At 39.2% G+C, this 114,251-nt stretch overlaps 6 protein-coding genes across 10 annotated transcripts; 5 read left to right on the top strand and 1 right to left on the bottom strand.

Moving 5' to 3' along the window:
* Window positions 1–13,962: 13,962 nt before the first annotated feature.
* On the top strand, window positions 13,963–20,869 carry ponzr5 (plac8 onzin related protein 5). The gene is made up of 4 exons (XM_056234778.1): window positions 13,963–14,142; window positions 15,689–15,802; window positions 20,490–20,650; window positions 20,731–20,869. The coding sequence occupies exons 2-4, from the start codon at window positions 15,709–15,711 to the stop codon at window positions 20,851–20,853; spliced, it is 378 nt and encodes a 125-aa protein (XP_056090753.1). The 5' UTR covers window positions 13,963–14,142; window positions 15,689–15,708; the 3' UTR covers window positions 20,854–20,869.
* Window positions 20,870–35,523: 14,654 nt separating this feature from the next.
* On the bottom strand, window positions 35,524–36,847 carry LOC130070399 (cornifelin homolog A-like). Its single transcript, XM_056234777.1, has 3 exons — window positions 36,683–36,847; window positions 36,433–36,587; window positions 35,524–35,754 (listed from the first exon to the last, which is right to left on the bottom strand). Exons 1-3 carry the CDS (start codon window positions 36,783–36,785, stop codon window positions 35,635–35,637), a joined length of 378 nt encoding a protein of 125 aa, XP_056090752.1. The 5' UTR covers window positions 36,786–36,847; the 3' UTR covers window positions 35,524–35,634.
* Window positions 36,848–39,654: 2,807 nt separating this feature from the next.
* ponzr4 (plac8 onzin related protein 4) lies at window positions 39,655–42,199 on the top strand. The gene is made up of 4 exons (XM_056234776.1): window positions 39,655–39,740; window positions 39,927–40,054; window positions 40,186–40,340; window positions 41,583–42,199. Exons 2-4 carry the CDS (start codon window positions 39,952–39,954, stop codon window positions 41,703–41,705), a joined length of 381 nt encoding a protein of 126 aa, XP_056090751.1. The 5' UTR covers window positions 39,655–39,740; window positions 39,927–39,951; the 3' UTR covers window positions 41,706–42,199.
* A 4,625-nt stretch (window positions 42,200–46,824) lies between these two features.
* ugt5g1 (UDP glucuronosyltransferase 5 family, polypeptide G1) lies at window positions 46,825–59,891 on the top strand. 3 transcript variants are annotated; one of them, XM_056234769.1, is made up of 2 exons: window positions 46,825–46,847; window positions 58,026–59,891. In XM_056234769.1, exon 2 carries the CDS (start codon window positions 58,037–58,039, stop codon window positions 59,621–59,623), a length of 1,587 nt encoding a protein of 528 aa, XP_056090744.1. In that variant the 5' UTR covers window positions 46,825–46,847; window positions 58,026–58,036; the 3' UTR covers window positions 59,624–59,891. The 3 variants fall into 3 exon arrangements, with proteins under 3 accessions (XP_056090744.1, XP_056090743.1, XP_056090742.1); XM_056234768.1 differs by lacking the exon at window positions 46,825–46,847 and adding an exon at window positions 56,123–56,411; XM_056234767.1 differs by lacking the exon at window positions 46,825–46,847 and adding an exon at window positions 56,449–56,891.
* A 3,077-nt stretch (window positions 59,892–62,968) lies between these two features.
* Window positions 62,969–71,814, top strand: si:dkey-165a24.9 (probable G-protein coupled receptor 132). 2 transcript variants are annotated; one of them, XM_056234773.1, is made up of 5 exons: window positions 62,969–63,425; window positions 63,555–63,686; window positions 64,658–65,240; window positions 71,246–71,695; window positions 71,731–71,814. In XM_056234773.1, the coding sequence occupies exons 2-4, from the start codon at window positions 63,677–63,679 to the stop codon at window positions 71,640–71,642; spliced, it is 990 nt and encodes a 329-aa protein (XP_056090748.1). In that variant the 5' UTR covers window positions 62,969–63,425; window positions 63,555–63,676; the 3' UTR covers window positions 71,643–71,695; window positions 71,731–71,814. The 2 variants fall into 2 exon arrangements, with proteins under 2 accessions (XP_056090748.1, XP_056090749.1); XM_056234774.1 differs by having other exon boundaries at window positions 63,574–63,686.
* Window positions 71,815–76,299: 4,485 nt separating this feature from the next.
* fxr2 (FMR1 autosomal homolog 2) lies at window positions 76,300–111,137 on the top strand. 2 transcript variants are annotated; one of them, XM_056234765.1, is made up of 17 exons: window positions 76,300–76,875; window positions 82,024–82,076; window positions 83,689–83,782; window positions 85,100–85,171; window positions 87,442–87,590; window positions 89,088–89,181; window positions 89,269–89,385; window positions 92,745–92,915; window positions 93,237–93,315; window positions 93,418–93,575; window positions 93,756–93,842; window positions 95,169–95,388; window positions 97,458–97,637; window positions 99,638–99,841; window positions 102,148–102,255; window positions 108,259–108,353; window positions 109,391–111,137. In XM_056234765.1, the coding sequence occupies exons 1-17, from the start codon at window positions 76,825–76,827 to the stop codon at window positions 109,499–109,501; spliced, it is 2,043 nt and encodes a 680-aa protein (XP_056090740.1). In that variant the 5' UTR covers window positions 76,300–76,824; the 3' UTR covers window positions 109,502–111,137. The 2 variants fall into 2 exon arrangements, with proteins under 2 accessions (XP_056090740.1, XP_056090741.1); XM_056234766.1 differs by having other exon boundaries at window positions 93,418–93,527.
* The last annotated feature ends 3,114 nt before the right edge of the window (window positions 111,138–114,251 follow it).

Consider the following 114,251-nt stretch of genomic DNA (forward strand, 5'->3'; position numbering starts at 1 on the left):
GGGTTAAAAATGTAATTAAAAAATTTACAGTTGAAAGTAAAAGTTGAAGTTGGGTTAAAATTGTAAATTACATTTTTAACCCAACATTTGGGTTTGTCCATATTTGACCCAAATTTGGCTTAAAACAACCCAGCATTGTTTAGAGTGTAGTGTTAAAAAACTAAAAACATGGAGAATACGAAAGACTGACGGTTTAAAGAGAGGTTTAGATAAATGGGTTTGGGTGATTAATTATCAATATATGATTATACAAATATGTATCATATTTAATCTGCAACAACATAGTAAATGTTATGTAAATGTAAAAATATATTTGATCATTACTTTTTAAATGCATCATTATGCAAAGGACTTATATTTCAAAAGGTTAAATTCATGTAGGCCTACTTTAAGCACCTTGTACGAACCCTGCAAAGATGATCATCTTGCGGATGTTTAAATAGAAAAACAATTAAAAAGCTTACTGTAAACAGCGTGGCGTAATCAAGTCACCTCCATAAGAGCTTTATGATTGGCCCAAAGCAGACTTATACGTCAGCAGTGCACGTTCTGGTGTTGTACGTGATCATACCGGTAATCTTCATTCCGCGTTCACACAGAGCGGTAATTTACTGGTTATGTTACAACTTTCCTTACTGGTAAATTGCCGGAACCAGTTTAACCGTATTTTTGAAAAGGTCTTGTTCACACATGATGATCTGTTACCGGTAGTTTACCAGTAAAAACTGTATGCGTGAAAGGGGCTACTTTCAATCTTACAATCAATAGGTGCTTATGCAATCAATTCGTTAAAAGAAAAAACGATTAATTCTGGATCCGTTATAAGTCACTGAATCGTTTACTCAACTGAAAAAAACGTGGGGAAAAAACACTGGATCATTCTGAAACCAAAAACTAGTGTGTTGTTCATAGACGCGTTGTGCAACTCGTTGTACTGTAGCTTTGGTCGCAATTTTTAGTTTTTTTGCAACATTGTATAGTAGCCTAGTATAGTAGTTGTCTATGATCTTACCCGAGGGTATAGTTCATGCTGTGGATACAAAAAGTGAGATTGATCACCCAAAATCTTCTGTACTTTATTAAGAATGCATTTCTCGTAGAAACCTTAAAGGTTAAGATGTTGCACTACAATTTTCAATGCTGTCAACACCAGGTGCACCAATTTAGATTTAACCTGTAGTTATGTTCACAAACCATAGTGTAATACTATACCTAACAATACTTTCCAAAACAGCTTTGTAAAATAGCATGAGCTTCTTGTTAACCCTATAAAGACTGCGTAAGAAGTACAAACCCAGTGGAAGATTCTGTGAAACCCCATTCAGTGTGTGTCTTCAGGTTTATATTTACTCATCTCTGTTTTACGAAATAACTAATATAAAATGTGGTTTGCTTAGTAAGAAACACAGTTGAGGGCTAGTTTGGCAACTTTACAAAAATAAAATAGGTGCTATATGTAAGAAGAGCCAAGTTTACATTTGAGCAACAAAATCTCAATGATTTTGAGTGGGTTTGTGGTGTACATCAACACACTGTCTCTGTTTGCTGCATACAAGGGAGAAACTGTGAACATCATATTGGTTAGTGCAATGTTTCATGGCTGATAAGAAGTATGTATGCATCGAAAATGTTTGCAATTCGTCCCTTATGTGTGGCCAAAACATTTTTTTTCACAGTCTGCCATATAGACCAAATATACTGTACGTCTAGTGTACTGCATTATCCTGATTCACATGCTCTGACCTCTGAACGCAAGTGTTGATATATTAGATATTCAATCCCACCCGACAGGATCAACTTTATCAGATTTAACATGTTGTCTCTTGAGTATTGTCAGATTACACGTAAACAAACAGTATCTCCTTTCTCATTCAGGTAAAATTGTGGTATGCACGATGGACATGTCGAGACTTATTCATGCCGTTAAACGTACACCCCATGAATAGTTGAGAGTATAAAGGGGTGAAGTGGGAAGGGGAGATAATCATTACACGAGGGGATAAAAGGAGATAGTCCTTCAACAAGTCGGAGCAGCGCAAGCGTGAAGATGTCCAAACCAATCTGTCTGGTGTTTGCCTTGCTGATTCTGACCACCATTTTGTGCAACAACTCAGGTAATCTCTGGAACAGTGTACATTGCTTACACCACTTGTTTTCACATGAATATTAATCCCAAGGGAATTTTTTAACATTACCTTTGAGTGAGTTGAGTTACATCTTTAACACTGTAAAAAAAAAAGTGTCAAATTTACGGTAAAAAACTGGCTGCTGGGGTTGCCAGTAAATTTCCCGTAAAAAATACGGTAGCCACTTAAATTTACAGTATTTTTTTATTTATTATCTGATATAATGTTATTTTACCAAACTATTAAAGTCATGTTTTGTACCATTGTAATACACTGACAACCACCAATCACAGTGGTGTAAATTATACGATGACTTGTTCTTTTTTCACTTCCAAAAACTGTAAATGTAACATTATTCTACAGTAAAATACATAAAATGTACGGTTAGATCTATCACAGTTATTCACCTATACATAGAACAGAAACTTTCTGTTAGCCTATTAACAGTTTTTCACCGTAGCATTTTTACAGTCTTTTACCGTTAAATTCACAATAATTTTTTACCGTGAAGCATATGATGTTGTGGTTTTTGAAATCATGGTTGTTTATCCTTTCGATGTGAGACTAATGTCACCTCATGTCTCCACGCAGTCTGTTCACAGAGGGGATCCTGGAAACCATCTGTTGTTTGTGGCTGCAGAAGTAAGAAATAAGTATTTTTGCCAAAGTATTGTGTGCTAAAAGTATTCATATGGACCACGAAAGTATTTCATTTTTTTACTGTAATATTCAAATCTCTCTTCTTAGTTCATCATCAGAATAATGGTCTGCAGTGTACAAAGAGACACAAACCTAAAACCACTGAGGAGTACAACAAAATGATCGGGTGTATTTGCAGGAACCGCCTGAAATGTAAGTAAAACATAGCAATTGCAGTTATGGAAAATATTACCATTAATCATCATACAAAAATCTGTTTTCTCTTTTACACAGATGTAAATGAAGCCTCAAAGATTCAGTTTCTGAACATGTGCCGCTCAAACTCTCAAACTGCTTTGTGATCTCAGCTTTATAAAGTTTCTCGGGATGATTTGTCTCATACCCAACATGTACATTTAAAGTCTCTATGATGAAATGACTTCAGTATAATCACGAACAATGCTATAAGTGTGATCATTTTGAGTTAATCTTAAAACAACAAAATAAAAGTATGTAAACTGCTGAAACATGTCTTTCTGTTATCTGTGTGTTTGTTATGATAACAATGATATTGTGTTCTGTATCTCCATCTTTGTTTACAGCAGCCTATATACCAATACAGGTTTCTTTGGCCAGATTTAGACTTTATTTGAAGAATTATGCATGTTTTAACAAGGCACTCGCCCCTCTCAGGTTCAACTTGGACCAAAAAGTACATTTTTACTTCTGTATCTGTAAAGCAAATCTCTATCTTTCTAAACATCACACTTGTGAGGCTTAAATTTGCTGCATTTTCACCCCTCAGCATCACAGAATCTGATAATATGATATCTGTTTTCATGACTATGAAGATTTCTTGGAATTACTTGATTCCATGGACCCAAAAATGGAATGTTACACAATTCTCTTCAATGAGTGTGCATTTTTATTGTTTATTTAATACTTCGGACCAACAGTATTCTTTTTATTTATCATTTATTTTAATTGGCCTATTCCATTACTGTTTTCAAAAGTGTATTTTGCAAGGAAATACTGTTATTATTTATACATTATCATTTTCATTTTTTAACCTGCTGCTGGTTTAGACCAATAATCCTTGAATTAGACACATTCTATCACATTTGATTATGGAATTGTCTGTGCTTTTGTATTTTGAGCACCTAAAATATATTGATATATTAAAACTGATGAATGAAAACATTATAGCGTACAGTAAATTATGTTTATGAGCATTATGAGCTTTTAGTCAAATTCATGATGACCAGGGCATATTTAGGCATACGTCTCACAGTCAACAGCTGAAGTTAATACTGCACAAAGTAGAAGAAAAAGAAAAAAAAAACATAAGATTTAAATAATTAGTCAATACATCATCAATCCTTCTTCCCAAACGTGTTTTTGTTTTACCCTGATTCACTATGTAAGCCTATTTAAGCGTTTATAGGCGGAGATTACGGTGTTTTTATTACTCATTAGTCAGCTTGAGATCCTTTCCATCTAAACTGGTTATATCTCTTAAACCTATAGTGAATGTTTTATGAGCAGTTTAATCATATTCATCCGCACACTCACACAGAGCCGAACCACAACCTAAACAATGTTCTTCCGCAAAATACACGCAGTTTTGGTGTTTATAGGCTATCTTTAATAATTGATTTATCTGACGAATTCGATGGACTGTGGTTTGTGTACATAAAATATCAACAGGTGATCATTTTTCATTCAGGCTGCTTGTATGAATTCATGTTGTTGTTTATAGCATACTCTTTTCAGTGTCACAGCTGCTGGCATTTAATATCATTCGTTGTCTTTAAAGACCTATTTTTCTCTGGAATTTAAAAGATTTAAGTTTGTTAAAACAATCAAATACAATAAATGTTTGTAATAGTATTGCATATCAACATTAAAATGGCACAGGTATTGATTTCACTTGAGAGATCAGAATCCCCCCTGCTATTGCCTGAGAGTGGTACAGTCCAAACCTGGCCCAGTGAACGGGAAGGCAAGTGGAGCTCTGGACTTTATGAATGCTGGGGGGGGATATGGATGATAGTGAGTGTCTATTCACGGTACTTGTGGCCATGCAAATTAAAATACAGCATCTCACGCTAACTGCAACCTGCTTAAAATTGTTCATGTTTGAGTTGTCGTTGTTTATTTGCAGGTGCTTGCCTTTATTTGTTTTAAAGATGAACAGGGCAACAGGAGGATCGCCATGTCTACCCTTGTGGGACTGTGTGTGTCGAACAGCAGAACGAGAACGTTACGGGATTGAGGTGAAATGAAATCACTCGTGCAATGACGTTAAACTACATCTGAAGGTGTTCAAATACTGTGACAAGAAACAAAAACAGCATTCAGATAATATGTTCTCGTAGGGGTGAGCGGGGCACAAACTATAACACACACAGTTTAAAACTTTACACTCATGCTAGCTTGACGAAACTTAGTGAATTTACTAGTTGCCATATCATAAAGAGAAAAATTGCGCCAAAATTCAGAAATCTTTGGAAGATATCACTTAGTATTTATTTAACCATTGGCAATGGTACTCAATGGTGTTCTGTTTATTTAAAATGAGACACTGATATTATTTTAATCTTAAATCTGTTATTTAACATTTGAGATAGTTCTTTGACTGAGAGTCAATGTTCAGAAATGATTTATTATTATGTTTTGAACTATCCTGTATGTCTGTTTTCGGGTGTGTTCATTGTCAAACTAAAAAAAATAGTTTATTTTTAAGTATTAAAAATGCCATTATTTTATATGAAAAAGTTCATAGTTGTATTTTATTGACAAAATATTATTGTTTTGTATATTTTTTTATTAGATCAGATAACATTTTAAGCTGTCATATGGTCTTGTTATGTGCCCCACCTATGGGGCATGTTGTCACATTCACTTCCAGGGGAAAATCAAGAAAAAATTATACACTGTATCAATGAAACGAAACCACATAATTGTACTAGGCATGTGTGAAATTAATGTGGTAAAAACTGTATTCTCTGAACCCCAAGTGAATTTACACTAACTGAGAAAATCAAAAAGTGTTAGGTTGTGCCCCACTCTCCCCTATATTAGTATGGTGGGACTATTATTAATATTATATATTGCACCAAATTTCTGTTTGGAAGCCTCTAATTACTCTCTCAGCATTATTCAAATTCAACGTGGGATTTACAATGGTTATGCAAGCATGAAAACACTTACACAAACAGGCACCCACACATGCACACACACACAAACATCCACGCACATGACCTGATGCCCACACACACACACTTGCATTCCACCCTTATGACCCTCTTCCAAAACCAAGTGCGATAAGCATCTTTTCTCAACACCAAACTAACTGAAAGTTCTTCTGGAAACTAACTCCCACAACACAAACCAGTGCGCCGTGACCATACGGGAGAAATCATGCTTTTTGCAGAAAGAAAGAAAGAGCTCAATCAATACCAGACTGGAGTCATAAAATCATGATCTTTTATTATTATTATTTTTATGACAAACTGCAAGTAGGGGCCTATTGAAGGATTTTTTTAAAACTTAAATTGGATTTATTGTTGAAATAATGTGGATGGAATGAGGAGCTCGTCTCAGATGATGATCAGTCAAAAGTGAGAGTCTACAATAACAAAGCCTTTCATTTTTTCATCTTGATATTGAAGATTCCACAAAAGACTGACATATTTTTTGCATTAGAAGTAAAATTCAGAAGTGCAGTGTGTAACATTGACAGCTAGTGGCTGAAATGGGCACTGCAGTCCAAATTCAAACCAGAGTTGTTTCTCCCGCCTCCTCCTCAGACTCACGAAGGTTTGCCAGTTTGAGGACATGCAACAGGAACAAGCGCAATTGAAGACAACAGGCCTAATATGCCTCTGGAAACAGAGCTTTTTATATGGACGTTGAGGCTTTTTAGGTCGGACATAATCCGCGATCTCTGACCTAGTTTGTTTGCTGGTTTCCATGGCTGCAATACGTTGTGTTTTCTTCCAATGGCAACCCGGGGCCGGTTTCACAAAGCTATTTTAGACCGGTCTATAGTGTTAGACAAGTCTAAAATTTGCCCATAGACTAGTCTAATGCAAGTTAGACTGTTTCACAAAAATAAAGACTGACTTAATTTAGACCAAAAAAATTAGACGCCTTTCCCCCAGGCTAACTTAGGGCTAAGACTCTGTTACCTTGGCAATCAGCAGTAACAATCAGTTACATTACAAACAGCCGAAAGAAAATATCGGCGACTGTCCACCATACAGGTCCTTCTCAAAAAATTAGCATATTGTGATAAAGTTCATTATTTTCCATAATATAATGATAAAAATTAAACTTTCATATATTTTAGATTCATTGCACACCAACTGAAATATTTCAGGTCTTTTATTGTTTTAATACTGATGATTTTGGCATATAGCTTATGAAAACCCAAAATTCCTGTCTCAAAAAATTTGCATATCATGAAAAGGGTCTCTAAACGAGCTATTAACCTAATCATCTGAATCAACTAATTAACTCTAAACACCTGCAAAAGATTCCTGAGGCTTTTAAAAACTCCCAGCCTGTTTCATTACTCAAAACCGCAAACATGGGTAAGACTGCCGACCTGACTGCTGTCCAGAAGGCCATCATTGACACCCTCAAGCAAGAGGGTAAGACAGAAAGAAATTTCTGAACAAATAGGCTGTTCCCAGAGTGCTGTATCAAGGCACCTCAGTGGGAAGTCTGTGGGAAGGAAAAAGTGTGGCAAAAAACGCTGCACAACGAGAAGAGGTGACCGGACCCTGAGGAAGGTTGTGGAGAAGGACCGATTCCAGACCTTGGGGGACCTGCGGAAGCAGTGGACTGAGTCTGGAGTAGAAACATCCAGAGCCACCGTGCACAGGCGTGTGCAGGAAATGGGCTACAGGTGCCGCATTCCCCAGGTCAAGCCACTTTTGAACCAGAAACAGCGGCAGAAGCGCCTGACCTGGGCTACAGAGAAGCAGCACTGGACTGTTGCTCAGTTTTGCATGTCATTCGGAAATCAAGGTGCCAGAGTCTGGAGGAAGACTGGGGAGAAGGAAATGCAAAATGCCTGAAGTCCAGTGTCAAGTACCCACAGTCAGTGATGGTCTGGGGTGCCATGTCAGCTGCTGGTGTTGGTGCACTGTGTTTTATCAAGGGCAGGGTCAATGCAGCTAGCTATCAGGAGATTTTGGAGCACTTCATGCTTCCATCTGCTGAAAAGCTTTATGGAGATGAAGATTTCATTTTTCAGCACGACCTGGCACCTGCTCACAGTGCCAAAACCACTGGTAAATGGTTTACTGACCATGGTATTACTGTGCTCAATTGGCCTGCCAGCTCTCCTGACCTGAACCCCATAGAGAATCTGTGGGATATTGTGAAGAGAAAGTTGAGAGACGCAAGACCCAACACTCTTGATGAGCTTAAGGCCGCTATCGAAGCATCCTGGGCCTCCATAACACCTCAGCAGTGCCACAGGCTGATTGCCTCTATGCCACGCCGCATTGAAGCAGTCATTTCTGCAAAAGGATTCCCGACCATGTATTGACTAATGAGTGCATAACTGAACATAATTATTTGAAGGTTGACTTTTTATTTTATTTTATTAAAAACACTTCTTTTATTGGTCGGATGAAATATGCTAATTTTTTGAGACAGGAATTTTGGGTTTTCATAAGCTGTATGCCAAAATCATCAGTATTAAAACAATAAAAGACCTGAAATATTTCAGTTGGTGTGCAATGAATCTAAAATATATGAAAGTTTAATTTTTATCATTACATTATGGAAAATAATGAACTTTATCACAATATGCAATTTTTTTGAGAAGGACCTGTATATATTCACCATTTCAGTGTCTTTAAGTTTCTTTTGAGGTCCTCCTCCTGTTTTTGGATATTTCCTCTTAAATATTTCTTTTTTGGCATCTTGTAACAGGTTTTTGTATCTTTTCTGTACGTCTTTAACGCTCCGCTCAACGGTCGGATTAACGCTGTTAACTGTCGTAGCAATCTTTGTCCAAATTAAACATTTCTTCTTGTTACTACATTCTCCGCTAAATTTCCCAAGTAAAATGTCCTTGTAACTGTTATACTCCTCAACAAACACATATTTTCCACTGGGGTAAACCGCACTGAGCGGTTGAATGCGCTTACTCGATCCGCCATCCGCCACAAAAAGTGTCTTATTTTACCCAGAATGCATTGCAGTGTAGTCCTACTTAAGATAGTCAGAGTCTTAAGTGCTTTGTGCAACGGTCTAATTTAAATGTCTATCTGAAGTCTGACTTTCTACTATATCTAAGCCATAGTCAAAGTCTATCTTTGTGAAACCGGTGGTGTTGAAATTGGAAGTGGGCGGAGTCACAGATCAAAACATAAACAGACATTCCAACACGTGGTGATCATGTGGGACTGGAGTGGGTGGAAAACTGAAGGAGCACTCGTTGTTGAAAGATGAGATTAGCTTGTAAACACTATAACAAGTCTGACCTGCTCTGTTCAATTAAAGAAATTACGCTAAGCACATTCTCATAATTGCCCTTTTTTCCCTTTTTTTTTCAAACCAGGAAAGATTAGTTGAATAATCAAACTAAATCTAAAAATTGTATGAACCTTAAGCTACTTTCCACTCAATTATTTTATAGTCTAATGATTGCTTGGTTAATTTTTATTTATTTTTTTAGATCGAAACAATTATTATGAATTTTACATACAACTATAATAATCTATAATAGTAATAAACCATTTTAATATGTTAAGGCTATCAAAATGGTCTTCCGTGATATACTGTTGTTTCTATTTCTTCTGTGAACTCCATTAGAGTTCACCGTCATGTTGGTGGTATTTTTTAAGCGTGTTATTTTAAATTTTTAATTCATTGTATTTTACTTTATTTATTTTGTTGATGTGTCTGTGAATAGTGTGTTCTTATAAGATTTGAGGGGCCGTTTGCACGACACTCCTTTCGACTTAAAACTGCGTTTCGGGGCCTAAAAAGACACGTTTTAAAACGGGTTTCAAAGTGCAAGTTTTTGAAAACAATGCTGTTACCATCTCGGTGTAAACTAAGATGAACAAACAAAGACAATACAATACCAGAGTGACAGACATGACATTTAAAGTCCAAAAATACTCGTCTTGCATTACGTAATCACGTTAAAAGGTCACGGATGCGGCGTCACATAGGTGGAATTACCAAAATTCAAAATAAAAAAATAAAAGGTAAAACTATGATGTCGGACAATTTTGAAGTTGAAGGAGAAAATGAGATGGAGATTTGCACCCTACCGCCGTACTTCTGCCTTTCAACGTGATTACATGATGTGTGTCGCATCACAGAGCTAGTGCAGACGAGCATTTTTGGTTAAAAAGTATCATATATATATATATATATATATAATAATTTTGTTTTTAGAAAGTGACCTATCATTTCTCTAGATAATCCCCTTATTCCTCGGCTGGGATCATGTAGAGACTTTTGAAGCGGCACTCAAACTAACATTTGGACCCCATTGGAGAAACATTTTCCACTAAAACCTTAATCTCTTTTCGACTGAAGAAAGAAAGACATTTTTATTTGATAGTCAAGAGGTTTCTGGCAACTCCTGTTCTCTTTATATGATTTATTATCAACCATAATTTGCATACTTTAAGTTTGGGACCGGACCTCTAAGATGGCACTGCCCCCTATAATGTAGATAAGACCCCTACAGAGGCCTTGCTAGACTTGCACGGGCTGTTTTACAGAAACTTATGCCTATAGTCTCAGGCTAAAACGCATGTTTCTGCTATTTCAACTGAAGGCAATTTGCACTGATTAGTCATCAATGCCATTGTTTTGTCTCAAGATGTACATTAGTAATGTTTTATTCTAAGGCACTTTATAAAAGCTAAGACTTAATCTAAGCCCTGTCTGTGAAACCAGGCCTAAAAGTTCAATTTCTTGAGTGAAATTACAATTACAAAGCATTCATGCCTGACATGTTTTGATGAACAATAGTCATGCGGTGTTCGTTCATACCCAAAAAAACAGTCAAGCTATTATCTCAGAAAAAAAAAAAAAAAAAACTAACTAACTGCTTTAAACACACTGGGAATGCATTAACGTCACTTTCCGGCCGGAACACGCCCCCCTCAGCCGGACTGAGTGGCAAAAGAGCTGCTGCGTGACTGGAGTTAAAGCTGCAGTAGGGAGTTTTGAGAAAACGTTGACTTAGCCTGAAAATTTGAACAAGCACAACTTACAGGTCCCACCCCCTTGCTCTCTGCTGCGCTACAGCCCTCCCTCCACAGCTCGTCCTCCACAGCGGAGCCTGTCGTGAACGCGCAGGCTAGTAAACAGGGCCACCCATAACAGCGGATAAAAAGTGATATGGCACATTCACTAATAGGAACTAAACATCAACAATATGCTTTACATTGACTATGGCCTGCCCATACTTTGACTACAAACTTGGTCCTCAAATCATTATGTATTTTGCAATAGCCTACATGTAACTTTATAACGTTGCACTCTTTCTATAAGTTATAAATAGCTAGTAAGATAACGTTAATATAACGGTAACTAACGTTACAGTATGTAAGTAATTATTCTAGCGATATATAATGCTAGATAAGGTGTGCTAGTAGATTATTTCAGCAACATGACAAGCCAGTGAATTAGCAGGTTTCAATTGTTGCTTAGCAGAGAGCGTGACATTTCATCTACATGTTATGCGGCTAGAGTTTTGACACCGAGTCAATGGGCTCTGTGTAATTCTTTCTTTTTCGCTTGTTTATCGTCATCAGTCTTTTTCCTTTTACCTCTTTGTTTTATGAGCAGGTGTCACTCGAGAATTGGCAGTTTAGGTTGTTTCTCCGTCATAAGCACAGCTGCAGCACGCCGGCAATCTTGAGTTTGAACGACGGCTCGCGCTGTGCAAGAGAGGGGTGTGATCAGCGCGTACACGAGCGTGATTGACACTGCTAAGACATTCCTCCTGGCTCTGATTGGTTGTTTCTGACCGGGAGCGTGTATTTCTGCAAATGGCAATAGGACCACTAGGAGGAGCCAGAGGAGCTTGATTTTTTTCACAGATTATCGGTCTCATATTCTACTGTCAGGACATAATGACAGTTTTAACAAATATGTAAAAAATATTTTTTACAAAAGTTACCTACAGCAGCTTTAATAGATGGGTTTCCGTTTCTCTAATTACCCATTATCCTCTGCGGCGCGCAGCCATGTTGTGTGTCAAAGCTGTCATGCTCATGTTTACCGCCTATTCATTTACCCAAGTATTTTTGACTCTTTTGTGTTGAGATAACGATGACAAATTCCTCCAAACCTGGCGACAAGGTGAAGGTTATTTACAGGGACACATTAGACGATGTTTGCAAGGCAAGATATGATGAGAAATTGAGTTATATCGATAGAAAGGATCCTTACACAATGTCGGAAGAGGACTTCATGTAATTTTTTTGTATGTGTTTTAAATCTGTGTGTTATTCGTTCAATCAAATTTTTGTCCCGCCAAAGTCTTATTTGGTCGGTGAGTAATGTAGATGAACTGCTGCGCTTGTGACAGGACGGATGTTTAACTGAAAGAACGAGCAGAAAGAGAGAGAGAGCCGGTCGCGCGCGCGCACTCCCTCTCTCTTCGGAGCCAGGCGAAAGTGTAAACAAGACTTCACCGTCTCCAAACTAAGCGCTGTCTTGCTCTCACTCCCTCGTGGAAAAGTTAGTTAATATTTAAACTTGAATCAAATGTATTGTATGAAATGTTTTTTTAGAGCATGCACTGTATCAATTTGATATATTTTTAATCCTAATGTACCAAACTTCACAATACGTCTGTGCCACATCTATAACTAACATACAATACACATTTTTTTTCATATTTTATTATAATGTACAGAAGAGAGTGAATATTTACAGTTTAACTTTGTATGTTCTTTTTAGTGTGGAGGGAGAAGAGGTGCTGGGATTATCTTTGTTCACCCAGAAACGCAGTCATTATTAAGCCAATTTATCACTGTAATAAAATATAGAACTATATAGTCGTTTTAAATCGACAACATGTGCGTACGGCTCGCATGCATTTAATGTATTTGTGTGTATTCTTCTCTGGGCGTACTGTAGTCGCTTGTGTGTTTTTGCACTGACAAGGAGCCATGATCAATGATCAATAATCATGAAAATAAAACAACGTAGAATTAAAGGAACTCAGCTGTTTATCAATTTACCTGAGATAAAATGATCGGAGCAGACTTTATAGTGTCTAAGGTTAACAAAGATGAACAAATACAGTAACAAATGTATTGCTCATGGTTAGTTCATGTAAGTTAATACATTAACTAATGAACCTTATTGTAAAGTGTTACCTTATCATGCTCCATAACACAAACGCTTGAGCCACTTGACACACAAGATGGCGCCGTAAGGAGTTACGGGAGAAATGTGACGTCATCGGGGAAACTGCGAAAACGCGAGTAAAACAAACTATTATCAGTTTAAACTAAAAGTTGGACTCGATATAGTGTTCCTTACAACTTATCAAAGATCCAGTGATCCATAGATATTGACATGCAGCCAGGAATCGTGTTTCCTGACATTTATATGTGGCTGATTTCGACGCCGGGGAAATAAATGAAGACAATTTGCCTGTAAACGTTTTATATAAATACAATATAGATAGGTCTAAATCCGAGTGATCACTTACATTAATGTTATACTGTATATCATCATATCGTCCAGCCCTAAAACTTGTATAGTTTTTTGTCAGTGTTTATTTAAAAACATCCAATTATGCAGAATATAGTCTGTTCTGTAGCTTTTTGCAGTCTGTAAAAATATACAGTACCTCAGATTTCTGGTCAAATCTAGTTGTACAGTCAATCGCAAAGCTCTTTCCCGTTTTAGATGTGTTTTGTGTGATTTTCACGGCATTCACGCTGAAAACAAATGCTGCCGCTCTGTCTTTTTGCCACTTGTGGGCGTGACCGCATTCTCTCCGGCCGACGGTGACGTCATGCACATACCCTTATAATGAATAGGAAAGAATTCACACCTTTTCTTGTAGCAACAGCTGGTTTTGGCTGTTTTTAAACAGCTTTATGCCTTGTCTTCACATTGATGCAACCAGCAAACCAAATGTTTATTCAGTCATGCATGTTGCCACCAGATAAACAATAAGAGTCTTTTTTCTCAGGTGAAACTATGCCAACATGATGATGGATCTTTAGGTGGAGGGTCACGGGTGTGACGCATCATAACCTGACCAGTGACTTTGAGGAAGCGCTTTAATAGAGATGCACACCCACTCGTAACAGTTGATCTCCATCATTTGGTGAACGAACACGAGTCTGTCTTTCGTCTTCAGGTGAGTGCAGTTTTTGAGATTGTTCAATTTTAGCTAGATTACTTCACTCTAAAAAATGGGTTGTTTCAACCCAAATTTGGGTCAAATATGGACAAACCCAAATGCTGGGTTAAAAATGCAATTAAAAAATTTACAGTTGAAAGTAAAAGTTGAAGTTGGGTTAAAATTTGAAATTACATTTTTAACCCAACATTTGGGTGTGTCCATATTTTACCCAAATTTGGGTTAAAACAACCCAGCATTGTTTAGAGTGTTGGTACAAATTACATGTTTAAAATTGCAGTATATAATCCATTACATGACACATTTGAGGTAATATATTCTGACTGCTTTTAGATTACTTTTAACGTAACTTTTAGCCTTAACTCGTTTATCACATAGATTTAAATAGGATAATCTTGAACTATAGTGATTGTAAAAATACAAAAAGAAAAAGAAAAAACAGCACAAAAATCAACAAAGTAAAGTGCATTAAACGTTCTGGGTTTCCCAAACGGGGGTTTGAACTGCAGGGAGTTCGTTGATGAAAAGATCATAATCATTTAAACCATAAAAATGTAAGATTTTCAAATAATAACAATCAAAATAAAACACAAAAAAGATTAAATATTTTATTGTTTATGCAGAGTAATTCCACAAAACTGGAAGACAAACAATATTCTGTTTTGCAAAGGACAGTTTAAAAGAATTACTGAGAGTCAGTCAATTATGAATAATTTACTGCCATTTTGTGAACATTACATAATTGTGTAATCACTGAAAATGAGTATTTTAAACCGTAATATAATATAATTACAAGTATATCATTTTTGGAACCTGATTACGTAATCCATTACACACTGTGTCTCTCTATGCGCAATATCTAGCTTAGTTTTTCAAGAATAACCTGTCTTTAAAACAACACTGGAACACTATTGTTTAAAAATGATAAATCACCATATGACATGTTTTTCAATGAGCACTTTTGTGCTGATGCTAATGAAAAATAGATGGTTCTTGATAAAAAAAATAAAGGTTCTGGTTCCGTGAAGAACATCCATGGAATCGTTCCATTCCACAAAGTGGAAAGCTCTTCAGATTAAAAAAAAAAATTCTTCATACTGAGAGAAAAAAAGGTTATTTTAACAACTGTTCGCTGAAAGGTTCTTTTGGGGAACCAAAAAAATGGTTCTTCTTATGGCATCGTTTACAAATAAAGGATTCAAGTTTGTTTACACCAACAACAAAAAAAATGGATCAGCTATGACTAATTAATTAGATGTAAATTCAGCACATTCTTAAATCAAGACGCAGTTAAGCAAATTACATATGATAACAAGTGTATTACAATTATGTGACTCTACTCTACTTTAAAAGGTAAAGTGAAAAAATGAGTAGATTAAAGTATAAAGTAAGGCCGATATTTTTCTTGTTTTAAGCATAAAGTCTCTTAATGTTGTTGTTGCAGTTTTTAAGAAAACAAGACTTATATCTGCATGTATCTTGATAACAATGTTTCGATATGGATTTTTTTTTTTTTGTCTTTGTGTTCTTGTGTCTGTTGAAGGATTTGGCCAAATAAACAGGATGACTTCTCAACAGCCAAAGGCCTTCGTCATGTCACACACTTCCAACCAGTGGAGCTCTGGAATCTGTGACTGCTGTCAGGATGTACCAGAGTGTGAGTGTCTCTCTCTCTCTCTCTCTCTCTCTCTCTCTCTCTCTCTCTCTCTCTCTCTCTCTCTCTCGGTTTTGTTGATTTTGGCGTGTCACTAGAATGTCACTCTGTAACTATACAATAGTATTGCTAAATCTAGCTGACACATCATCATTGTACATCACTGAAATATGTGTATTAAAGGTTCTCCGGAGGTGTGCCAGAATAAGGGATAATGTGTAATCACTTTTTACTGTAATTACTGGTGACTGTACATTAAGTCTGTCATTATTTATAAACTGAGCAGGAAACGGAAAAGTCTTCTTCCTTATATGATGCATATCCGAGTGAAACTGCTTCTCAAACCAGAAAAACTGTAGGGCAGGACTTGATTGGATCGTTGGGTCATTATTGTCTTGCTGTGACAGGTTGTCCCGCATTCACGCTAGGGATGCACGATATAGGATTTTGGCCGATATTCGATATGCCGATATTTTCAGACTAATTTTGCCGATACCGATACCGATATATTTGTGTGTTTTTTTAAGTGCAAAAAAAGCTTATTAAAGCTTCTATTAAAGTTCTCAGTCAAGAGCAGTGAGTGATTTCCTCTTTGTGTTTTGTTGTTTTATTAACATTAACAAGATAGTTCTCCCCAAAATTTAAATTGTCATCATTTACTCTCTCAAGTTTCTTTCTTCTGTTGAAATTATAAAAGTTATTTGGAAGAATGTGGCTGACCAAACAGTTGCTATACTCCAGTGACTTCCATAGTATATTTAAGCACAAGAAAGAAATGAATACAGGTTTGGAACAACATTAGAGTGAGTAAATAATGACAGAATTTGTATTTCTGGGTGCAGTATCTCTTTAAGGACAAGCGGCAGCATATTATTACTGTCTCTTTAAGGGCCGTTACATAGTCAACGCGAGCAACGCGAGCAAGCAACGCGAGCGACGCGAGCTACGCGCTCCTTTTCATAGTACACAAGCGTCACCGGCGATGCGTGAAATGCAATACACCGATCGCGCAGCAGGGGGTAGTAGAGTCTAGAGTCGGGTCACGTAATATTCAGATCAAAATGGCAACTGAAGAGGAGTGCATATTGCTGATTTTACATCGGCGGCAACAATGGATGTATACGAACAAGCTCGCATAACTTTTCCTCTTCGCCCGGCATTGTATTCAAATCTTCTTCTTCTGTAAACATAATAATATACCTTTTTATGTACATTACTTGCAATGTCGCCCCCACCGACAACGCATAGTATTGCGTGCATCGGCGCGTCGCGTATCAAAAACTAGGATGACACATTTGGCTACGCATCGACGCATAATGGCGGCCGAAGCGTAGCGATGTGTAGCCTTGCGCACGCGTATGCGTACCGATGCGTTGACTATGTAAGGGCCCTAAGAGCTGCACGCGACGCGTCTAATATACACTTATTTGACAAGCAGATTTTCTCTGTTTGCTTTCACTTTAGACATAACCAACTTTGTGTAAACCATATGTGTATTTGACAGTATCAGCGCAATAAGACTCGAAAGATTAGTCCAGTATGCAGGCGCTGTGACAGGCTTTTAGTTCCTGTGAGCGTCGGGTGTACGCGCTCAGAAAAGCGCATGTTAGAACAGCGCATCAGCACGTGAATGACATGTTTAACTAGCAAGACTTTGACGCACATGCAAATAATGAACTTTTGTGAATTGCGGTGTCCCGTGACCGTGAGTGTAAAGGCCTGTTCACACCGGGACGAATTTCACACGCGTTATTCGCCGACGTTTAACGCCTCGTGACTAAACAAAGGGCGCCTATGTGAGTGTGCACACCGAGGCGAAAAACGCCACGCGTAAAAGCGTAATTTTTTTTTAAAACGCCTCGGGTTCGTTTTTTTGGTTTGACGCGCCGCGTCAAAAACTATCCGACCAATGAGATTGGCGCTTTTGCTCACGTGTCTGGAGCTTCTGAAGTTACAGTAAAACACAACTTGGGGGCGCTCAAACACAAAACGGTCTTGCCGAGCACACATACGTGGCGAAGAAGATGCGCCAAGTAGCGTTTACACCATAGATATCCATAATAAAGGTTAGATGTCTCGTCCGCGCTGCTGGCCAATGGCCTTTATTATGGATATATATGGTCTACACTGCCGGGAAGAAATAAGACGAGGAAGATGCAAGGCAAGATGAATGTAGAGCTGCTGGTCTCGTTGGTGTCGGAACATAAAGAACTATATGACAAACGCGACAGCGACTACAAAATAGGACTATTTCTGTTTTACATTAAGCGCCATCTAATGTCAGGGAATGAATTTGCATGTTCACTCGGCTCAACGTCAGCGAAAATCGCTTGGGTGTGAACACAAAAAACGCGTTGAAAAACGCTGACGAATAACGCGCGCCGATATTCGTCCCGGTGTGTACGAGCCTTAACTCTACCTCTGCGTTTACATGTGATGTGAATGTACCTCGCGTTGTACAGTATGTTGAGATGAAGGCGCCAGAATTGAACTGATAGAATGCACGATACTATGATTTTTCTTCAAAAGCAGATCATGGAGACATTTTAATCGTCCACGATCAAAAACCGTGATTATCGCACACCCCTAGTTGGACTAAGTTGCTCCACACTTTAAGTTGCTGGCGCTCTTGCTTCGTTCGCGTCACGTGCCCATAGGAAACACGCCACCCTTTCGGCAAGGCTCATCGGCAGAAATATTCATACCGATGTTGTCCCGATATCATCGTGCATCCCTAATTCACGCACGGATGAATCATTTATAATAAATATTGCAATTATTCCATAAAAAAATAAAGAATTGTCAATTTTGATTTCATGGTGAGGGCTGCATTATACAGTATATATAGTTTTAGCATCGATATGTATGTGCGCATCCAAAGATGGTTGTTGATCCGTACAGACCAGGCAACAAGACTCGAAAAGCACACGATTCTCTGATTGTTTGAAAAGTTTAACCATCATAGAGCGAAAGTGTATCATTTGGACGTGTTTTAGGTCCTGTCAGTTTAAACATTTAAGGGATTTTAAACCATTTGAGTGCAAGAAGACGTGAAAGAGAATTCAATTCGGAACCGAATTCAGTTCTTTTTCACGTCTTTTTATGCTTGAATGGACACACACACATGCCCGTCTGGGGAGAACGTAAACTATTGAGAAAGAAAACGGATGCGTATCGTTCTTTTGGATCCGTGCATTCGGTCTTAACCCTCTAGGCGCCGCGGTCGAGTTTACTCGACAAGATGCGGCACTGAATAAAACGGCCGATTTTGTCAAATTCGAGTTAGAGCGCATTGAATCAGTGCGATCATAAGCAGAGCTAGTGTGCGAGTGAGCCATGTTATCAGAGCCTCTCCGCAATCGCGGCGACAGTATTGTGGTGGAGACTTTGTCTAATACCACTGGGTATGTTAGACGAGGTCAAAGTATTCATAGGACAGTTAGGGGTCAACGTGGAGGCAGGGTGAGGAGTCGCAATGACAATGACAGCAGTCCGAGCTGTGCACACTCGAGGCAGATCTGGCCGCGCTGCTCGTATCATCTCACTCATGATCCGTGCCTTGCTGTGGCGAGTGAGCGTTTGAACTAAACAGGTCGTGTCTACTTGTGTTTGTATGTCATATGAATAATATATATGTGCCCCATACATGGAATCAGAGTGCCTACTGTATTTAGTAAATGGAAAATCTCTACAGCAAAAGGCCAACCACTACATGCATTCGGTTTGTTTCTACCATTTATTAGTAATGATTTACACAGTTTGTTTACTACGTACTATATACCTGAGCATTCAGTATTGTGCAATATAGCATACAGAAGGTGATGGACATTTTGGGGGGAAAGAAGTGCTGCATTTTATCATTTAAACATGTGACTTTTCATGAAAATTCTATAATCCAAGATTGCGGCCACCATATGACGTCATAATATGCAAATTAGATGGGAAACTATGACAGCGGCCAAATAAACCTGAGTCATGTTAATCAAACACAAAATCAAAGAGAAAATGACTTTTGTAGCTTTAACAACGATTAATTTTATTTCATTTAAACAGAGATTGTTATTTTACATTTGGTAACTTGGTAAGGGTTTCAAAATGAGCGCATTGGAAATGAATGGGAGACAAAGTGTATCTAGTGGAAACTTTTGGTACTGCGGCCAAACAAAATCTTACTTAAAGCTATTTTTTTGAGATATAACTTGTTTAGATTCACAATTTGTTGAAATTTGTTGAGTAAAACGTGATTTTGAAAGTGAAAATAGTATTTTTGTGCATTTTTCATAATAATAATACACGTAAAATTCTGTTACTTTATAAAACTTTTTTCTCTTCAGAAATATTATGCCATGTGTCGTCTTTGAAAAGAGATCAAACAAGTCTGTCCTCTAAAGCATTCAAGATTTACGACAGTTTAAGTTGGAAAATAAATGTTCAGGCTCAAAAAGTGAATAAATAAATAGCGTAAATATAATTTAGTATGAAAAAAAAATCCCTTAAAAATACACAATATTAAATAAAAAACATTAGCAAACTAAAATATAGTACATATCATTGACAAAAAAAAAAAAAATGCGAAGAGCACCAGAGGGTTAAAAAAACAAATGGTTAAACAAATGTGAGATGTCAATGCTGCTTCCAACTCTTTCACATCTTGATTCCTCTCATCACTAACGGTCGTGTTATTTTGTAGGTTGTTTTTCATTTTGGTGCTTCCCCTGTTTTGCGTGTTCGACGGCTCGCAAGCATGGCGAGTGTCTGTGTCTGCCTTTGCTGGACGGATTTGGAGGAGGATGCATTCCTCCAATAACGCTGGCGATGCGGGTGTCCGTGCGCACTCGCTATGGGATCCAGGTTTGTTTTAAAGCCAGTTCTAGCCATCTAAAACTGTTTAACATCTGGAGAACTCATCGTGTTTCTCTCTCTCTCTCTAGGACTCTATCTGTAATGACTGTGCGTACTCCACCTTCTGTGGTGTCTGCTCCTGGTGTCAGATATCCCGGGAAATGAATGTCCGTGAGCAAAATGTCACATTCATCAACGGGCGAGCAAAATGAAGGTCCTAACTTGCAACCTACAACTGCCTCTTTTTTTCTCAGTTACAAATGAAATGACTCTCATTCTTCTCTGTGACATTAGATCTACACCGTTGTATTTGATCCATTTACAGGCAAATCCAGTTTTTTCCGGCACAATTGTGAGATTTTGGCCTTTCTTCTTTCAGACTAGTGGAAATAAAACACGCAAAATACACATTTAAGTGTTTATTTGATTTCCTTTTATCGATTTGCATCTGTGAATTTCAATTGCAATACGTGTCTTTAAAGGCTGTTTTATCAACAACAAAAAAATTTGTTTTACTTACTTAGACCAAACTTTACAGTTTTGCTCCTTTTTATATTCTAAATGTTTTTATAACATTTTATTCCTAAAAGTTTTAGGGAATTTTTTTTTCCAGCTTGTTGACATTTTCTGATTTACGAAAATTGAAAAGAGAAATCCAAAATCTCTGTTCTGGAATTGTATGCAAAATCATATTTATTTATATAATGCCTCATTTGCATATTTAAAGAAACAAATCTGAAAATTTGTAGTACAAAAGTATTGTTTTATTGTACTGTGATTAATCATCTGGTGGAAGTATGGTGATATCTATTAGTTTATTGTCTTAATCTATTGCCTTAATAAAAACAGTCTGATGGTCATCTGGTGTGTCTATATTTTAGTATCCGTTAAAAAATGTTTACTTAAAGTGATAGTTCACCCAAAAATTAAAATTAAAGATTATTTCTCACCCTCATGCCATTCCAAACTCATAATAAGACTTTCAATCATCTTCAAAACACACATGAATATATTTTGTCCCTCCATTTAAAGTGTATTCATCTAAAACTCGGTTCATAAAGAGATTGTAAAATGAATTGAGCAGTTTAATCAAAGTCTTCTGAAGAGACCCAATCGCTTTATATAGTGAACCGATATAATTTAGCCATTATTTTATTTAGGCATATAGATTTTGATCAATGCACGGACATAGTGTATAAATCTGGTAAATGTAAAGGTGCGTTCACATCTTCATAAAGTTCGTAATTACCGGTACATGTTAATTAGCACGTTTGAGCTTCTGCAAGAACCAATGAGGTTTGTTCCTTCGTGTCAAGTCAAGTCACCTTCATTTATAGCGCTTTTAACAATATGGATTGTTTTAAAGCAGCTTTACAGTGATAATAGGAAATTACAGTAGCAGATTGTTTTGGCTTTACAGCAGCTCTAGGATAAAGTTATTGTCCAGCTAAAGTTAGTTTTGATTGATAGATTCACCTCCGTTGTGAAGTTCATTCGTTATTAACTTAGGGGCCGCTAACACAACACCGTACTAGCAGTAAACTCTTAACGCGCTCCGGCCGCCCATCCGCACAAAACAGTGCCTGGTGTCTCGAGAACGCACTCCCTGAAATAGGTTCCAAGGTGCAAACGATTATCAGTTATCTCTGCGCAAAGTTAAAAGTTATCTCACTAGTTGACACTTCAGGATTGCGTTGTCGTCGTGTCCAGGCGCAGGTCGTTCATCAGATCTGGATACGGCCTGGATCCGGCGAACTGCGATAAACCTCAGGATAAACAGAGAGACTAATATTACCGTAGACGCCATCCTTATTATGATGTAACGAGTACATCAAGATTTATGGGAAGTGTTCCTGGTTCCGGCTGACCTAATCTATGCAGCCTAACATTGAATTATATAGGTCTATAATATGTTATGTGTATGCTAGGCCAAAGAGATGTGTTTTTAGTCTAGATTTGAACTGACAGAGTGTGTCTGCTTCCCGGACAATGTTAGGAAGACTGTTTCAGAGTTTTGGTGCTAAATAGGAAAAGGATCTCCCGCCCGCAGTCGATTTAGATATTCTAGGTATTATCAACTGGCCTGAATTTTGAGATCGCTATAGACGTGAAGGACTATAATGCGTTAAGAGCTCACTTAAGTACTGGAGAGCTAAACCATTTAGCGCTTTGTAATTAATCAGCAATATTTTAAAATGTATACGATGTTTAATAGGGAGCCAATGCAGTGTTGATAGAACCGGGCTAATATGGTCATACTTCCTGGTTCTGGTAAGAACTCGAGCTGCAGCGTTTTGAACTAGCTGTAGTTTGTTTATTAAGCGTGCAGGGCAACCACCCATAAGAGCATTACAATAATCTAGCCTTGAGGTCATGAACGCATGGACTAATTGTTCCGCATTTGTCATTGAGAACATATGACATAATTTAGATATATTTTTAAGATGGAAAAATGCGGTTTTACAGATACTAGAAACCTGAATTTCAAATGAAAGATTGGTATCAATGAGCACAAGCAGGTTCCTAACCGACGACGAAGACTTGACAGAGCAGCCATCAAGTGTTAGACAGTATTCTAGGTTATTACGTGTGGAAGTTTTTTGTCCAATAATTAGAATCTCTGTTTTTTCAGAATTAGGTAGTAGGAAATTACTAGTCATCCAATTTTTTATATCAGCTATGCATTCCGTTAATTTTGTGAATTGGTGCATTTCGTCAGGGCGTGAAGAAATATAGAGCTGAGTATCATCAGCGTAACAGTGAAAACTAATGCCATGCTTCCTAATGATATCTCCCAAGGGTAGCATGTACAGAGTGAGCAGCAGCGGTCCTAGTACTGAGCCTTGTGGTACGCCATACTGAACTTGTTCTCTTCATTTACTGCTATAAACTGATAACGATCAGATAAGTGATTTAAACCATGCTAAAGCAATTCCACTAATGCCAACATAATTTTCGAGTCTATTTAAAAGAATGTTGTGGTCAATAGTATCAAATGCAGCACTAAGATCTAGTAACACCAATAGCTAGATACAACCACGATCGGATGATAAGATGAGATGAGAGCTGTCTCAGTACTATGGTACTGTCTAAATCCTGACTGGAAATCCTCGCAGATATCATTTCTTTCTAAAAAGGAACATAGTTGTGAGGATACTGCCTTTTCTAGTATCTTTTACAGGAAAGGTAGATTCGAGATCGGCCTGTAATTCACTAATTCTGTAGGATCAAGTTCCGTTTTTTTAACAAGTGGTTTAATCATAGCCAGCTTAAATGTTTTTGGTACGTATCCTAAAGACAAAGATGAATTAATGATATTATGAAGATGATCTATGACCTCTGGAAACATCTCTTTCAGTAGCTTAGTCGGTATAGGGTCTAACATACATGTTGTCGATTTAGATGATTTAACGAGTTTAGAAAATTCTTCCTCTCCTATAGCAATGAATGAATCGAAATTTTTCCTTATGGAGACTACAATGCACTGCCTGATGCGATACTGTAGTAGACGGTTGCATAGTTATAATTTTCTCCCTGATATTATAAATTTTTTAAGTAAAGAAATTCATAAAGTCATTACTGGTGTGCTGCTTGGAAAAGTCTTGGCTTGAAGCTTTATTTTTTATTAGTTTAGCCACTGTTTCAAATAAATACCTCGGGTTTTGTTTATTTTCTTCTAACAGGGTTGAAAAATAGCTTTTAAGGCCTGTCTGTATGCGATCGGCTCTCCTTCCATGAAATGCGAAATACCTCTAATTTAGTTTTCTTCCGGTTTCGCTCCATTTTTCTGGCTGCTCTCTTAAGGGCCTGAGTGTGCTCGTTGTACCACAGCATTGGGCTATTTTCTTTTATCTTCTTTAACCGCAACGGAGCAACTGTGTCTGAAGTGCTGGAAAAGAGAGTTAAAAGTTTCTGTCGCAATATTGAGTTCTTCTAAGCGATGAAACTGATCAGGAAGATTATTAATAAAGCAATCTTTAGTGGCAGGTCTAACATGTTTGTAACACGGAGTTGCCTTTGCAGCCTTGGCTAAATGAAGTTTACACGAGACTAGATAATGATCTGAGATGTCATCGCTCTGCTGCAGAATTTCAACGGCATCAACATTGATTCTGTGTGATAATATTAGATCTAGAGTATGATTACGACAATGAGTAGGTCCTGACACGTGTTGTCTAACTCCAATAGAGTTCAGAATGTCTTTAGTGTTTTTTTTCTGTTTTGATTATTCTTATTTCTTTTGATTATTTTAATTTATTCTATGTAAAGCACTTTGAATTACCATTGTGAAATGTGCTATATAAATAAACTTGCCTTGCCTTGTCTTAAGCATGTACAGTTGAGCTCACATTTACCTTATTTGAATGATCTGTATATGTTCGCTGCTTATCAGTTTCATCAATATCACTTATCAATATGTGAATACGATTAAATCTGTCTCTTCAGAAGACTTTGATTAAACCGCTCGATTCATTTATTTAACAATCTCTTTATGAACATTTTGAACGATCAGACTTTCAATGGAGGGACAGAAATCTATCAGATTTCATTCGAAATATCTTTATTTGTGTTTCAAAGATGAAATAACGTCTTGTGGGTTTGAAAAGACATAAGAGTGAGTCATTGATGACAGAATTTAATTTTTTGGGGTGAACTAACCATTTAAACTTTGTACTGCTGCTTTGTGAAAATAAATATAAAATGCGTCAAACGATCCAAGTCTCCTGCCCTATAATGTGAGTTTCACTTTACCGGATTGGTTTAAGAATCACATCCCTGCAAAGAGCACAGAAGAACAAATATCCACACTGCACCATTTGTGATCACATCCTGAGATATGGTGATCGGCTGTGGGATGGGAGCAGGTGTGGGACACTGAGAACCATCTCAGACAATGGGATATTAACTGTTACAACAGGAGCAACTTCATTTACATTAAGAGCGGAGTTTATTATGTTACGGGTTCAGTCTCACTCCAAGGTGCTAACTGCACTTCACCGCTATTCTGCAATAAACTTCACCATTTTCATCTTAAAGATAGCCTATTTGTTTGATATCATTAAAATCATTCTTTTGATATAATACTCCATGCTGCTGGTTTCCCATAAAGAGGAAATGACAGTTAACTTGATTCTTTAAACACTCTTAAAAATAAAAAGTTCCAAAATGAACCTTTTTCACTGCGATTTTGTAAAATTTGAAAATATGATTAAAAGCCAAAAGCAGCAGCAAAGGTTAGAAAAAAAAGAAAGAAAGAAAAAATCAGTTGTATAATTATTTAGTTCCACCAATAGATGGCAGCAAATAACAGGTTTACAAGTAATCCATAAATAGAAGATGACCAAAGGCACTGGGGACAATTTGTGCAGGAGTAACCTGTGTAATAATTGTATTTGGATACTTTGAATAAAAGTAGATATGACAAATGACCTCCTGCTTACGCCGATATGTGTGTCCAGGACACAATGTGTGTCCTTCCAGTTGGCAGTGCGCTGAATGTATGTGATCAGAAAAAGTTTCATACCTTTATGTAGGTCTACATTTATTTTTGAGGTAGCCGTAGGCCCGTAGCCCACATGGAGAAGATTTGCCTAATCAAGATCTATGTGATTGAGATATGAAGATTGTGAAGTGTGATGGAATCTGATCAACTGCTGAGTTTTTAACTTTGTCCTAGAGCTTAAGGAAATAAACAGGACAGTGCAGACACGTAGATGAGCTGCATACATGCACTGATAGAGATGAAGAAAGCCAGTCTTAAAACGAGAGATGGGTCAAACATGATAGTAAGATGGCCAATGAAGAACTACAGTTTCGTTTATTTCCGGTAGGTCCAATTATAACATTAAGCCTATACTGTCATGGGTTTAGTTTGACTAAAGGGGAATTAAGTCATTACATGTTATGTGGCAATTAAATATATGCGAACACACACACACACGCACGCGGGCATGCACGCACACACACATGCATCTTTTATTTCAAAGATCCTTGAGAAAATAGTTCTTCAACAATTGCAGAGGTTTTTAAATGAAAATAAGATATTTGAGGTCTTTCAATCAGGTTTTAGAAAATACCATTCTACAGAGACTGCACTCTTGAAGGTCTTAAAGGGATAGTTCACTTTGAAATAAATTGTTGATATGTTTTAGCTTACCTCAAGGGCATCCAAGATGTAGGTGTCTTTGTTTCCGCAGAAGTTTTTTTTTTTTTTTTTTTTTTTAGGTCAAACCGTTCTTGTCTGTCGGTCATATAATGCAGGTCTATGGTCACCACCTCAAAGAGCATGCACAGAGAAGTCCAAATTAAACATGATTTAATGACTCGTAAATGTAAGTACACATTGATGGCCTAAGACACGAAACGAGCGGTTTGTGTGAGAAAACGAACAGTATTTATATCGTTTTTACCTCTTGTAAACACAGCCACGTCCAAGTGATCTGAGGGCGCCGGCGCTTCGGTCTGCGCAAGCTCCGGAAAGCGCCGGAAGTGATCCTCTCAGGGTTCCATCTTAGCTCCGATTCTTTTTTCTTTGTATATGCTACCATTGGGTTCTATTTTTAGGAAACATGGTCTGTCATTTCATTGCTATGCAGATGATACTCAAATCTATCTCCCCTTAAAAAAGAGTTCTAATGGGCTGGAAGCACTTTTGACATGTTTGGCTGATGTGAAGGCCTGGCTGTCTTTAAATTTTCTTAATTTTAATGAGAGTAAAACTGAGATAATAGTGTTTGGTCCTTCAGACTCTGTTAGTACACCAAAAATGTATTTTGGTGAGTTATCCTCGTCTGTGAAGCCTTGGGTTAAAAATCTAGGGGTTGTCTTTGATGATGGGCTGAAATTTGACAAACATATCAATACAGTGGTCAAATCATGTTTCTTTCAGCTTCGACTTCTAGCTAAAGTAAAACCTAATCTGTCAAGAACATTTTTTGAACAATTAATTCATGCTTTTATTACTTCGAGATTGGATTACTGTAACTCACTATATTTTGGGATTAACCAGTCAGCTTTTTCGCGGTTACAGAGAGTTCAAAATGCAGCTGCAAGACTTTTAACCAGGACTAAAAAACTCTTGATCTGCCCCGGCCATCATTTCTAAGTGTTATCTGCCCGAGTTTGATTGCTGTGTTTGACCTGTGGATTGTTTATCGTTGCTGACCCTTCTCTGCCTGCCCTGACCCTGGACTGTTTACTGGACTCTGATTCTCTCTGCCTGCCTTGACCCTTTGCTTGTAATCTGGTTTGTCTCTGCCTTGTCTCCGTTGCCCTGTTTGCTGTTGTTGATCCCTGCCTGTTTGACTACTCTATAAATGCTGCAAATGGATTCCCTTGTGTCTGCTGCATCGTTACAGAAGACTTTGCCACACCAAGATCCAGCAGCGATGCCAACCAGGGATACACCAAACAAATCATGCATCTCAAGCAGGGGAATCGGCTGATTGTGAAGTATGTCGAGGAGTTTATTGAACTGGCACATCTCACCTCAATGGACACAGTATGTCTTATGGTCTTTTTTTCGGGAGGGCTATCTGAATCGCTCGGTTCATTCATGCCCTTGCATGATCCACACTGGTCGCTTGAACAGTATATCGACCTGGCCCTTTCCTTGAGCGGTTCGGCACTCACTGTGGGCTTGGCGGACGAAGAACCCTGCAAACCCGCAGTACCCCCTCAGCCTGTTCTTCTTGTCACTTCAGCCATCAAGCTAGCCATGGCATCGGTCTACGGGCGTCCAGGACTGATGTCCACCGTAGCACAACCCCCGCTGATGTCAGTGCAGAGGTTCAAAAGGACCGTCGTTCCAGGGCCCCGTCTCCCAGAGCCTGTCCAGTCCAGAGCCTTCACCGCTGGTCCCGTCCAGTCCAGAGCCTGCACCACAGACTGTTCACGTCACCTCTGCCGACCCTGCACCACAGACTGTTCACGTCACCTCTGCCGACCCAGTGTCTGTTCACGTCACCTCTGCCGACCCGGTGTCTCCGGACAAGATGGCCGAGCCGGTGTCTCCGGACAAGATGGCCGAGCCGGTGTCTCCGGACAAGATGGCCGATCCGGTGTCTCCGGACAAGATGGCCGATCCGGTGTCTCCGGACAAGATGGCCGATCCGGTGTCTCCGGACAAGATGGCCGATCCGGTGTCTCCGGACAAGATGGCCGATCCGGTGTCTCCGGACAAGATGGCCGATCCGGTGTCTCCGGACAAGATGGCCGATCCGGTGTCTCTTCCTGAGCCTGTGTCCGTTCCTGTTCCCAAGTGTCTTTGTCTGTTCCTGTTCCCGAGCTGGTGCCTGTTCCTGAGCCGCCATGGTCTTCACGGCCCTGGCCGTGGCCGCCCGAGGGGTCTTCACGGCCCTGGCCGTGGCCGCCCGAGGGGTCTTCACGGCCCTGGCCGTGGCCGCCCGAGGGGTCTTCACGGCCCTGGCCGTGGCCGCCCGAGGGGTCTTCAAGGCCCTGGCCGTGGCCGCCCGAGGGGTCTTCACGGCCCTGGCCGTGGCCGCCCGAGGGGTCTTCACGGCCCTGGCCGTGGCCGCCCGAGGGGTCTTCACCGCCCTGGCCGTGGCCGCCCGAGGGGTCTTCACCGCCCTGGCCGTGGCCGCCCGAGGGGTCTTCACCGCCCGCACGGCCTGCCCCGCCCTGGCCGCCCGCACATCCTGCCCCGCCCTGGCCGCCCGCACATCCTGCCCCGCCCTGGCCGCCCGCACGATTAGCCACGCACTTCCTGGGTTAACTTGGACCACATTTCTCATCATACACCTCCCTGGACTGATTACACCAAACACCATACACCTGCACTGCACTGATTACACACACACCTGCACTTTATTTACACACATAAAAGCCACTTCCACACACCACTTCTCTGCGAAGTCTTGATCTGCCCCGACCATCATTTCTAAGCGTTATCTTTCCGAGTTTGATTGCTGTGTTTGACCTGTGGATTGTTTATCGTTGCTGACCCTTCTCTGCCTGCCCTGACCCTGGACTGTTTACTGGACTCTGATTCTCTCTGCCTGCCTTGACCCTTTGCTTGTAATCTGGTTTGACTCTGCCTTGTCTCCGTTGCCCTGTTTGCTGTTGTTGATCCCTGCCTGTTTGACTACTCTAATAAATGCTGCGAATGGATCCCCTTGTGTCTGCTGCATCATTACACTTACCTCGCTCTGCATCATCTTTGTCTGTTTTCAAATCTAAGCTAAAAACCCATCTTTTTGAATTGGCTTATATTCAATGAGGAAGTTGTATTGTAAGTTTTTATTAGAAGGTTTTATCTATTTTTGTTTTTATTGTATTGTCGTATTATGTCTACTACAGTATGTGCAGCACATTGGACAACCTCGGTTGGGATTAATGGTGCGGTGTAAATAAATTTGACATTGACATCTTGCAGTTAGCCACTAGAGGGAGCCCAATAATCAAACATACACTAAAAAATATAAAAAATTTAATTTAACTGTAAAATGCTACAGTAAAAACCTGTTAATAGTATTAACCATACAGTAATACTGTTAAACCGTTTTTGGAAGAAAAAAAAAAAGAGCAAATCGACAGTGAAAATTCATAAAAGGACATTCCCAGAATAGTCTCAGCCTCAGACGTCACGCCCACGGAACGTTGGCTAAACGTCTGATGCATATGGTACACTTAGGCCCAATCCCAATTCTACCCCTTTCCCCTTCGTCTACCCCTAACCCTTCCCCTTCCCCTTGACCCTTGAAACAGAGTGGCAAGGCGAAGGGGTGAAAATATTCCCCTAAGAAATGGGACACCACTACTACACGGTTACACGTCATTATACGTCGTCGCTAGCGCCTACGTCACAGGAGATGCGCCGATGTTTATCACAAACTTCCAAGATGCTGTCGACAGCTGCAGTCATCTCAGTTGCATGGGTTACAGCTATTTTTTTGCATTTGTCTTGTGAAGCACAGTAACGTTTAACAGATTCACTCCCAAAGTTGTTTTGCCTTGTTTGGACTTAAGGAAATGTTGCTCGTTGCCAACGCGAAAACGAATTATCCTCCGGGTTTCCTCAGGTGTCCCTGTTTGATAAAGACCATACAAGACTGGTTGATCTGATCATATTGCAAAAAGCACGAAACTGTAAGCACTGTTCGTTTATATCGTGTTCACATATAACCACAAAAAAACAATGCGTTCATGGCAGATGTACCTACTGTAAAATATAAGCCAATTCCCTTCCGCAATTACATTCACCAGTTGTATTTTTTTTACAAACATTTCTTTGAAGAAACTGACCGTAAATATGAACACGAGATTGAATGTTACATAAAGGAAATCATTATTTGTCGTTAAAAATGTAAATATTTTTGCGTGGGCAGCCATTTTGCGTCTGTAGCCGGTGTATGCAGTGACACTTCTCATACCCCTTCGTTTGAAGTGTGGTCCCGAAAAATCTTCGTTTGAAGGGCTATCTGGCCCTTCCCCTTACCCCTACCCCTCCAACCAAAAGAGAATTGAGACAGCCCTACCCCTTCACGTGCACGCGCAAAACAGAGGGGAAGGGGTAAGTGAAGGGGTAAGGGGTAGAATTGGGATTGGCCCTTAACTGGAACATCTCATTGGTTGAATTTTATCGGATTTCCGGGGGGCGCGAGTGTCTCGTTTATTTTCGGTCCGCCGGGAAACAAAGCGCAGACGTGTGATTGCGGAAGAAAAACTGTTGTGTTTACATGAGTGACAATGAGCATTTATCAAGATCAGCTAAATGTAGGATTCTCAAATTATGCGAGGTTCACGGCATAGACTCTTGAAGTTGTTTTCTCCTTCTTTGATTTTCTATGCTGACTGACTTGTTGCACGCCGGTCTGTTGTTATGGGGACATTTCCACGCCCCGAAACGTGACGCTGAACAAAACAAACTGTAATTGGTTGTTTGTCGAACGAACTGTAATTCTGGGAATTGTCTCTACGCGAGACTATTCCCAGAATTACCTGTCTGATACTTCCTGTTTGATGACTTTTAATTTAAATAATTATATAATAGTTTACAGTTTTGTATATTAGGGTTTAATATTACAACTTATGTTGTTAAATCAGTGTTTTATAGCACTATTTTTGTGTCGTGTGTGTTAGCATGATAGTGTTTTTTATGTGTGTGCATGACACTGTGCACCTTATATATATATATATATATATATATATATATATATATATATATATATATATATAAACCTCAGCATATCACAACTGCCATTTTTCTGTAAAAATGAGAGGATTTGTTTTTTTACACTGTATAATTATATGCAGCATTGGTGCACAGGGCTAAATCAGAGCTGTGTAATATTTGTTTCACACCATTGATTGGCGACTTAGCTTTATCCGATTGTAGTAGTGTGTATGTTTAAATGCATATTTTATGATCCTTTTATTTACTGTATTTTATGTTTATGTTTTAAATGTATTGCGTTAGCCTACTCCTAATTGTGTTGTGAAACCATGTGTCACACATTTTTACTAAACGCTGCCTGCTGGGTGCATATCAAAAATCAACATAACCTAATGTATAATTTCTCTCATATTTCACATATTTCACATATTCAAAGTGAACTAACAAGTCTTTGTTGTGTCGTCTCCCCACACGCCCTCCTTGGGTTTTCATGGGTAATGACTATGAATGAGTTGCTTTCTAAGAATTGTATTTAAGCGACTATATCTTGCAGATTTAATGTGTTGGAAGCCAGTTTGTAAAGTAGGAAGCCATATAATAATTATTTATGCAATTACAGCTTTTTGCTCTGAAGTGTGAATTCCACTTGTGCAATGAACATAGATGGCATTATTATCATGGAGAACAGTCGCCGCATGTCTCTACTTGCATTGTGGGTTGAAACTGTTTTACAATAAGCATAAGATTTGTGTTTTAAATGTGTAATAATTTTCACATAACTGGGTGCAACGTTAAAAGGGTAAGGGTGGATCTGGGAAAGAAGAATGTTCTTGTCTCAGAGATACAGAAATTATTTTTTCCTGGAATCAATCCTGACCTGACTTGTCAAATTTTAGGCCTAACTTTGTGTTAGCAAGTCTGTATCCTCCACCAGTGGTTCTCTACTCCTGTCCCGGGGATCCACCGCTCTGCACATTTTGTATGTCTCCCGTATCTGAGCTCTATCCACGAGCGGATGATCTGAAATAAGGAAGACATATACATGTGCAGAGTTGAGAACCACTGGCCTACACTACTGGTCAAAAGTTTTTGGTAACTTAACAAGTTCCCATTATTTAACATAATGCTTTAACTAACATCTATCAATAAGCAGGATTAATATAACTGTTAACATTAGCTAATATAAAATACAGTTGTTAATTGATAGTTCATATTTGCTCAGGTCCATTAATAATATAATAATATACAACTTTTGATTGGTGTTAACATTAAGATTTGTATTTGCTTTAGAAGTATTTTTCATTGATAATTGTTAACTAATGCATTAAACTAAATTGTTAGTAAATGGGTATTATTATTTAATATTTTTTAACATCTCTTCTGCTCAAGGCTGCATTTAAAATAGCCTACTGTAAAAACAGTAATATTATTACAATTTAAAATGTGGGTTGCACATCCAGGGCACGAAGCTCCCGTTCCACCACATCCCAAAGATGCTCTATTGGGTTGAGATCTGGTGACTGTGGGGGCCATTTTAGTACAGTGAACTCATTGTCATGTTCAAGAAACCAATTTGAAATGATTCGAGCTTTGTGACAAGGTGCATTATCCTGCTGGAAGTAGCCATCAGAGGATGGGTACATGGTGGCCATAAAGGGATGGACATGGTCAGAAACAATGCTCAGGTAGGCCGTGGCATTTAAACGATGCCCAATTGGCACTAAGGGGCCTAAAGTGTGCCAAGAAAACATCCCCCACACCATTACACCACCACCACCAGCCTGCACAGTGGTAACAAGGCATGATGGATCCATGTTCTCATTCTGTTTACGCCAAATTCTGACTCTAACATCTGAATGTCTCAACAGAAATCGAGACTCATCAGACCAGGCAACATTTTTCCAGTCTTCAAAGGTCCAATTTTGGTGAGCTCTTGCAAATTGTAGCCTCTTTTTCCTATTTGTAGTGGAGATGAGTGGTGCCCGGTGGGGTCTTCTGCTGTTGTAGCCCATCCGCCTCAAGGTTGTGCGTGTTGTGGCTTCACAAATGCTTTGCTGCATACCTCGGTTGTAACGAGTGGTTATTTCAGTCAACGTTGCTCTTCTATCAGCTTGAATCAGTCAGCCCATTCTCCTCTGACCTCTAGCATCAACAAGGCATTTTCGCCCACAGGACTGCCGCACACTGGATGTTTTTCCCTTTTCACACCATTCTTTGTAAACCCTAGAAATGGTTGTGCGTGAAAATCCCAGTAACTGAGCAGATTGTGAAATACTCAGACCGGCCCGTCTCGCACCAACAACCATGCCACGCTCAAAATTGCTTAAAGGAGAACTCCGGCGCAAAATGAACCTTTGGTCTAATTGCACATTGTTACCTAGTCAACCGTTATCTGAGATTTGTTTTCATGATTATCGAATGTAAATAGTTTTATCTCTAAAAACAGTTTAGCCTATAAAGCTAGTATAACGCTAGTATATTGGGCATAGTGTAATGACAAATAAAAATCGCTTGTTAATACCACTAACAAGGCTCAAAATAGCCCCACACTAACACGGTAGCATAATGAGGGTCCCTACCTTCAAACCGAAGCATTGAGAACTTTGTCAGTGTCCAGACAGTTTAATAAGAAGATATTTTAAACATACAGTCAACTTCGCGTATACAGGCAGAAGCCATCTTTGAAATACAGTCTTTACCAGTCGATCTACGAACGCCGATCCAAGTGCGCTGGTGAGAATGTGAACGAGCTATAAGTTGTGATAAGGTAAGCGCGAACAGCAGGCTTGGATCGGCGTTCGTAGATCGATTGGTAAAGACTGTATTTCAAAGATGGCTTCTGCCTGTATACGCGAAGTTGACTGTATGTTTAAAATATCTTCTTATTAAACTGTCTGGACACTGACAAAGTTCTCAATGCTTCGGTTTGAAGGTAGGGACCCTCATTATGCTACCGTGTTAGTGTGGGGCTATTTTGAGCCTTGTTAGTGGTATTAACAAGCGATTTTTATTTGTCATTACACTATGCCCAATATACTAGCGTTATACTAGCTTTATAGGCTAAACTGTTTTTAGAGATAAAACTATTTACATTCGATAATCATGAAAACAAATCTCAGATAACGGTTGACTAGGTAACAATGTTAGACCAAAGGTTCATTTTGCGCCGGAGTTCTCCTTTAAATCACCTTTCTTTCCCATTCTGACATTCAGTTTGGAGTTCAGGAGATTGTCTTGACCAGGACCACACCCCTAAATGCATTGAAGCAACTGCCATGTGATTGGTTGATTAGATAATTGCATTAATGAGAAATTGAAAAGGTGTTCCTAATAATCCTTTAGGTGAGTGTACATTACATGAATGAAAACCCAACGTGTGTGTATATTAAAACAAAACAACATACAAAAAGAGTGCAGTTTTTAATCACAATTATTTTTATTTCAACATGAACAATGACATAATACATTAAAAATATTTATAAAATTCTAATGAAGCATCAGTACCCTAGAGTCAAGTCACCTTTATTTATATAGCGCTTCATACAATACATATTGTTTCAAAGCAGCTTTACAGTGATAACAGGAAAATGATGCATCTCATCTGAAGTCAGTTCAGTGTTGATTCAGTTCTGTTGTAAAGATCATCAACGTCATCATCCAGACCAGTTCAGTTCTCATCCAATAGTGCCACTACAGTCAGATCAATAATATTGTTGAATATTAAGTGAAAGAATCATGTAGAGAAGACTTTTCAGGCATCATTCCTCAGCCGACTAGCTGAAGTCCACACCTCAGGGTCAGAACTGACTTCATTTTAAAGTTGAAGTTACGAATCAGTGACTGATGATGATGAAGTGTTTTATTTTCGGAAGCTTAAGAGGGTGACAGGGCGGTTGCGGGACTTCAGCTCACGTCTTATCTGACAATAAGAACATGGCCCGCAGCAGAAGGACAACACACAGTCGTTGCAAATAGAGTCCTGAGAGAAAGAGAGAGAGAGAGAGAGAGAGAGAGAGAGAGAGAGAGAGAGAGAGAGAGAGAGAGAGAGAGAGAGAGAGAGAGAGAGAGAGGGGGGGAAATACACATGAGTTCAGTCTAACATCAGAGAATAATCTACAATGTTAAAAGGGATCAGTTGACTTAACTTAAAAAAAGCAAGGAAACACATTGCCTTAAGATTATTAAGTAAATAAACTGTCATAATCATTTAACAAACATGTATTCATTACTTAAATGAGCTCATTTTTTTCAGCGTTCAATTATACATTGTTTAAATGAACCTTTTTCGCATAACTATTATTTTGTATATGTTGGCTACATTTCTGAAATACATATCTTAGACAGTTCCCTCTGATAACAGATCACTCTAAATTGTAATGTGGACTCGTGCATTTTCTGTAAAGCTGCTTTGAAATGTGTATTGTGAAAAGCGCTATATAAATGTGAATTGCATGTGTAATTGAAAAAATTAAGTTATGTGAACTTGACAATTCCACATAACATAATTTTTTCACTTGCACATCTAACATTTAGCCTACTTAATAATTTTAAAGCAAGGGGTTTCCTCACTTTTTTAAGTTAATTCAACTGTCTTAAATGAATGCAACTAGTTCAGAACTGATGCGTTTTTTGCAGTGAATCCCAGTAAAGTCTTTACCTCGATGCCATACGTGCGTCGGACAGACACTCTCATTGCCATAGTGATGGGTGGGATGAGTCCGAAACTGTCCAGCAGGGGCAAGCAGAGACACTCTCCGTGATCCTGGGCTGTGATGCAGGCGAAACATGGGCAGCACCAGAACGCAAAGCAACCTGCCCAACAAGATGGGGAAAATCAGGCACCACACAAAGACAAAGACAATCAAATGTCCAGCTATCCGTTGGGATTTCAATGAAAATGCACTCACAGTCTGGGAGTGTGTCGCATTCGCAGAGGCTGGTGGACCACTGGTCAGAACCCGGAGCCAAAACCAAGGGCTTCGGCTGCTGAATCACCATCTTAGTTGCCATGATGACTCGAGCTCTGAAAGACAGCACTGGTTATGACTGATGACGGAGATGAAGAATGAGTGTCGATGAGAATCCGAGTTTTCAGACTTTATAGAACCAGCAGCGAGCAAACACATGCGTAGACACACGAGATTAGCATCACATCACATCACGTCTCCACAGGGCAGGTTAGTCCGGTTCATGCTTTTCTTTTTATCGATAGATTTCAGGTGATTACCAGTTCTGCTGACGTGAGAAATAAAGACTCGTCTTAATACACTGACACAGAGCCTGATTTCACACAGTGCAACATCTTTGTTGATCAACAACATTCCAGTCAACCAATCTGATTTGAGGGACAAGTTTACAGTTTGTGTCAAGTTCAGGCTTATAACCAGGAGCTTCTACATCCGCGTTATTCATATTTATCATTTCCCTCTGATTTTATGCATAACTCATGGGATATTGAGATTACATTTTCAGGGAGGAATTTTGTTCCAGGCTTAACAAAATATGTTGACCCAGGGTTAGTGATGACAAAATAACTCTGCAAAACCAGGACGTGCGTGCACTGATACTGCGAACTATCTGTGAGAAAGAAAAGGAAGAATGCAAAAAAAAGCAAAAAATTTCATAATTAAAATGTTTAAAGCTAGCCTGGTTAAAACCAGACCATTCTCAGTTGTAACTGAGTTATGGTCTGGCAAAGCGTCATAGACAAATCATTTCCAGAGGGGCGTCACCAACGGACGTCGCGGATAGACCTAAAACCAATCAGAGCGATGAAGGAGATGACGTATGCAGAGCGGCGGAGAAACATCTCCGAGTGTTGTTCTTTGCTCGGTTTTTTACAAAAAGGAAACGTTCAAATCGCTTAAAACAGATGCGATAGCTGATTCGAACGAGTGATGTTCGACGGCGGCATCCATCTTTGTAATGTAGGCTACAAAATCTGCTTCAAAATCCCAGCGCTGTCGTCATCGTGTAAAGCCCGCCCCAACGTTTCTGATTGGTGCCACGATTTAGACGGATTGGAAATGGGCTTGAATGAGCTCTTTGCCAGACTAACTTTCAGAGCAAATCTAAATTTGCCCGGAAGTTGTCTGGGTTTTCCCAGGCTAGTTTAAAGCAGTAACAGAGGCAAACATAGGGCCTTTATCAGTCTTCACACACCAAAGCTTGGTGCGTGAAGGATGCATTATGGGATGTTGACCTGATTTTTTTACATTAATATTATTATCTATCATTGTTCCCAGGTTTCTTCCTTTACATCTGTATAACATCCTTGGGAGTTTTTCCTTGCTAACCACCTTTGCAAGACACTTCCTTACATTTCAGCTTCTTCTTTTTCCAATACTTTTTTTTTTTTGTCAACAAACGATTTGGTGAAAATCCAGCTTTTAATGTTGTCTATGTGTGTTTTTAATATGCTTTAAGACAAACCATGTGTAAATTCATAAGTCGACAGCATTGCTGAGTATTTTCTCTTTAAAACTGCAGAGAAGCAAAGACAGTCTCAAAATCGCTGGTGTTTCTGATGTCACAAACCTTTTAACCAATCAGATCAACGTGTGATCGTCAACGAGTGGATCTCTGAGCTGAGCGAGTGAGTGGAGGCGGGGCTCATTTGCATATTCATAGAACCGCGTATACTAAATGAGGAAAGGGTGTGGAGTTACATTCAAGCTATTTAATGGCATGAATACATTTTTTTTCAAGGAAAAACATTGAATGTGTCATTTTGGTGATCAAAGATGAGTTTTAAGGGATACAATTATTGACTATAGAGGGACTGTAATAAATGATTTCCTCATTATGGTTTCAAACATGTCAAAGAAAGATAATTCCCAGCTGCAGCCAATGTCAAACACACCTTTTGTTTGTGTTGGTCATGTGCTCCAGTTTCCGTTTCCACGCCCCCTTATTTAATCCTTGTTTGGTTGATTGAGTTCACCTGCTCCTCATGTGCTCTGATCCTGTTATATTGCTCCTTTCCCTGGTCTTTGCTGGTTTCTTGCATTTCTTGCTTGTGTCTACGGGTATTGTTAGCGCTCACTACGTTGAGGATATACGTTTACATGACAATGAAGTGCTAAAAATGGAAATGTTTTTCCTTTCCATTTTTTGCGTATGGAAGACAACGTTGTCAAAATGATCCCCGTTCACACAGATCTGCGAAAACGACTAAAAGCGCCCATGCCAAGCCAGTAGTTGTCGGTGTCACTTTGTAAAGAAACACTATGCTCCATAGACACATGTGTATGACATAACCGTTTTTGGAAACCTGCTTTTAAAAGTTTGTGTATTTAGGCCCCCAAAATGCAGTAGTAGATTGGGAAATTTCATCAAGGAGCTCTGGATTTGATTTTATCTGAACAGAAAGCAGTCCACCTGAATAGCCTGTTATTAGTGATTTGCAATTTAGCAGATGCTTTTTATCCAAATGTACACTTCTATTTACTGTAACCTTAAAGTACTAACCGAAAGACTGGGAAATCACAGAGAAGATGTACTCTGCCAGTCGATGTCTGGCCTATCTTTATGTAATCAGTATCTAGGCTACTGTAAAAACGAAGATGATTTCATAAAACGTTCCTGATGATTAATCAGTACTCTGAGTTTCACTACAATTAAAGCCCTGGATCCAAATAAAGATTGTGACATTTATCTCACCTCATTGCACCTGTTTAGGTATTTTCAAAGGACAAAATGTAATACAATAGGGATAACCACGTTGTATTTCTTGTCCATTTTTCCAAAATCTATTGATCTTGCATACTTGTCATTTTTCTCATTATTACCATGCTCTGTTCTGATGAAAGCACAACTAGAAAGTTGTTCTTTGATAAGCATCCTTTATGTGTGTATAGAGTGAGAATCTACGTAGACATTCCCGACATCCTCCCTCCCCCTAAATAAATGACAGCATCGCCCTCTCAAAGTGTCAGTCTTCTGCTGAACTTTCCTCTGTCCCAGGTAAGACCAAATCTGCTGCTGGAGCAACTGGTGAGCCAAGTGTTGTTGTTTTTAGAATTTGGAATTTAGAATTTCCTTTATGGACGCAACAATGTAATACATTTTAGTGTCTGACTTTTGAAGTCACCTGTTTATTAATTGCAAAAATTCTGCTTTAGATTGTTTTTTTCCCCTGGGATTGCAGAGTTGTTGGATCTGAGACTCATTCATCATGGCAAGCAAGATGGTGATTCAACAACCCAAGCCACTAGTGGTGTCTGCAGCATCAGACCAGTGGACCACCAGCATATGTGAATGCGACAACGTCAATGAATGTGAGTGTGTGTGTATAAAACATAGTGAATTAAGGTTTTTAAGAAATAAGTGAACTCTCTGATGTTTTTAACAGGTGCACAGTCGAATTGTTTAGGCAGAATAATGACTTGAATCGGTCGGTCTTCTGCAGGTTGCTTCTCTGTGTGGTGTTTCCCTTGCTTCGCCTGCATCACAGCCAGAGATCATGGAGAGTGTCTGTGTCTCCCTCTACTGGACAGCTGCGGGTGTATTCCTCCTGTTACTCTCTCCATGAGGGTGTCCACACGACGACGATACGGCATCACGGTAAAGACACAAGAAAACTTTGATTACCAAAGCATAGATTAGAAAGAAACTGCATCCTTTTGTGTTATGACGAGTTGAATCAATAGACCGTAATCAGGGTTGCGCCATGTTTGATTTTTGACAGGAATGAAAATGAGGCTGTGAGGGAACGAACTACGTTCAATGGTTACAAAAACACAGTTTTGAAAGGTGTGAGTTTTAGAGTGCGTGCCATGACTGTTTCACAGACTATTTTTCATCTGCATCAAATTCAATATGGCATACGCTTCAGCAGCGCCATCTTGGATTTTTACGGGAATGAATTTGTGAGGGACATGCATCTCTTCAGTGGGTTGTATTGTTTTTTAATGTGTTTTTGGATTGTTCTGCTGTGCTGACGAAACACTGCAAAAATTAACCATGGTTTTATTATAGTAAAAGTGTAGTAACCATGTTTTTTTGATTGATTACCAGTTGTATAACCACAGTTGTACTAGGCCTACTAATACTAAGGTTAAACTATGTACGTGTAGCAAATTTTAAGTGTGAGTTGTAAGTGTGGTTAATTTTTGGTTACCATGCTACAATAACCATGTTTTGTTTTTTTGTTGCAAAACCATGGTTCATTTTCAAATATCTTTACGTGGAATTTCAGTAGACACCCCAGACAATATGCGCTGTGGAAAATTATAGCTAAGTGATCTAGGAGCTTTATACAGCTTTCCACAGTGGATGGATGCCATTGAAAACATGGTAAGTCCCTCACAGCCTCGCTTTCGTACCTGTTGTGGCGATGCTCTGAATAAGGTCTATTGAGCCTGTAGAGTTTATTCAATGCAGCGCCATCTTTGATTTTTTTAATGGGAATGAAAGCGAGGCTGTAAGGGATAGACATGCATTCCTTCATGTCTTCAGCGTTATTTAACGTGCTTTTGGGTTGTTCTCCTTATGAAACAAACACTGCAAAAATATCTTTCCAAGAAATTTCAGTAGACAAACTCTAAACAACATGAGCTCTGGTTGAAAATATAAGTGTTCTAGGAGCTTTAAACGTCTTTTTACATCGGATGCCATTGAAAACACTTTTAAGTCTTTCCCTCACAGCCTCGCTTTCATACCTGTCGTGGCGCCGCTCTGCATAAGGTCTATAAACTATTGAACACCATCACTTTAGATATATTGTAATGCAACAGAAGAAAACAGAACACTGAATGGATCTTATATTGTGGTTCATTATGTTTAACCCCTGTTTTCTTCACGCAGGACTCTATCTGTAATGACTGTGTGTACTCTTTCTTCTGCGGACCGTGCTCATGGTGCCAGATCAGACGCGAGATGAAGGCAAGACTATCACCTATCACTCTGTTCAACAACAGGCCAACCTGAAGAACACCATCATCTTCCTCACCTCTATTATCACTTTCACACATTCTCTAAAGCGCTCTGTCCTAATCGGATCATAGTCATGTCAGTCCAAAACACAAAGACTTGCTGTTCTGCGGTTGTAATCAGAGTTTTTGATCTTCCTCCCACACACACACTGACCTGAGATCAGCCCTTTGGCATTGCATTGTAGCGGAGTGTGTTTAAGATGTTGTTGGTGTACAGCTTTAATCCAGGAAGTGGAGAATTCTGAACAATGGATTCCCTTAAGGAAAATGCCGATTTGGGATTCTTACAGCATGTTTAGTGTCACAATTTTTATTACAGATTGTTGTAATTATTAAAGAAATGGCATTTTCTTTTCTTTTTATCTCACACTCTATATCTTTCTGAAAATATCTGTTTAATATTAGATTTTCACTGTAGTTGGAAAGTTGTTATATTGAGCCATTGATATGTGACACTGGAGGTTTGATATTAGGAAAATATGTTTTAGTGTTTGTGCAGATCTGTAAATGATGAAATGAATAGAATATAAAAAATGTCAATAAAGCTGATTAAAAATATAAGGGTTTGTGTTTAATGCTCTTATCAACAAAACAATAATTTTTAGAAATTATCCTTAGAAACATCTACACACCCTTTGGCTGCCGTTTTCCCACTTTTACATAAAATTGATTAAGAACTGGGGCTGACCAGCTCAAAAAAGCGCCATTCAAACTAACTGGTGCTAGACTGAAATGTCCATTAATATCCAGAGGGGCCAGAAAAAAATTATCATGATTTAGTTTTTTCATATGAATGTTTTAAAGGTATTTCATTAACACAATTAAAGGAAGGGTATAAAGCTTTGAAAGCATAAGATCCTTCAGAGCGTCTCCTAAGCCATGCCTCCTTCATAACACATGAACACATAGCCAGAGTAGAGTCTGCAAAGCGTCACGAGAGACGCCGTTAAATTACTTCATGTCTCAAAGCACATAACATCACAATAATAATGAACGTAAACAACTTAGAGCGCTCTGACTTGTGCCACATGACTGTTGCAGATTCAATTTCATATAGTGTTAGCATTGAAACGCATAAATCCCAGACCAAGGACGTGAACAGCTCCGGGGAAGAAAGTCATGGGCATAAGCTCATTGTTTTGGCTCAGGAGGAACTGTAAAAGGTTTCTGCTGTTTGTTTGTGGCACTCAGTGACTGCCGTCTGTCTACAATAGCATAAAACACACTGACGACGTGTGATGTCTGCGCGAACAAGTAGCCTATGCAAATTTATCGGGCAGGCAGTAGAACATCCTATCATTGCATTCGGACCGAATGCAATGATTGGACAAACATTTTTTACACCTGAGAAGATATATGTACATTTTTTAAATATTTAGACCACTTCTATTATTGATTGCTATCAGGATGCAACCGGTATAACAAATATTGTTTATAAAAATCATTCCCTAAACTAAAATATTGGATTCCAAGAATCTGATGATGGATGTCAGATATCAACTGCATATGGAATAGACTTGAAATGAATTGACACTGCGATGAAGGGGCTTACAATGACACAGGTAACTCATAATAACTTTGTCTTTGCGCCTGTGAATATTAATATTAATCTACATTTCGGCCCAGCATCAGTACCATTAGTTTTATGGTGCTTTTTTTTTTTTTTTAGCTTGTCAGCCCTAGTTACTATTCACTTTTTTGTAAAAGTGGAAAACAGCTGCTTAAGGGTGTGTAGAAGTTTCTAAGTTTAACTTTTTTTTTGCAAGCACACAAAATTCAATCATTTACAAGTCTGCACCAACACTAAATGCTAAATCGTCCATTTTTTGTGCCATAAAAATGTGGGAAGTTGAAAAAATGAAATGTTTGCATAATATGTAAACATGAAATAACAGCATTAGTCATCTTTACATTGCAATGTCCATTTGTAAATGAAATCGAATGAGGCCAGTGGCCGTCAAGCTCCAGATCTACAAATCAGCTTCTTTAAATTACAATATGACCTTTTTTCAAGTCCTGAGGGGAACTCATGTGCAAAAATATATGGGTAACAAGGAAACTTTCTTCATTCTTGTATTCAAATAAGCCACGATTTCTTTCTGTTGAATGGTTAAGCCATAACACAGAAGACATTTCTGTCTGTGAGAAGAGCTAGGTGAGTTAATCAATGAATTTAGCTTATTTTATGCTGTTCTTATCTTCTCCGTTCACTCTGGCTGCCGCATATAGCAACAAACATGATATTTGAGCAGCCTCAGCTCAGCCATGTGATAACGGTGAGATCATCATTTCGAGTGATTCATTCAGTAGTGGCTCTATATACCGAGCCCGTTCTCATCCCAAGGCGTAATATACTGACTCTTTTGCCAAAGCGTCTATATCCCACGCACATGGCACCCTTTAGCGTCATATGAGACGCAGATATATGGCGCCTCCTAGTGGTCTAACCCTAACACTACCCCAGACCTAAACCTACCCAAAACCGAAGCGTGTTATATTGACGCTAAAGGGTGCCATATGCGTTGGATATAGACGCTTTGGCAAAAGAGTCAATATATTACGCTTTGGGATGAGAATGCGTTGGAGCTACCATGGGTTTGTGGACATATGCCCTACAAATACCATTGCAAATTAGACATATCGTTAAGGATTCTTTGAATATAATATGGTGTGTGAATATGGTAACCCAGTATAAGTTGCAATCTATGATAACATGCAGTCGTATGAACAATCAGTTACGCTAATTTGAGTTTCCGAAGTGCACAAAACTTGCTACATTTCTAAAGATAATACTTGCAGTTCAATTTGGTTTTAGAAACATTTGGGATTCTGCGAAGGTAAAGATTCGTCAAGGTACCTGTAACTCGTAAGTTCGTGAATATTTGCGAGTGATTCTGATCTCATGAGAATCTTATGTTTGAATCTTTGTTTTTGGATGTCGTTCTCGAGGACAACTCAATACAAATACGCGTTTTCTAATCATTAATATTAAGTTGAATGTGGTCTATTTCATCATATTCAGTTCAGGCGTAATCTCGCGTTTGCAACTCGTGGTAAAATACTCTTTTAGTATAGAAATTCCTTTAGTCGAGACGCTGGAGATTCACGCTGAGTGAGAAAAAAAAAGCAAACTCAGAATATTATACAAACCTGCAATAATTAAATGTTAAATTACACAAATATACTTTATGTGTTTAATCTCACTTTATTAACCAATGTCTTTGCTGCTGATCTTCAATGATCCAATTCACCCATACTAATAAGCAAAAATTACTTTAGATTAACATTATTTTTGTGTTTGTTTTATTTGCGCCCTCTACTGTACACGCATGAATTTGCATTTTCTTTAGCCTAAGGGCTCGTACACACCGGGACGAATATCGGCGCGCGTTATTCGTCAGCGTTTTTCAATGCGTTTTTTGTGTTCACACCCAAGCGATTTTCGTGACGATGAGCCGAGTGAACATGCAAATTCATTCCCTGACATTAGATGGCGCCCATTTACTCTGCAATACCACTCCATAACATTCTCTTTTATCAAGATTTTTGTAGTCGCTGTGGCGTTTGTCATAAAGTTCTTTATGTTCCGACACCAACGAGACCAGCGGCTCTACATTCATCTTGCCTTGCATCTTCCTCTTCTTATTTCTCCTCGGCAGTGTAGACGCTACTTGGCGTATATCTCTTCTTCGCCGTTACGTATGTGTGCTCGGCAAGACCGTTTTGTGTTTGAGCGCCCCCAAGTTGTGTTTTACTGTAACTTCAGAAGCTCCAGACACGCGAGCAAAAGCGCCAATCTCATTGGTCGGATAGTTTTTGATGCGGCACGTCAAACTAAAAAAACGAACCCAAGGCGTTTTTAAAAAAATGCCGCTTTTACCCGTGGCGTTTTTCGCGTCGGTGTGCACACTCACATTGGCGCCCTTTGTTTAGTCACGAGGCGTTAAACGTCGGCGAATATCGCGCGCGAAATTCGTCCCGGTGTGAACAGGCCTTAATGCTTATTCATTTCACCTTTTGTGTTACATTTGCCAAAAAATATTACTTTTTTTGTTGTTATTAAAAGACAAACATGAAAAAGTAACGCGAATATAACATGACACATTACTTTCCATAAAAAGTAATGCAATTAGTTACTTTTAATGCAATATTGTAACGCACTACTTGTAAAAGTAACTTCCCCCAACACTGGTCAAGACAATGGATTACTTTAATTTTAAACCTTATAAACTTGAATTCAAAATCCAATACTGTTCACTGAGCTGAAGTAAAGAAATAAGTTCAAATAGCATAACAGGGCAATCATGTTTTTACCTTTTTGAACAACTAAATATGGTTACCCAGACAGCAACATACATAGTGTCGGCCCAGATCCGGCCCACATACGGGCTGTGTGGATCCACGTGTACAAGATGTGGGCCGGATCTGGGCCGACACTATGTTGCTGTCTGGGTAATTAGTAATTAGTAATTGGCATGTGACCTTTTTCATACCGTTTCCCATATACCATCAATTGCTTAAATACATAGTCATATCTATGCACAATCACACACACATACTCACTACTATATTCATTTTTAAGCAAATTTTCTATTTGGTCAGGGCAAGGCAGCACTCTTTGAAGCTTGCGAAATATGAGAAATCGTTAAGGTACCATATTCTCAGTCAGCTCCAAATATAACATTAGTATTCCCAGAGGCAGAATGTTTTGTTTCCAGGTAATTTGAACTATAGAAAGTAACAGAGGAAAGAGGAAGCTGTGGCTTTGTGATAAAGTCTATGAAGTGAGTCATAGCCTGGAGTCATAGTCAGCAATTACACCTGCCTTTGTTGCTTTTGGCAGCTCGCCTCCTCTTTAAAACTGAATGTTTGAGATCTTTTTCAATATAAGTCATCTAGGCTACAAGTTGTTTGCGTTGATGATTTTGTAGCTTGTTTAAGACTTGATAGTTGTTGATGTCTCACTCAGTTCTAAAAATAAGTAAGATTAAATGTTATGGTTAGCCATTATTACCTGTTGCACCCAGTTAAATAAAATCTCATTCACCACTTTGTGTGTCACATTAACACTGAACATTTGAACTTTGCACAGATAGACCAGTTTAACACTGCAAGCCTCGCCTGTTGGCAGACACAAGTAAGAGTTTCACAAATTTATTTCAAACCATTCTGTGTTTTAAAGCTTATGCACATTCGCAAGCTTTTGAGTTTCATATTTTGCACAGATTTTGTTAGTTCATTGCGCTTTTTGCTTGATGTATTATGTGTATTTGTTTCTATTTATTGACAATCATAGTCAAATGACACTGTATGTAACAAAAAAAAAAAGCTGTTACAATATAAAATGGATAGTAACTGCAGGAAATAATTCTTAATCGATACTTTTGTTTTCCCTTCAAAATGTAAAAAAATCTATAGAAGAAGCTGTGCAAGACAAGAGTATATTTATTCGGGTATGTTTAATCTCTTCCATTTTTTTCAAAGTTTCTGCAAAGTTTCTGGATTGGCAAACATATTTAAATGCTTGCATTTTCTTTTAAAGTACTTAATTCAAAAGTTTTTTTGGTACTGAGAACTGCAAAATGTGACTGGTATTGGTTCTGATTCTGATTCTGAATCAACTTTATTTGTCATTATGCAGAGTACAAGTACAGAGCTAATGAAATGCAGTTAGCATCTGACCAGAAGTGCAAGAATATAGTGTTTTATAAAGTGCAGAATAAAATAAAGCTATGATTCACAGAATGTACTGTGGATTTGCTATATACAGTACTAAGCAGAGTATGTACAGAATATAAATAAAATGCAAATGTTCTCAGTCTGTGCAAAATATGAGTAGAGTAATGTACTGTAATGTCCAGTGCAGTAATAGGCAGGTGCAAGTTAGATTGATGGTGTGGCATTCAGAAGTGTCAGAGCCTCGGGTAAAAAGCTCTTCCTGAGCCTACTGGTGCGAGAGCGTATACAGGCTCCTGTAACGCCTGCCGGATGGAAGGAGGGTGAAAAGTCCATGGTTAGGGTGAGAGACATCCTTGATGATGTTTCTTGCCCTTCCTAGGCAGCGCTTATGATAAATCTTCTCAATGGAAGGTAACTGGGTACCGGTGATCCGTTGAGCGGTTTTCACCACTCGCTGGAGTGCTTTGCGGTCAGATGCGGAGCAATTGCTGTACCATACTGAGATGCAGTTCGTGAGTATGCTCTCAATGGGACAGCGGTAGAATTCCACAAGGATCCTCGGACTCAGGTGAACTTTCTTAAGGCTCCGTAAGAAGTAAAGGCGCTGCTGTGCCTTTTTGACTAGGGTGGAGGTGTTATGGGACCATGTGAGGTCATCTGAGATGTGGATACCAAGGAACTTGAAGCTCGACACACGCTCCACCACAGCTCCATTAATGTAGATGGGTGTGTGTGCATGACTCCTAGTCCACCTGAAGTCCACAATTATCTCCTTTGTCTTCTGGGTGTTTAGTTCCAGATTGTTAGTGGCACACTACACAGCCAAGTGCTGCACCTCATCCCTATAGGCTGATTCATCGTCATCCTTGATCAGACCTACCACCGTGATGTCATCTGCGAATTTGATTATAGTGTTAGACCCATACGCAGGAACGCAGTCATGGGTGAAGAGGGAATACAGGAGAGGGCTCAGCACGCAACCCTGTGGCACGCCGGTGTTCAGGGTGATGATGGAGGAGGAGAGGTTATCTAACTTAACAGTCTAAAATCCAGTTACAGATGGGTGTGCTGATTCCAAGCTGGCTGAGCTTGGAGATCAGCTTGGAGGGGATTACCGTATTAAATGCTGAACTAAAATCAATGAACAGCATTCTGACATGTGTGTTTTGTCTGTCCAGGTGGGTGAGGGCAGAGTGAAGTGCCGTTGAAATGGCGTCCTCTGTTGACCTATTGTAACGATAGGCTAAAACTTTGGTGGCAACTGGACTGGCCATCGGGCATACCGGGCATTTGCCCGGTGGGCCGACGTGCTTAGTGGGCCGATACATCTCATACTTATTTATTTATTTATTTATTTTTTGTCTGAACGGCCCATAAAACGCGTAGATCAGCGGCCCATTGGTTATTTTCTTGATTGACACTGGGCTGGTCCAATCACATCTTTAAACTCCTCCCCCTTTGAGCTCTGAGTGAGCGAGCAGTGTCAGTGTGCATCTGTCAAAATAGTCAGAGGACTTCCGGGTTACCCAGCATGGAGTAGGTGCGTTCGTTTTCTAGCTCCCACTTACTTTTTCTATCTTTCCTGTTTAAACCCTACTTTCATCAATTAGCTGTACATATATTGCCGATAACACCAATACTACGTTCGGAACAATGCCCAGACCCATGAAAAATGCAAAAAGTGACTTGGCAGAGTCAGAGACGTCCTCGGACAGCGTTAGCAGTGACGCTAACGTTAGCCTATCGGCTACATCCATTTCGACTTTGCTTGAGCAGCACAGAGTAGCCATAGCCGCCGAGTTCAAGTCATCGTTCGCAAGCATGGACACTAAGCTAGACAAAATCCAGGCTGTGGTCTCAGGACAGGGACAACGTATAACCGATCTTGAGTCGAACGCGGAAGTTGTCTGCGGACGCCTGGAGAAACTTGAGGCTACGTGTTCCTTACTGCAGGAAGATAACAAGTCGCTGAAGTCTAAACTATCGGATTTGGAGGGGAGAAGTCGGAGACAGAACGTTCGTATTGTGGGCCTACCAGAGTCAGTTGAGGGCGCGCGCGCCACCGCTTTTTTCTCTCAGCTTCTCGTCGAGGTTTTTGGTGATCAAGTTCTCCCTTCTCCCCCGGAGCTGGACAGAGCTCATCGCACTTTGGCACCCAAACCTGGCCCGCGCGAGAGACCGCGTCCCGTCATCATTCGCTTTCACCGTTACCAGATTAAAGACTTGATAATGAGAGAGGCACGTAAACAAGGCGAGCTGGAAAACCATGGCCACAAGCTCCGGTTTTATGAGGATTACAGCGCGGAAGTTTTGAAGCAGTGGGCTGAATACAAGGGGGTTATGGCTGAGCTCTATCAGCGCGGTCTCCGACCCTCTCTCCTCTTCCCTGCGAAGCTGCGCATCACTCTCCAGAGCGGAGAGAGGATGTGGTTGCGGTCCGTTTCTGAAGCATCCAACTTCATCTCCACTTTGGATGGGAGTACATAGTTAATGCGTTTGGTTGTGAGTATACAACTGTGGACAAATGTTCTATTCTTAGCCCCAGCCAATGTCACAGACTGATGTTACCTCACGCTTTTTTCTCTATCTCTCCTTGCCCTTTAAAATGAGAAAATTAGCTGGGTGAGCGTGACACATTTTATTTTTATTTTTGTAGCTTGTATTGCATTGCCTAATCCACGCCCTTTTATTTATTTCTATCTTTATTTCAAATCAGCTGGATGAGTGTGACAATTTAATTATTATCATTATTGGCATTTTGATTGTCTGCCTAACTCACGCTTTTATTGGCTATTAGTATTTGAAATCGGCTGGATGAGCGTGACAATTTTTGTTTGTTTTGTTTATCATTTTGATAGCTTGACTAATTCACGGCTTCTTTTGTTGGTATCTGAATATGCTGGATAACTATTTTTGTTTGATTTGTTGTCATTTTGATTGTTTGCTGGGTATATATATGATTGTTCATTATGTTACTAGGCTACTATAGGGTGAATTGTACAAGATTTATGTGGGAGCTAGCACAGATCGCGAAGTAAAGCCTGGAATGTTTGTTGTGAGACTAGTAAGGGTCCTTTGGGGTTTGCTGTTTAGAGCAATACATGGGGTGGGGTCAGGGTGGGTTGGGTTGGAGTTAATTGGGTTCGTGGCGGATAAGCTACCATCTGCTGTATTTTCAGTTATTTTAGTTTTTTTTTTCTTTTTTTTCGGTTTTTCCTTTCCTCGTTATTTTGCTACTCTGTTCATGTGCTTTTTTTTCTCTCATCGTAGCAACTCTTTTGTTTCTCAGCTTACTATAACTAAGTTAGATGAAGGGCAATCTGAATATAGTAAGTTGGAATGTCAAGGGGCTAAACCACCAAGTGAAAAGAGGTAAAGTCTTCACCCACCTAAAGAGGCTCAGGGCTGGGATAGTGTTTCTTCAAGAAACCCACTTGCATGACTCTGACCAATGGCGTTTAGGTAAATGCTGGCGTGGACAACTTTTCCATTCTAATTTCAGGGGTAAGGCTAGGGGCACAGCTATCCTTATTGATAGTAACATTCCTTTTGAGCCCTCAAACATTATATCGGACAATAATGGTCGTTTTATTATTGTTTCAGGCAAACTTTACAATAAGTCAGTCATCTTGGCCAACGTCTATGCGCCTAATATTGATGATGTACAATTCTTTAAGAGATTTTTTTCTCAACTACCTGATCTCAATTCTCACTCTCTTATTCTTGGTGGGGATTTTAATTGTTATTTAGATCCAGTATTAGACCGTTCTTCCCCTAACCCTGCCAATCTTAGCAGATCTGCTGACCATATCAAATCATTTCTTGCTGATTATAGCCTCTCTGATCCGTACAGGTTTTTATACCCCACCGGAAGAGAATACTCATTCTTTTCTCATGTTCACCACACCTACACCCGAATAGATTATTTTTTTGTTGATAATTCATTAATGTCAGACCTGAAGTCATGCAGTTACGAAAGTATTGTGATCTCAGATCACGCTCCTCTGCTCCTTCAATTGGCTTTCTCTGATGCTGAGTGTACAAGAAGACAGTGGAGATTGGATCCATTATTGCTCTCCGATGAGAGTTTTCTTACACATATCTCCACACATATACATTTTTTTTTAAGTATAAATAAAACACCGGATGTGTCCAATGCAACGATTTGGGAAGCCCTGAAAGCCTATTTGAGGGGTGAAATTATATCATTTGCAGCACACAAAAATAAGTGTTTAAAACAGAAACAAACTGAAATTGCTGATCATATTCTGAACATAGACAGACAATATGCTAATTCGCCCTCACCTGAACTTTACAAAGAACGTTTAAAACTCCAGACAGAATTCAACCTTCTTTCCTCTCGTCAAGTTGCCGACCAGTTGCTGAGAAGCAGAAGTACTTTTTACGAGCATGGTGACAAGATTGGTAAACTCCTGGCCAACCAACTGCGCGGATTTAGAGCGAAGCAACTTATCCCTGGAATACGGACAGACAGTGGGTGTACAACATCGGATCAGAAACTTATTAACGAAAAGTTCCAAATATTTTATTCTAATTTGTATAGTTCGGATTGTACAGCAGACGTAACTGCCATGGAAACCTTTTTTAGTAACCTGAACATGCCTTCCCTTTCTCAAGACCTGAGGCATAGCCTTGAGGCACCTATTACGCAGAAGGAAATTATTGCTGCAATAACATCTATGCAATCAGGTAAATCTCCTGGCCCAGATGGACTTTCTTCTGACTTTTTAAAGAAATTTTCAGCTGAATTATCGCCCTTTTTATGTTCAGTATTCTCAGACTCATTTGTCTCAGGTAAACTTCCCCCTTCGTTCTACCAGGCCTGTATCTCCCTGTTGTTAAAAAAGGATAAAGACCCTCTAGATTGTGCATCATACAGACCAATTTCGCTATTGAATACGGACGTAAAGATACTTGCCAAAATCCTCGCCCACAGATTGGAGGATATTCTTCCATTTATCATTTCCCCCGACCAAACTGGCTTTATAAAGGGACGCCACTCATTTTATAATATACGTCGGTTAATGAACATTTTGTATTCCCCCAAGAATACTGTATCAGAATGCCTCGCTTCTATGGATGCTGAAAAAGCATTTGATAGAGTAGAATGGAATTACTTATTTTTTACCCTTGAAAAATTTGGTCTGGGTCCTGTTTTCATTTCTTGGGTTAAACTTTTATATGCATGCCCTTCAGCCTCAGTATTAACAAACAGCCGTTACTCGAGTAGTTTTGATTTGCATCGTGGGACCCGGCAGGGTTGTCCTTTGAGCCCACTCCTTTTTGCTATTGCAATCGAACCTCTTGCGATTGCCATTCGCGGAAACGAACGGATACAGGGGATATGGAGAGGAGGAATCGAGCATAAGGTGTCTTTATACGCTGATGACTTACTTTTGTTTGTCTCAAAGCCAGCCACCTCCCTACCGGAGGCACTTACTGTGTTAGAGGTCTTTAGTCAATTTTCAGGCTATAAACTTAACTTAAGTAAGAGCGAACTCTTTCCAATTAATACAGAAGCACTTAAACTCAAGTATACTGCTCTCCCACTCAAGGTGGTGACAGATAATCTGAGTTACCTTGGGGTATGTTTTACCAGGAATTTTAAAAACCTATTCAAATCGAACTTCCTCAAATTATTGGATCAGACGAAGCAAATATTATCGAAGTGGTCTCTGTCTTTTTCTCTTATAGGTAGAATAAATTCAATTAAAATGACACTTCTCCCAAAGTTCCTATATCTTTTCCAATGTCTCCCCATTTTTCTCCCTAAATCCTTTTTTCAGGCCCTTGACTCTTTAATGATAAATTATATTTGGAATGGTAAACACCCTCGGTTACGGAAAGCTTTTCTTCAAAGACCCAAACAAACAGGTGGAATGGCCCTCCCTAATTTCCAATATTACTACTGGGCTGCTAATATTCGTTCTTTAGTGTATTGGGTGCATTTTCACCTCGACGACTCAGCCCCAGTCTGGGTAACAATGGAGTCCAGCGCCATTAGCACATTGTCTCTATCTGCCCTCTTAAGCGCCGCACTCCCACTCTCCTCGGCTATTCCTAATGGTTTCCCTGTGATTAAGCACGCTCTTCGAATCTGGACCCAATTTAGGAAGAATTTTGGGCTTCAAATTTTTTCACTTCTCAGCCCAATTGCAGCGAACCATTTGTTTGCTCCCTCGATGGTGGATGGTGCATTTAAGATCTGGCATAAAAAAGGCTTGAAATGCATTGGCGATTTATTTATTAATGACCTATTTGCTAGTTTTTCTCAATTGACAAAAAACTTCGGTTTGGTAAAGACTAATTTTTTCAGATTTTTACAAATCAGGCATTATATACAGAAGTTGATTCCCCAATTCCCCAATAAACCCCCAGACAACCCTGTCGATAAGTTTCTTTCTGTTAACCCCACATTAAAAGGCACAATTTCTGTTTTTTACAACCTTATTTCAAAGTTGCATAGCCCCTCATTAGCAGCTATAAGAACCATGTGGGAGCAGGACCTAGGTTCTGCCTTCACAGATCACATGTGGGATTCAGTCCTGGATCGGATTCATTCTACCTCCATGTGTGCCCGACATGCTCTTGTGCAATTTAAAGTAGTACACCGTATTCACATATCTAAAACCAAACTAGCTCGTATGTTCCCTGATGTGGACCCGACCTGTGATAGCTGTAAGAGCGCACCTGCGTCACTCTTTCACATGTACTGGACGTGTCCCACCTTGAATGAGTTCTGGACATCAGTGTTTCAAACGTTGTCTGAAGTACTTCAGCATCAGATTGAGCCAAACCCGTTTACTGGCATCTTTGGCATTGCTCCAAATTTGGCCTTGCCTAAAGCGAAGCTGAAAGTATTGGCCTTTACCTCCTTATTAGAGAAATGGAAGCTTTAGCGTTAAGTTCTGCCAGGAAGACTCAATTGCTACGTCACTTATTACCTTCTCATCTATCCAATCGTGTCTAATACTTGCGGTATAAAAGACCAGTACTTACACATGTTTGAGTTCGCAGATGCTGACGCTTTCATTCACCTCCATCCTCCCCACCACCACCAGGATGGTCCCTTCCCCTCCATCCTCCCCACCACCACCAGGATGGTCCCTTCCTATACCTCACAGGGGGTCGGCTGCGCCCCTGCCTTCGTCTTCAGGCAGGAAATGCAGAGTCCGGACCCTCGGATTGCGAACTATGGACGGGGCCTACGCCAAAGAACTTTATTGCTTGCTGGGCTATCAATAAATGTATTTATTGTTACAGTATTTATTCTCCCGAGTCTTTCTGGTAGAACTGTGGTAAGCAGAACTAGGCTACTGTCACAACACTTAGGCTATGTAGGAACCCACTACCCAGTTACGCATTATTTACACATCTGCATATTTGACGATTACGCATTATATTAGAATTGTAATGAGACAATAATGAGTAATGAGTTTGTAAACCATGTTTTTCTTCAAAATAAAAGCTCGATGCCGTTTCCGTCAAAATAAAAGCTTTTATTTTTCAGTGCATTTGTTTTACAACATATGGCTATTACTGCAATGGGATTAATATTATAACTATTATTATGTAGTAGTGTAATGTTTTAGGATGTTTAGGTATTTTTGTTGGAAAACGACCAACACACTATTTTAGAAAGTTTTTTTTTTTTTTTTTTTTTTTTTTTTTTTTTTTGGTTGATGTTTTTGCAGTATGCAGCAATCTGTATGAATTTTAGCAATTCAGGATGGCCTTATATAGTTCAGTGCACTTCCTGGAATTTCCCAAAAAAAACAGCAGGAATTTGGAGGCTTGTAGTCTGGATGAGGCAAGACTTCTGTTGACTGTCTCAACAAGTTCAGTTTAGGCTGTATTTTCTCTTTGCAAGTTTCTTTACACTGTATAAAATGATTTGTACAATTAGTTATCACAACTTAAATTTAGCAGTTTTGTTGTTGTGATGACTCAAAAATCCAAGTTCATTAAGCTTAAAATGTTAAGGTATCATGAACACTTACTTTTTTTAAGTTGAAACTACATATTATTAGTTATTCTAATATTCTAATGTACAAGCGGATCTTGATTAGTAAAACCTGACCGGGTTTTTATAGCAGTAGCTGATCCAGATCTCCAAACCAGTCCTGCAAGACTGATTTTGACTGTATTGCTCTCAAATATTCAAGAAAAATTGCATTTCGCTATTTTGCATTACAATTTATTATTTTATATATTTATATATTTTGTATATATAAATACACACACATGCATGTATATATTTAAGAAATATTTGCATGTATATACTGTATTGATATATAATTTATATTATATATAAAATATAAATATTTTATATATAAATAACACATTTTTCTTAAATATATACATGCACGTGTGTGTATTTAATATATACAAAATAATTATACACAGCACACACACACATATATTATGTAAACACGATTAATCGTTGCCCAGCTCTAATTACAATGCAATGAAAAAAAAAAAACTTTGTAAATGTATTACATGATTATAAAGTACAAACTCAGTGTGCTGGTTCCAGATTAGTGACCTTTAGAACTTAAACGTTTAAATGCATTTCACTCCAGGAATAACTGATCCAAGCTGTTTTTTGGCAACCAAAACAATGTGTGAGCTGATTGCTAATAGCCCTTATTTTGCAGCGCCCCAGTTTTGCCTTGTTATTCAGTCCAGAACCTAAAGCTTAACATTGATTCACAGAAAGGCAAACAGGGAATCAGTGAGGACATTTTCCTCTCTCTGACTGGAAGCTAATCCAAAACTGTGACCAGGGGCCACTTTAGATCTCATGTTACACAGCACGAGAAGGAGGTTTAACAAAGAAACACACTGCCGTTTGCCTGGTTTGGCCTGTCTTACACAGTGTGGTTGGAAGTGATCATATCTTGAATGTGTGTGTATACATTTTGGAAATCCAAAGCTTGTTTTGGCAGTGTTTGCACAAGACAACCAAAGCGTCGACAGGATTGGCTGAGTCATACAAAAGGTAAAGTAAACCTCCCTGAATGTTTTTGTTCAGCACGTATACTGGTAATGCCTCAAACAAAGATCAAGACTAATGTGCTAAAAAGCCGATATTTTCATAATGTGTTAGGTGATATCTGTGGGCACATGGTTCGATATATCTTGTTAAACGGCCTCTTGATGGTATGTTTCTTATTTTGGTATGGATTAATAGAGTGTTTGAGGTTTGATGTTGGGCTGAATGCGCATATTTGAGCTACACCGTGCAGATAGGTTGGAAAAGAAAGCCAGTGGGAGGAGCTGGAGGGGATTTGATGTGGGATTTAGGAAAGGAAGAGAAAGAGAGAAGTTCCTAACAGTAAGGACTCGGCCATCAAGGATGAGACAAGTATCTTGTACTGAACAGCTGCAGAGTTTTCGTTTTTGCTTGTTACCTCAAGAGATTTCTACGATATAATTTGTTCCAGCTAACAAATGGATTATTATCTGAAAACACGAACAGGTAATTCCAGGATAGTGATGTAGATGCAGGACAGATCAAACATAAACACAGAAATGCTTTCATTCTGACTGTTTTCTTTTAATGCGCTCTCATAAATCAGTCCTGATGCTTTTTGGTAAATATTATGAAATTCTGAAAGGTTGTATGGTCAGGGCCAAACTTGTTGCACTTTAAAGTGGTTTCAGACATGAGACATTTCTTATGTGAAGTAAATGTTGGTCTGGATTGTATAAAAGTGCTCAAATTGTGCCCCAAAATGTATATAGCCTTATGTATAGCTTATATGATAATGTATTATTCACTGACCAGCAGTTTGGCAACAGTTCTTCTAACTATAGACACAAAGGAAGGAAGGAACCATGTAGGAAGATCATGGCCATATTCCAGGACGACAAACTCATTGGACGTCTTTGGGATGTGCTGGAGGAGACTTGACAGAGTGCTGGACTCTTGCGTTGTCAATACAAGACTTTGACCAAAAATTGATGCACCTCTTGATGGAAATAAACACAACATTTATTTCCATTGAGTCCAGCTTCAATGACAAATGACAATGAGACTTTCAATGAATTTAAGTTCTGGACTTTCCATGCCAATACACATGTGAAACTGATTCTTCATGATCCTCCCAACCATTCTTTCACAGTTTGAGCCGGATGAATCTTGACATGTTCATCCTGGAATATGGCCATGATGTGTCTTCCTACATGGTTGTTTAAGAAATGAAAAGCTACACACTCCATCAATTAGGGTTAGAAGAACTGTTACCAAATATATAACATGCTAGAAACATAATAATCACAGCAATAATGATCCAATCATAGACTCTCAAGCATTTGCCTATTTAAATCCAAACTGAGACTTTTTTTGTGGCCAGGCAGAGTATAAAACAATATGATATAAGCTATGCATAAAATAAATGAAGGCTGTATACATTTTGGGGCACAATTTGAGCATTTTTATACAATCCAGACCAACCTCTGCCTTCCACAAGTGTTTTCTGTGTATATTTCCATTTTTCAACCACAACCATGTCTATTGTTTATGCTAAATGTACTAAAAAATACTCTGGCTGTAAAATTGTAAACATCTTGCACTCTCTCTCACTCTCTCTCTCTGTGTGTGTATTTACAGCTTTCTAAAAGATGGATTTGAGGTCGACGCAACTCTCTGCACTGACTTGTCTACTCTTTGTGTCGTGCTGTTGTCATGGTGGAAATATCCTGGTGTTGCCCGAGGATGGCAGTCACTGGGTGAACATGCAAGTGATTATGAGGAATCTCCACACCCACGGCCATAGCCTCACAGTGGTGCGTCCGTCTAAAAGTTGGTACATCCAAGAGAATTCCTCCCTCTACAACACCATCACCATCAACCCAATGGAGACCGAAGACGTCGGCCCTGACTACTTTAAGATGTTGATAGAGAGGTCGCTAGCACTGCAAAGGATGTCGCCCTTCGTTCGTTTCTTTGAACAACAGAAGGATATCACCAATATGCTGAAAGTGTTTCACAACGGAGCTCTTCAAATGATTTCGGCCATTTTGGATGATGCATCGCTTGTCGAACGCTTGCGAGAGGCCAAGTTTGACCTGCTTCTAACAGACCCGGCGTTCCCAATCGGAGTCCTTTTAGCCAATTTCCTCCACCTTCCCTTGGTTTACAATGTACGTTGGCTAAATGCTGGGGATGCTCACATGCAAATCGCTCCATCACCTCCATCCTACATCCCAATGTATAATTCATTGCTCCACGACCACATGAGCTTCATGCAACGGACGGAAAATGTCGTACGGCATCTGTTCAGCCTACTTCAGGAGCGATACATAATCGTGCCAATTTACAGCGAACTGCTTGAGCGCCACTTCCCGCCTGGCACTGATCTTCTCTCAGTGCAGCAATCTGCTGACATTTGGTTGATGAGAGTGGACTTTGTCTTTGAGTTTCCACGACCCACCATGCCTAACGTGGTCTACATCGGTGGCTTTCAATGTCAGCCGGCTCAAGCCCTTCCCGAGGATCTGGAAGAGTTTATGCAGAGCTCTGGAGAGCATGGAGTAGTCATCATGTCTTTAGGAGCTGTGGTCGGTGCTCTCCCTAAAACGATCACAGAAGCCATTGCTACAGCCTTTGCTGAGATCCCTCAGAAAGTCGTGTGGAGGTACCATGGGGAACGACCCTCGACCTTGGGAAACAACACTTTACTCCTAGAGTGGTTTCCTCAGAATGATCTCCTGGGCCATCCGAAGACTCGCGTGTTTGTATCTCATGGCGGCACCAATGGTATCTTTGAAGCGATTTACCATGGAGTCCCGGTCTTAGCGTTACCGATCCTCTTTGACCAGTTTGACAACGTTCTGCGGCTGCAGGTCCGAGGTGCGGCTCGAGTGCTTCACGTCGCAACGCTCACGTCGCAAGAATTCCTCGAAGGCCTCAAAGACGTCCTGGAGAACCCGCTGTACCAAAGCAACATCCGCAAACTGTCAGAGTTGCATCGCGATCGGCCCTTGTCTCCTCTTGATAGTGCCACTTTTTGGATTGAGTATGTCATGAGACACAAAGGAGCAGCTCATCTTCGCTCTGAGGCGAATAATTTGCCTTGGTACTCGTACCACAACCTAGATGTGTTGGCATTTCTACTGGCGTTCACTGCGATTGCTCTTTTGACCTCAGTATATGTCTGCAAGCTTTTGTGTGGCAGGAAGTCAATCAAAAAGAGGAAGGTGGACTGAACTGAACTTTTGATATGCTCTTGTTCTATATGTACTTATTGCAAAACTGGGTGTAACTCAATTAAATGTCATGCAGTTTACAAAAATCTTTTTCTATCCAACTACGGTCCATTCAGGGTTTTCACATGAAATCTGATTTCCCAAGTTATGAAATGGCGAAACATTTGCTGATAAATGCATTCTGGCCGAGGTCATGGGTTTGATTCCCAGGGAATGCATGCACTGATAGTCTCATACATGGTGAATACATACGCTTGTTTCATTACTGTGGCTACCAATGTGGATGTGTTCACAAAAACAACTGTCGGCCACATGTAAGTTGTACATGCAATGCCTGAATATTGTTTAGCAATATTTTAGTGTGTTTTTACAGTGTTAGATGAGGTATTAACAAGTATAGTTCTGACTTTATGGTTGTGACTGCTAAAAAAAAAACCTAATGTAAACGGAATAATAAAGCATATATACATTGTACTTTAAACTACACTCAAAGATGGTACCTTTACAACAGCTTGTCACCGGGGCAGTACCCTTAAAAGGACATCTTTGTACAGTTTTTCCTCCCTTAAAAGGTGCATATTAGTAGCAAAATGCACCTTAAGGTTAGCCTGGTTAAAACCAGACCATTCTCAGTTGTAACTGAGTTATGGTCTGGCAAAGCGTCATAGACAAATCATTTCCAGAGGGGCGTCACCAACGGACGTCGCGGATAGACCTAAACCCAATCAGAGCGATGAAGGAGATGACGTATGCAGAGCGGCGGAGAAACATCTCCGAGTGTTGTTCTTTGCTCGGTTTTTAACAAAAAGGAAACGTTCAAATCGCTTAAAACAGACGCGATAGCTGATTGGAACGAGTGATGTTCGACGGCGGCATCCATCATTGTAATGTAGGCTACAAAATCTGCTTCAAAATCCCAGCGCTGTCGTCATCCAACATGACATCATGACTTTGCGTAAACATACACGCCACTTTCAATTCAAGTGGCGTGTTATCTATACGCATTTTGAGGTATCCGCGTGTATGTCCACGCCGAAATCTTTTGCGTGTATGTCTACGCCATTAAATGTCCGAGTGATTCCGCGTGTATGTGTACGCCGTTAAATGTCCGAGCGAAACGAAGCAAAATCTATATCTACATCTGTGGAGCGATATTTCTTTTCCTAGGATGGTAGGAGAAGACTCATAAATGGTATTAACCCCAGTGACGGGTAGGTTTAGGGACGGGGTTGGGGTAGGTCATATATTTATATATACATAATACAGTAATATAACGTTAAGTCAAAGGCGTTGATAAACACGCTGAAAAGCGATTATGCGTGTTGATAGCACGCCAAAAATGAAAATACGAATTGGCGTGTCATACATACGCCATTTCATGAGATCAGTCTGCGTCATCGTGTAAAGCCCGCCCCAACGTTTCTGATTGGTGCCGCGATTTCGGCGGATTGGAAATGAGCTTGAATGAGCTCTTTGCCAGACTAACTTTCAGAGCAAATCTAAATTTGCTGGAAGTTGTCTGGGTTTTCCCAGGCTACCTTAAGGTACTACTATTAACCTTTTAGGGGTAAAAAAAAAAAAAAAAAAAAAGGTACAAAGATGTCCGAAGTACTGCCCCAGTGGCAAATTGTTGTACTTTAGGTAAAAATGTTGCAATTTCTTTCTAAGAGTGTATGTTATTCTGACTGTGGTGTCTTCACCAAATCCTCAACACATAATCTAGTGCCTATTAAGAAGCCAACAAGATGTATTCCCAGTTCAGCCTTGATATTGTTCCTTCCCCCACTGTGAATGTGTTTTTAATCATCATTAAAGGTTCAATAGGCAACATCTTTGCTTGTTCCAGTTCTAATCCACTTCCTGGTATTTCTTATCTCAGGTCATGAATTCTTTCCTGCTCTCATTCATTTACCACATGTTCACATCTGCAGAATAAAAGCGAATAAGCAGCATTCATAGCACACCACACAAACAGCCATGTTTAGAAATTGGTCATATTTAAATTAATACAATTTAAGCATCATTTTATATACACTCGCCAGCCACTTTCTTGTACACATTAGTTTCTAGTTTCATGTTGTTTACACCAAATTCTGACCCAACAATCTGAATGTCGCAGCAGAAATAGAGACTCATCAGACCAGGCAACATTTTTCCAATCTTGTATTGTCCAGTTTTGGTGTCCCGTGTGAATCGTAGCCTCAGTTTCTCAGCGGACAGGAGTGTCACCGGTGTGTAGCTCGTCTGCTTCAAGGTTTGATGTGCTGTGTGTTCAGAGATGCTCTTCTGTGTTCAGAGATGCTCTTCTGTGTTCAGAGATGCTCTTCTGTGTTCAGAGATGCTCTTCTGCGTTCAGAGATGCTCTTCTGTGCTCTTCTGTGTTCAGAGATGCTCTTCTGTGTTCAGAGATGCTCTTCTGTGTTCAGAGATGCTCTTCTGTGTTCAGAGATGCTCTTCTGTGTTCAGAGATGCTCTTCTGTGTTCAGAGATGCTCTTCTGTGTTCAGAGATGCTCTTCTGTGTTCAGAGATGCTCTTCTGTGTTCAGAGATGCTCTTCTGCGTTCAGAGATGCTCTTCTGTGCTCTTCTGTGTTCAGAGATGCTCTTCTGTGTTCAGAGATGCTCTTCTGTGTTCAGAGATGCTCTTCTGTGTTCAGAGATGCTCTTCTGCGTTCAGAGATGCTCGTTCAGAGATGCTCTTCTGCGTTCAGAGATGCTCTTCTGTGTTCAGAGATGCTCTTCTGCGTTCAGAGATGCTCTTCTGAGTTCAGAGATGCTCTTCTGTGTTCAGAGATGCTCTTCTGTGTTCAGAGATGCTCTTCTGCGTTCAGAGATGCTCTTCTGTGTTCAGAGATGCTCTTCTGCGTTCAGAGATGCTCTTCTGCGTTCAGAGATGCTCTTCTGTGTTCAGAGATGCTCTTCTGTGTTCAGAGATGCTCTTCTGCGTTCAGAGATGCTCTTCTGCGTTCAGAGATGCTCTTTTGCGTTCAGAGATGCTCTTCTGCGTTCAGAGATGCTCTTCTGTGTTCAGAGATGCTCTTCTGTGTTCAGAGATGCTCTTCTGAGTTCAGAGATGCTCTTCTGTGTTCAGAGATGCTCTTCTGTGTTCAGAGATGCTCTTCTGTGTTCAGAGATGCTCTTCTTCAGGTCTCGGTTGAAACGAGTGCTTATTTGAGTTACTGTTGCCTTTCTATCAGCTTGAACCAATTATTCTCCTCTGACATTTGTCATCAACAAGGCTTTTTTTCCCACAGAACTGTCGCTCGCTGGATATCTCTTCTTTTTTTGCCCATTCTCTGTAAACCCTAGAGATGGTTGTGTGTGAAAGTCCAAGTTAATCCTCAGTTTTCCAAAATTGCCAGCCCAGGATTACTTTGTTCTCAAATGTACATTGGCTGGTAAAACATCTATTGTTTGCTTTTTACATTGTGTCGATATACACCAATCAAAACAGTGTCCAGTAAACGTGGGGTAGAGGGGTGTCACAGGGGACATGGAAACGAATGTAAGGGTGTTACAGCTTGTCTCTTAGTGGCCCTTCCGTCTGAAAGAACAGCCTGGACTCTCTCATATCTCTGCCTCACATAATGGCCTGTAGGCAGGAGGGTGTTTTTGTTCTGAAGGAGAAAGGCTTCAGGATGTTGCTGCTCAAAAGCAGTAGAAGTGGTTTCCTGCTGGGGGAAATGATCAAAAAGCCAGACAAGCCCCTGGTTGGACACTTTCCACTCGAATTCATACACACACATACAGGTTCATGCACATGGAGCTGGACATGCAGAAGACGCTCTCCAGACCTAATCGAGGTGAGGATATTTCTCCTTTTTTAATAAATACATGCATATTCTGGAACTGTTGATTGTTGTATATTTGAAATGTTTTATCTGACGACAAACATTATTTCTATAGATGTGACGTTTCTGTGCTCTGCTAAGGTTGCTTAATCGTTGTCAGAGGCGACTGGAAAAACTCAGAGGAGAGGAGAGGTTTGGTTCAACACGTTTAATGAAGAGTTTGAAGATTCAAATGTCATGGACAAGTCACAACCATAGAAACCATGATTCTGAGTAAGTTGTCATTCTTCTGCACACAAACACAACAAAAACAACTAGAGATGCACATTATTGGCCGATACCGACTGATACATTCTTCATGAATGATTGACATTAAAATTTGGTACTGTTTTGTCTGAATAAATTAAAAATAAAGTTATATTAAATCTCATTTATAGCATTTATTTGCTGTATTTATTTGATAAAAAATACAGTAAAATAATTAAAAAAAATTAAATCTTATTACAATTTAAAATAACTTTTCTATTTTATTATATTTTAACATGTGATTTATTCCTGTGATCAAAGCTGTATTTTTAGCATAATTTCTCCAGTCTTCAGTGTCACATGATCCTTCAGAAATCACTCTAATATGATGATTTGCTGCTCAAGAAACATTATTATTATTATCAATGCTGAAAACAGTTGCGCTGCTCTGCTTCATAGTTTTGTGGAAATGTTGATGCATTTTTTTTCAGGACTCTTTGACGAACAGAAAGTTAATTTATTTGGAATAGAAACCTTTTGTAACAAAGTAAAAGTCTTTACTCTCAATTCTCATCAATTAAACGTGTCCTTGCTGAATACAAGTATTAATTCATTTAAACAACAAAAACAAACTTTTGAATAGTATTTCATTTACTAAAGAGTTGTTAAATTTTTTTAATAGGTTGAACGTTAGATGATGACAAAGTTCAATTTAATGCAAAAATGCATGCACGATTAAAAATCCAATATCGACCAATACTGATTCTTATGAAAGGCAAAAATGTCCAATATTTTCGGATTACCAATATTTTGTGCATTTGACCTACAGTAGTCGACATTTGAAGTGGATCAAAACCTTTCATCAAAGTTATACAGGAATTTTGAACAATACCCGTTCTTGTCTTGGACAACTTTTTGATCCACTTCAAATGTTGACTACTGTATTTGAGCGATTTACACTTCAGATTTGAGCAATTCTTTCCCCTTATTTTCCACAGACCTGACCAATGGGAGCTGCCAAATCCCTCTGGAAAATGACAGAGTGGGTCTGACCTACATCTACAGCCTTGCCTTCTCTATCGGACTCCCAGTCAACCTGCTGTCCCTGTGGGGCCTGTACCAGCTGGGCCGGTCTGGTGGAGGCGGCTGCCAGCTGGTCTACATCCTCAACTTACTGCTTTCCGATCTTCTCCAGCTCCTCACCTTGCCTCTGTGGATCCTTTACCTGCAGGGAGACCACCGCTGGCCTTACGGGTCCGTGACGTGCCAGCTAGTGGGCTACGTTTTCTACGTTAACCTCTATGCCAGCGTCATTTTCCTTTGCCTCATCGCCCTGGACCGCTGTCTAGCGATCGTGTATCCTCTTAGCAGCCGTGGCGTGCGGAAAGTGCGTGTGGCAGCCCTTTCTGGTGTAGTTGTGTGGACGGTGATATTTCTGTTCTGCCTGACTGGCCTGTACCCATCTGTGTTCGAGCCCCAGAGAGAGCTGTGTCTGGAGCAGTACCCTGTTAGCACCAGATACGCTTACTTCAAAATTGCCACAGTTGCGTTAGGGTTCCTGATGCCCTGCTCTATACTAGGGTAAGTGAAAGGCACATGTTTTGCAGTTTCAGTGCAGCTGGGTCAATGAAATAATGCTCTTATTGGATCCAGATCTAATAATCTATTTAAAAACACATTAAGGGCCGGATTTACTAACAGCTTGCGCCAGCGCAAACCCTGTTTTGATGTTAAAAACTACTGTCAGGTTTTACTAAAGAAACTCAGTGAAGAAACAGTGCTGACAAGGCGTGGACAATGTTATTTTTGCGGCTGACCATTTCAAACGCACAATTAATGGGAGGAGAGTATTTAAATGAATCTTGCAAGGTGATTTACATAAACAATAATCATTTTTTTTAAACGGTTACCAGTTACCACACAATACAAATATTAAAGCCCAAAAAATATGTATCCTGGCAACTTTCATGACAGTAAAAATCACTAAAAGCCTTCCTTCCGCTGGAAAAAATAGTCCCTGACTGTGAACTGCAACAGAAGTTACATTATTTCGCCTTTAGATGGCGGCAAAAGACTTTATGAGTGAGTCAGTCAGTAAAGAAGACTTTTACATTGAAAGGCCTGAACCTTGTGAACACGGAGAAGCAAGACAACGATGCGTGTCAGGGCACGGGAAAGCCCCTAATTAGCTGTTAAAAGGACAAGATATCGCAGCGAACTTTCAAACAGATTTTTTATTACGAATATAGGACTGAGCTGATGGAAAATGCTATATCTACTGTAAATGCAGGGACAATCGCTTACTCGATTTCTCACAATACTCTAACGTTACTCTAAAACCTTCAAAGAACAATATCAATGAGAACATGTTTACGTTGCTAAGAGTGGTTGCTAGGGGTGTTGTGTAGTGATACATAGCACCGGGTGAAGCGGTCATATAGCCGTGTTTTATCGTGAATAAAACACTATAATCATAGACGGTAAAAGAAATGGACACAGCGACCGCATAGACTTTAACGGAGAAAAGTGAAGTCAATTAGAAGCACTCTCTTCCTGATTGCCAAGCATACTGCGCAGGCTCAAACTGAGCTTGACGACGTAGATGTGACGTGAGCAACTTGTACGTCTTCTAGTAGTTGTGCCAAGAGGAATCTGAATCATTCCCTTCCGAATTCTTGCAGAGCCGGAGTTCGTGAGTATTAGATGTCCATGAGCAGCAGGAGCAACTTTATGACTCTCTATGGGCTTCTCCCTTGACTTTATGCCTCCACGTCCCCCCGATTGCGCGCGAGCTTCTACTTCTGTCTATACGGTAATTTCTCTACTGCGCGACAGAGAGTCGCATGTTATGACGCAATCGTTAGCCTATTTTTACAAAAACTGCTTCTACGGGGCCATAACGTAAGATTCAAGGTAATGGAGACTTTTATACATTGTCGTGTTTCTTTAGAAATAAACAATGGACAAATGGAGTCTTTAAACGCCTCAGATGTAAAGTTATTCGCTGTCAAAGTGACACAAAAATGAATGGGAGTCAATGGGATGCTAACAGCAGGTGAAGGCTTGTTAGCCAATGGCGGCCCCCGGGGAGACTTCAGTGTCCGGCTGGTGGATTACCCCCTTGACTATAATCAAGGGGGTAATCCATCAGCCGGAAGTTGAAGCTGCCTCCGGGGGCCGCCATTGTAGCTGGCTATCACCTGCTGTTAGCATCCCATTGACTCCCATTCATTTTGGCGTCACTTTGACAGCGATTAACTTTACATCTGAGGCGTCCAAAGACTCCATTTGTCCATTATTTATTTCTAAAGAAACACGACAATGTATAAAAGGCTCCATTACTTTGTATCTTACGTTATGGCCCCGTAGAAGCAGTTTTTGTAAAAATAGGCTAACGATTGCGTCATAACCACGAGACGCTCTGTCGCACAGTAGAAAAATTACCGTATAGACAGAAGGAGAAGCTCGTAGGCAATCGTTTACTGTCTATGAGGCAATCGGGTGGACATGGAGGCATAAAGTCAAGGGATAAGCCCATAGATAGAGAGTTAATAAAAGCAACGGGACAAAATATTTCAACAACAGATTTGTTTCAGATTTCAATTCAGATTTGTCCCGGCACAGCTACTAGAAGGTCAGAACGGTTGCTCACGTGACAACTACGTCGGCAAGCTCAGTTTGAGCCTGCGCAGAACGCTTGGCTATCAGGAAGTGAGTGCCCATGTTGGGCTTCAACTCTCTCCGTTGAAATCAACGGGGTCGCTGTGTCCATTTCTTTTACTGTCTATGACTATAATTCGCCTTTGGCTAAGCCACACCCTAGAATGTAGATTGACCAATCACAGCGCAGCCAAGAACGAGCTCCCACAGAGGTCCGACACTTTTTCACAGCGCTCCATTGGCTTTAACACAGGCGTCTCATATGTTGGTCTTGGCAGGCTATTATCGTCGTAGTTTTATCAAAAATATGGTTAAACGTTGTGCCTGGGGCATTTGTAACACAGATAAGCGTTTCCCAGAGAGGTTGGAGGGGGGTGTCCGTTTTTTTCCCTTCCCAAAACCGAAGTCAAATCCTGACAAGTGTCGTCTAGCACACGCTGCTAATAAATACAACATTATACTCGCGTAGTCCGTTTGCTTCGTAATAACGATTATAGAAGTGAATAGAGACCTACCCAGCTTTGCATGAACAGTGTTGCTCCTTGATATTATTAGTCCCAGCCTCCGTCTCGATTAGTAGGATATGCGGTGGTTCATTTTTTGACTGTGACCGGTATGCTTTTGCCTCTATTTGGATGCCTTGTTGTTCCTTGCGTTTCACCTGTATGTCGTGAATTTAGTCTTCGAACGTATATTGCAGCCCCTTTTTGCCTACTTCTATCGGACACTTTATTTGCTGCTTTATAAAAGTTTGATAAAATTTTAGCAGGAAGAGCTGTCACAGCATAAGCCATGTTGATACCAGAGCCCAGATTAAGTTTGTTTGTCGGACATAGCCACAGTAACTAAGGGGGGTGGGGCTTAGCCAAAGGCGATTTGACCAGTCAGAATCAAGATCTCCAACTACCCGTTTTATAAGGTGTGCTATAATTTACTGGTATTTGTGCCATTATTTGCCAGATGCTAATTTGCGCTGTTCTTGGTAAATTGCGTTGGTCAGGCAAATTGCTTTGTTCTTTACTTTGATCGTCCACAGAACTTTCCATTCCCATCTGCGCTTTTATGGGATTGTGCTCTTATGCCTCTAATTTCCCTGTTTACCGAATCTGGCCCTAAAAATGCAACTTGCACACATGCAGTAGCAACAGTCATGCCCAAAAGTTTTGGCAGTGACATGCATTTTGTCTTTCGCAAAGTTTGCTACTTCAGTCGCTGTGGTGTTGATTTCTAGTCATTGTGCTTATTGAGTGATCAGATGCATTTTAAATAATTTCAAAAACCTTCATTGGCCAACAAATATTAACTTTATCACAAAACCCAAATTGAATTGTCTTTGGGCCTGGCCCAAAATGACCAACATCATTTCACTAATCAAATCATCAACATGGGAAAGTGTGAACGAGTACTAGGCAGGTGAATCACTATCATTCTGACTGAAAGAACCATTTACCGGATCATCAAGAACTTCGAGGAGAGCGGTTCAACAACTTCAACTGCATTGAAGAAGGCTTCAGGACGTCCCAGACTGTCCGGCAAGCACCAGGAGCTGCTCAATATTGGGAGGAGGTGGTGTGAGTGAGTGCATCTGCACAGTGAGGGAAAGACTTTTGGACAAGGGCCTGGTGTCAAGAAGGCCAGCAAAGAAGACACTTCTCTCCAAGAAAAACACCAAGGACAGACTGAAATTCTCCAGGAAGTACAAGATTTTGACAGCAGAAGACTGTTGTGGAGTTATTTCCCCTTCTGACTGTTTGGGACATCTGGAAAATCGATTAACTCTGTAGAAGAAAAGGTGAACCCTACTACGAGTCCTGAGACCACCAGTGTGTGGGATTGCTTTTCATCCAAGGTATAGTGGGTTCTCTCACAATTCTGCCCAAAATCACTGCCAGGAATAAAGATTATAGTATCAAAAATTCCACAAAAGCAACTTCTCCCAACGATCCAGGAGCAATTTGGTGAAGATTCGTGCATTTTCTAGCATGATGTCACAAAGCAAGAATGATAATGAAGTGGCTCGGAGATCATTACTTTGAAATTTTGGATCTGTGGTCAGGCAACTTGGATTTAACCCCAAAGAGAACTTGTGGACAAGTAGAAGTCCTCAAATTGTGATCATCTACTCACAATAAGGCAAGAATGGATCGGCATCAGACAGGATTTGGCCTAGAAGCTGCCAGAGTGAATTAGGAGGTTGTGAAGAAGGGTCAGCACTGTAAATATTGACTCTTTGCATATATTGAAAGGTTTTGCCAATAAAAGCCTTTCAATTAAATGCGTATCACTGTTTTCCAGTATATCATAGAAACTTGTAAAACTTTTTTTTTTTTTAATCTACAAGTACTGAAGCAGCGATCTTTGCAAAACACCAAATTTATGACACTGCCAAAACTTTTGGCCATGACTGTACACCTCTTTTCAGATTTTTAATTGTTAACTAAAACTATTAAAAACATTTCTGTTGTAAATAAAGTAAAACATAAATATTACTTGAAACCCATAAACTAAACGAACATAAGAAATGTTGCCATGGCAATAAACTGAAATACGTTTTAGTTGAAATGGAAAAAAATATTATTATTATTATTATAGTTGAAGTGCTAAAACTAATATTATTATTATATATATATATATATATATATATATATATATATATATATATATACACAAACTTTTATGTTAGATGCGATTAATCAATTTGACAGCCCTAATATATTTTAAATCTATATTTTAGATTTTTACTATGAGGTTTCACTACATAACTTTTTAAGCATAATTAATTTAAAATGTTAGACAAAAATGGAATAAACATTTTTCATACAAAATGAAACCAACATGAGTACATTTCTAAGAACTTGGCACGTGTTTGAAACTAGATTTCGAGGGGTGAGAACCAGAGGCGTAAGTGACATTTTAGGTGAAATGGAGATATATATCAACTGAAGGCTCTTTATGAGCTCTTTCAAAGGACACAATTCATTGCTTAACCAATTTGGAGTTATTCATTATAAGCCAAAAGACTTAACTCCGAACAAACTAAGTCAGTTGGTGCCTTTTTGGTGCTAAAAGGGCGTAACTCTACTTATGCTAGTCTTTTGGCATTGAGAAATGTATTGTGGGTAAAGGCTCTGGATACCACATGAGTCAAAATGGCTGACACCATATGTAAGCCAGGTAGGTTAACCATGAGAAGAAAACAGTTTTTAATTGCCTGAAGATATTAAGCTTATTTCTTGGAAAAGAGCTGGATGATGATGGAGAAAATGAAAACATCCAAAACCACGACCCACCAAAACAGAAAGACACACGCCCGAGAACATACAAAAATTATATTAAAGTTGAATTTTGTAAACCTTATAAAAAAAAGTTGAAAATTGCTTAACTAATTTTGATGAGTTAAAGCAATGTAAAAACATTATGTTGACATAACTTATTGATCATAAATCTATTTTAGTTATCATATTTTCTTTAATAAATAAAAAAAATCAGAATAAATGTTAAAACAGTGTTCAATAAGTATACTGTCATCCATGCGTGTTCACATTTTTCATAATAAAAGATTGAAATCAGTAAACAAAGTCGGATCAAACAATGGTAATATTTTGTTTTGGCCCTCCGGTAAAGTTGGTGAAATGTCACTTACTGGTTCTCACAGAGACGCTCTTATCTGTCACTGCCCCCGGGACTGTGTGTGCTGAGACAACATGTTTCTAATGTGCAAATAAATAGCAACCCGTATTTATTTGCACATTAGAAACATGTTGTCTCAGCACACACAGCCCCAGGAATGAATCAGCATACCGGCAAAATGCCACCGCAAAGATGACGAACACAGATACAACGTCTGTCTCTTTAAAGGAATGTTACTTCAACACAATCATAATAACCATATCATTCTTAACCATTTGGCCTTTATTCACGTTCAGGTACACCTCGGCCCGAATCGGGTTGACTCTACGAAACTCGCCGTCTGTCCCGGATCACGAACGCCGCAGGATCGTCGCCACCCTGGTTGTCATCACTGTCATCTTCATTGTCATTTTTGCTCCTTATCATCTAGTGGTCGGCTACAGATTTGTCACCCTGCTTCTTACGGAGAGTGAAAAAGACCAATGTTCAGTGGAAGTTTCCCTCTACCTTTACTATCGAATCTGCTACGGGCTCACAAGCCTCAACACCCTCCTAGACCCTCTTTTCTACTTCTTTCTTTGCAACGACGCTCGCCAAGAGCTTCGCAGATCTCTCTTCTGCCCCTGCCGGGGTCAAAGGGCACACCGGGGATCGCGAGTACAGACTCTTCCCAAAGGCTGTGCAGATGTTTAGCTGTCGTCTTGTGCAGATGCTAATCGGGGGTTGGTGTCTTTGTAAGGCATGGGCTGAAACCAAGGTTGTTGTTCTTTTCACACATGACGTGAAAACGTCTTATCAGGCTGAGATTTGACTAATTACCTGTCGTGATGTCATTAAGACATGACTGGTATGAGACATTTGCACGTCCTCTGGATCGCTGTCACTGGGAAATACACACCTTCAGCATCTTCAGTCAAGTGTTAAGACTCCTAGACAGCCTGAGGAGACTCGAATACACAACAACTGTCTCTATATTGCTCAAAATACTTTATAAGTTCAGGTGTAACCGTTCAAAAGTTTGGGGTTTTGAAGGAAGGGCTCTTATCCTCACCAAGGCTGCACTTATTTGAGGAAAAATGCTGTAAAAAATGACTTAAAATGTGATTAAAAATGTAATTTATTTTCCTGTGATCAAAGCATTATTACTCCAGTCTTCAGTGTCACACTATCCTTCAGAAATCATTCTAATATGCTGATTTCTGCTATTAAGAAACATTTTTTAATTATAATGTATAATCAATGTTGAAAATAGTTGTGCTGCTTCATATTTTGGATGAAACCATGATACGTTTCTTAATGTAAAAGTCTTTACTGTCCCTTTTGATCAGTTTTTGTGTGCCCTTGCTAAAGAAAAGTATTAAATGATTTCTTTCAGGAAAAACAAAGACCCCAAACTTTCGAATGGTAGTGTATATATTTTGTCAAACATCTGTAAAATATGTGGTATGCTCTGTTCTTTGTTTTAACAGAAACACTAATCGTGTGCAGTGATTAAAGTGAAAAACAAGTTTAGGCTATCTATAGAAGTGGCTCAGGATTATAGAGAAAGCTGCATAAAAACCAAAGATCCTGGATCAGAGCGACTTTTAAAATGGTTTTAAGGATTTCCAAATCATGTCTGACACCTCCTGGAAGATATATGTAAAGGCAGGCAATGTGTCATGTTGTCAGATCAGCGTTTGTTGAGCAATGCACTGAGAATATAACAGAGAGTGAGACTGCATGTGCTTGCTTTGGATTCATTTACACGATGGGCTGAAATGTAGCTATATGTTCAAGCATACTGCAGCTATCAATATGTTCACTTCCGCAAGAAACTGGCTAATATATACACCTTTTTCCTACTGCGTTTTAGATTACGGGAGGCACTTCCGGTTTGGGAAAGTTCCACTCAAAAAGACTGAAACAAATCATTTCAAATAATAAGGTTGCACTACAAATATTCATTAACCGTCAGTTTGATTGAATGAGCTGTCAATTTTCCTTCATGTTCTATTTTTAGACGTCAGGATAATAAAGTGATGGTAGGCTATTAACTATTGCAATTGGTATTAACAATAACAATCTATGGCGATGGGTCTTTTCAGTCGCTGCATTCATTTATTCCTGATAAATTTCTAGTTCCGCCCCCTTTGTATTCCGCCGTAATAGTAGATATGAAAAGGAACATACTGCACATTTATGATCTGCTCTCCCGATTTATTTTAAGATAATAGTTCACTGAAATAGTCGACAATTGAGTCTTTTTTTCTACTCAAGTCTGTTTGTTTTCACACGGATGCTTTAAAATATCTCCCATTTTCACTTCTAATCCCTATTAGCAGTGTTTTTAAAGCATGTAGCCTAGATACAATATTAATAATACATCACTTTGAAATGGCATCACTGTTCCAGCTAATGAACATCTGTGATTAAAGCAACAAATGAAAATACTTAGGCTTTTGGGATTATTCATGGTTTGTTGTAATTTGTTAATGCTTTTACACTTTTAAATGTCTTTGTAATGGTTGAAGGGAGAGTAGAATAATGTCATCTCAATTTATCCAGTAAAAAAAAAAAAAAAATCCATTCATATAGCGAACCTTTCCCTGATTGTTTACAGTTTAACGGAAGTTACTCCCCACAATCCGCGCAAAGCATCACGGGGCGTAAAAAAGGTGGATTTTCCTTTCTTTTTTTTCTTTCTTTTTTTTTACAGTCTATGGGATTTTCAGAAATAATAATGTACAGCTTTACTGTGCAGTTTATGCCGCCTATTGTTTTTTAAATAGAATGTGAAACAGTATGAGTATATCAATAAACACTTATAAACAGTAATCTTAAACAAACAGTAATCTGGTGCGTTGTTTTCATATGGCCTTAGGCTATACAGTTCGTTTTTTTTTTTTTTTTTTTTGAAGTCTTAAATAAATAATTAGTAAAGCAAATAGTGGTTGATACTACTTCAATTGGCACACTGTAAATAAACGTTCATTTCATAACTACTCATCAGCAGTTCCTAATTGTTTTAGAGGGCTGCCAAAAATGTGAAATGGATTTATTAAAAGGCTTGAGATAATCAGTGTTGCCATGATGTTCTTTTCCTGTGCCTCCAGAGGGATTAGTCCCATGCAGTGTTACAAGTAACGCAAGTTGTAATCAGATTACTTTTTCAAGTAATTAGTAATGCATTACATTTCAATTTCATTTCATTCTTTGTGGCAAGTTACTTTGTTTTCATTCTTTGTGGCAAGTTACTTTGTTACTGTCCGCAAGTTACTTTGTTTTCCCATGTATTGACTGCCAGCTCTCCTGTCCCCATGCATGTTGAGAGGAAACGAGAGTAAGTGGATCATGTTACTGTTTTGGTGTGAAAGGGACTTCAGATTTGTTAAAAATAAACCTTTTTTATTGTTTTGTTTTTGTTATTTAAAAGAAAACAAGCCCAGCCTTTGTAAAAAGTAACGCAATTTAATAACGTAATGGATTCCTTACCACAAAAGTAACTAAGTAAAGCAATTAGTTACTTTTTTAGGGAGCAACTCAGTATAGTGCATTATTTTTTAAATAACTTCCCCAACACTGGTCCTAAACCAGTTAAAGCCCAAATAAGTGTCTCAGAACAAAAACCTATGGAACATAAAGAGACAATGCCAATTTTCAAACCAATGTCTGCATTTAATAAGCACTAAAACATTTTTTTAAATAAAAGCTATAGATAAATAAATACTAATAATCAAATTGAGTACCTTAAAAACATATTTTATAATTGAAAAATATATATTTCATTTAATAATTTTTTTATTGCAAATTTAATTTTGTCGCAACTTAAAAAATGTTTGGAACCACAAGTTTTGAATACATAAACATCAATTCTCATTTCAGTAGTTCCTGATTGTGTTACGCTGCATGACTGATGTATGATTCTGCATAATAACATGTTAAAATGTTACGACAGTGAAGTCAGAAATCACACTGATGTTTGTGAAAATATATTTCTTTAGATTAAGATATTTTCTCTAGGCTCAACAATCTACATTTAAAACCTTGTGAGAACAGACATACATACAGTCACACATACCCTCCGTCTAATGTCACTACATTTGCATGTGTTTAGAGTCCTTTCATAAAAAGGGGAGCTTTGTGTTGTTTTCTTTGGCTAGACATCACAGTTTTCCTCGCACCTGTTCAACAGGCTGAGCGCAGCGTCATGCAAAATGACAAATCTGCCTCAGTGAGAAAAATCTGCAAATCAGCATATTAGAATGATCATGTGACACTGAAGAAATGTCAGTAACTTCCAAATCCACTTCACAGTGTCTTGGATCTGTTCAGATATCCTCTGATGCGTGACACATGTCCTCCAACATCTGCTGTCTTCAGCTGTTACACCGTCAACCCCCTCCTGAGTTCCTCACCCTCTCATTTGGTCAAACTGTTTGACATGTCATTCCTCACACATCACTTAGTCGACCAACATCCTGGAAAAGTTCACACCTTATGTGTGTGGCCTATCCCAGACAATTTGATGTACTTTTTAGTTAACCTTAATGGCACTTTTGTTTCATATCAGTCCTCATGCGCAACAGTCATGAAGCTGTAAGATTTCACTATCCAACATCAGTTAAAAAAAGTATTGTAAGAATATATAGTTCAGTGGTTATGCAGGGATTTGATTACATATTCCATGGTATTTTAATGTTGCCATAAAGTATTTCAATTATTTATTCAGCAGCGTATCAATTTCGCATTATTTATCATGCGGTTGGTTAAGGTGTTATAACCATAGACTGTAAAAAAATAGGGTTATAACAGGCACCTCATCATGTTCAACAAAAATTGTCATATTTTCAATGACATTTTAAATGAGTCCTGATTCAAAAAGAAATACACTGGATATTTTAAATGTTTGACATATAAAATCAATCGGTTGTGGCTAGTGCACCAAAGCCTTCAAAGTGTGTTTTAAAATTAGTACATTTAATTTATCATGTGGTTGCAGGGTGTTAGAAAAGGCCCCAAAGCATCTGGCATTGCCTCATCATGTTTAACAAACATTTTCCCTGAGGTAGGCTTAAAACTGGGGTCTTTACAGGCCTTGTATCTACATATAAGTTTTTGTGAATCAGTCAAAAACCAGATCCACCCAAATATAACAACTAACTACACAACTGGCTCTAATGAGAGTAAGACAAACCCGGCGAACGAGGATCCGCGAACACTGGGTCCGCGTCGACCGGCCCCTGACATTTCCACCAATCACGGCGCACGAGTTTAGGTGAGTGGCAGCTCAGTAGACCAATCACGACCACAAACTCTACAATGGGCGTGGCTAGAGTGGAGAGGGGTGGGGATTTCGGGGTCATTCACAGACAGTCTTGCTGCTCCACTCTGACGGCGTGTGTTGGAGGGGAAGGGTGAAGCAGCACAGCAGCACTACAGTCTTATTAAAGAACAAACGTCCCAATCAACGGCGTTTTCAGACGTAGTAGAAAGGATTCTCACGAAAATCATATGCAAGGAACCGTGAGTTCAAGTGCCAGAAGGCGTCGGTGACCGTTGATCAACGGCTGCGCTAGCTGTTGTGCTAACAACACTCGTCATCAGACAACATCAATCCAATCCGTTTCTAACTGAAATACCGCGAGCTTCTCTCGCGCTTTAGCCAGCAGTCATTGAGTTGATTTGCCCCGCTGGAAAGGGTGTTGGAGCTGAACCCCTTCCTGTGGCTCCTGTGCTCCCCCGTCACCTTTGCCCCCCTCTTTCACCCGAAACACTGGACACACACAAGCGGCCGGAGAACGGCGAGAGGCCCGTGAAGCTGGGGGTGGTACCGGACTCGCTCGCTTTAGGAGCGCCTAAAGAAAGGCTCAGTCGTGGGGACTCGCCGACCAACATGGACGGGTTGGCTGTGGAGGTGCGCGGCTCCAACGGGGCCTTCTACAAGGTAACCTCATTTTAAACAACAATATGAAATCATAACGGTCAAGTGTAACGTTACGCATTCACGAAGGAGTCGGGACAGCTCAGGTGGGATGCAGTGATGTGTAGCACTTTCAAAGAGGCCCGAGATGTGCTGATGTTTTGGACCTGCTCGCTCGCTAGACATCGGCCTGTTTTGGATTGATTGTTTGTTGTATTTCTAAGCTGGTAAACAGGGGAACCACGGAGTCCTGTTAGCAGGGTAGCTAATGAGTCTATTGATGAGAAAAGCCAATGGTAGTGTCTCAAAATCTAGTGAGCTGCCCTACCTAGACAGCACTTCTGGGCATCACAGGCGCTTTCATTAGAGGATGGGTGGCTCACTTTGTTTTGAGACACATGGGCCTGGTTTCACAGACAGGGCTTAGATTAAGCCAGGATTAAGTTCAATTAGGACATTTAAGTAGCTTTGATAAATATTACTGGTGTGAATGTTGAGAAACAACAATGGCATATTTTAAGATATGTCAGTGCATGTTGCTTTCAGTTGAAACAGCTCAAACATGCATTTTAGTCTGAGCCTTGTCTGTGAAACCAGGGGATGATGGGACTCTCCATCAGTGCTCGAAGGGATAGTTGGCCCAAAAATGAAATTTGTCATCTCATGTTGTCCCAAACCCTTTCTTTCTTCTTTCTTTCTTTTCTTCACAAAAGGAGATGTTATTCACTGTCACTCCATCTTTTTTTTCCAGGCAATTAAAGGGAATAATTCTTACGTCATCATTATGAAGAGTGAATGAAGAGTGAGTGTTCATTTTCGGATGAACTGTGAACTTAAGACTAAGGCCATGTGCTTGTTTTATTTATACATATAGGCCTGGTTTCACAGACAGGGCTTAGATTAAGCCAAAGTTCAATTCGGACATCTGAGTAGCTTTTTTAAACGTGCCTTATATAAAGCATTACTGGTTTGTATCTTGAGACAAAACAATGGCACTGACATTTTTCAAGATATGTCAGTGCGAGTCTGGGACTCGTCTTAAGCCTCATCTGTGAAACCGGGGGATCAAGTGTCGGCCTTATAATTATGTGTTTTATATGCATATTGGTGCCATTGGTTGTGTTTTTCACAAGCCTGTCCTCTTTGTTTGATCCACTTGAGTTCATGTTAGGCTGTGGGAAAACCACTCAGTCCAGCTTTTGTGACGAAATAAAGTGTTGCGTCCGTCAACCAAATGGGCAGTTTGGACCAAAGACTCATTCCAGAACTGCTGTTCCCTTTGAATTCATTCAGGTTGAGTTGAGATCAGTCCCAGATGATGAACCAATCACGAGGTGTTTAGGTATTGTGACCCTCCAGTTGCATCAAACTGCATCTACGAAGTCACACACGTTTCAGTGATTTCATCCATCTCTGTGGAAGTGTGAATGGAGAATTCAACAGAACTCGACCCTGATGGAACAGACCATATGAAGCTTTTTTGTTGTTGTATTGATGTGTATATCATTCCATAGGTATATAAGGATATGCTGTGTAGTGGTAAGGTGACAGAGACGGCTGTTTCAAGCTGTAAAACTGTGAGGGGCCGAAGCAGGTGCGAGAGGAACAGGTGATCTCTCTGCTGACACCCAACACTCTGCAAACCCCCACCACGATTACTAACACACTCCTATCCTTTGCTCTCTTTATGCCCGGTACACATTGTATGATTTTGGGTCTTTCCAGACGAAACATGACCAATCATGGCGATTGATCTCTGTGGTCGTGGATCCTAATCGGTGGATCTACGTCGTACAGTGAGAGAGACTCACAGTCTTGAGACCAAAGATAGCCGTGATCATTTAACACTTCAGCACGATCATCTCAGTGTGTGTTTGCTGCTACGACCCTCGTGTACTGACTAGCCAATAAACATGCAACAAATGGCGTATTGATCCTCTTTTTTTTCAGCGCACATAAAAACCATAATTGCCAAAGTGTGATTCATCTTGCTCTGTTTGTTCACCACTAGCTCACGCTGATGACGTTTTATTCTTCTATATTAACTTGCGTCGTAGTCAACAGCTGTCATCATCGTACATGCATGTCGTATCCGAGATTATTAGATCCATGTCGTACAGTGTGATTTGTAAATTATCTTATAGGATTGCCAAAGTCTTTAGCAGGCATTACTTTTCCCTTCCGTGACCCATCATGTTGTTATGTAAAAGATGAGTTCTTGCCAATTTAGTCCCGCCTCTGTTTTGTTTATAAACATATTTTGCATATTTGCTGTTAGCACTGTTTAACATGTAATCCCAAAAAACAAGTGTCGCCACTTTCCCTTCTGTTCTGGGATTTAAGACGCCGGCCCTCGAAGTGCAACTACATGTTTCCATAGTCTTGCATTTGTAACCAGGTTGTAAGTAGAAAAATCTTTAGCATTTTTCTAACTCCTTAGGCAATTGAAGAGGAAAGTCTGCCCTAATATTCAGAGTATTGATCAATGCAACTGATATGTGCAGATTATAACTTTTGCATGTCTTGTTGAAATATGTATTTTCAGTTTTGTTGTCAAGCAGGGTTTTGTTTTCCCCAAAGTAACAGTCTTTTTATGTATAAGAAATGCAGTTTAACTTCAAGGTTTCTGCGAGGTTCCCCAATGTGGGAATGAATGGAGGTCTCCGTCATAGATCAGTTATCTGCCACTCGTCCTGTTGGGTCCTTGCAGTCTGTAGTGTCACATTCCCAGAACGACCACCCTCACGTAAGCCTCCATGCCTCTCAAGCGGTCAGCAGACATAGAGATGTGTAACTTCACAATCTAGTATGTTGGAATGGCTTCAACACGGGACAGTCTATATTAAAAGCCTACCCTGTTGCTTTCCAGATTTTGCTGACTTGTAAGCAGGGATTTAATAGCTCATAAATAGAGCTGGTTATTGTACATGATTTTAGATTCAAATTTTTTTTACTGGATCAGTGCCGCCTTGACTGACATACAGAAAGAAATACTGTATGTCTCTCTCAGTTGGATAATGTGGATTTGGCAGCCGTGAGAGTGCAGATTCATCCAGTAGTCGCTTGTGTGTGAATTCATGTGTCTTGTGACTCTAAATAGGCACTTGAGCTAGTTTTTCTCTCTTCCAAGCAGGTTACATACTGTCTCCCCGTCCCATATTAGGCATTGTCTGTATGTAGTAGCTAAGCTATGATGGGGGTGGCGACTGGAGTAATCGTTTTTTTTGGCAGCTCGGGTAGATTTGTGGAGGTAGGAGGAGTGATGGATGAGCAACAGATTTTGAGGAGGGGACTCTGGGTGCCTCCCTCCAACTCCCCTATTACGTCTCGCATTCACAAGCTCTCACATGCTACACCTGTGACGTGCTTGTGGCCACGTTTGTGGCACATGTTTCTTTATCAACTTGACAGAATTTTAATTTTGAAGTGATATATTCCTTTATCTCACCCTGAAGTTGTTCCAAACCTGTATGAATTTCTTCTGCTGAACACAAAAGAAGATATTTTGAAGAATGTCGGTAACCAGACAGTTGATGTTCCCCATTGACTTCCATAGTAGGAGAAAAAATATTCTGAAAGTTTAAGTCAATGGGGTCCATGAAGTGTTTGCTTACCGACATTCTTCAAAACAGACGAAAAAACAAATGTATACAGGTTTGAAACAACTTCAGAGTGAATAAATGATGACAGAATTTTCGTTCTGAAGTGATCTAATCCATTAATGTGTAATAGCACACGGTTTTGCATCACGTTTGTGTCTCGCAGGTTTTGTTAGCAAATGTAACTCCCTAAACCAGGGGTTTTCAAACTGGGGGCCGCCAAGGGGGCCGCAGCAAGTTGGAAGAAAAGTAAAAAAAAAAAAAAAGTAAAAAAAAAAAAAAAGTAAAAATATTTATATTATTATGAGTATTGTAATGAAATAGCATTATAATAATTTGTGCATAGCCTATCTGAACATTATACTTGTAATGCTAATCTTTTAGAGATGCACCGATTGATTGGCTGGTGACCGGAATTGGACTATTTTCATGTGATTGTCGACCGGCCGATCAGTCTGACATGCTGATTTTATGCCGGTCTAATGCACTCGGGCGCCGCATGATTAACCTCGCGCAACATCAGCATCCCACATGCACACGGAACGCACATGTAGGAAACCTCGTGAATTACGGCCGTTTCAGATCTCAAGCGCGAGAGGCGCGTATTTTTTCGGCGTACATGTTATCAATGAGTGCATTCACAGCGCGAGCAGGAGCGCAAAGCAGGAGCGTAAGCAGCAGTGAAGCGGGTTTCGGCACAATCTACTTTTGCTGCGCAGCTCACACTCAATTAAAGTGAAAGCACACTTTTGATGGACAAAATAAATATGATTTCACACAAAAAGGGCCTAAAATGCACATAATTTGCATGTCTAGTGTGTTTTAACAAGAACTGGAGTAGGCTATGTCAGAAAAGAAAATGAAGACTCAAAAATATTTATAGAAAATTTACCCATTTAAACTTAAACTTGTCTTAATTATTCAGTTTGGGTAAAACTATATGATGTTATATATATATATATAGAGAGAGAGAGAGAGAGAGAGAGAGAGAGAGAGAGAGAGAGAGAGAGAGAGAGAGAGAGAGAGAGAGAGAGAGAGAGAGAGAGAGAGAGAGAGAGAGAGAGAGAGAGAGAGAGAGAGAGAGAGAGAGAGAGAGAGAGAGAGAGAGAGAGAGAGAGAGAGAGAGAGAGAGAGAGAGAGAGAGAGAGAGAGAGAGAGAGAGAGAGAGAGAGAGAGAGAGAGAATATTTGTGTGTGTTGTAAAGTGGTTAGAAAAAAGGAAATCAGGTCGGCTAAAATCTGTATCGGCAGGTCAAACTCAATGAAAAATTTTAATCAGCCTAGAAAATTGTACTAGGTGCATCTCTATAATCTTTCTGATAGGCTGGTATCAAACACCATCACATAATCTGATGTTCACCTAAAGGTTTTATTTATTTCTACATTTGCTGTAGTAGTGTCGATGGGTTCAATAACACATCCTGCAGAAGGGGGGCCTTGGCCAGAAGCTAGTGGTATTTGGGGGGCCTTGGCATGGAAAAGTTTGGGAACCCCTGCCCTAAACAACAGGTAGTAACTTGGTACCATGGAGAACAGTTGTGCTGATCATATTTTCTCTTCTTTTTTTTTTTTAGGGTTTCATCAAAGATGTACACGAAGACTCCCTCACAATAGTCTTTGAAAACAAGTAAGTTGGCCGAGCTTTTCCATGCTCTTTCCCGAAGCCTTTGACGAGGATTTGCTTGTTGAGTGTTCACTCTCTGCCACCTACACAACCAACACACATATAAAGATAGCCGAGAAGAGCTTTACCCTGTTTAAATGCAGTGTATGTATCTCTGGGGTCTTTAAAAGTGGCTTAGCAATGGTACTGCAGGCTGGCCTGTTACCAGTTATCTTGAAATGTTTATATCAAATATATAAACGCAACTACCGTTCAAAAGTTTGGGGTCGTTACGATTTAAAAATAATAATTTTATTCAGCAAGGATGTGTTATATTGATCAAAAAGTGACAGTAAAAACATTAGAAATGTTATAAAATATCAAAATTTTAAATAAGTGCTGTTCATTTTTAACTTTATTAAGCAGAACAACTGTTTTCAACATTGATATATAGGCCTAATAAGTAATGTTAATTGAGCAGCAAATTATCATATGATTTCTGAAGGGTCACGTGAGTCTGGGGTAATGATGCTGAAAATCAGCTTTGATCACAGGACTGATTTACATCTTAAATTAAATTTAAATAGAAACATTTAAAATTGTAATCATATTTCACAATATTACTGTTTTACTGTATTTTTGATCCAGTAAATGCAACCTTGGTGAGCACAAGAGGCTTCTTTCAAAAACATTTTAAAAAGTACCCCAAACTTAAAAAAATGAACATGGTTGTATCCATTATTTTATTTATTACATTAATTCTAGTATGAACGTACAAGTATATCAATCTATTTAAATGCATGTAAGATGGGGTCTTATCTGATTTATCACATCTCACTATCAGCTTGTTTTCTTTAGCGCTTTACTGATAGATCACTTCCACTTTTCCTTTAGCCATGTGCTCCAGCGCGTCTCTCTCAGCACCTGTGCTAACTAAACTCTCTCGGGCATCTGTCAGACAGCTCTTTATAGTTCTCCTGTCCCCCTCCTTTCCCCCATGTCACCCTACTCCCATCTTTATCTGTCTTTTTTCTTCTCTCACTCCCCCGTTTCGGGCGTACTGAGATCCATAAATAGGATCTCAGCCCTGTGGGACGGTAGCCCTGCCATTCTTGGGATGGTTCTGCTGACCCATGGACAACCAGGAGCACGATCATCTCTCTGATACCATGTGCTTTGGATTTTATTAGATTTGTGTTTAATGGTGTCTAACTAACCTGAGGTTAGCTGATATGGTCAAACAGATTAAGACCGTAAGGTTTTTCGCTAAACTGCTAGTGTTCATGACACTTTGTTTTAATTTAAGAGCGATTTATTCAAAGTTTTGAACTTTACATGTGCATCTGAGAGCATATGTTTTGCTCATTTCAGTAGAGCCACAATGAACCCTCAAATCTCGGTGTCGACACCCCTCCTCCTCGCACATTTACTCCTCCACTAGAGTGATACTAAATTGACACTGACATCTGCCAGAGGAAACGTATTAAGCTGTGCTGTTGCTCTCTACGTTGGGTTCGTGAGCGCAGGGTTTTTGGAGGTGGGGTGTCAAAGAAGTGAAACTAGAGTTGTACCTGTCGTTAGAAAGCTGACTGACAGCTCCCTCTGTTTGTGTGTGTGTGTGGCTTCTTTCCACAAGTTGGCAACCGGAGAGACAGCTGCCGTTCAGTGACGTGAGGTTGCCGCCCCCAACCGATTACCACAAGGACATTTGTGAGGGAGATGAGGTGGAGGTAGGGATACATTCACTCCTGAAACCCCAGGAGCACTCCTCAAATCATCATCATCACCCTGAAAATAAAAGCCCCCGCATATGAATCATCACTGGAGAAATAGCCCTTTGAAATGCTCTGCTTACAAAACATGTATCAGACTCTCATCTTACATTTACTTTGTACATAATGGGTCATTCTTTAAAGACAACATGAAATGCCTTTACAACACATTTAACTTTAGTAATATGACGTACTTCGGAGTGAAAAGCGGGAAATTATGTATAAAGGGGCTTTATAATGAGATTTTATCCATGGGATTTGATTGAATGGCCACACAGCCTTTATGTGAGCGGAAAAGTAATTTCAGAGGTGACAAAAGTTGTTATATTTTGACTACAAGATATCCTGTCTATAATAATAAAAAAAAAATTGATTTCATGTTGTCTTTAAGAGTGTTAACCTTGTTCTTTCTGATTTATACCTCCTGTCTTTTCATCACTATATACAAAATATTATTTTCACTGCAACACCTGTATAACTTAAAGGGGTCATGACATAATCAAATTTGCTTTTGACATGTAAGAGGTCTTTGAACCATTAAAACTTCATGCAAGTTTCATGGCTTATAACGTCGTCCTCATTATAAACAAAGCATTTATTCAATCAAGCTCCAAAACGGTTAGTTTTGATATTGCGGGATCTGGAATTTGTTTTTGTGTGTGTGTGCAAAAAAACGTATTAATATTTATAAGTGAACCTCAAGGAAAATGTTAAAATTAAATTAATAAAATTAGTAATAAAAATCCATGTCATGACCCCTTTAAATAACAAAACATGATGTTTGTGATGCCTTGTAGCATTTTTAAAAACTTATTTTAATTTGAGTGTTTTATTGAATCTATACTATTATAAAATAATGTAGAAGTTCAATATCTACTATTTCTGTTATTGGTCATAAGAAAATAATTATCTGTTTATTGGTATCAGCCAGAATTGTAATACCGTGCTAACAGATCCAACATCTCCCATCAACATTCACAATGAATAATGCAAGTATTAAGTTATTTGGTAAATAAGTGTTTCTGCAAATGTATGTACATCTTAATTGCTATCATTAAATTCCTTTATAATATATATTGGGCATCCTAATCTAGGTATTGGCGCTTCCATTTAAGAAATCGGTTGACCAAAACATGCCGCGTTCCCCCTCTCTATCCTGCAACACACTCCTTTTACCGTACAAACAAACACTAATTAATTTCCTGCTTTCACACACACTTCTTTATTCAGTGCTTTCCTTACACACACTCACCTGAGCTGTTCTTTCTCCTGCAGGTTTACTCCAGAGCCAACGAGCAGGAGCCCTGCGGCTGGTGGATGGCGAGGGTGAGGATGATGAAGGGAGAGGTAAGTTCGGCCCAAGCTGTGCACATGAGCATGTGTTCGACATTTCAAGGGTTCTGACTCATTATTCACGCCTCCGAAATTGAGTCCAAAGTGAATGTATGAATATTGATGAAGGGTGTTTCGGGTCTCTTTGAGACTTGCTGCTCCAGTCAGGCCTTTAACGCGCACATCTGCAGCACTTGACCCAGTTACCCACAACCACTCGAGTGATCTCATTTATTGAGTCAGACTGAACCCCCTGGTGATCTGATAGCAGATCGCCTTAAGCTCTAGAATGTGTTCAGTTTATATGAGCAAGATAAACAAGCGCAAAATGTAGGTCCATTTAAAGACATCTGGAATCTTCTATATGGATCCCACTTAAGGAATCCGATTAAAGGGATGTTCTGGTTTCAATACTAGTAATGCCTGAATGGCTGCATCAATTATAGATTATTTACATATTATGCCCTTTTACAAAGTCTTGATTTTGTGGTCTACTACAATAGGTTTTCATTCTTGAATGCACATTATTTTTCACATATTCTCCATTGTTGCATCTCCTCTCTTCCCAGTCTGTCAGTAACACTCTGTTTAGTTCCTGTCTCTGAAGCCCCTCCTTCTGAAAAGCACAGTGTGCTCTGATTGGTCGGCTGAACCAGTGGGTTGTTGTGATGTGCGTGTTTGGGAAATGTCCCACCTCTTACCATAATCGCGAGTTTCAAGACACAACTAACTCAACCAGGCCTCGTCCCTTTATTCTGGGTATGCCTTGGGCGGGAATTATTTAAATGAGGAATATTGTGACGTGTTCCTGGAAGAAAACTCAAGACTACAATGGAGGCGTTTCAGGGAGTTCAGAAACACTGACACTGATATAGAGAATAACTCCCGCTGGAGGGATTTAGCAGACCTTTTTCATGCTCAAAAAGCAACATTACACACTATCTAAAGAAAGTTGAACGTAAAAAATGCACTTTAAAACTAACACACTCTACCAACACTGCTTAAACTCCTCAGAGCTTGTGTCTGCCACTGTTTATTGTCACATGTTCCTGTTCAAACGTGCCTCTGGACACACATTTTGGCTAATTAGGTTAAGGCAGCACATGGGTGACAGGCAGACTTCTCCTAGTGAAGCACTGGGACCCTGTCTTCTCCCTCCTGCACACTTTACTCTGGATACTGGGGCAGTCGAATAATACGACGAATTTAGACCTGGCTTTTGACTGCATTCTAGGTCATTGAGAGTCGCGTGTTACACTGACATGAGATCTGCTTATTATAGGGTTTGTTTTTGGAGGCAGGAAGGGCTGTTCCCCGATTATCTTCAAATCGATTTTCTTCCTCACTGCTTTTATTGCGTTACAGGCAGTAGATACTTAATGTTAATACTTAATGTACTTAATGATACTTAATGACTTACTCTCTGTCTGAGAGATGGCTTCGGTCTCACTGAGTGTGTGCTGTGCTACGTTGTCCGGATAATTCCTGTTCGACTGGCTACGTGGAAGCGATAAATAATTCTTTATTATACATTTTTAAGGCCAGATAAGTCGTTGTAGAGGGTTGGTTTGTAAAGGACTACTCGCCTGCGCACTATATATTCAAACGCGCAATATTAGGTTGCGCAATAAAATGTAGCTGGACAATAACTTTAATGCTGTAAAGCCAAAACAATCTGTTACTGTAATGTCCTATTGTCACTGTAAAGCTGCTTTGAAACTATCTATATTGTTTAAAAGCGCTATATAAATGACGTGACTTGACTTGCTAACGTGTCTCATCAGAGTGACTTATTACTGTCATTTTGAGCTAGTGGTCTAGCACAACAAACCGTCTTTGAGCAGCTTCAGTCTGTTTGCTGTGTCTTTAAAGTGGTGAGGCTGTGAAAGAGGCCATTGTGACTTGTGTGATAAACAATCAGCTGGTCATTACTGTAAAATAAACCCAACAAGAGCCAGAATCAAAGATGACTACCTTTATCTCGCTTATTGCATGCATAATTGCCAAATAAGTAAGTAAGAGGGGTTTTAAAATAGTTTTTGAGATTAAAGATTTTATTAAATGGTCAAATATACATCTTAAACGTCATTATACCAAAATATTTGGTCCCAGAATGCTGTGTTTGACCAATCAAAATGATTCCACAGAGTAACAATTGGTATAATAATACAATTTAACTACCCTAAGTGATTAACAAGCATAGGTTAGCATGCAGACATTATCTCGTGTGTGTGTGTGTTGTGGGCACTGTGATATGTTTTTATTTTTTTATTTCGTCCATTCAGTTCTATGTGATCGAGTATGCAGCCTGCGACGCCACATACAACGAAATCGTCACATCGGAAAGAATCCGGCCAGTCAATCCCAACAGCCCCTCCTCTGAAAACTCCTTCTACAAAGTCCCTATTGCTGTACCCGAGGATCTCAGAGAAATGTAAGTCACATGTTCTGATGGTCCACTTTTTAATGTGTACAACTTATTATTGCAGTGGTTCTGTGGGGTCGCAGGTCTATTCTGATGGGGTGACACACAGCTAAGCTTGCGTAACGTTCACATTTTAGCGATTATATGGATTCTGCTTATCGATTCCCAGTTTCGATTCCAATATTGTTAAAAAAAAGAAGAAAAAAAGTCAAACATATTATCCTGTGTGCTTTTTTGAGAAACATTCGTTTGCAGCTGAATGCCATTACCAAAAATCATCAGCCTAAGGACATAACTAATAAACTAGACTAACTGATATACATTTCAAACATTATTAAAGACAAGTGTACAGTCGGTAATACAAGAACAAATAATCAAATTAGCAATAGCACAAATAAATACAACTGAACAAAGTTGTGTAAAATTACTGCATAGTTTTATTTTCATAAATAAAATCTAGATTTATTCTTGTTAAAGTTACAAAAGTTATTCAGTGAAGATCTGTGAGTGATTTTCTTTTTCTTTTGTTCTTTGATTAACAGTAATGTCAGACGGCAGCAGGTTTATTAGGTATTTATTAGTATTCATATTATATGAGAGGTGGCTTTTTGTGCCAGGCACAGAAAACACGTGCCGAACTGAGTTCTCTTTCATGTCGTCTTGCGCTTTAATGCTTTAAAACCACATTGAAATGCACACACAAGAATCTATAAGCAGAATCAAATTTTTATTTTACAACAAGTATCTGATTCCTATCCTGACTAGAATTGGAATTAATATTCGATTCCCAACTCTACCTACAGCAGCCAGGAGGAAAATGCTAAATGCAACTAATTATACAATCATGCATATTTAGGGTGGAAAAATAAATGCTTTTTAAATATTTATATTACACTACAGTCTAAAAGTTTGGGGTCAGTATATAAAAAAAGAAATGAATACTTTTATTTCGCAAGGATGCATTAAAATGATCATTTATATAATTGTATATGACCATTTATTATTAACATTTATAAAATATTTCTATTTTGAACTTTCCATTCACCAAAGAACCCTGAAAAAAATCTGGCTATTTTCATAAAAATATGAAGCAGCACAACTGTTTTCACAGGAATATTTTAAATTGTAATATGTAACAGTTTTACTGTCATTTTTATTAAACGCTGCCTCGGTGACCATAAGAGACTTACGACCTCCAACCTTTTGAATAGTAGTGTATATCTGCACATTTTCTGTTCTGTCCACATCCATCTTGCTTCCTCTAAGCAGTATTTGGGTTAAAATGTGTCTGTCATTTTATCTCCGGCTAACCAAATTAAGCCAATGTGAACAGATGCTGCGATGATGCTTAAAAGCCATGAAAGAAAAAACATCTTTGAGTAAAATACGACCCAGGTTATATTAACTATATTAAGACAGTCAGACCAGCAGAACCATTGCTTTATTGATTTTGTAGTTTGAAATACATTTTGGAAGAATTGATTTTATTTCTTTTGAATGATGCAGCTGTTTAACTGAGAACATCCACAAAGACTTCAGGAAAGCAATCGGCGCCAACTGCATCTTCTACAACACCTCTACACACCAACTAATTGTCCTGGTCGGTGTTTAATTCTTATTTCTTCTCTCTTTATGAGACTGAGATATGCTCTGTTGTGTCTGAAGGTGTTTGTCTGTTTCTCCACAGTCCACAAACGAGTCCACGGTGAAGCGAGCATCTCTACTGAGTGACATGCACTTCCGGAGTATTCGCACCAAACTCATGCTGATGTCCCGTAATGAGGAGGCCACCAAACACTTAGAGGTTAGCAAATATGTGAATTAATTTCTTTTTTTAGTACTACCATTTGTTACTCGTTTTGCATTTAATTAGGTTAGCCTGTCATAAATAGGGATGGGACGATTACCGGTTTCACGATAAACCACGATAAAATGTCCTGGCGGTTAGTATTATCGTTTAAAATTTAATTATCATAAAAACCGTGTTTGATTATCGTGATTTTGAAAACTCGCGGTAAATCCTGTCCAGCCAGAATCAGTCTGACGCAGGCGCGACGCGAGCAGGCGCGCAGATGCAATGTTGTTTTTTTGCGCGAGAAGACATGGCGGAAGGCAGTGACAGCGCACGGGAGATTTTTCAGCCATCCAAGAGGACAAAATCGGAGGTATGGTCGTATTTTGGCTATTACAAGAGTCCCGAGGGCAATTTAATCGAGGATGGGCACCCTGTCTGCAAATCTTGCAAGAGGAAAGTCGCTGCAAAAGGGGGAAACACGTCAAATCTGCTAAGTCATCTAACGTTACGTGACAACCACCCACTGAGTTAATTTTTACCTTAATAGCACAACTAACTTGGGCAAATAATTAGACGACAAATTTATTGGAGATGAATTATTTCATTATCTCACTTGTAATTATTGTAAAGCTTCCGCGAAGAGAAAAGTTTTACAGCAAGTGGATTTGAGCCAAGACGAACGAACATTTTCAAACTATTAAGGGTGACATTTAAGGGATAATGTATTGTATTCATTCATAGTAAACTTATTACAGTTTTATTTTTTATTTTTTACCACATAAATAATTTCAGGGACATGAAATATTGAATTGTGATTAACTTAATGTTTTTAAATCTTGCCGGTTTATAAATCCATTATACAAGTTACAGTGTCCAAATCAATCGTAAAGTAAATGTGATCACTTCAACAATATTTTAGTAGTATCAATACTAAATTACTCTTTAATTTTCAATACAATCAAAACTGAGACGCAAGACATACACATTTGAATGAAACCAGAGATTGCGTCCACGGTGATCCGAGACATGGATGTGCGCTGTGTAGTGCGTTGCTATTTACAACAGTCATTATAAGTATTCCAGTAGTTTAGTCACCCTGACCCAACCAACATATTTTGTTCATTTAAAGTGTGTGTGAGTGTGTGTGAGAGAGAGAGAAAGCGATTTATTATTTATTAATAATAATAATATTCAGTCATACACACATCCATAAGTGTTATTATCATTATTAATGATAGGGTTTAATGACGGGTTCATTAAAACCTGCACTACCTCTCACTCTCAGGGCTCCATGTTAATGTTAATATAATGTTTATGCTTAAAAAAGTGCATATAGCTGCTAGCCTGCTAATTGTATTTTTTGTTTGTTGATTTTCAAATGTTTTCAGGGTGAGCATCAGTTCTTTTTGAACATTTCCATCTCATTTTAACAAAACCGTGATAATATTGATAATCGTGATAACTTTGGTCACTATAATCGTGATATGAAATTTTCATACCGTCCCATCCCTAGTCCTAAACAACACAATGAACATGAAGAAGATATAATAGCTGGTTGAGATTATTGCATTGATCGTTAATAATATCAACTTGACCGATTGATCGTTAATAATATCAACTTGACCGATTAAAGGAGTCATAACCTAGTATTACCTTGGATACCCACGCTCTATTATAGTCTTTCAGGCCCTTCTAAAAAAGAAAAGTGGAAAAAAAAATAAACACAGAGCTCCTCTGACCCTTATTTCTGAATGCATTATCGTCGCGCGAGATCTGATGCGATATTTTGGCTGTCGTGGACGGTCATTTTAATAATGCAAATGAGGGGCGCGTTGATTGGTGGCAGGAAGGAGGGGGCTTGACACCGCAGGTAACTTCAGCATATCATTCCAAAATGACATCATGGCGCAAGTTGTGAATGAACCCGACCTGGCCGCGACCCACGGGATTCAACCATATATGTTTGAGCCAGACTCTGAACCAGAGCTGGAAACGGAAGATATAGAGTCAATGGAAGGACGTCTACATCAACATGTCTCTGAATGGTAAAGACAATCATTTTGACTGAGACATACATTAACATCAGTAACGAGCTAAAACGTTTGTTGCTATTTTCTCCCACATAAGTTTACCTTTTATTTAATGTAGATTACATTAACAGAGATGTAGTCCCTGATTGTTGGAATGGCACCTTTTTCCAAACGTAGCTTCGAGGCCAACTTCGCCTGATATTGCCCCAAATTTGTAAAGGATTCCTGTGTAAAATGTTTAGCGCAGACACCTAACATTGAGCCAGTTGATAGGGTTGTTGGAACAGCGTCATTAAAAAATGAATTTCATCCACTGGTCCCTGGTAGTTTGGTCCGTTTTTGGTAGAGAAAACACATTTGAATGTTGATTCTGGCAGTCAACCACAGAGCAACTCACGTGTGCACTACATTTCTGCATCTTTCTTGACTGAATATGAGTGGGAGAGGGACAGGGCGGGCTTCCTGCAGCATATGTCTGCGGTGTTCATATATGGTATTTTCTGCCCCGTCTTGACGTCAAGTCGGGGAGAAATTAAAATCTCGTATTTGAGTGCACGTGGGCTGGTTTACGAACCCTGGGGTAAACAAACGCTTCACTTTTGAATATCGGCTTCCCGGCCAATGTATAATCGTTAGGCAATCATAACATGCATTGATTCTCGTGGAAAAGTGAAAATTACAGGTTATGACTCCTTTAACAGAAATAGTAGCTCCTCCTTATGTTAGTTGCAGGCTTGATAATGGCATTTGTAATATAGTTTTCATTCGATTGAGTAAATATTGTAGAAAAAGATTTTTATACATCTCTTTTTCTGTCATTAAATTGTATCATGTATATATTGCCATTATTTTTGGCAGCTTGGTCTGTGGATATAAGTTGAGCAATAGTTAACTTGATTTCGTTCTTGTACAACGTTTTACCACAAATACCAGTTCATTAAGTAAACAAACACTGAAGAGCTGCCTGTGCTTTTTTTATATTTTGAGTAGAGCAGTTTTTTTTTTGTTTTTTTTTTGAAGCGCCACAAATTCCTCTGCAGGTCAAACTTTGTTCCCCTGTTGATTGTTAGTGCAGTTTTCTTTCTTTTTTTGTGTTCATTATATTCCTGTTCCTGTAAAAGTCATGCTAGAATGCCCATGTGGTTTAATTAAACCGACTTCCAGCTCAACATCTTTCACTTGACTGAGTTATGTTGTATGTTTTGTTTAATGTTTTTTTTTTTAACTGTTCAAATTCCTACTTTGCTACATGTAAAGCACTTTGTGATTTTATCTGTGAAAGGTGCTATATAAATAAAGTTTACTTACTTAACGTGTGTGTTTTTGTGTGTGCCGCAGACAAGTAAACAGCTGGCGTCTGCGTATCAGGAGGAAGTGAGGGTGCGTGAGGATCTGATGGGTTTGGCCATCGGTTCTCACGGAGCCAACATCCAGCAGGCCCGCAAAGTTCCCGGCGTCACTGCCATCGAGCTGGAGGAAGAGAGCTGCACATTCAGGATCTACGGAGAGGTCTTCATCTTTTTTTCTTTCCTTTTTTTAAAGAGTTTTTTTAGGGGTGTACCGATATATACATTCGTACCAAAAAAGTTCAGTACGAGTCGTTCGGTACTGAACGAATACAGTGTTGTTTTGACCCCTGCACGTTAGGGCTTGAACGACTTCAGATTTTTTTTTAAGTCGACATTTGTGATTTAAAGTCGACTCTGATGACATCAATAATCAACAAATAAGCCTGAACCTCGAGCTGAGACTCGAACGCGGGTCGTTATATTACTCATGTAAGGTGAGTGACGGCAGTGTTTTTGACGGGTTTTCTCTTTCTGACTCAAGACCCCAGAGGCAGTAAAGCAGGCCAGAACTTTTCTGGAGTTTAAAGAGGATTCCTTCCCGGTTCCCAGGAATCTCGTAGGTGAGTTGGTTTTCGGCTTCTCAGGCACATTTCATTTGGTTTATTTGTGGACCGACATAAATTCTGAAAATGTTCTTACCCAATGATTCTCTTTTACAACAGGCAAGGTTATCGGGAAAAACGGCAAAATTATCCAGGAAATAGTAGACAAATCAGGTGTGGTTCGGGTCCGGATCGAAGGGGACAATGATAAAAAGCTGCCCAGGGAGGAGGTAGGCAGGCAGGGGGCAGGCAGAGACAGCACTGTCAGCAGCCAAGAGGTGAATGAGCCGCCCACCTGATACAACAAATACAGCTAAATAAAACCTCAGTGAGGAAAACAACACGTTATTAGTAACAAGCTGTTTAATTTCATGCGAGTGTACACACATTGTGGCATGTTTTTAACCTTAAACATCTGAAATTGCTTCTGATTTTCCTCCCCTTCTTTTGTTTTTCAGGGAATGGTTCCCTTTATCTTTGTTGGAACCAAAGAGAACATCAGTAACGCCCAGGCTTTGCTCGAATACCACGTGGCTTACCTTCAGGTTAGTCACCAGTCATAAAAACAGTGGTTTGTCCTTTTTCGCACATGCATTTCACCTGAACTGATTGCAGTTGCTTAATGGTGTCTGGAACTCCCATGTGTCTGTTCTGGTATTGTTTGTTGATACATTATTTGGAGCATAAAATTGCACAGATTCATTGTACCACTAAAGATGTTTTAAATTAACTTTGGTATCTTGACTGGTCAGCTGATCTCCGCTTTCATGGAAAGCTGTTGGTCACCCCTAACCACGAACTGAGGCTAAAAATACCCCCATTGGGGGTAGATATGGTTGGGGAAGGGGCAAAGTGTGGATTACATGCCATCTACTCCTCTCAAAATAGACATTTCCCCTCTCCGTCCCGTCCCAGCTCTACCGGCGTTCAGCTGCTGTTTCAAACCGCCAGCTGTCACATTCTGCTTTGACACCCGCACACACGTTTACAGACATGTTGCATCTAGTGTGAACCCACTGCGATAAATGCTGTCTGTGCTGATAATCCTGCTAGACCAATACCACGAAGAACCGGCAATCATTTCATCAGCCGCCTCCTCTATTGGAGAGACACTAAGTGGTTTACTGTTTTTTTTCTTTTTTCTTGATAGTAAAACAAACAAATAATTGTTAATAATTATTACTGGTTACTGTATTTTATATATATATATATATATATATATATATATATATATATATATATATATATATATATATATATATATATATATATATATATATATGTATATGTTATTATTATTTTATAATAATTTATAGTATTATATTACATGCTGTATTATATTATATTATCTTATGTTATATTGGTTATTATTATTTTTTAATAAGCCTCATAATTGCCTAAGTCATGTTTATTTGAAATATGTCTTTGGCAGTTAATCTGAGGCTATTTATATTACATGCTGTATTATATTATATTGCCAGCAATATAAATAGCATGTTTAATATTTCCCCCCATTTGCTTTAAAAAACAAAACCGTAATTTTGTTTTAATATAATTTTAATATATATATTTTTTTATTATTAGGGCTGTCAAGTGATTAATTGATCTAATTACACAATGTTGCGATTTAATTAATCTAACCATTATTTTTGTTATATTATTTATGACAATATATTATATTGTCTTATTGCATATTTTATTATATTATCATATATTGTCAGCGATTATTAATAACTTGTATACATTTTCCTCTTTTGCTGTTAAACAATGACCGCCAGTCTATATTCTAGTGTGTTTTGTGACAGATTCCTGTGTGTTTTCTCTAACTGCATATGTAGTGCCTGACGCCTCTGTTTCTCTGTGAATGACAGGAGGTGGAGCAGTTGCGTCTGGAGCGTCTACAGATCGACGAGCAGCTCCGTCAGATTGGGGTGGGATATCGCGCAGCCCCCAGCCGCTCGGGGTCAGGGGTCGCCGGTGAGCGTGAGCGGGGATACCTCACGGACGAGAGCACTAACTCTGTGCAAACCACACGCACCTACGGAGGAAGAGGACGTGGACGCAAATCTAACAATGCGTACTCTGGCTATGGTGAGACTACAACTCCCATGATGCTCCTCTGTCTTGAACAGTCTCTCCGATCCTTAAGTCGGACGTCAAGCGTCACTGTTTCCGGGTCTAAACGCTCTATCAGATCCCATAAGCAAACTAACGGTACTAATATACACTCGCTTTAAACCTACAGAAGATTCATGATCTTAACCTTAATCTCCATACTGAAATCCCAGATGTCCAGACAGTGATTCATCTTTAATGAATCATTAATAGACCAATTTCGAGCCGACGTCACAGTTATGTCACGGCGCTAGCTGGAGAGCAAAGCAAAGGGAAAACTGGAGGCGGCCAATACAAACCAGCACAGATTCGGCTACATAATAAGGAGCTTAAATTATTATTATTATTATTATTTTTATTAAATGTCATCTTGTTGTGTTGTTGGGTGCAAGAATCGATGAAAAATGAATATGCTGTATCTGGAATTTTTATTTCTAGAAAATATTCACATCATTAACATTGCACCGTAATGTCACTCTTTACATTGTCGTCTTCTCTGCGCTGCGGATCGTACACACAAGTCTTGTACATGACCATTCAGCACATAGTTATAGGCATCTAAAGATGTATATGCCCTCAGTTTCTCCTTACTCTCGGTTTCTCTATCAGGTAACGTTAGGTGTAGAAGGCCACTAGTAGCGTTAGTGTTAATCCTGTCAGATCGTCCATCCATTGAGTGAGCGTGTACGGGTCAGCCAATCTGGTTCCGTCCGTTAAAATTAACTTTTGCAAATAACAATCGCGGTCCTCGACACTGAGTGACCTTGCACATTAAGATAAAATCGAGTTTTCTCCGGTCATTGTTAAAAAACAAGCTAACAAAACTTGCAAACTAACCTTAGGGAAGCGGCTAGAGGGATCGTTCTGCCTCCACCTAAGCTCCGCCCACAAAAAACGTCACCATGTTTACTAACTGAAAAGGGGTCTATAATATTGGTGTCCAGAGACTGTAGTGTATATGTCAGCAGTTTATAAAAGTTTACCTTAAATGTTTAACATGATTAAATGGTGCTCATTCTCACTTGAAACAAGTGGAGGCTTGTACCCGGAAACACTATCCCTTTCAACACGACTACAGGCGGAAACATTTCAGTCATATCTGTATCATGTGTAGTAAGATGGACAACAGGGTTAATGCACCCCTGTGTAAAAGGCATATTTGCTTTTAATTTCCTCTAAACCACTAGATGGCACAAAACCCCCCACAGCTCTTACTCCACACCTGCCTTTCACCCTTCACCTGGACGTTTGTCTGATTCCTGACACGATCGCTAGCAACAACACAGCGTAGATTCTGCGGCAAGTTGATCTAATGTTAAATGTTTTTGTTTTTTTAATGTTATGAAGAGGTTATTTTGCCTTTTGCTCCATGCCAATGGGCTTTATATGAGGACTTTTGACTTGCACTATTTATAGGGTTTTTTAAACCAATCAAACCACTTATAATAATTCTTTTCACAACTAAATGTGTTGCTTCATTAATGTCCTATAAAAAAAACGTTATTTTCTACAGTCATAAACAATGAGAATTTCATTTCAAAAGCTAACGTCTACTTTTTGAAGATCGCTCGTGCATGCGATTCCTTAACATACAATTGTTTGATTTTTTTATTTTTATTTGTAGTACTTATTACATACAAAAAAAAAGATTAATAAAATTTCAGGTTGGTGAACTAGTTAAGAAAAAAAAGTAATAAATCAAGAATCGTTTATGAATCGGATCGTGAGGCGCCTAAAGATTCCCACCCCTACTTTTTAATATAATGTATATTGTCATTTATGAATACTCAAAATCATATGCCAACTTCTTTTGTGAAAAGCACTGCAAAACAAATCTATCCACCGATAACCGTGACCCTATGATCCTGAATGGCTTCAAATACAACATGCTTTTCACACAATTGTCAGAAGCAAATATGAAAACGGGGTGTTTATCAGCTGAATGCGTGTAACGTTTAATTTTAATCTGTTCAAAATCTCTCTGTGGCAGCCAGCTGCTCAACACTTTTTTTTTTTTTCTTTATTCATCCTTGTCATCCTCGCAGGAACAAACTCTGAGCTGTCGAATGCGTCCGAGACTGAAGAGATGGGGGAGCGGGAGCTCAGGCCCAAGGGGGTTGGGTCAGATGACCGGGGCTCCAAGCGTGGAGGTCGAGGCCGTGGCTCCAGCGCTGGCAGGGGCCGAGGAGGACCGGGGCCCCGAAACACTAACACCATCAGCTCTGGTACATCACGCTTGTAATTAATACAGAATTAAATAAAGTCTTGGAACCTTTTATAGCGCATATTCTTTTTTGTAGTTATGGTGTAAAATACTGTAAAATATACACAAAGTTGTGACTCGTGAGTGAAATCTCTCTTTTAGACATACGCCGGTATTCGGTAATGCGATAAATCGCGGTAATGAATATGCACGATATTGTTATCGCGGGGACTTTAAAATAGCGTGAAAAATTATAGATCCGAATTTAGATTTTTAGAACGCGCATTAGCTTATTTTCCATCAACAGCTTAAAAAACACTGCGTATATGCTGTGCAAAACACGTGCGCACATTGATGTAAACAATCCCCACATGTATAAGCACTGTGTGCATGCGGCGCAGTGCGCACTCTAGTCTAATGTAAACAATCCTCACATGGAGGAGAAGAAGCACGGCGGAAGGAGGAACGCTGCCGACGATTTATCCCCCTTCTAAAAGCAGCGCTGCCAACTCACGCATTGACCGTGAGATTCACGCAATTGACACTTTTCACACGCTCTCGCGCCACATTCAGAACGATGATCAAAACACAGATGGAGTAGATCAAGTCCATCAACACCCCTAAAGCTTCACAGTCCTAGAGCTCGTACTGGGTCGACATTTCATTCAGTAACATCAGGCAGTTTCGATTTATATTCTGTGTAATGTTGTGGATTGTGTTATTTTACATGTGCCAAACAATAGAGAGCCTAAGCCCCTCCCCTCCGCTTCCGGCTCATGGGACCTTATTTCGGAAAAAATATGTATGGTAGTCAATGGCGAGAGACAACTTATCTTTTTATTCCGTCTGAACTGTGCCCTGAATTACACATATGATGTTTGTCAATTTAAAAGATAATTATGAAAGTCAAGAAAGTCGCAGTTTGTCATGAAACAGAAGAATAACATTTAGTTTTATGTGAAAATCGCTCGATGAACTACATCTCCCGGGAAGCGAAACAACGAGCGAGATCCGCTGCTCGTGTGTGTGCAGTCTGGTACAAAACACTCAGGCATGACGGCGTAACGTTACGATTATAACGTAAGACTATAGAAACAATGACAGACGTTAGCTTCAGTGAAGTTAGCTTTCAGTGAAGTTAGCTTTCAGTGAAGTTAGCTTTCAGTGAAGTTAGCTTTCAGTGAAGTTAGCGTCAGTAAAGTTAGCGTCAGTAAAGTTAGCGTCAGTAAAGTTAGCGTCAGTAAAGTTAGCGTCAGTAAAGTTAGCGTCAGTAAAGTTAGCGTCAGTAAAGTTAGCCTCAGTAAAGTTAGCCTCAGTAAAGTTAGCCTCAGTAAAGTTAGCCTCAGTAAAGTTAGCCTCAGTAAAGTAAGCTTCAGTAAAGTTAGCTTCATTCATTGAGAGAAAAGGTAAATGTCACATGTGCGCCTTTTGGGTTTGTAGTCTTTGTAATTTCGTATTTTCGCAGTCTTATACCTCAACAGTTTCACATCAAACTGCGACTTTCTTGATTTTAAAATGTATCTTTTAAATTGACAAACATCATATGTGTAATTCAGGGCACAATTCAAACCAGATCAAAATATTTGTTGTCTCTCGCCATTGACTACCATACAATATTTTTCCGAAATAAGGTCCCATGGTGGTCGACCGGAAGGGGAGGGACTTAGGCTCTCTATGCTTCTATCATATGTTTCTCCTCCTGTGTTTTGATGTGGAGATTCTGTATTATATCAGAAGATGCATAATAGCGCCCCCTACCGTATAACAGAGAAAACCGGTGTTTCTGATGCGTTCGGCAAACCAACGTACACTTACGTCACTGATAGTTCCTCTTGTGCTAGACTCTGAAGTAGGAGCTAATTTAGTCCCCCCTCAAAAAGGTGTTCCTATAACTAAAATCGTTCCCGGTTCCTTGGGGCGAATACGCCAAAAAAACAATAATTATAGGAACTATGAAAACGTTCCTCCGATGCAAAAGCCCCTCATGCAAACTCCTGCCGATCATGTTTTGTGTGTTTCCAGTGCTCCGAGATCCAGACAGCAACCCGTTCTCTCTGCTGGAGGGAGACGGTGAACTGGGCGGCGACACAGACGCCAGCGAGAACATGGGCGGCATCGACCGCAGGAGACGCTCACGCCGTCGCCGTAATGACCAGGAACCCAGCCTTATGGATGCCGCCGCTAACGAATCAGACAGTCAGGCCGCCACCAGTGAGAACGGACTGGGTATGACACAATTGCAGGTTATTTGGATGCGCACAGGTTGATTAAGAAGAACATTTGAGCTCACATAATCTGACCCTGTTTCCACTTTCCCATCTTTAGTCTAATGATGTGATTTATGGGTCTGACGATACACTTAGCTCACGAGACGATACACTATATTGGGTTCACGAGAATGAAATGAGACTATTTTTCCAGCCATATTTTGTCATTGAATATTTCTTAAATAGTGTTTTTTAAAGTAGTTTTATTCAACTGTAAGTCACAAAATGCAAAACAATGCAGGTGCATTTTACTTATTGAACTAATCTAATGCTGTCACTAACGATTATTTATGTAATCAAGTAATTGGTCAATTATTTTGACAATTGAGTAATTTTATAATATGTTTTGTGGTAGTATAAATAGACCTAAGTGAATACCCTTTAAAATGGCATGTATAATAATGACGCAATAATAATTGGTTTACATAAAGTATCAAAAGTGATTTTATTAACCAACACTGTTAAAAAAAACCAATGAAATATACATAATATTATGAACAATGAATCATCTTTTATAACAAATGCCCTCAGACGGTGCCAGCGGCCTGGTAATAGTCAATCTTTACAGCATGATCAAATCCTTGTTTAATATTTTGTAATATTGGCAAAATATGATACGATAAAGATGCAAAGCCACTGTAATTTCTTGAACAAGAACATGTGGACATCAAAACATAAAAACTCAGAGCGATGGCTTAAACTTTTATTTTGACATTGTGAAAAAGTTCACATATTTAGAAACATTGATGTATTCTCCTGTTGTTAGTGTAGGTTTATAAATGATAGAACTAAGCTATGCTATATTATTTTTAATTTGTAACAAAGCCTTAGAAGACGATCTAATAATGCGGTTCATGGATTCTCGTCCCTGGAACGTGCCGCTTCCGGTTTTTAACTTAATTGGAGGAATTGTCACAGCCCCACACCAATCATCTCGTAATGAATGCCACTTCAGATCTACTTTCCGAGTATGATTTATCATATGCAGTAAAAGACAGAACAATATAATGCCAGCACTGTAAAAGGTTTTGCAAACTCAACTCAGTCATGTTGATATTGTGAGAAATCTCTTTAGATCTCGTGGCACGTCGTCGTCACACTCCTAAAGTCAGTGGTGTGCAGTGCAGCAGCGAGCGAGTGTTTTCTGTGAATCTCACTCGTTCTCTTGTGGTTATTCACCATCACCTCGCTAGTTTTCTTCTCAAATGTGTTGTTTTTGTTTTTTTGAAGCATGTGGCGAGGTGATGTGCAGCTAACGTGGTCAACTGACCTACTTCCTGTTTCACTGTGCAGTTGTAGATGTAATCATCAGGCTTTAAATGCGTTACAACCAAGGAATCAAAATTTAACTGATTCAACTTCTCTGATTGTAGATCTCTCTCTTCTGATTTTACTTGTAAATGTTGAAATGAACATTAACTAAGAATGAAAAATACCACTAAAACATTTACTAATCTTAGTTAATGTAGACGACGACTTTTTTTTTTTTTTTGTAGAAATAAGTCACCAAGGCTGCATTTATTTGATAAAAAATACAGTAAAAACGGCAATATTGTGAAATATTATTAGATTGTAATATAACTATTTTCTATTTTAATATATGTTAAAATTAAATTTATTCCTGTGATCAAAGCTGAATTTTCAGCATCATTTCTCCAGTCTTCAGTGCCACATGATCCTTCAGAAATCACTCTAATATGATGATTTGATGCTCACGAAACATTTCTAATTATTATCCCTGTTAAATGTTTCTGTCAATCTCTAAAGCACAAACTCACTGAATTCTGCACTCTCGTGAAAACTCCTGTTATATAATAAAAAATCCACATAAGGAAAGCCTTTGGGTCATAAAGAATCATCAAAGGAAATTTGCTTGAATTTAATTTCATAATTATTTATTAATGATTGAATTAGAACTTTAAAAATGTTGTCCCTTTTTTTTTTTTTTTGAGTTCCCTACTCATTTAGTCGTGCATTTAAACACTGTTGTCAATCCAGAAACTTTGTGTTGTGCTTAGCATGTACAACTTAACTTGTGTTCAGATTGTGGATGAGTAATGAACAAGAAGAGCCTCTCTTTATAATCACTAAGGCTGTCAATCTCTAAAGCGCAAACTCACTGAATTCTGCACACTCGCGAAAACAAAATAAATCCACATTAGGAAAGCCTTTGGGAAATGTGCTTGATTTTATTTCGCAGAACTGCCTCCGAAGATTGGCCCCCTTGCGTCTCATGCTCTCTTTCTCTCTCCTCATTTCTCCCAGAAGAGGAAGGCCGGCCCCAGCGCCGCAACAGGAGCCGCCGGCGCCGTAACCGTGGCAACCGTCCCGAGGGAGGATCCACCAGCCGGGACAGACAGCCAGGTGACACAGGTGAGCGAGTGGGAAGGGGTCAAGATGCAGGAGGAAAGAGAATCGTCAGACTGCACATTTCATAAAACCTTTAGGGTTGTTTTCCTCTTTATTATGCAGATTTAGTAGAGAGTGACAGGATGGTAGAGAGAGGAGGATTGGGTGGGATTGTGTTGCTGACCAGGGGTGTGTTTCCCGTACACCGCTGTATACCACATTCAATACCACAGTACGATGCATCAGTGAAGAAATCAACTAGCTAGTCACGACTGTTTCCCGAAACCATATTGTCGCAAAGTTGTCGTTCAACCACGTTGGTTTATGACGACACGCACGTGGTGGAGTAATCACTTATTTTAATGAAACTGTTAGAGATCGAATTAATGCTAGATGTTTTGATATAAATTACAGACATGCATCGGAGGAATATTTCAAATCTTTCTCAGTTATTTCGCTTTATTTCCAGATTCAATCATAGACTCGTTCTTACACACTAGAGCACGTTCGTTCGCACATGCACAGTCTTCAACGCTGCTTTAAATCTCTTGACCAACTCAAAGACGTAAATGACATTTGTATGTATTCTAAATAAGACACAGGTTGTACTGAATGTCAGCTTGCTTATTTTGCTCAAGATAAGGGTTTATTAAAGGTACACTATGTAGGAATTCTGTTTTTGTCAAACAGCGACCCCTAGAGTCGCTGTGGAGTACTTGTACTGTCGTAAATAAGGTGTGGCCCCTTTAAGAGCTGCGCGCGCCGGGTTATTTCTGTTTGATGCTCATTCTTATCCTATTTTAAGTGAAAGCCTGACCGAGTGAGACTCTTGTCCGGTTTTCTCACTCGGTCAGTTTCTCGTTTTCTTTTCCTTGACTCTTCCGGTGGTCACGTGACGGTCGTAAAGCGATACGTTCTCCAGGCATTCTTCAGGTCACATGACCTGGCCAAAGACGGTGCGTCTTCTCCAAACTTACATAGGCGGTATTTCAAGAGGACAGCCCTGCTCGGAGCATTGATAGTGTCAAGCGCTGTATATTGGCCTGAGGAATCATTTAAAATAGCTTGTGTGCGTTACTCGGTGTGCCTTTAAGTCCACATGTCATGCAATCTAGAAACTCTGCTTCTAACCACAGCTCAGGAGCTGTCGTTCCAAACACTGATCTATATAATGACTGGATAGCTCATGACGTTCTAAACTGCCACCAGGCAGTGAAGCCACCGGAAGTGTTCGAGCGGCCATCTTACGATTCCCTACCAGCAGAGGGCTCCAATGGCCGTTATACAGAGATAGGTAGCTCCGACGGCACTTTTAAGATGACCCGCTGCGCATCAACAAGTGTAAAACGAAGATCACAAAAGGATCTTGAAAAACTGCTCACAGGTTGTACTTTAAGCCCATATATAGTAATTTATATGCACAATTGTCGCTATTTCCGTGTTGTTTAAAAAAAAAAATGTATAGCCTACTATGCATTCTTTCACAGACGTATTCAAGTTTAAACCCAATAAACGTATTATTCAATGCATTACTTCTTATAAATTTAATTAAATGCATATATTTAATATTTTCATGTCAATCCGTGCTCAGTTTGACCACGAACCATGCACTGTCACTTTAATTCAGCGCCTGCAGCACAAACGGGCATCCGCGTGCAGTGAAAGCTCCAACCTGTTGACATGGGTATGGTAAAAAATATGCACTGCAAACGGAGTAGGCCTATGTGTAAACCCCTTATTTACACTGCACACATCTGCGGCGCATTATGGCTCCGACAATGTTTTATTCCTACCTTCACGCGGTGTCAACTCACACCGGGAGCATTTCCACGTGATTTGCCGATTTGTGGGCGCGATCAGCTCCGGTAGCCGTGTCGCAGCTGTAAACGCGCCGCAGACGTGTGCAGTGTAAATAAGGTGTAAATAAAAGGGTGAAACAGGTGTACATTAACCCATACAATTTGTATTATGCATTTCCTGGACATGTTCTTGCTAACTAATCAAATACTTGAACAGACTACTGATCTATCTGTAAAACACAATCAGAAAGAGCTAAATTTTAAAAGTTCACAATTCACATATACTTAATTTTTATTAAGCAGGAATAATTTCCGACTTTAAACAAATACCCATTTAAATGCTTAGGATGTTTGCGTTGTAAGACTGTTCAGGGAGACTTTAGATTTAAAGACGGTGTCTCGTTATGCAATGTTTTCTCAGTCAAATCATACAATTTCCTATTGATTCAATAGAACGCGTGAGCTCACTAGGGAATCACAATATGGCGGCGCGGTGGCTTCACTGTTTATGACGTCATGAGCTATCCAGTCATTCTATATAGATCAGTGGTTCCAAACACACAACTTTGCAATGCTGTTTGCCAATGTTCGTTGGAACGATGGTTTCGGGAAACATCGACTCGTTGAACTGCTGATAATGATCATCTTACATTATCTTACATTTCATAAGGTTGATCGGTGACGAACATGAAGCCGAGCAACAACTCACTGTGTGATAAAGCCTAAAGCAGTTAGAATGACTCTCAAATTCAAGATATCAGGGCAAAAATGCCTGTTTGTGAGGTTTTGTCCCATATTTATGTCATAGTTAAGCAATATCACCCAAATAATGAGCGCAATTTTTGTCCTGAATAGCACGAGTGCAAATGTGATATTGATTTTATACAACAGTTCAATAAATAAAAATCAATATCAGATTTGCACCTGTGCAAACTTTAGTTTTAATAAAAGATTAAAATAAAAAATTAGTGCTGTCAAACGATTAAAATATTTAATCGCGATTAATCGCATTAATGTCATAGTTAACTTGCGATTAATCGCATTTAATCGCACATTTTTATCTACTCTAAATGTCTCTTGATTTCTTTTTTTCCCATTATTTTTTTCTCATTTTAATGCTTTTCAACATGGAAAAGTGGATCGGCTTGCTTTGTGCAAATGTTTTTTATTGAAAACAATATTGGCATATACTGTTCAATTTCACACTAAAACATTATCACTTGGAGCAAATAATCTCTCACACAATATAACACTGTCCATCAATAAAAGGGTGAAATAAATACTGACGAGGTCCTGATATTGACGAGGGGGCGGAGAATTCGCATCAGCTGTGTGTGTGTGTGTGTGTGTGTGTGTGTGTGTGTGTGCTGGCCATCATCAAGTGGTATTCAGACTGGACGTGCTGCGATGATGATAGCTCAGTTCACAACGACAAAACACACAGATCACTTTGGTCTCGTCAATGGAACCATTTGGCAACTTTTTAAAAGTAAACTTTCCATTCAGAATCTTATTGGCATCCATTTCGGCGTCTCACGCTCGTCATCCACTCAAAACTGGACGTTTTGAACGTTCCTATAACATTCAGAAATAACGTTTTTATAACTTAATGGGAACGTTATGAAAACATTCTTATAACCTAAAATTGTTAGCTGGGGAAGAGGAGAGATTCGCGATTGCACTGAACACGTTTTAAGTGCAGGCATATTCTCTGAGTGAGCCCAGAGAAAATTCTTACAAGAGCAGCGTGTATCTGAGAGCGCGCGCGACTCGAGCAGAGAGATTCGTGCTCGGCACATTATATTCCGCGCGCGAGCAGAGAGATTCGCGCTCGCGCATCCGGCTCGCAAGCCCAAACAAGTGTGTGCGGGTGCGGCGTGCCTGTTGTTTTGTTTCCGGTCTAGCTAGATCCGCTTGCGCTTTCAAAACGTCCTCGCGCGCCGCAAGCCATTGAAATTAATGGGTTTCATAGCGCAGCGGCCCGCATGCCGTCCTGTTGCAAAAGCATGTGAAAAAAAACCTACAAAGTTTGCTAGGCCAAAAAGACCGTTAATCGCGCGATAAAAAAATTAACGCCGTTAAAATGGGTTTGCGTTAACGCCGTTAATAACGCGTTTAACTGACAGCCCTATAAAAAATGTAACTTTTCAATCTAAATAGTTGGACGATGTAATTAAACACGTATGCAAATTAATCGCACAACAAATTTCACTGAGAAAGTACCCCCAAACGATAATTTAAAGTAATTTATTGTGTTAAATGAGAAAAGCATCTAAAAGATATTAAAGTAGCTTTAGAGCAGGAAAAAAAAACATTTTATTTGATTCAACAGAATTTCATATAAACTTTTAGTCTTCAACAGCCATGAGGGTGAGTAGATGATCATTTTAATTTTTGGATGACCATCAGCTTTGTTTTGTTTTTGTTTTTTTTAAACGATACTCTAAATAAGAAATGAAAACTGCGAGTAGGTGTTGGTAAATGTCTAAATGAGTAAGTCATTGAGTCATTCATTCATTCAAACTGCTGACTCATTCAGGAATGAAGTAAATGGCTCTCTTTATAAATAAGCCATTGAAACATTGGTTCACCTGATTGATTCACTCAACTTGCATATGTTTAATTACATCGTGCTATTATTTAGATTGAAAAGTTGAATCGCTTGACAGCCTATATATATATAACTCATACATACATACATACATAAATTAAAAAGGTTGTTTGTGTATATATATATATTTACAAACTTTTATGTTAGATGTGATTAATCGCACTAGAATCTTTTTTTTATGCCTGATGTCACATGATGTTTCCTGTACATGTCATTGATTCCTTCGGTTGTATTTTCCATCAGAGTTGATTACGTGTTGTACCATGGTATCAAAATATGTTTCCATGAGATGGAAGTGATTTTCTCTTAAAGGTGTTAAAACCACAATTAAGTTATTCCGTGTGCCTTACAAGCAGTGGTGGTTCCTGGCGTAGACGTCTTTATAGTTCATTAGAGGCAGTTTATAATGATGTCGAGAGCGCTCAAATGTCGAGCGCTCGTGTTATTTCGTCCAGGGCACCAAATGAGCCAGAAACGTGACCATGGGGAACTAATCAGACCTGCTAGAGTATACTTTGTCTTAAATGCATCATTCTAGGGATAGTTCACCCAAAAATGAAAACTCTGTCAGTAATTACTCGTCATGTTGTTCCAACCCCGTAAGACTTTCGTTCATGTTCGGATCACAGATTAAGATATTTTTGATTAAATCTGAGAGCTGGATCACTCCTCCATAGGCTTCTTAAGGGATCGAAACGCCACACGCAACACACACATGACCAGCGTCGGACAATAGTGAGCCTACGTGTGACGTCCAACACAGAAGCGCTGCGCAGTTACAGTACGTGAACTCACTCGAGGCCCACAGAGAAGGAAATGAATAGTTGAATAAAGTCGTTATTTTTGTTTGTTTTTTGCACACAAAAAGTATTCTCGTTGCTTGATAAACTTAAGGTTGAGCCACTGTAGTCACTCGGACTATTTTAACGATGTCTTTCATAACTTTTGGGCCGGTCAGTTTCGATCCCTTAAGAAGCCTATGGAGGAGTCAAAGTAGTTTTAAAACAGGTGCTACAGCGGTGGCTGTTACTGGCTGTAAATCTAGCGGATTTGATGTCTCGCAAATACAATGATGCTGGTAGTGACTATTCTGTCTGACCAATCAGTGATCTGCAGTGTGTTCACGTCACATTTTAGTATCAGTACGGTACGCTTGGAACCTCAACAGAGGTGGTACCATAAAGCGAGCCGTACCGAACCGTGCCGTACCGTACCATGCAGTGGAAAAGCGCCTCAAGTGAGCCGTGCCGTACCATAGAGTGGAAAAGCGCCATTAGATACGCTACTTTAGATATTAAACTTAATTTATTTTTATGATATTTTGAAACTTCTTTGCCATTTACAATTTTTATATTTATTCAATTCATTTGTTTGTCTCAATAATTTTACATTTTAATCTAATTTGTTCCTTATTAAAATTAGATCTCTGCCATAACCACTGCCTGGGTCTCTCCACAGCAATATGTGAAGCTTTAGTTTGTAGATTGTGGGTTTTGCTGATATGGTTGATGTTAGTTTCACAGTCGTGGTCAACATGTAAGATGTGTTTTCATGCTGTGGGTTATCGGCTTGCTCCACTTGTCTGATCTCTTGCTATTGCTCTGTGTGTTGATGTAGTTTCTGTGGCGGACTTCATCTCTCGTGCCGATTCCCAGAGCAGACAGAACCTCCCAGGGAAGGAGGCGGCGACGCCACTCGTGTCCCATCCCAAGGTCTGACAAAACTACAGCACTAAACACACCCCTCAACATACTGTTGTTATTAATATTAGTATTATTAGTATTTCAAGAAAAACGTTCCAGGTGTGCTGTGCTTGCTTGTAGGGCTGCACAATTTAGCTATGATGATAATTATTATCAGGGTTATTAACTAAAACTGAAAATATTTCAGCTTCATTTCAAATAACAGTAATGTTTTTAATAAAGTAAAATATAAATATGTGTGTATATATATATATATATATATATATATATATATATATATATATAAATACAATTTATATATATAAAAATACTATATATATATATATAGTATTTTTATATATATAAATTGTATTTTTATATATATATATATTTATATATAAAGTCATATTCCTTTATATAGCACTTTTAACAATGAAGATTGTTCCAAAGCTGAAATACTGTGTATATATACATACAATCTCAATTTACAATAGTGATTAGTTCTGATTTAATAGTGATTAGTCACATTTAACATAAGTTTGTGTATATACATATTTATATATTTTTATATACACACGTTTTTGTTAGATGCGATTAATCACAATTAATTGATTTGACAGCACTAATAAAAACTGAAATAAAAAAATAAAAAAAACATTTGACACGCATGGCAGTATTTTAAAAAACTAATACAATTTAAAAAACATAACGAAATGACTAAAAATAAAAAAATAAGATAATTCTAAATATTTATCGAATTATAATAAAACTAAATAACTAAAATATATATATGTATTTAACATTTTTAAATATTACTGCTGTAATATTTTACATTAAATAAAAAAAGGAGTATTTAAAATAATATATAAGTGGTACTTGTTTTAAGTACCACTTCACTCTATTTCATTAAATGCCAGTCTTTGTGATTAGAATTGTGTGTGTGTGTGTGTGTAGTAGCTGTACCACCATCATCAAACGTTATGTAAACGTACGTAAAAGGACCATTTTCATGAGGATTATGCACAGAACAAAGCCTTCAACTGCATCTCATTGTCTCTCTCCATCAGGAAAACGGGACCAGCGTGAGTAAGGAGGAGCTGACTCCCTCCAAGCGCTCCCCGAGTAACGGCGTGGCGTCGGCCGGGGGGGCCGTGGCGCTGGTGAACGGCGTCTCGTAAAGCTCATCTCGCCCACGTCTAAAGCAAGACACCATGGCAAACTCTGTTCCTGCTTGCATTCACGTAAACCTTTAAACTGACGAATGAAAATCGACTAAAATCCTTGAATTCATACAAGTCTACGAGAAGAAAATGATACAAAAAAAAAATGACGAACGCATCTACTTAAAACCACACATAACGGTGTATGTTTATCCTATCTATCAGTACTTAGTGCATATTTAAGACAAGCTTGCCAAAAATGAGCTGATGGATATGACTTAAATTTCTGACATAACACAGAAAACAGGACGTGACTATTTGGGTTTTATTTTCGATATTTTTTTTTTTTTCGTTTTTTTTTTTGCTGTTGTCGTTGCTGTCATTATTTGTTTTTGTTCTGTTTGTACTCACTGGTGTGGGACTGTGAAAACACTCCCGAACAGACGCATCTCTGAAACAGTGTTAGCTAAACGAGGGCGGAGCTAGCGGAGAGGCGATGGGTTGAAGGCGGAGCCTCTCGCGAGTGATTGACAGCTGAGTCTGTGGTACTCTGAGTTTAAGGGCAAGACGGAGAGACATTGTGCCTTGAATTTAAAAAAAAAAAAAAAAAACTTGAGTATTTTCTGTTTTTCCTTAATATTTGCGTTGTCCATGAGATGAAGTAGATGGTTCCTGTTTGTTTGGTGTTTTATTTTGTGTGAGGAAATGATTATGCAGAATAAAGAGACGTTAGAAAGATTAATGCCAAACATGAAATTAGGATGTTTTTGTCCAAGGTCAAGGCGTTATTTGAAAGCCGTTTAATGTGTGTTTGTGTGTACGAGTGTGTCCGATTGTACGTTATGAGCATATAAATTGAGAGGAGCGTTACATGATACAAGAGACAACCCATAAGAATCCCGAATGGATTCGGTGTCTTCGGTTGAAATGGAGGGAAAGTGGCACACGTGTCCAAACACAGAACTAGAGAGAGAGACGTAAACAAACTAGCTGACAGGTTCACATTGTTGATTCATTTCTAGGTTTTCAACATCTGTGTCCGCAGCGTAGCTTCTGGTGGAAGGAAGACAGTGTGAGTGTGGAAAGAAACACACACGCGACAGCATCCGGTCTGGTGTGGATGTTTGGTCTTTATGGTCTAGAAGGCTCTCTGAGAAGATGAAGCCTGTAACACCGAGACTGATGCTTTAGCAAACACGCACACACACACACACACTCACTCACTCACACACACACACTCACTCACTCAACAGCTTCCAGTCTGGTGTGGGTGTTTGGTCTTTATGATCTAGAAGGCTCTCTGAGAAGATGAAGCCTGTAACACAGAGACTGATGCTTTAGGTCACACACACACACACACACACACACACACATCCGAGAGCATTGTAATGTAATGCACTCCAGTTTGGGCGAATGAAGTGTGGGCCTCTTCTGTCTCTGTTGGGGTGGCAGAGAAGCCAATCAGACGTTAGTCGTGGGTAAAGAGGAAGGGACCGTTCCTTCACTTTATTGCTGTCATCTCAGTTCCTGTTCTCAAAGGTTGTTTTTTTATTTTATTTTCTTTCTTTTTTTTTTTTTTTGGTTGTACTTTCCACATCGTTGAAAAACAAAAAAGATTAAAATGGAAGTGAAATAAATTATTTCTGGAATGACACCTGTGTGCAGTTTTTCTTGTCTTTTCTCTGCAATCTGGTTTATGGGCTCTTTCCAAAACATTAGGTACAAAATACCTGTGAAACACTTCAAGAAGCAATACATATATATTTGTTTCCCCCTCAGCGAGTGATCAGTAAAAAGTAAATCATCGTCAGACTAAATACAATATTAACTGCTGTTTTGTGAACCGGTCTAAATAAATCAAACCCCTCAATTTGAGGTTTTTTTTTTTTTTTTGCAATAAACTAAACTAAAAATCCAAATAAAAAGATTAAAAACAACTGTGATACCAAATGTTGATATGCATAGATGTGTTGGTAACACTTTACAGTTAATTTGTTAGCTACATTAGTTTACATGAACTAAGAGCCATAAAATATAAATACTATAAAAATACTAAATATTAAATAAATAAAAAAACAATCGGAATATAAAATGGTACAATCATTTCATTTAAATAAAATAAAATCAATCATTTTTGACCGACACGCGAACAGTACCAGAGGGCTAATAACAAAAGATCCCATAAAGTTATATTTTTGGCAAATGTAAAGGCCTTTTCACACCAGAAGTGAAATGAATAAACTCACGTCCGGACAGAGGACACATCTCAAACAAACCTTTCAGCTGTTCTGGGTCACAGAAGAACAAAGTTTATCTAAAGTCATTTTAGCTTACTGGTATTTTGAATTGAATACATTGCTGAATACATAAGGTATGTTATTTCATATATTTAATAGGTGTTATGTAATATTCTGAATTTCCATTTCACTGTTTTTATTTATTTTGAGGAACACTGTTTTTCCCTGTTTTGTGCTTGTGAGAGATGAGTAAATATTCAGTCTTGAACTACAGTAACCATCATGTTCACACACAACGTCTCGGCATTTACTCTCAATCATTTAAGTCAATAACCAAGTAGCTTGCATTGCTTATTTGAAACAGTAACTCAGATATGTTGTAATTTAAAAAGTTACATGGAAAAAGTAATCTGATTGCATAACTCAAGTTACTTGCAATGCATTACCCCCAACACTGTGTCTATATATATATATATATATTTATTTATTTATTTATTTATTATACCATGGTCTGGGTGAATACTCGATTCTGATTGGCTGCAGGGTGTCCGTTAAAAAGTGATAGAGGACACCTAGTAAAGTAGTTCTGGTGAAACTGACTGTTTACCATTCGAAATTAATAAATAAATGCGCCGCCTACAACAGCTGTGAGTAACCATAGCAACAGGCAGTCAAAGTATCCGTTAACAATTTGCTCTATCAAAACAAACATCTAACGTTAGTTAGATATTACATAGCCTACTAATACAACAATGAGCGACTTCGTTATTTCTTTTAACATTTATGGAGAATATGACAACTTTGACGACTGGGATGCTGCTGAAGAAAGAAAAAATGTAAATAAAACGGAGAAACGACACAAAGAGATAACACCGGGAGCATTTAGGCAAATGACATCTCTTTGATCTGATTAATTTATTGCCCTCTATAAGCGCAAATCGCTGGAGCGCAGAACTAACGTTAATTGTTTTTTTTTTTTTTTTTTTGACTGTTGTTTGATTAATTGTTTTATGTGTAATAAAAAAATAACTATGCCTACCTTTGTGTTTCATGAAAAAAAAATGCATTTTTGAACCTGAAGGGTTCAAGCTGAGCGGACTATATAAATATCTCTGGTTGCTAAATAAACCGTCAGGCAAGTTATTATTTGTAAAAACTAAATTTAGCCTAATTAAAATATAAACTTTTATTTGGCAAGTGACCATGGTATAAGCGGGTTAATGCCCTCCGAGGTGTCCATTGTCAGGTTTTAATGGACTTCGGCGGAGGCAACCGTCCTCCGCTGCGCGTCGGGCGGTTCACACCTCCGTGGTCCATTAAAACCTGACAATGGACACTGATCGTGTACCGACAGACACCTCGTCGGGCATTAACCCTTACTTACATGGCTTGGTAGAATTGCAATGTAGAATGTGGTCTGTAATTTCTTGATAACCCGTTGCCATGAAAAACAGAGCGTTGCCATGGACGCAGTTCAGAGACGGAACGGACTATTTTCTTTAGCGGAAGCAATACAATCGTTTTTAAATCAATAAACTCCTTTTAAAATCAATATTTTGAGTCAAATTATTGATTTATTTGGTAGGTAGCCATGCAATAAGTGGGATAATGTATAGCGAGGTGGTTGTCATAGCGAATACCACCCCTTCAGGCTGATTAAGACTCCGAGGATTATGCTTCCGCTTCGCGTCGGGCTAGTCAGCCTGTCGGGTTGGAATTCACCGGCTCTGGTATTCGCTAACAACCGCCTCGATACATTATCCCTTACATATCAATGTGGTTTAGCTTGGCAAATGCCAGTTGTTTAATTGTCTTTTCACCATTTTTTACAGTCTATGCTTTTCACCAAATAATGTCTTTTTGGGGGGCAGGTTTCTTCTTTAAAAAAAATAAAAATATTAGGAGGGAAATCGTTCATTTACAAGGTTATGACCAAAATGCTGGGCATAGTTAAATATTGCTTTTGGTCATGTTTAAAACTACCTAGTTTTTATGCTAGATTAATTGTATGTTTTCCTAACGCAAACAAAACATTAAAATCAGCCCATTAAATTAAAACGGATGCTGAAGTGATCGAGAAAAGAACTACATAAGCTGCTAAATTTGCTGCTTTATTGCCATCACAGGGAAATCGTGTATCTTTGCTAAACACAGGCAAATCAGCTCTTGCGTATTGACCAAGACCAATGAAGTCCATGTGGGAGCGCCTCGCACATTCAAAACTAACCTCTCAAATCATGTTTGCTTTTCAAATAGCTTGCCTTCATTAAGAGGAATTACAATAGGGATTGTGTTTGCGTGCATAAATGCTCAAACTCATAATAGAGGTTGAGGACCTGATCCCGGCCTCAGACGTCACGTGCCCTTGAGATAATGCGTTTTGTTACCGGAGCCGACTCAATCTGTGTGTTTACGGATTCATCGTCATGTTGCAGTGTTTACACTTTGCGTTGCGCAGTTGTGTAGCAAACCTTTATTCCGCTCAGAGCCTGCAAACCGGTTTTGTTCCAGGATGTGTTGGGGTTTCTATG

The sequence above is a fragment of the Rhinichthys klamathensis genome, unplaced genomic scaffold, assembly GCF_029890125.1.
Source record: "Rhinichthys klamathensis goyatoka isolate OS25496 unplaced genomic scaffold, OSU_Roscu_1.1 h1tg000405l_1, whole genome shotgun sequence".
NCBI classification, from domain to species: Eukaryota; Metazoa; Chordata; class Actinopteri; order Cypriniformes; family Leuciscidae; genus Rhinichthys; species Rhinichthys klamathensis.

Excerpts from the sequence above, each read along its gene's own strand:
- ponzr5 (XM_056234778.1), top strand. The coding sequence starts at position 15,709 with ATGACTTCTCAACAGCCAAAGGCCTTCGTCATGTCACACACTTCCAAC. Across the intron at positions 15,803-20,489 it reads CTGTCAGGATGTACCAGAGT|GTTGTTTTTCATTTTGGTGC; the intron begins GTGAGTGTCTCT and ends GTTATTTTGTAG. Across the intron at positions 20,651-20,730 it reads GCACTCGCTATGGGATCCAG|GACTCTATCTGTAATGACTG; the intron begins GTTTGTTTTAAA and ends CTCTCTCTCTAG.
- LOC130070399 (XM_056234777.1), bottom strand. The coding sequence starts at position 36,785 with ATGGCAACTAAGATGGTGATTCAGCAGCCGAAGCCCTTGGTTTTGGCT. Across the intron at positions 36,588-36,682 it reads ATGCGACACACTCCCAGACT|GTTGCTTTGCGTTCTGGTGC; the intron begins GTGAGTGCATTT and ends CTTGTTGGGCAG. Across the intron at positions 35,755-36,432 it reads GACGCACGTATGGCATCGAG|GACTCTATTTGCAACGACTG; the intron begins GTAAAGACTTTA and ends TCTTTCTCTCAG.
- ponzr4 (XM_056234776.1), top strand. The coding sequence starts at position 39,952 with ATGGCAAGCAAGATGGTGATTCAACAACCCAAGCCACTAGTGGTGTCT. Across the intron at positions 40,055-40,185 it reads ATGCGACAACGTCAATGAAT|GTTGCTTCTCTGTGTGGTGT; the intron begins GTGAGTGTGTGT and ends GGTCTTCTGCAG. Across the intron at positions 40,341-41,582 it reads GACGACGATACGGCATCACG|GACTCTATCTGTAATGACTG; the intron begins GTAAAGACACAA and ends TTCTTCACGCAG.
- ugt5g1 (XM_056234769.1), top strand. The coding sequence starts at position 58,037 with ATGGATTTGAGGTCGACGCAACTCTCTGCACTGACTTGTCTACTCTTT.
- si:dkey-165a24.9 (XM_056234773.1), top strand. Across the intron at positions 65,241-71,245 it reads ATGCCCTGCTCTATACTAGG|GTACACCTCGGCCCGAATCG; the intron begins GTAAGTGAAAGG and ends ATTCACGTTCAG.
- fxr2 (XM_056234765.1), top strand. The coding sequence starts at position 76,825 with ATGGACGGGTTGGCTGTGGAGGTGCGCGGCTCCAACGGGGCCTTCTAC. Across the intron at positions 102,256-108,258 it reads CAGACAGCCAGGTGACACAG|TTTCTGTGGCGGACTTCATC; the intron begins GTGAGCGAGTGG and ends GTGTTGATGTAG. Across the intron at positions 108,354-109,390 it reads CACTCGTGTCCCATCCCAAG|GAAAACGGGACCAGCGTGAG; the intron begins GTCTGACAAAAC and ends TCTCTCCATCAG.